The sequence below is a fragment of the Eublepharis macularius genome, chromosome 5 (genome assembly GCF_028583425.1).
Source record: "Eublepharis macularius isolate TG4126 chromosome 5, MPM_Emac_v1.0, whole genome shotgun sequence".
In the NCBI taxonomy this organism is placed as follows: domain Eukaryota; kingdom Metazoa; phylum Chordata; class Lepidosauria; order Squamata; family Eublepharidae; genus Eublepharis; species Eublepharis macularius.
Genome location: NC_072794.1, coordinates 130,218,269 through 130,362,447, shown reverse-complemented (window position 1 = coordinate 130,362,447; position 144,179 = coordinate 130,218,269). Strand labels below are relative to the sequence as shown.

Genomic DNA, 144,179 nt, shown 5'->3' with positions numbered 1-144,179 from the left:
AAAGGTCAGAGAACTCCAAACATGGGAACTCCCAACACACATCTAGTTTGACAGGATCTGGAGGTGGATCTAGAAGCAGTATATTGTATGGATAGGCACTCAATCTATCCCTTCTCCTGGATCTTGGGAAGCATAAAATGAACCTAAGTTACATAGTAGGCTTCCCTGATTTCTTGAAAGAATTTCAACAAATAATGCTGCTGTTTTAAAGGCAGAATGGATGGAAGCAAAGGGGGACAGGTTGCATGTCATTTTAAGAGTTGCACACAAGACAAGGGTATTTCATCATATGTAGTGTTTCTCACTCCTTCATGACCAACTGCACCTGCTGAAATATCTTCTGCTATAAAGCTTTTAGAGTTACAAGAATGTTGTTCTCCTTTGCTTCTGACACCATGCCTACAAGACACAATGAGTGGGCAGGCATCACCTCCTGCTCCGCACCTGGTCCCAGCTTGTTGAGGGTAGGGGGGAGGCATTGCCCCCTGCTCCGCATCTGATCTCAGCTGGGTGGAGGTGGGGGGCAGGCATTGCCATCTGCTCCGCGCCTGATCTGAGCTGGGTGAAGTTGGCAGGCGGGCATCGCCTCTTGGTCCACGCCTGATCCCAGATGGGTGAAGGCAGGGGGTAGGCATCACCTCCTGCTCCGCACCTGATCCCAGGTTGGTGAGGGTAGGGGGCAGGCATTTCCCCCTGCTCCGCATCTCATCTCAGCTGGGTGAAGGTGAGGGGGCAGGCATTGCCATCTGCTCCATGCCTGGTCTGAGCTGGGTGAAGGGGGCCAGGCATTGCCACCTGCTCTGCTCCTGATCCCAGCTGGGTGAAGGTGAGGGGCAGGCATTGCCACCTACTCTGCATATGATCCCAGCCTGGTCTTCCCACCGTGGCGCACTCTCTGGTGGCGCACCAGGGTAGGAAGTTAGTTGTCTGGAAAATACTTAGCCTTTTATATAGTAGGATGAGAAGCTATGCAAAGTGGGTTCTGTGGGGTACAACTCAGAGCACATATTTTTCATACAAAAGCTTTCAGATCTGGGAAAGAGCTCTTCTTGAGACCCTGGAGAGCCACTACCAGTAAGACCAAATGGACCAGTAGTCTGACTCAGTATAAGGCAGATTCATATATTCATGAGTATATGCTATTTCTTGCAGTTTCTGAAAATGAAAAAATTAAGATTTTAACATGCTTGAACATTGAGCATGTTGCATCCGTAGATGCAATGGGACGCACAACTGTGCACTTCTGGAAGCTGAACTGTTCATACCCAGGTGAGAAAGAAAGATGTACTGTCAGGTGGATTCAAGCTATCATACTTAAAGAGTGCTTATCAAGGACACTTTTTCAAGGTCTTGAGAGGGGTGCTGGACGGTTCTCTCTTGGGCTCCTTTTTTCAACTTTTATCAATCACTTAGATGAAGTAAAGGAAATCCTTTTGAAATTTGCAGATGACCCAAAGCTGGGAAGGACAGATAACACCTTAAAAGGCAAAAATAAAAGTAGAAACCTTGATAGGTTGGAAAGCTAAGCTGAAACTAACCAAAGGACAAAGGGAGGTACCCACAAGTTGTGGCTGGGCTTGGTAGCTGGCCATTATCATCAATATATCTAATTCTCAGCATGGCCAAATCTGTAGATATTAGAGACAGGAACAAACAAGACAGATCTTTCTACAATCCTTACTAACCCCTAACACACGCGCTAAGAGAAGCAGTGCCTGTAGCTTTAAGAAACAAATGCCCTGTCCATGGCCATTGTATTACCAGACTTCCAGCCCTGATTTGTGTCAGTAAAAGGCTGGGCGGGGTGGGGGGAGGGGCTTTTCCAAGGCTTTTTTGCCCTTTGAAGGAGGACTCAGTAAGGCCAGGCCTGGTAGCAACTACTGGGAAATTTCATACTACACAACTTGCATGACCCCCCCAGGACTGGCTGCTTGCTGCTATTCAACAGTAGCCACCCCACAAAAGCTAGGCTTAATCCAAGGTTCTGATTACATATTAGACAACCTGTGAGTTTTCTGTCTCTTTTTTTAGCCCTGTAAGATATAGAGAGAGAAGAGAGGAGTCTATTTTCCTTCTTTCCATTGATAAGGAAATTGTTGGGGCCAAGTTGACAGGTTTTTAAAGGACACAAGCAGCAAATTTAGAGATACAGAGATTACATATAGAAATTTTTAAAATCCTTTTCATTTTATGAAACAAGATGTTTTGATTGCAAAAAGTAAGACCTCTGGCAGGCAAAGCAGAGTCAGGGCAATGAAGCTCCATAACAAGAAGCCTCTCCCTCCCCGTATCTCTTATTGCCATATAGAACGCTGGTAATGAAAATTACTTAGTTAAATGATGGCACCATCAATTAGGTGTGATCACAGCTATGCAAGTACTTATGAACATGAAGCCAGATGCAGAGCTAGGGACAGTCACACAGTGACAAAGGATGAAATAGGACATGAGGGTGGTGTACAGTGTAATCAGGACCCTAGCTTCATAGCTTTATTGGAATAGTTGTCGTTGTGTGTGGTTGTGTGCATCATTTTGCAGGAGAGAAATAGCCGGTAAGAGAAAGCTTAAATGTTCTGAGAATCACTAAATATAATTCACCTCCAATAGTACAGAAGTTCCAATAGTCCAAGAGTTCAGAAGTTCTGCATATATGGGGCGCTGAGGGTCATGGGAGCGTGTTATGCTTATCCACTATTCAGCTTTCTTGAGGAGTATGAGTATGGACATCCCTCTTTGGGCTGTGAGAGACTGGTACTAGCATAGATCCACAGCTGCTGTGTCCACTGTCCTCATGATTCAGGTAGCATCATGGACAGCATCGTAAGATATGTGCAAAGGCCTCTAGGATTGGATCGAATGTTTATTTCTGTCTGCAGTGTGTTAAATTGCAGGTGTCTTTAGATTTAGATGTCAGTAAAAGAAAGCACTTGTATTATAAAATGTAACATGAAGCGCAGGCAACACTGACTGCTCAAAACTCTATTTTGTTCTGAACAGTGTCAGAATAAGAAATTTCTTGATAGTTTAAGATAGCTGACATAGCCTTGTTTTTTCCTTCCAGGTTATTTTGCTCTTGGAGACATAGCTACAAATGATGCTCCTCAGCCTCTCCTTCCAATTAGAGGTTTGTTGGTGAAGGATGAAAAAAATGGCATATTGCAACGCCCCGAAGCTCTGAGGTACTTTGTGAAATAGAATGAGTTAAAAATTTGATTTTGTTCTTTAACCTTAAGAATACAATGGGCACCCAGTATCCATTTCTGCTTTTAGAGCAGAAAACTGGCAGACTGGGTTACAAAAAATGTCTCTCAGAATCTGGAAGTAGCCTTCTAGCCAGTAATTTTGCAGCAGAAGCTCTTTCAGTTGAAATGTTCTAATGTTTTGATGTTTGCAGCCCTGGTGACAATATTTGGTATAAAGGTGGCACTAGAGCTGCCAGTCCTCTAGTGGGGACAGGGGATTCCCCACTCCCAGCCTGTGCCCCCCACCACCACTCACCAGGCTGGCAGGGGGGAAAGGCTCAGGGGAATGGCTCAGGAGGCAAGAAGCCTCCTGGGCCAGCGTGCAGTGGGCGTGGTCCCCACAGGTGTGATAACGTCACTTCTGTGACCCCTGTGTAGTATGGGAGCATGCACGCCGCTGGGCACAATGATGTCACTTCCAGAAGTGACATCATGCTGGGAGCATGCGCTTCATGTGTGCATGAGGAAAAAACACAGGTAAGTGCCAGGTCCCCCCCTCCCGCCAGGATGTTAAGGGCACTTGACAATCCTAGGGGGCACAGATATGTTTAAAATAATAAAATGAATTACTTAGAGCCAGTGTGGTGTAGTGGTTAGACTAGGATCTGGGAAACACAGGCTCAGATCTCTGCTCTGACACTGAAGCTTGCTGGATAACCTTGGGCCAGTCACATACTCTTAGCCCAACCTACCTCACATGTTTGCTCTGAGGGTAAAATGGAAGAGAAGATAATGATGTAAGTAGTTTTTGGTCCCCATTGGAAAGAAAGGTGGGATATAATTGAAGTAAAGATAAAAAATAAGTCATAGCTTACATAGTCACCCACCTACTTTTTTGTGGAGAGGCGGATGAACTGTGTTCACAGAGAAGCAATCCTATATGAAGTTCACCACAAACACAAGTGCCCTTACATTTAATTAGACTGCTCACAGTCTCATCTGAGCCTAGGTTTGTGCATGTGTTATGTGCCATCAAGTTGCTTCTGACTTATGGCAACCCTATGAATTAACTACCTCCAAAACGTCCAATCCTTAACCGACTTGCTCAGATCGTGCAAACTAGAGGCTGTGACTAGCTTTATTGAGTTAAGCCATCTCATTTTGGTTCTTTCTCTTTTCCTACTGCCTTCCACTTTTCCAACCATTATTGTCTTTTCAACCAGTCTTGTCTTCTCATGATCTGACTGAAGTACAAGAGCCTCAGTTTTGTCATTTTAGCTTCTAAGGAGAATTCAAGCTTGATTTGATCTAGAACCCACTTATTTGTCTTTTTGGCTGTTCATGGTATCTTTAAAATTCTCTTCCAGCACCACATTTCAAATGAATCATCAGCTTTCTTCCCATCAGCTTTCTGTCCAACTTTCAGATCCATACATTGCAATGGGAAATTCTCTAGTATGAATTATCTTGAACTTGGTCCCCAGCAACACACCCTTGTCTTCTTGATGTTCAGTTATTATCCTGCTTTGACACTTTCTCCTTTAACCTTCACCAGTAGTCATTCAAGTCTTCACTATTTTCTGCTAATAATGGTTCATCATCTGCGGGAGCATAGTGGTTAAGTGGTTGGATTGCCCTGCCCTGCCCTGAGCTCACCCAGGTGGTCTGGGTAAGCCACTCTTCTTAGCTCCAGCTGCCCAGCTTTATTGTGGGTATAATAACACTGACTTTGTTTACTGCTCTGAGTGAGGCAGAAATCTGTTCATAAGAATGGCATATAAACACAGTTGTTGTTGTTGTGATTATATCTCAGATTGTTAATGTTCTTTCCACCAATTTTCACTCCATCTTCATCTAAATCTAATCTAGCTTTCCTTATGACGGGTTCTGCATATAGGTTGTACAGACAGAGAGACAATATACATCCTTGTCTAACACCTTTGTCAGTTAGACACAATTCTGTTCCCCCATATTCTGGCCTCACAGTAGACTCTTGTCCAGAGTACACAATCATATGTTGTGGCACACCCATTTCTTTTAACACCATCCATAGATTTTCATGATCAACTCAGTTGAGAGCTTTGCTGTAATCTATAAAACACAAACTGATTTTCTTCTGAAACTGATTTTCTTCCTTGGTATGTTCCATTAATAAATTTGCAATATGATCTCTAGTGCTCTTCCTTTTCTGAATCCAGCTTGAACACCTGGCATTTTTCATTCCATATATGGTGAGAGTCTTTGCTGTAGAATTTTAAGCATCACTTTGCTTGTGTGGGAAATTAACACAATGGTCTGATAGTTGCTGCAATCTTTGGCATCTCTTTTTGGAAATGGAATATAGATTTACCATTTCCAATCTGTGGGCCATTGTTTTTTCCATATTAGTTGACATTTTTTGTCAAGATTTTGATGGACTCATTTTCTGCAGGTTGAAATAGCTCTATTGATATCCCATCTACTCCAGGTGATTTGTTTCCCACAATTGCTTTGAGTGCAGCTTTCATTTCTTTTCTAAAATTATAGGCTCTTCATCAAAAGATTCTTCTTTGAAGCAAACTGTCATCTTTTCATCTTGTCTGTACAGTTCTTCAGGGTATTGTTTCCATCTTTTCTTTATTTTGTCTTGATCGGATACTGTATTTCTGTGTTGCTCTTTCTGTTTCTCTACCCGTGGTTTAAATTTTCCTTTTTAGTGGTTCTCTTTTATTTTTCTCTTTGTCTCCGCATGCAAGTACCTTAAAAACTGCGGTTAGAATTCTGACTCTATTTATGCCACGTTTTGCTTTTGCTTCTTATCTGTCTTTAGCATTTTTAAGGGTTTCATCAGTTATTCCTCTAGGAGTCTCCTTTCTTTTGCCTACAGAGATAGTCTTTGCACATTCTTCTTAATAAAGTCTCTGGTTTCTGGCCACAGATGGTTCCTAATCAATTAAACTAGCCCACGTAGACTTTCCTGTATAGCTAAGGAATTTCAATATGTGATGTGCTGCAGTCAATTAACCCATTTTAATTATTGATTTCACCACAGGCCATAACAACTTAATTATAAATGTGTCGTGCTCATGGGCAAGTCCTGAGATGCACAGATGTAATCACAACCAGTTAGGGCAATAGACAATAACAAAATCAACAAGCCAATACAGAGCCAGGAAGCTAAAGATTCCATCCAAAAAGCGGGGAGGAGGGAGGGCAGGAATGTCTAGATTTCAGGATCTAAAGCTGGGGAGCCAGGGCAGGAGCCAGGGACTGGGTTTCTACCTGAAAAACAAGCACAGGTTAGCAAGACAAAGACAATAAGGCAATTCAGTAAACAATGCAATCCTCTGTTCAGTGAGTAAATCAGCTCAAAGAGGGGGTGGTGAGCAAGGTTTCTTCCACAACACGCCCTGGCCAGCATGTTCCTGAAGCACAGCTGTTGCTTCTTACTAGTTTGTTGTCATTCCAACTCCTTTAACGACTCTGCTAGTGCCGACCACTGTTGCGCACTAAACTGGCCACTCCTTCGTCTCTCCTGTGCTGTCAAAAGCTCTCTGCATCTTGATAAGGGATTTTTTATGACCTCTAGTCTAAAAACTTATGTATGAGCAGATATTGGAGTTGGCCTTTCACAGAGAAGGCAAAAGCGTTTGCTTGTAAGCAGATTCCTCCTGAAACAGTTTAAAACTCTGAACACTGCAGGTCAGGAATCTAATAAAATTAAAGCAGAGTACTTTTTAAAGAAATTTCCATAACATATTTCAATTTACTTGTGTTGGTATATACTCTGAATATATATTTCTATTAGTCTAATCTAAATTGTATAAGTGCTTGTATAAGTTTTTAATGCACTTTTTCTTTTTAAATAAAATCTTTATTTTTTTAAAAAAAGCTCCCTGCACCTCCTGCGTTCAGCTGGTTCAGGGGACGCCAGTGGTGACTGCCATTCTGACTTCCGTTCCATTTCTTTTATGCCCTGCCAGAATGAGCAACCCTCATTTCCCAATGCTTTCCCCCCACTGGCTCTGCTTCTAACTTCAGCAGCTCAGGTGGGGATTCCTCCAGTGCAGGCCTGGCTCTTCTATTTTCTTATCCTTGGAGGAGGGGGCAGCTGGATGGCTCATACCATAACAGCACACATGCAGCAGAACACCATTTTGGAATGCTGATATGCAGCTTCTGAATCCCCATCTTTATTTCATGCTTTCATATCAAGGAGCATAAAGGACCATTATGTAGTTTTTATTTAGATTTGTTATCCTTGAACATTTACATTGTTAGACAGGTCAGGAAGATTCAAGTAACACCTTAAAGACCAACACAATTTTCAGGGTATAAGCATCCAAGAGTCAAAGCTCCCTTCTTCAGATTATTAGGTAGGTTTCTACCTGCTTTGTTCTCAACAGATATTTCTGTTTCCCAGTTCATTTCCCCCCGGCCCTTCATTTAAAAAGCTCAGGATTGCATACATAGTTCTGTCCTCCTCTGTTTTATCTTCATAATAACCCTGTGAAGTAGGTTTGACTCAGAGAGAATAACTGGCCAGAAGTCAGCCAGTGAGTTTCATGACAGTGTGAGGATCTGAAAGTGGACCTCTTAGAGCCTAGTCTAACCACTACACCACACTGTACAATGTATGGAATACACACACACACCAGGCATACACACTCAAGCCAATGGTATAGAATCCCAGTATACGCACAAATTCCTTTATGTTGTTGTTGTTGTTGTTGTTGTTGTTGTTAAATTTATATTCCGCCCTCTCTGCTAGCAGACTCAGGGCGGATTACAACATACAGATAAAATACAATAAATAGGAACAATAAAATCGCAGATTTCATAAGATCCAAGTTCAGCAGCATGAAACAAGCTCCTTAACATAAATTTCTAGTATCCTGGGATGGGATTCCCTTCACCCTTTCCTGTAACCCATATGGGGTAGAGACATGAGTTGGTGTTCAGTAATCACTGCTCATATGTGGGGGCAGATGATCATGTGCCCCCCAATAGGTGACTGGCAGGGAGGCTAATTTGGTGGTTCTAAATGCTGGCCTCAACCATATGCCTGGCGGAACATCTCTTTCTTGCAGGCCCGTCAAAAGGACACAGTGTCTTGGCGGGCCCAAGTGTCTTCCGACAGAGAGATCCACCAGGTTGGGGCCAGGACCAAAAATGCCCTGGCCCTGGTTGAGGCCAGTCAAACCTCCCTGGAGCCCGGGACCACCAGTAGATGTTTTCCTGCTGATCTAAGTACATACGGGGAGAGACTGTCCCTCAGGTATGCTGGTCCCAGTCCGTAGTAGTTTCTCTCCAAGCATTTCACACCTTATAAAATTATAGACATGAGCTGAAGATAACAACTATGGTTGCCAACTGCCTGAGGGTGGAAAAAACCCTGTCCCATTAATAAAGGCTTAATGGGATGTTATTTACCTCCATGTCATGAAAAACTTCATCTTGTCCATTTTTTCGCAAGGTTTTTGGTACCTTTAATAACAATAGCAATCACTTTTACAATAAACACAGTGTGACTGTAGCAAAGGGAATATTCTTGCTTATTTTCTCAAATAGTGAAAGAGTTGTTTATTATTATTTCCATTAACATATTTCAATGTTTTGCGATTTTAGGCGAGTTTGGAGTGACACGTCTGTCAGTATATTTGAAATCATTTGTCCTGACAAGTTTAAATCACTAGGACAAGTAGTTTCTAAACACAGCAAAGGTCAGACTCCTGACTGGCATCGTTACATGTAAGTCCAGAATTTTTCTTTGATTTAATTAAGATATTTTCTTGGAGTTGAATGATAGCAATGGTCCAAAGAGGGAACAGTCTACGTTCAGGTCACACTCCTAGGTGAGCCTGTAAAAACTCAGAACACAGGCTAAGTAGAACCCTGAGAATAATGCACCCAAATAAGCCATGAGAAGTCTATGTGGAAGGCTTTACATGAAATCTAGGAGACACGTCAAATGTACAAAAAATGTACGGGACAATGAGATTATTGGGAAGAGCTTAAGCAAGAATGAGGAAGAGCTTAAGCAAGAAAGTAAAGACTTACAGCCGATAATATGGCCACAGTTTAAAGTGGTAGTTTTAATCACATCCAAAATTGTCTGTAAGCTTTAGTTAAAGAAGGCTCCAAGAATTTAACAGTCTTTCCACCCCCTTCTTTGCAGCTGCAGGAATGAGAAAAATCTTGGTCTCATTGTATGACAGAGACTACAGATGAAACCCCTGCTTAAGATCAGAGCCACAGTATAAGGGGTGGGGGTACAGACATTTTCTTGGGACTCATGTTCTTCTTGCTTTATTATTAAGATAAATGTTATTCTTATAACTTATAATTATGGCATGGTTTGGGATTTGTTAATTATATTTGGGTGATGCTTCCATTGGTTTCAGTCAGAAACACATTTCCGTTGGTGACATTTTTTCTTTGGCCACTAACATTCAGGAATGAAATTGCCAGTGCTTGCATTCCTCACTCAAGGATCTTCCCCTCCCAAATGGCAGTCTGTTAGAAAAAAGCCTCCTCTCTGTTAGAAAAAAGCCTCCTCAATTAAGACTTAGTAAGACATAAATTAAAAGAATGAGAAAAGAAAACGACTATTAGAATCTAATAAAGGAGTCTTACAGTAACAATAGGAAGACAGTAGTGAAAAGATGACATAACTATGGTTTGTATAGAAGAGATGGACTGAAATGTATGTATTGAAGTATGTAAAATCTTGAGCTATCTGTTATTAGTTTTAAGTTGGAATGAAAACCAATAAAAATATATTGGGAAAAAAGAAAAGAAAAAAGCCTCCCCCAGTCCAGAGACAGTTCAGAGGCAGGACCAACTACCACCCAGCATAGCATTCTGCTGGTCAGTAGGTGTGTCTGAAAGACAGGGGACTCCAATGGCAGGAAGCAGGCTACAATGTCAGGCCAATGCAGGAGGGGCATCGTTGTGGGAGTGGGATCACCTATGGACTTGTTTGCTAGCAGAATGTCTGGGAAAATGACTTGTATATGGAAGAAAAAGTACCACATATGACTGCACAGTTTCAGTTCACTGTGATGTCTTTACTTTCCCATCACTTGGGAGCCCTAAAGGGAGAGTATGACTTGGCAGGCACATGTCTGACAGCATGCCAGCAACTGTAACACGTAGCCTATATTTGTGGTATGCATTTTTATCCTCAGTTGGCCTCTCTTACCTCAAGTCTTAAAACAAAGGAACCAGAGTATATTGCAAAAGAATACAAACTAAAGTGAATTAAATTGATTTCTAAACCGACAATTTTCATAGGTGTATCAAAGAAAGTATGCTACTCAGTGGAAAAACTAGCCTTCTTGCAAGTATAAATATACACTATAAAGTATGGCGGATTGAAGCGGATGAAGTTAATGCGCCAGGTAACCCATCTTAGTATCTTTTTAAGAATGATTTTGAAACAAGAGGGATTTATGTGTCTGTGTGTCTTACTTGAATAGTACTATACAACACCTTTCCCTCCCTGGTTAAGTTCTGGAGTCTTGCTGTTGGTGCCATTATGTAAGGCAAAGTGTTTGGTTTATCTTCTTTAGTCTGGATTGCCTCTTCTGCTGTCTGGATTATTTTAATGTGTGTTTGACAATTTACTGATTTTTAAATAATGTTCACTGATTTACTGGTCAGCACATATCCTATCACTCTATTGGAAGCCTCACCTCCTGGTCAAGGAGATTTCCTTTGACCAGAGTGGATCTTCTGTCAGAGGAAGACTCGCTTAAATCAGAGGTAGACTGGAGAAAGTCTTCAGACTTAGGGGAGTGGAGTGGTAGGATACAGGCCAATGTATTTTCAATCCTTGCTGTACACTGCTTCAAGGATATTTGGAGGAATGACTAAATTGTACCTAAAATAATAACAATATTAAAAGTCTATCACTTTTAAAAGAATTATTTTAAATATTTTATGCAAACCAGCTAAATGCCCATTTGAGATACCTTCAATATGTATCTGTCTTGTATTGCAAGAAATAGTTAAGGAACTGTTGCTTATTCAGTGTGTTTTTGACCTTAAAATAGGATTAGCTTATTATTTATTTATTTATCTATTTTTTATTTATTCAATTTTTATACGGCTTCTCTTCAGTTAAGATCTTGAAGCAGTTGACAACAATTACAATGGTTAAAAACAATACAAAAATATAATATTCAATAAAATCACAATAAAACTACCTAATACAAATAATTAAATCTACTCTAGTCCCAACCACAGCCTATAAAACCATGCAAATAACAGAAAATTTCAGGTAAATAAAAATGCACAGAATTTGCTCTGCCTCACAAAATAATATTAGATAGCAAAGGCATTCTGGAACAGTTCTGCATTACAGAGTTTCCAAAACATCAACGGGTCCTGCTAAGCATGAGTGCCAACAGTGCATTCCAGAGGAAGGGTGCCACAATTGTAAAGGCCCTGTTCATGGTGGAAGAAAGTCATGCCACCCTGGGGCTAGGTACCACTAGCAAGTCCTGTGAAGATGGGTTTCATATTGGGAGAGGCTGACCTGAAGTTGAGGATCCCAGACCATGAAGGGCTTTAAAAGTGAGGACCAACACCTTGAACTGGATCTAGAAGCTAATTAGCAATCAGTGCAGCTGCTTCAAAGTCAGTGTTATATGAGCAGACCATGGTGACTTGGTCAGCAATTTAGCTGTCACATTCTCCACCATCTGAAGTCTCTAGAGCACTTCAAGGGTAGACTTACATAGACTAAGTTGCAGTAGTCTAAATAAGAGGTGACCATTGCGTGCATCAATGTAGCAAGTCCAGATTGAGATAGATATGGGGAAAGTTGTCGGGCCTGGCAAAGATGGAAATATACTGTTCTAGCCTCCATAGACACCTGCCTGTCCATGGAAAGCTTAGAATCAAGCCAAACCCCCAAACTTTTCATGGATTCCACAGCAGAAAGCTAGGCTCCATTGAGTAATAGGAGTGATAAATTCCTACTTCCCAGCTGCAGGACCTCAGTTTTCAAAGGATTTAACTTCAGTCAGCTACCCCTCAGCCACTCCACCATGGCATCCAGACATTGGGCTAAGGAAGAAACACCTGCTTCTCATTGCTTATCCAGTAGAAGGTAGAGTTGGGTGTCATCAGCATACTGGTAGCATCCAACCCCAAACCTCCTAACAACAACAGCTAGACAGTGCATAGATATATTAAAAAGTATCGGGGACAAGATTGATCCCTGAGGGACCTCATAGTGTAATTCCTGTTGGGATGAACTCTCATCCCCAATGACCACCCTCATTGAGCGTCTCTGGATGAAAGAGGCAAACCATTGTAAGGTGGTAGCTCTTATCCCCAGTGAGGCTAGGCAGTCGATCAGGACCAAATAGTCAAATGTGTCAAATACTGCAAGCAAATCTAATAAAATCAGCAGTGCACAACCGCCTTTATCTAGCTGAAGCTGGATGTCATCAACCAGAGCTATTAAAGCAGCCTCAGTCCCAAAGCCTGTCCTGGATCAAGAGCTGATTATTATCCAAAACCCCATGAAGTTGGTCAGCCACCACCCTCACAATGACCTTACCCAGGAAAGGCAAATTCAACTGGGCAGTAATTTGCTAGCTCCCCTCTATCCAAGGAAGGCTTTTTCAACAGAGGTTTCATTACCACCTCCTTGAGGGAGCTAGGAAATTGATCCAATGCAAGAGAACAGTTAATAATTGCTCACAAGGAGCTTCTCACCATGTCTCAGCAAGATTTAATTAGCCAAGAGGGGCAGGGATCCAATGAGCAGGTGGTAGGGTCTTATAGCCAACAGGGTTCTGTCAACATCTGCAAGGGTAAGTGGACAGAAGGAGTAAGAATGGACCCAACAATGCAGATGGAGCTGCAGGTATGTTACTAGCAACAAACTTGTCAGCCAGGATGGCACAAAGCACAGAGACTTTATCCATAAAATAAGTCACAAATAAACTTAAAAGCAGAACAACTTTTCCAGGTACATCAATGCTTCTTCTGCTTTTTCTTGATATATTTGTGATTTCCTCTCCCTGTAATTCTTTATTATGATGTAGATTGGCTCAAGCATAACACAAAACCAAGCTTTAAAAACAAAACAACCATGGTTAGCTTTTAGAACCAGGATTTGGCACAGTCAGTCCTAGCTTGCTGTAAGAAATCTTGGTTTCTGAGTTTTCTCTCTAACTTAGCTTTGCAGGAAAACAGTTTACTTTATATTGGCTGGCAGTACAGCAGCACCATGAATCCACACTCCTTTTCCTCACCCCAGTCTGAAAGATATAAACTATCCATACAGGCTCACACTCAACTTCCAGGAGTCCAAGAGAACAGCCCCTCCCTCGTTTCATCTCACTATTGACAACTTTATTCCATGTTCTGCTACTGGACCTTGTCTTGCAATGGCAAGACCTGTAGCGCTACAGGCTTCACAAGTGATAGAAGAAGGTGCACATATCTCACATCTGTGCTGCCACTGCATCTTGGTGGTGGTGAGGCAGGTCTGGTCAGCAATGCACTTCTCAGACCCTGTTGCCAATGGTACAGGTGATGAGAAGAGGTGTGTGGTGTACCTTCAGGACCTGTGTCTGTGCCACTTTTGCTCTTTCTGGGGCTTGCAACTTTGAATCCTTCTAGTAGTAGAACAAGCGACAGACCGAGGCAGTTGCAGGAAGCACAGTAGCAAGGAATCTTTCTCAATGCCGTAGCTCTTCTTTGCTTTTGATGTAATTTGCTAAGAAGGAGGTTCTGCATCTCCTGGCAGTGAAATGCATAAACTATACCTGCATCTGAAATGCACAGTCAGATCACTGTGGCATCAACATAGATCTAACTGAATAGATACAATGCTACCAATGTGACAATAGAACAATGTTTTTTTTAAGGTGGTTTAGCTCCAAACACTTTCTTAATCACGTATCATCTCCACTCATCTCGACCTTACGTCCTGAATGGAAATAAAGCCATACATGCAAGAGATACATCGATTCAACTAAATAGAAATCTTAATGAAGGTGAGTATCAGTGACAAGAATCAATATTATATGATGCGTTTATACTGGGATTACCTGTGGACCCTTTTGCTAGCAGATGGTCTGGAAAAAAAAGGCTTGTATAGGGCTATATGCTGAGTGACCTCATCTGGATGACCCTGGCTAGCTTGATCTTGTAAGATCTGGAAGCTAAGCAGGCCTTGCTTAGTACTTGGATGGAAGTACCCGGCAAGGAAGCCCGGGATTGTTAAGCAGAGTCAGACAATAGCAAACAACCTCTGTTTATCTCTTGCTTTGAAAACACTCTGGGGTAGCCTTAAGTCAGCTGCAACTTGATAGCACTTTTCACTCCATATACTGAATATCTGTGAATCCCACTGAGATCAGTGGTGTTTTAAGAGACTAAGAATTTTGTTGAATATCTTGGAGATATGCATATGGATACCATAAACCTGGCCCCTCCATCTATGCACTGCTGATTTAGCAGTGCAACCCTTCACTGGGAATGGGAGAAAAGGTTCTGCAAAGAAAGGATACCAACTAGTCTGAGAATTGGATGGTGTGAATTGAATGATGTCAAATTGATCCAAATCTTCAGTCTGCATTTGGACTATTAGTAATTGGCACAGGTGTGCATAGTTCCCATTTATCTCAAAGGTAGGTATCAAGCTCAGAGAATCACTTAGCACACCAAACATTCTCAATTGGAAAAAAACTGGGGGGAAAACCCTGAAATGGGGAAAAAAAACCAACTCTGATGACAGAAGTAACAATACAACCTTTTGTTTTCTTACTAGGTGCTCCTTGCAAAATTGTGTGTTACATTACCAATTGGGCTCAGTATCGCCCTGCTCCTGGAAAATTTTTCCCGAAGGACATGAACCCAACTCTGTGCAGTCACATTGTATTTGCCTTTGCAAAGATAGAAAACAATTTGATTGTTCCATATGAATGGAATGACATAGATGTCCTCTATCCCCAGACCCAACAACTAAAGCAGAGGTGAGCTTTTTCTATCACAGACAACACTCAAATAGATGTAAGGTGGGAAAGAGAGGCTAATTACATCCTATATGGTGCTTAAGAATTTTGGGGCAGTGTGAGAGACTGGAGAACCAGACAGTATTGTAGCATAAAATATACAGCCCAGATGATCCTAAAATAGCAACTATCTAAGTAAGAGGTTCTCGGTATGTATACAACTGGTGGGACTCTAAAGCATTCAAAGTGGAACTAGGGGTCACCAGGCCCCCTTACCATCCCACCAGGGTGGACCCAGCACTCGCCTTTCTTCTCTCCTTGTGTGTGTGTGTGAAGCATGTGTGCTCCTGGTGACATCACTTCCTCGAGTGATATCATCATGCAAGGCCCAGGAGCACTCCTGTGCTTTGCACTGGGTTGGTTTGGGACCTGGTGGCCCTAGGTGGGACACAAGGTTTTCATAACAATTACTACAAATTTGCTTTCCCTCTATCCCCATGTCCACTTGCAAGTGTAACATGCCATATTCTTCTGACCATACCTGCCATGGATTATCCATCTGTGACCTTTTGGCATGCTAGTAGCAATAATAGTATAAACATCCTCCTTGGAAAAAGTGGTTCTTTGTTAATATCATGGTAGGATCAGGATCTTTGATAGAATGATTGGGACATACTATAAGAAAGGTTGAGAGTCACTGGTCTAAGTGATAACCTAGGCTTGGTTTTTAGAACTTCATAAGGAAGGAATTGCTCATTTGAACCTCTGATATGATTTAGGTAACAAAAAATTAAAAGCCAGTTTTAAAAATTCTAGTCTGAAATTTAAGCTATGTAGAGTCTGATCTTTTGTGTGTCTGGGTGTGCATGGGGGTGGCTGAGTTTCGGGAGAAGGGGGAGCTCAGCTGGAATGTGATGCTATGGAGCCCACTCTCTAAAACTTCCATTTCCTCTGGGGAACAGATCTCTTGTAGTCTGAAGATCAGTTGTAATTCCAGGAGAAATTCAAGCCTCACCTTGAGGCTGGTAACTAGAGATGGGCACGAACAGCAATACGAACAAAAAAAAGCCATGAACAGCCCAATCTGCTGTTCACGAACAAATTATTTGTGCGGCCCCATTCTAAACGAACAGGTGGTCGTTCCAAGCCTCATTCATTGCTGTTTGTTGCTGTTCGTCAAGTCAGACAGTCTGGCACCTGCAATCAATTCCCTTGACAACTTAGGCAGGGATTGTCTGAACTCTGTCAGAACTCCTGCTGTTGCCCTGGAAACCCCAATCTAAGCCCAATTATCTTGATAGGCAGGTCTTCCTTTCAAGAATGGAGCTCCAAATTTGTTACAAGAAAGCAAAGACCATGGGGGAGGGGGGGCTACCAGCTCTGGCTAGTCTTTGCAGACAATGGAGAGGGAGAGAGACAGCTGCTGTTGGTATTTTGATAGAGAGACAGGGAGAGTGCATTGGAGGTTGAATTTTCTTTGTGTGTGGTGGGATACGGATCTACCCCTTCAGGTTCCAGGGCTGCTGCCAGGCTCTGGGACCAAACTATTATTTATTATTGGTACCTTTCCTGCCTGCTCAGGTCAGGTTTCTGGGAGTGGTGCAGTAGGGATCTTGACTTGGATGATGGCTGGAGGAGAGCCTCCTGGCCCCCACGAACAGTCAGCCATGAACATGTTCATGAACAGGGCCATGTTTGTGGTTGTTAGTGAGTCCCTGTTCGTGGATGGCAACAACAACAAACATCATGTTCGGGTTTTTTTCTGTTCATGCCCATCTCTACTGGTAACCCTAATTAGCACAGTAATATTAGCTATAGATTTTGTGTAATAAGTTTGTCTCCAGATTTACTTTAAACATAATCTGTGCTTTTTCTTAGTAACCCTGCCTTAAAGACCATTCTGGCTGTTGGTGGATGGAACTTTGCTGACGGGTGAGTTTTCTCATCAACTTTTCAGATGTGGATTTTATTTTTATTGAATCATTGAAAATATTTAAATGCTGCCTTTAAATTCAAATCATTTTCATGGAAAGTAACAAATAAAAACATTATTAGTGACACCATTCATAAAATGAGTAATACATGAAAGAATAAAATAGAGAATACAAGACACAGTTCAACAAAATACATTGGAAAAAAGTCTTGCCATTTCCCCTAAACCCTGATGAACAGGTACATTTTGTAACCTTTGTTTGGGAGGCACAGTTAAAGTTTCAAGTGGATAGCCGTGTTGGTCTGTAGTTCTATTTCTATTCACAACCATCTGAATGGCAGGCAATGTTCAGTTGCCATCTGCTGAGAGGGCTCATAAAGTTATGAGGGCCACTGTTTTTTAAAGATTAAAGTTAGGATTTCGAACTGGGCCCAGAAGCAAATAGTTAATCCAAGTAGGTTGAATTTGTGCTCTCAAGTCAGACCTGATAGGAGCTGCTGCATTCTGCACCAGGTGAAGTACAGAAGACAAGGGCAGTCTATCATACAACATTTTGACTAACCAAGCCTGAAAGTTATATGAGCATAGATCATCACAATTTATACATTTCATGATATGCTTCATTACTTAAATAAGGGCATATTGCATTTTCTTTATTTCTAAAATAGTTTCTTTAGCCTTAAAAAAAATCATGAGGCTAGTAACTTCTTTACTAGCTAGCACTGGGGTCTCCAGCCTTTTTGAGCCTGAGGGCACCTTTGGGATTTTAACACTAGGTGGTAGGCTAGGATTGGGGAATTCCTAGCAGTTTGGTGGTAGAGCTTAGGGAGTGCAGGGTTTGGGGAGATGAGGGACTCATAATGCCATAGAGTCCAGTCCACCCTCCAAAGCATCCACATTCTCCAAGAGAACTGACTTGGAGATTACTGCATGATATCTCCACGTCCTACCGAGATGTTTGTAAACCTATGGTGGGTACAACCACAAAATGGCTGCCACAGCAGGTAGAGCCAACCACAAAATGTCAGGGAGTGATGTTATGCATAGCTTTGATAGTAACTCTTTCAACACTTCAGGCAGAAGCTCTGTTTAACAAATCAGTCAGATCTCCAATGGCCAATCAGAGACCCTGCTGGGCAAAAGCACCACTTGGCCCCATCCACTTTCTAAAAACACTTGGTGGTCACCATAGCACTCATGGGTGCTATGTGGGGGATCCCAGATCTAGCATATAACATATTTCTATGAATCTTTAAGATGCCATACTCCTCTTTTCTTTTTACTACAATTAGTTTCTGAAATGTTAACTTTATGATAGCACCTGTCCCTGAAGCCACTTGGTTATTTTGGCTGCCAAAAAGAGCACAGGGAGGGGGTTGCAGGAGCCCTTCCTCCCGCCCTGCTTCTGTCCTAATCAGAACATGGCCTATAGGTATTCTTTATGCAAAAGTTGTCTCAGAGGTTGCAGCTGCAGTATGGTAAGTTTGCCAACCTCCAGGTGGGGCCTGGACTTCTCCCAGAATTAAAACTGATCTCCAGACTACAGAAATCAATTCCCCTGGAGAAAATGGCAACTTCAAAGGGTGGACTGTATGGCATCCCATCCTTGCTGAACTCTCTCCCTTTGCCAACCTCCACCCTACTCAGGTTCTATCCCCAAATCTCCAGGAATTTCCCAACCCATAGTTGGCAAGCCTAAGTATGGCTGCAAGTCCCCAAGGAGAACTGATAAAGAAGTATACTTTAAAGTGCTTTAAGAAACATTGGCCCTCTTCACTTACAGTTTCTTTTCCATTATCATATCATCATTCTTTGTGGAATGCATCTACAAGAATTCTGAATTTTGTTTCTCCTACTAACAAAAACAAAAGGAAGAAACTATTGAGCTGTGTTTCTGTAATGGTTGCATAGGAGGAATGGATCCATGCAATCACAAAGAATACTAAACCTTCAAGTTTAGCCGAGAAGCATTGTTTAATGAATTAATCTTGGTTCTTTCAGTTTCAGTCCCATGCTTTCCACAGCAGCCAATCGCAAGACCTTCACTAACTCAGTTATTCAATACGTGCGCCAGCATGACTTTGATGGGTTTGATCTGGACTTTGAATATCCTGGTAGCAGGGGAAGTCCTCCTGAGGACAAGCATCGCTTCACTTTGCTGGTACAGGTACGAAATCAGTAGGCTTGTGGTTTGGCAAACTATTGGTTACACTGAGTCACTGTTAATTGTGAAAGAGTTTCAGGTAAAAGGACAAAACTCAAAGACCTGTTGCTTTCTTAGGAAATGAAGGCAGCCTTTGAAGAGGAGGCCCAACATACTGGGAGACCGGAGCTGTTGCTTACTGCAGCAGTTGCTGCTGGAAAAGAAACAATTGATAGTGCATATGAAATTCCTCAAATAACACCGTAAGTTGAAAGAAAGAAAATGGAATGCAGGCTGGCAGGCTGGCTTAACTTTAAAAAACAACAACAAAGTTTGGGGGTTCAAGTAAGCCTATCTGAAACCTCTGCGTTTTGTTCTTGAAGGTTAGGTCCTACTGTCAGATATGTGGTGACCAGCTGTGCTTTCACTGTGGTGAAGAAAAGACATTCCAAATGTGCCAAAAGGCATTGTATGTTTAACTGATTGCTTCATATGCCCTGATATTTGAAAATAAAACTTGTGGCACTTGGTCTCTCAAGCACGAGCCATCAATGGGTAAAGGTAGTCCTCGTGCTCCATTACCTGACGAATTCATTAGATTATTTTAATGTTTTCTTAGGCAATTTCAACAAAGTCTAGTACAACAGCGAGAAAGTCTTCCTAGATTTGGTAGCTTAAACTGACCTCATTCGAAATTATAATTTATTGCAGACATCTTGATTTTCTGAATGTGATGACCTACGATTACCATGGTGCTTTTGACCCCATCACAGGACATAACAGTCCCTTGTATGCTGGTTACCACCCTCAAGAGAGCCCGTATTTCAATTGTGTAAGGACTGCAACACTGTTTATTTTCTTCAGAGTTTGGTATTGTTAAAGGGATATAAAGGGATAAAGGCAATATTAGTAAGATGTTTTCTTTCTTTCTTGCCTGTAGAATTATTCTATTAACTACTGGCAACAGAAAGGTGCGCCTGCTTGTAAACTTCTTATGGGATTCCCTGTCTATGGACGCACCTTTACGCTTGTCGACAGCAATAACAATGGAGTGGGTGCACCTGCAAAGCTGCCAGCCCCTGCAGGGACGTATACGCGTGAAGCAGGATTCTTTGCTTACTATGAGGTAAAGAAATTGGGAATAAGAACACTGTTGCTTCCCACAACCCAATTTTAAGACTACAATTCTAGCTTTGCTAGTCAGTAACCTATGCCTGCCCTGCAAGGAGAAATTACTTACTTACTTACATCATTTATACCTTTGTTTCTCCCCAGTGGGAACTCAAAGGGGCTTACATTGTTCTCTCCTCAGTTTTATCCTCACAACAATCCTTTGAGACCGAAAATGTGTGACTATCCCAAAGTCACCGAGCAAGTTTCCATGGCAGAGTGGTGATTTGAATCTGGATCTCCCAGATTTTAGTCTGACACTCTAGCCACTACACCATGACAGAAACACTGCTCAACAAGGTGCAGAGAGCATAGTGAGTGCACTGAAGTCCATAGCAAACCTTCCACAAACCACCAACCACTGAATGTTGTGTCTGGATGTAAAGTTACAATGATTAAAGTGGAAATTAGCATCTGCAGTGAGATATATCTCTATGTCTCTATTCAACACCGTGATGTGCGTGTCCATTATTCTGAATTAGTGAATGAACTCAGGGTCAAACCACATGAGACAAAACACACTTGAATTACACTCAGGTCTCGAATTACAAAATACACCCAAATTACTCGTGTATTTTGTCTCATGTGGCGAGACCCTCAGTTTCAGCAATCTCGTGTTGTAATGTCCCCTTGAAGTTTCTGTTTGAGGACAGCCACTTTCAGGTCAGGAGTGGAATGTCCTGGAAGATTAAAATGTTCTCCTACTGGTGTTTAAGTGTTGTGATCGTTAATGTCAGATTTATGACCATTTATTCTTTGACACAGGGACTGACCTGTTTGTCCAATGAAGAGAGTGGAAGGACATTGCTGACATTTGATAGCATATATAATACTGAAAGATGAACAAGTGAATGAACTTGAGATGGTATAACTTGTGTTGTTAGGTCCAATGATTGTGTTTTCAGAGTGAATATGGGGACAGAGTTTATATTTTGGTTTATTGCAGGCCTCGGTCCTAGTATGGGAAGTACACGTTTATGAGTATGATGTTATTTAAAGTTAGAGGGCTATCTGTGGGCAAGAAAATGTTTGCCTCCCAATGACTGTGAGAGAAGAGTATCATTGTCCAGCAAAGGTTGCAAGTAATTAATGATGTGTTGAACTTTTTTGAACTGAGAGTTGTATATGATCACTGGTGGTGTTTTCTTGTTGTTTAGTTTGGGTCTATCTTCTGGCAGGTTATCCCATGGTATCATTCTGTCAGTCTCTGCCAGGGGATTCTCCTAGACTACTTCACTGCATCAGACCAGACTGGATGAGTAGAGGGTCTTTATTATGAGATTACCACCATTAGAGCACAGTACAAAGCAATTGCCAGGAATACCAGGGCAAGGGGCAGTGGGCTAGTTATACTTTCCTCTCTCCTCCCCCTTTTTTCAAGCAGAAGTCCATTAGGTTTGGCATGTGTTCCGTAGCAGGAAGGCTGGAAGTGGGAAGAGAAGCAAGCACCGAAGCTCCAAGGTCACTCGGCTGGTTCCCAGGCGCCTAGAGCTCCATACAACCCCACACTTACAGATAAGACAGTTGAGTGCAGGATAGCAGTAGCAGAGAAAACAGCAAAGAGAACAGCAGAGCAACTACAAAATATCCATCCCCCATAGTAACAACCATCACTGAGTATGGCAGGCAGGTCACAGGCCTGCCTGACACATTCTGGATTTATCGATTTGTTTCCTTACTATATCAAGTAAGTATTGTTGTAATTCCAAAAATGTCTGTTGTAGATCTGGCAGGTGAGAATCTCTGTCATAGGGATCGGATCAGATGGGGCTCTAATATAGAGCTTGGCTGTAGATATGACAGTAGATTGTTTAGTATGTTTAGGATGGTGAGTGAAGGCATGTAGATATGTTTGCCAATCCATAGGTTTCTGGTATAAGGTGATTCTCAGTCTTTCCTCATGTATTTGTACAGTGGTATCTGGAAAATGTACTTCATGTGTGAATTGATTTATGGTCAGGTTGACGGTGGAGTGGAAGTTGCTGAAGGCCTGGTAAATCTCAAATACAGGAGGGGTATTAGCAGGTGGGAACTGAGAAGGCGCTGCTCCAAGTCAGCCATGAAAATGTTGGCATATTATGGTGCCAACCTGTGCTAAGAGGGGGAGATTTCCTGTGCAAACCAGAAAGGAAATAAGGGGCTGAAAAGCCAAGGAAACCTCAAGGTTTAAGTTTTTAAACACAAGTTCTAAATCTTACCAATTTATATTGATTTTATTGTTAACTCTATATGTGTCAAAATTCTGAGCAAAATCTAGAACCCCGTCCCTATTCAGACTAGGAAAAACACTAAATGTATTCAGTTACAAAAATTACAACACATTGCTACAAATTTCAAATACAAGATACAAAATCCATCAAACAGTCCCAAGAGCAGGATACTGTATGTAACAAAGTCCGTTAAATTTGACTGGTGCATTTCTGCACGGGTGAAAGCCTGGTGGGACGAAAGCCTTCTAGGGCGCCCAGGGGGCAAGCAGCTTGTAACAATTATTCTTATAGCAAGTATCCCAATCGGCTGTAAACTGACGGTATTTATTACAATGTCCATTTGAATAGACAGGTAAATCTTCCTCTCCTTTGCACCAGGGGCGCCCAGGGGGCAAGCAGCTTGTAACAATTATGCTTATATCAAGTATCCCAATAGGCTGTAAACTGATGGTGTTTACTGCAATATCCGTTTGAATAGACAAGTAAATCTTCCTCTCCTTCGCACCAACGTGTGGCTGAGCCTCCGGTATTCAAGCTTATTAGGAGGGGAGGGTGTTCCAGCTGACACGGGATGGATGCAGGCGTGGAGGGATGAAAGCTTTCTGAAGCGCCCGGACGGACATCTTAAATAGATTATCCAAGCTCAATAATTAGGTTATGAACTGTAGGTAACTGTAGGCTACGAGTTTAGCCGGCTTTAGAATCCCTCGTTTCAAGTTTTTAACTCTTCATCAGGCCACAATAATCTATGTAAATTTAACAAAATAAATTTAACAAAATAAATTACTTATAATTCTCCCAGACTGTTTGATACCCCGATTTTAATTACATATTACAAACTTACATCGTCTGTTTCTTGCTTCGTTTCTTTACCGAGTTGATTTGCCAAACGACCCCAAATTGCAGCCAGGTGGGAAGCATCCCGACAATCACATTTTTAAAGACGCACTCATTCCATTTTTTTAAAATTTTTATCTATCTCTGTGTAACAGGCTGAGAAAAGGAATATTGGGTATAGTATAAAACATCCTTGGGAATTAATTAAAAAATGGCAGCAGCACTTTAAGAGATAGATAAAAATTTTAAAAAATGGACACAAACAGACACAACTTGTCAGCAGACACCAAATTGCCTCGAGGTCGTGCAGTGCAGATTGATGGGACCCCAAGCTGTTTCAGCACTGATTGGCATGAATGCTTAGCATCACTGGCTTAAAGTGTGCCATGCTGAATGAGCCCATGTCAGTTTGGGGTCAGTAGCAAAAGCATTCTATGTAGAGACATAATGGCACTGTGACCATGAGGGAGGGTCCATGTAGTGTTGTTTCTTCCTGTAGTGTTGGGCAGGTGGCAATTGGTGGTCAGTGTGTTGTCATCGGAGAGTTGGAAAGTGGCAGCTGGTCAGCAATTGATTGTGAATTGAAGATGTTGCCTGTCCATCCATGTTCTGTTCCAAGGCTTGATGAAAGTACTCCTTAAGACAAAATGGCAAAAAAAGGCCTCCAAGTCACCACAGAATTGTATCATCTGTGTAGATTTAGTTGGGCAGAAGGGTGGTCCTCGTGAAAGAACAGATTCCTCTGCTTTGCTTCCTGAATCCTGACACATTACTTGCTACACCCCTCCCACCTTCTGGATGAGATATAAAAGCTCAGGGATCTCTGTTCCTACTTGTATCTGAAGAAGGGAGCTCTGACTTTCAAGAGCTCATACTCTGAAAATCTTGTTGGTCTTGAAGGTACCACTGGATTCAAATCCTGCTCTTCTACTGCAGACCAACATGGCCACCCACCTGAAACTTTTTTTTACCAACTAGTGGCTTGTGAGCAATCACAAGTGCAAATGATAAATTTTTTAGGACCCTTCCCCATTGCTCCCTCTAGGAGTATCTAAACTCTTACAGGTTTAAACAAGCCAATTCCCCCCTTTCTGCTTTTTCTCTTTAGCTTTCACCTGCTTTCAGCATTCAGCGCTTCCTGAAACATACTCAGTTCTTATTAGGTCATTTTTTGATTAATTTACAAATATTTTTCTGCATATCCAGGGAATCTCGCAAGTGTGTAGAAACACCTACCCTGTCTGTGGTGGTTTGGTTTTGCTGCTCTATTATTTGATAAATTCAGGCTCATAATAAAAAACAGGTGGGGTTTTTTTGGCTAACTATCTATGCCATGGCATGTTTGCAGGTCTGTGACTTTTTGAAAACTCAGGCTACTGTTCAGTGGATTGATGACCAGAAGGTTCCATATGCGTATAAAGGTACAACTTGGGTTGGGTTTGACAATAAAAAGAGCTTTGGATACAAGGTAAGCCTTCTTGCATTCACAGTGACTTTTTCCTAGTCTTCTTGCTTCTCAAAGTGATCTGTTACATATATAATTGCTGTATTTATATATTTAGCAAATTTCTATGCCATCTTTCTGGGTAACCTGCTGGATGTGGCTTACAAAATAAAGCATAATAAAAAACCCATAAACACCATAAGTTATCAATTAAACCCAGCAACTAACCCCAAGCCAGAACATAGAAACATAAAATATTACAAAATTTAAAATGCATCTCATGCTGTTCTCAGACTAAAAGAGATTATAAAAATGATGTTAAAAGATTAGTCCTTTTATTAAAAGCCTTAGGAAAAGGAAACATTTTATCCTAGTGCTAAAGTAAATTACTAATATTTCACAATTGAAAATAGGAACATTTTTGAGAATGTAATGTGTAATGCTAGGGTTGCCAGGCTGCAGCTGGCAATGTACGGAGCATTTAGGGGATGGGGAGGGGCATGCAGGCATCATACTGGTGCACTGATGTCACTTCTGGTGAAAATTGAAAATGATGTCTTGGGATGCTTTAGGACTTTGCAAAATTTTTTTGCAAATCCTAGAGCATCCCATAACATCACTTGTGGTGAAAAACAGAAATGATGTCAGCACGTTGGCATGTGCCTCCCCACCCTACCCACCCCAATTTTATCCTGCTAGTGCCTCAGAAGCCAGTGGACCACAAACCTAGCAACCCTATGTAGCACCCTTATTACTTATACCAAAAATTGCTGCTTGATGTCCCACTGTTGCTATTTAGGCATTACTGAAATCTTTTCCCTTCCTGTTGTGTACTTGTTTTTCCTTTTTTCTTAAATGTATAAATTTCATTTCAACATTCCTGACTTGCATGGGCTTCTGAAGCAGGCTGATTGTATGTAATATTTATATCTCATCTATTTTCTTAGACTCAAGGTGGCTAACAGCAGAACAGGTTCATGCAAAACATAAGAGTTCATTAGCAAAATAAAAACAATGCACAAATTAAAAGCACGCAGCCAAATCTGTTGAAACAGTTCACCCTCTACTAAATGCCCTCTGAAACAGAACTATCTTTCAAGCCTTCCTCAATGTAGCCAATGAAGGCTCTCCATACCCACTCTGTAGGCCATTCCAGAGGTCTGGACCTACCACAAAGAGAGCCTATAACCTAACTATTGCTGAAGGGACAATTCTGAGAGAGGGCACTGCAGGAGAAGCTAAGAGGAATATAGCTGAGAAATAAAAATCTGTCCCCTACCATTTTCTTTTAAATTCAAGAATATTTAATAGACAAGAGAGCCTATCGCCCTTACTCTATCCATCATGGAGGAACTACACCTGTCATTTCCACATGGATCATTTGTCCCATGTTCAATGCTGCTGAGAAGCAGCGTTCCCCCCCCCCAACAGCATCTTGGTTAATTCATGCACCTCTCAGGGTTTCCTGAGCTCTTCTTTGATCTTTCTCAAACCTGCTTTGCTCTGAAGTTTTAGGAACAATCACAGCTAAGCCTAAACGGCTGCCACATGGATGGGAAAATTCAGATTCCCTGACTTTGTCTCAGTGGTGGCCATTTTCTTCTACCACCTCTCGGGTTTTAAAACTTGCAATTTAATATTGATATAACAATAGACTGTAATAGTATGTGTATCAATTCCTGTGAATTCACAGGTATTCTTTCTTAAAAGGCAAGTATCTATCTTTGATTGTGGAGATATGTGGAAAGGCAAATCTCCACGACAAAAGGGTCTACAGACTTACTTTATAAAAAATAAAAGGTAGGAATTCAGAGAACCTGATACAGTTATTGTTATAATGTTCTAAGTATATTAACTCACCTGCCATGTGCAAGCCCAGTTGCCACTGTGCTGTATTGGCAGCCAAAGCAGGAAGGGCAGAACCACACAACCTTGCCCCTGTGTGGTGAAAAATCTAGGCTCCATGTATTTGAGGTAACAGAGGAATTGGATGAAAGATAAAAATGATAACAGGTGAAAATGTATTTCCCATTGAACCCTGTGGAAAAGGATAAAGAATCTTGATATGTGTAATTATAATAAAAATACTGAATATAATTATTAATGAATAAGACAAACTGAATATATTTCTGTGCATACACCTAGCAAGATGTGATGCAAGGTGTATTTCTTGACATCTAGAAATACTGTTTCACAGAATCACAGAACTCATGCTGTCTTGGTTGCTTTTACCTGCAGGCTCAGTTTGTGAAGGAGAACCTATTAGGTGGAGCCTTGGTATGGACGCCTGACCTGGATGACTTCATAGGCTCCTTCTGCAATGATGGATCTTACCCTTTGACGACTGAGGTGAAGAGGCTTCTTGCAGGCAATGGTGAGAGAATGCCAAGGAAACTTTAGGACAGCTATTGTGAAGTAGCCAAAGCAGCTATCCCATTTGGCATACATCAAAACAAATGTGTTTTGATGAAGGAGATGTTGGCTTTAAATAACTGGAACAATCAGTTTCACATCCTGTTTATACTACCCACAATATAAAATAGTCTAAATTACCTTTTAGCTGAAGCTGGTAAAAATCTTCTAAAGAATTCAATAGTGTAAGGTGAATCCTTTCATTTTTCCCATACTCTATTTTTTCATTGTCAACTGTTGCATCAATCTCTCCCCAGCAGGGCCGGATCGACAGGGGGGCAAGGGGGGGTAATCTGCCCCCGGCGCCGCCAAAGAGGGGGTGCCAGGTACAGCTGCCAGCCACTGGGAGCGTGTGGGTGGCAGCGCGGGAGGCTGCCCACGCCATTTGCTTGCCACACAGGACAGGGGATGGCCGGCTTGCCACACGCTTCCTGTCCTGCGGTGCAGGCGAAAGGCAGTGCGGGGTGGGTGGGAGGCCACCCGCGCCATTCACCTGCTCTGCAGGACAGGGAGTGGCTGGCTTGCTGTGCACCCCCTGTCCTGCGGGGCAGGTGAATGGCGGCGTGGGTGGCTGGGAGGCCGCCCACACCATTCATCTGCCCCGCAGGACAGGGGGTGGCCGGCTGCCCCCTGTCCTGCGGGGCAGGCAAATGGTGCAGGAGGCTTCCCAGCCACCCGTGCTGCCTCCACCAACTCCACGGCACGCCGGGGCAGCCAGCGAGCCACGCGGGTGGCATGCTCCTCCCTGCGTGATGATATCATGGAAGTGACATCATCACGCAGCACTGGGAGCACGTGCACGTGTGCACACACTGCGCGCATGCGCGAAGAGCCGGACTTGGGTTGCCCTGGGCACTGGCAGCCCTAGATCCAGCCCTGCTCCCCAGCAAAATACTTCCTTTTGGCTGGTACCTTTTCATGCACTTCTAATTAAATGGCATGTAAAGGCAGCGAGATGGTCCTGTGTGGGCATGTCTGAAACAAGGCTCTTCTTCTTTGGAATGGCTTAGAAGCAACCCACTGGACAGGATCTGCTTCTAATCTAAATTGTATATTTATAACAACAACAACATTCAATTTATATACTGCCCTTCAGGACAACTTAACACCCACTCAGAGCGGTTTACAAAGTATGTTATTATTATCCCCACAACAAACACCTTGCGAGGTGGGTGGAGCTGACAGAGCACCTAGAAGCTGTGACTGACACAAGGTCACCCAGCTGGCTTCAAGTGTAGGAGTGGGGAATCAAACCCCGTTCTTCAGATTAAAGTCCCGTCACTCTTAACCACTACACCGAACTGGCTCTCTCTGGGAAATAATTTCTTTTAGACAAATGGCATCTAATCCAATTTTGAACATTTTTAGTAGGAAGTAAGTTCCAGCAAGTTTGGTGAGATTTACTTCATGGTAAAATATATTTAGGATTGTGGCCTCTACATACTTCTGTAATGAAATACATCATGATAAAAAGCCGTGTAATTATCTGAATGAATTTTATGGTGTAATGATTTCCCATGCCTTTTACCCTTCTGGCTGTTTATAATTTTTATATTCCTAGGTTGTAGTGGTCAATAGGCTGGGACCTTAATATTTTTCGTACAGTAATGATATTAACTTACTTATCTCTTTCAGTATGCAGTCACTGTGGTCCTGAACCCATTGCAACTCGTATACGTTTTACCACTACTCTCACTGATGACTTTTGTAAAGACAAACCTGATGGCAATTACGCTTACCCGAAAGATCCACATAAATATTATAGCTGTTCTGGAGGGGTAACCTACATCATGGACTGTCCTGGCAACACAGTTTTTAATGAAACTTCTAACGAATGTGTTTCTCCATTTGAACCCTCGACCACTCTTGCACCTGCTACCACTACTCTCGCTGACACCTTTTGTAAAGACAAACCTGATGGCAACTACGTTTACCCGAAAGATCCACATAAATATTATAGCTGTTCTGGTGGGGAAACATACATCATGGACTGTCCTGGCAACACAGTTTTTAATGAAACTGCTAATGAATGTGTTTCTCCATCAGCCTCTGAAGCTCTTACACCTTTTACCTCTATGCTGTCTGATGACTTTTGTAAAGACAAACCTAATGGCAACTATGCTTACCCAGAAGATCCACATAAATATTATAGCTGTTCTGGAGGAGTGACATACATCACGGAATGTCCTGGTAACACCGTTTATGATGAGGACAGTAACTCCTGTGTTAGTCCAGGTATCATGCTTCTTGAGGCTTCACTTTGTAAGGACAAACCAGATGGATTTTACGTTTACCCACATGATCCACATGCGTTCTGTCAATGTTTATGGGGGAAAGCGTACATCATTTCTTGTCCACAAAAATGGATCTTTGATGCCTTGAGAAAAGTCTGTAAGGAGCCAGAACCCAGTCCACATGAATATTGTGCAAACAAAGCTGATGGACTTTATCCTCACAAGTGGTATCCAAATCAGTACTATGTTTGTTGTCAAGAGCGAACATCCATTAAGAGATGCGCAGGTGAGCTAGTGTATGATGATTCCTGCAAGTGCTGTAATATGCAACTCTATCTTAGGGCTGGATTTTGTACAGACAAAGCTGATGGCAAGTATCCTTATGCAGCAGATCCTACGAAGTACATTCAATGTAGTGGGGGGCAAACTAGCATTCAGAGTTGTCCTGACGGACAAGTATTTAATGTTGCTTCCTATCAGTGTGAAGATGCTCTTAGAGCAGGCTTTTGTACTAACAAGGCTGATGGCAAGTATCCTTATGCAGCAGATCCCACAAAATACATTCAATGTAGTGGAGGGCAAACTTCCATTCGCAGTTGTCCTGACGGACAGGTATTTAATGTAGCTTCCTATCAGTGTCAGGTTGCTTTTAGGGCTGGATTTTGTACAGACAAAGCTGATGGCAAGTATCCTTATGCAGCAGATCCTACGAAGTACATTCAATGTAGTGGAGGGCAAACTTCCATTCAGAGCTGTCCTACAGGACAGGTATTTAATGTAGCTTCCTACCAGTGTCAGGATGCTCTTAGGGCTGGATTTTGTACAGGCAAAGTTGATGGCAAGTATCCTTATCCAGCAGATCCTACAAAGTATTTTCAATGTAGTGGAGGGCAAACTTCCATTCAGAGTTGTCCCACAGGACAGGTATTTAATGTAGTTTCCTACCGGTGTGAGGTGGCAGACTCAGGTATTACTGAGGCTGGATTTTGTAAAGATAAAGCTGATGGCAAGTATCCTTATGCAGCAGATCCTACGAAGTACATTCAATGTAGTGGAGGGCAAACTTCCATTCAGAGATGTCCTGATGGACAGGTATTTAATGTAGCTTCCTATCAGTGTCAGGTTGCTTTTAGGGCTGGATTTTGTACAGACAAAGCTGATGGCAAGTATCCTTATGCAGCAGATCCTACGAAGTACATTCAATGTAGTGGAGGACAAACTTCCATTCAGAGATGTCCTGATGGACAGGTATTTAATGTAGCTTCCTATCAGTGTCAGGTTGCTCTTAGGGCTGGATTTTGTACAGACAAAGCAGATGGCAAGTATCCTTATGCAGCAGATCCTACGAAGTACATTCAATGTAGTGGAGGACAAACTTCCATTCAGAGATGTCCTGATGGACAGGTATTTAATGTAGCTTCCTATCAATGTCAGGAGGCAGTATGGTTCATTGTTAAGGTTGGATTTTGTACAGACAAAGATGATGGCTTGTACCCTTTTCCGGCAAATCCTAAAAAATACTACGAATGCCGTGGAGGACAAACAGCCATTAGGCAATGTCCAGATGCCATGTTCTTTAACATTATCTGTATGTGCTGTGCTGATGCATCACATAAAAAATTCTTGGAATTAATGTAATTAGCAACCACTTCCCCTTACAATATCTGTATCTCTTCCCATCCCCTTCAATTGCAATAAAAAAATCCTTTATGCAGCTTATTGCATTGATGTTGTTTTTCCATGGTAGGATGTGTTGTCTGTCTCATAAGGTGTGAAAATCAGCACATTGTTTACACAACATTATCTTTATAAAATGTATTTTTTGGCTTAGTCAGCCTTCCCACTCACTTACATTGGAGCAACACTGAAACAACAGGTTCACCAGCTCAACTACCATCCACATTTCAGTTGCGTTCTTAAGCGTCCTTAATGCCACCCTATTTCTGTAATATATGGGATGCTCATAGAATGCTGCACGAGGACTCCTCATTTCAGTACTGTCTCTTGGAGGCTTAAGGGTTTCTTACATATGAGTTTTACAACAACCCAGACCCTCATGAGTCATGAGTATACCGAATAAGGAACTGAGGTCCATTTACCTCTTCAGCCACAAATAAGCTTTGGCCCAAGTCACACATTCTTATGATACAGACCGTTTCCTCTTGCAAGAAGCTTCAGGATTGTCTCCAGCCTTAAACATCATTGTGTGCAAGTTGTTTTCAAGCATGGTTTCTGCTGGATACTGACAGTAACGATAATTTATTTATTTAGAAATTTTCTGTGCCAATTGTCCAGAGGACCTGCATAAGGCAGCTTCACTCCCTCCCCCTCTCTACATCAGCCTGAAATTCTGGACCACTAGACCCAGTCACTGGGAGTGGGCTACTGATACCAGTTGGTTGCTCCATATAGCAGTGGTTTTGCTTAGGACCATCCGATGTAGCCAACCTTTTCCTGCCTTCATGAGGTCCACTGTCATTGCCTGCTGCAGTTCCTCCCAGCAACACATGTTCTCCAGCTTCCCTCATTTTCAAGTAGTCTACATGGTTTAACAACAACGAACATGAGGATTGTGATTCTGAAGAAGACTGCCACTTCCTTAATAGAGGACATCTGTTCAAATATTGGGAGACACTTTCAGCCACATCCAAGTGTGACTCTCATGTTGAAGGAGGCAGAAATTATTTCCTAGCAGGGTGTGGGAATCAATCCCTCTCTACCAATTCCCAATCAAGCAGAGACACAGCTGTGAGAGATTCTACACATTTATTGAACAGTATCAGAAATGAGGTTTTGAAAGCCAGATGAATGTTGTACTAGTAAAGACCCTTTGCTTTTGAAAGCGTCATTGGCGGACCACAGAACCACAGGTATTGCTGTCATTATCAGAGTGTGCCCATAACAGGCATAACCATGTTGGTCAAACAACCGTTTAACAGAAAGAAATGTTGTAGGAGAGTCACTTACCTTTCAGGTCTCTTCTACCTAATGTGCACGCTCCTGGCCTGCACGATGATGTCACTTCCAGGAACTGACATCATCATGCGGGTCACATGTTGCCCTGGAAGCGCTCCCATGCTCCGCAGGGGGCCGAATCGAGCCTGATCCAGCCGGATTTGGGCTGCTGCGGTGTGCAGGAGTGCTCCCACATGCCATAGCAACCAGATTCAGGCTGATTTGGGCTGGATTCGGGCTGAATCTGGCCTCTGCAGAGTGCAGCAAACAATCAGATTCAGGCTGATTGGAGCCCAAATCAGCCCTGATTCAGGCCAATTTGGGTGCAGGAGTGCTCCCAGGGTGGCATGTGACCCACATGATGATGGCAGTCCCAGGAAGTGACATCATCACATGGACTGGGAGTACACATGCAAGATAGAAGGAACCTGAAAGGTAAGTGCTGGGACTCTGACCTCTCACCTGTGGGGTTGGGGGACCTGATAACCCTAATTTTACCCCCAGCCCCTGAAGACATGAGCCAATAAAACTGATATGCTTGATACACTCTACAGACCCACCAGAGTGCATTTTAAAAGGAACAAGACTGTGGGATTATGCCGGGATGCACAATGGCAGGCATATCTAGTGGACCTGCAGCAGTTATCCGAGAGCATCAAACCCGCATTTGGATCTGTTAGAGATTATGTATTTTATATATTTATTTAGTTTAGTAACTTAGCAGAGTAATATAGCAGAGCAATTTAGTCAGAATAAAACTGATATGCTTGATACACTCTACAGACCCACCAGAGTGCATTTTAAAAGGAACAAGACTGTGGGATCATGCGGGGATGCACAATGGCAGGCATATCTAGTGGACCTGCAGCAGTTATCCAAGAGCATCAAACCCGCATTTGGATCTGTTCGAGATTATGTATTTTATATATTTATTTAGTTTAGTAACTTAGCAGAGTAATATAGCAGAGCAATTTAGTCAGAAGCGTTCAAACCCTTACAAACGTGCATTAATTAATCCTCAGACAAAATTCATAGAAAGATAGAACTTACAGTTTATTGTAGCAGATTTCTCCATAGCAATATCTTCTGGTAATAACAAGGGAAAGATCCTAATCTAAAGAGTTACATTCTCTAGTCTAATACCACGGCCTGAAACTAGGCAGCGAGGTTGTAGGTGCAGGTTTGTGGACAAAGAGAAGGGTTCCATGAGGAGCATGGTGGCTTTACATCTTTTCTCTTGGAAGAGCATGAGGGAAGGTGTGAAATCTCCCAAGAGGCACAGAGGCAAGAGAGGAGGAGTCAGTAGGCATTCCCACCTTAGACAAGAGAGTGGCAGATTGCTAGACTTATACATTACATTCAAAGAGACATGCAGCACCCCCAGTGTCCAAAGGCAGGCTAAGTCACCTATTCCAACAGGATCAGCATCCCACAGTGACATCAAAAACTTTCTTGCAGAAACAAATTTTGATGTGGGGAGGTTCCAAACAAGAGAGAGAGAGAGATTATAAATCTTCCCTCACAAACCCGTTCTTGTAAAAATAATAAATATTCCAAAAGCATGGGTTTAGTTTGTTTTAAACATCCAAAGCTGTTTTCTTCTCAGGCAATATTTTATATTACTTTGCTCTCTTTGAGGCTGAAATCCTAAACACACTATCTTGGGAGTAATTCCCATTCAACAACACAGGTTTTCGTCCAGCTTAACATTGCTCCAAAATTTAGAATTTCTTCCAACTCTGTAATTCATTAAGACAACTTTTCAAGCACCCACTCTTCCTAAAGCCCTTCCCTCTCCTTTGCCCAAATTAAATGCTTCCCATTCCTCAGGCTGTCTGACTGTACCAGTCAAACCGAAGTCCCATGTTTCTTACTCTTCTCTGGATCTTCTCCATGATTCCCTTTAAAATGAATTTCAAGTATGCTTCAGCAATAAAAAAGTACATTCATGATTAAGAATTATCAGGAAAGGGGGTAAAAACTACAGAAGAATGCTGTTACAACTGTGTAAATCTGTATTTGGAACACAGAACTGGACCACTCAAATAATGCCATCCCAAAAATACACTTTAGAGCTTGAGGAGGTACAGAAATGAGCAACTGAACTGATCAGGGGAGGGTTTTTTTGACCTTCCCCAACCCTGTTAAGAAGCAGCATGACTTTGAATGCTATATGCGGAGGACAAACATCAGGGGGCGACTATCTCTACCAGGCTGTAATCTTTACGGGGGGGGGAGCAGGGGAGGGAGCTGAATGTGTATTGCTGGAAACCGAGCGCTCGGTTAAATGAACATGAGAAAGGTGGTTCTCATATTTTTTTGACCTAAATGTAACAATTTTTGCTTAGCAGAGTCTGCATGACTATTATTCCGTTTCTTGTTTTCACAGGTTTAAATGGGCTAAACTGAGATGCTAGTGTGCTGCAGTGATCACAGTGCCAGACTAAGGCGGGGGACTCCCAGGTTCAAATACCAATAAGCTGTGGTGCTCACCAGAATGGGTGGATGGAGGAGGGGTTATTCACAGCCTGTCATCTTAATCTTTCCCCTAATGTTATTATGAGGAGAAAAGGGGAACTGAGTGTGCTATCTTGAACATCTTAGAGAAGAGTGTGATATTTTGAAATACTCTCACTAGAAAAAAGTGTTTTACAAATGTTTTAAAACTCTGAATAATATGAAAAGTGTATCTCCAGCTACTGTTTTTTCTCCCTTCCCTCTCCCTTCCAACATAGTTGATCATGCTTGAGACCAGAGCTTTTTTTCTGGAAAAAGAGGTGGTGCAACTCTCTATTATCCCATGTGCGTGCATGAAGCATGCATGTGCTCCCGGAAATGCGCCATGACGTCACTTCCAGAAGTGACGGCACTCCCGGAAGTGATGCCACTTCCCAGAATCCAGCACAATGCCTTATGACGAGATAAATGTTAGTAATCATGGGAAATTACATTATTATGAGAAAGGGTTTTTTCCCCCTTTTTGTATCCTCTACAAAAAGTGAAATCTTCCATTCCCTTTCCCAAACATTTCATTTCTTTGGAATCATATTTTAAAATATGCCAGAAAGAGGGGTCCTCTAAAAATCCAAAAACCATCTCACAAATATAAATTCTAACAGATTTCCTCTGCCAGTGTAGAAAAAAAAATCCAAAATTATTTCTCAAAATTCCACAGAAACTGAAAATCCTAATCTAATGAATATTAAATTTTCAAATTTTCAGGGAGGGTTTTGCTTTACAGGAGCAATTCAAAATTAGATATTCAACTTTAGCTGCAATAGATTTATACTTAGTTTAAAATGGCTTTCTTTTTGTTGCCTGCCAACTCTACCTTACCAATGGCTAAGCTGTAGTGACATTGTGAAATGCTCATAAATATTCCAATGTCTCAGACAAACAGTATTCATAAAAACTTCCTTAACACCCATATGTCCACTGCAATTTCAGTGATGTTAATCAGCTGAGGGTGGGGAGAACCATTTGAGCTGCAGCTATTAAGACATAAGAACACCGATATGCTGATGAAAATATTGATGAAAGCCTTCTGTGACTTGGACACAGCTATCCATTCCGATCATAAAACTGGAATAACTATAACTGATATTTTAACTAATACAAATAACCATAACTAACACAGAACCAAACTGCACTCACTCACTCACTCACAGAAGAATGAAAATAAAACAGAATGAACTCAAAGCAGCACACTGCTGGAATGCAGGCGGGGAATCCGACACAAGTCTCACTAAAATCCGGAGTGTAACGAAGCTGACCAGGGAACAAAGCAGGGAGCGTAGTCCAGAGAGCCAAGTCCAAAAGGTCAGAGCCGAAAGAGCAGATAGAGCAGAGCTGGGTTGCAGTAGAACCAGGCAGGTTTTTGCACAGGTGCTTCTGCAATGAGGGAAAGGGCTTCCTGGCTTAAGAGCAATCACCTTCAAGGCAGTGCTGTATCCTGCTAGGACTCAAGGTTACTACGCCGTTGTTTGAGTGCCTGAAGCCTTGCACTCCGTCTCCTTTCCTGTACAACAAGATGCTGCCGCACCCTACGCTGCCTCTCAGGTTCAGGGGAGCTGGGTAGGGATGTTGCCCTGATCTCAACTTCTGGTGCAGGTAAGGGAACAGCTTCTGTCTCTGATTCTGCCCTGGATTCCTCAGCCTGCTCTGGCAAGGGTTCCTGCTGTTCCACTCCCTGCTGGTCCTCCATGTGCCTGACTCCTGAGGAGCTTGGAATACACTCTCCCCTGTCGTCCTCCATGAAGTCTTCATCCTCTGAGGAATCAGAGCCCACAACACACACACATACACAGAAACCCCTGAATGAAAGCAGAATGAACTTAAAGCAGCTAAACTTCCTGTGCAGACCCCGCACCAGACCCGAGCAGCATCTGCTCTTTCTCTTTCTCTCATTCCCTCAAGAAAGCAGAATGAACTCAAAGCAGCTTAGCCTCCTCTGCAGAGCCTGCAGGGCCAAAGGAGGAAAGAATCACATGGGCAGATTCTAGAGCTGCCTTCCATAGCATTCCCCCTCAAAAAAAGCCCTGCTTGAGACACACTTGCTACTAAACTCACACCACCTCCTCCCTCTTACTAAAATACTAATACCTCCTCACCCTGACTCCCCACACTACATGCAGCAGGAAGATTGTCTTGGTTAAACATTTAGTGCTCCCAAGAATTGGCATTCCTGCAAGAGTGCTTGATGAGTTCAAACTATGAGCTGTGGATGGGCTTGATAATTACCCAAGGAATGGTTTGTGTTTTTAAAAAATATTCTGATGCTGATAAATTAACCAAGTGCTGTTTAATCACTAGTTTTACATTTTCACATATCCACCTCAAATGTGATGCCTACATTGGCTATAATTTATTTTATTAAAATATGTATAGCCTACCCTTAACTTAAACACTTCACAAAACAATAAATACTAACAGTTAGAATCTGACTATTTGAAGTAAAAAAAACGTAAATAACAGCAGTCTCCTAGGTGATGAGATTCCATAGTTTACGTGCCTCTGCTACAAGACCGTCTTCCGATGTCCACCCTCCAACCCTTAGGAACTATGAGAACATGAAGGGGAACCTCCAATAATGATATCAATGCCTGGACAGGCTCATAGAAGAATTAAAGTAGGCTGTTCTGCACTCAGGCCCTTTAAAGTTTTAAAAGTTGTAACAGCCCTTTGGATGATGGAATAAGCTTTAAAATGAAAGGTTTACTAAGTGCAGCACCCAGAGTGTGAAAGGGAAAGGGTTAAAAAACTGCCTGAAGGGAGAATGATTGACAGGCTGCTCCCCCTTTGTGATTGGTCAGTGAGAAAGTAACAATTGGTGCTGACAGAATTGTTAGAGAAGTTGGAGGGTCAGACTAATAACCCTCTGTGTGGGGTAAAAGGAAACGTTTTCCCTAACTGGGACAGCTTTAGGTTTAAAGAAGACTTTTAGTTAATGTACTTAAGTGTGAAAGCTGATCTAATTTCACAGACAAGATACAACTGGGGGGGGGGAGTTGTTGGCAGAGAAAGTGGGTAGTAAAAGGGGACTCCCCTTCAGCCAAGTGATCAGGGTTGTCTTTTGGAAAAGAATAATTCCTACCCAGTGTCTAAAAAGGGGGGGGGGTTTGGCTTTGAGGAGGACCCTGGGTCTGGTCTAAAGTGAAATCTATGAAGAACGTTGGTAAAGTAACCTAAGTCTGAAACTACCAACCTCTCACTTTTAAGATCTGTAACAACTGAAACTAAGCTTTAAGAAGATTATTGTGCCTAATGCTTGTGAAGTATTCTATTCTACAATCAAAATTTACCTCAGCTGTTTCCTTTTGAACTTTACTCAGCCTCTAGTGCCATTTCATTTAAAAAAGATGTGGGTTCTTGCTTCTCCCCTATCAAATATTTGGGATGGGATTTAAACCAAAAATATATATGTTTTAAAGTGTGGGACAAAAAGACCTTTAAATTATACCCAAAGACACACTACCAGAGGCTGCCCAGCCAAAGCAAGCAAACTTGACCATTTTGGAGGGAAAATCTGTCTCACAATGGGAGAGTGAGTGGGGCTTATGTCATAACTACCCTTATGCATGCACCACCCTTTTCACTGAATCAAGGCAGATTAGTGTAAATTGTTACAATCGACAGCTGGGACATACAATAAACAATGCAATAGGACATGCAAATTCAAATTTTGCAGAAATTTGAAAACAAGCAGAAATCTGATACAGAGCTGAAATAATGCTGAAAAAGCACAAATAATTAAAACTGACATATTAAACAGCTCAGAAACCACCAAGCGGGACTGTATGTACAGCAACAGACAGAATATAGTAGTATAATCTATAGTCCCTAACTCTTTACCAATGCATGTCTTTGAACTGTTTCCTTATAGTACAGCCATCCTACTCATGTAAAAAGCCTTCCTGAATAATTCAGTTTTGCACAGTTTGTGGAAAGCAGGAACCCTCCTATCAGGCAACCCATTCCATAAAGTGGGGGCCACAAATAAAAATGCACATGTAGGAGCAACTGTTGATTTTGCCCATTTGCAGAGTGGCATCTGCAGAAGGCCCTGTTCAGATGAGCGAGGCTGCCATGGCAGGTCACAGGGAGAGAGGCAGTCCTGTAGATATGAGACACCAAGGTCATGAAGGGTTTTGTATATGATAGCTAATACCTTGAATTGAGCCTGGTAGTTGAAGGAAAGCCAATAGAATGACTGCAGAAAGGGAGTAATATGCATGCTCTGTCTAGCTTCTGATAATAGCAAAGCTGTGGCGTTCTGCACCAACTGGAATTTCCAAGATGACTTCAAGGGGAGACCTATGTAGATTGCATTACACTTAGTCTAATCTTGATATTACTGTAGCATGGATCGAGGTGTCCTGATCAGCCTTGACAATGGGGGGGGGGCCTCTTCCGGGCAAGACTGAGTTGGAAGAAGGCCTTTTTTGCAGCTGCATTAACTTGCTTCTCTAGCAGCAGCGGTAGATCCCGAATAACCCTTTAGGCTCTTAATCAAATCTGCAAGGATCACGTGAACCCCACTGAAAGTAGGGAGAACAATGTCCTTCAAGATCTCCACCTTCCCAACCAGTATCACTTCTGTTTTGTTTAGGTTCAGTTTAAATGTATTGGCTTTGAGCCTTTTGACCAAAGCTGTCAAGCAGAGACTCAAAACCATTACAGAATCACCAGAGGATTTGGATAGCAAGATACAGACCTGGATGTCATCGGCATATTGATGACATCCAGTTCCTTAGCTACAAATGATTTCTTCTAAAGGACTAGGTCTACCAAATTCTAAGACAATGTGAGCAGAAATGAGAAGAGCAAACTGCCTAAGGCAAAGGAATTGTGTGAGCAATATAAAATGTGGGATTACAAGGTATTGTGTGAGCATTACAGAATGTACTATAGTAAAAACAAGTAGTAAAACAAAATAATAGCTACAATAATAAATAACAACAATAATCATTGAGGTGGACTCAGATGCTTTGCTAATGAGTTGGTGAGGTGACTAGAGATGGGCACGAACAGAAAAAAAGAGGCCAGGATGAGAGTCTATGACCGGTCCGAGGTCACCTGGTGAGATTCCATGGTAGAAGTGGGGATTCAAACTTGGGTCTCCCAGAAACCTATAACAGCAACAGCAGCAGCAACAACAAAAACAACATGTGATTTATATACCACCCTTCAGAATAACTTAATGCTCACTCAGAGCAATTTACAAAGTGTGTTATTATCATTACAGCAATCACCCTGTGAGGTGGGTGGGACTGAGGGAGCTCTGAAGAGCTGTGACTGACCCAAGCAGAGGAGCTGGAAATCAAGCAGAGGAGCGGGAAATCAAACGTGGTTCTCCAGATTAGAGTCCTGCCGCTCTTAACCACTACACCAAACTGGTCTGATACTAACCACTATACCATATTGGGTTTCAGTGTTCCCTTCTTCCCTCCCCTTGGCAGCCTCTTCCTATGAAAATTCTGGTCCAGTTGCAAAAGTCACTTGACTGCCACTGCAACATGGGAGGTAGACACTGCTGTGCCTGGCCAACTTGTGCAAGTCGTGAGGAGGAGGGCCTAGGCAAATTGTGAGGCATCAAGTTTTCTGGTAGCTACCACTGCATCTGGGTGACTTGAGCAAATTGCATGTTAGCAAGCTGCCCAGTGGATGCTGCTGGCCAGGTCCAATAAGTCTTCCCTCTAGAGTAGGAGAGAGGCTAAAATACCTCTGTAAATGTCCCTGTAATAATGATTATAATAACATTCAATTTATATACCACCCTTCAGGACAACTTAACACTCAATCAGTGTGGCTTACAAATTATGTTATTATTATCCCCACAACAATCACCCTGTGAGGTGGGTGGGGCTGAGAGAGCTCTGGAAGAGCAGTGACTGACCCAAGGTTACCCATCTAGCTTTAAGTGGAGGAGTGGAGAATCAAACTCAGAGCAGAACCACACGTGACAAAAGGCACAGGTCGGACACTTGTCAGCTTCCCTCAAGTTTTGATGGGAAATGTAGGCAGCTTGGTGGAATGTTGAACAAGTGACAGTTGAAAAGTCCATTGGACAGCAGTCAGAGAGCCAAGCTGCAAGACTAGGATGCCTACATTTCCTATCAAAACTTGAGGGAAGCTGACAAGTGTCCAACCTGTGCCTTTTGTCACTTGTAGTTCCGCTCTCAGTTCTCCGAATTACAGTTCTGCACTCTTAACCACTACACAAAACTGGCTGGTCCTGGTCCCCCCTCCCTGCCACCTTTTACTGACAGAAATCAAGGTTTGAAGGCTGGCACAATTATTGTGGTTACATAGCAACCCCCACAATGGCCACTTAGATCTCATTTCTTAAAGGTACGCATGTGGAATAGCCAAATGGGAAAAGAACTCCCTCCCAGTACTGTTTCAGGTCAGAAAAAGGCACAGAGGGGAAGGCAAGAGCCTTCCTTCTCCCACATTGCAGTTCCCAGCTCAGACAGGCTCTCCTTTATTTTTAAATAGACAGTCCTTACAGCGGCTGTGTGATTGTGGGGAGAGAGTCATGTCCAGGGAACCTGAACTTGGTGCTTTAAAAAAAAATGTAACATCTAATTTGACTCTAAGTCTAGTCACTCTCTCCCTCAGCTACAATTGTTACATAGTTTGTTCCTAAACACCAACAACTTTCTTTTCCTCTCAGAGAAACAAAGTTTTGTTTTTGCCTACTTCAGGTTTCTTTCTTGGTATATACAAGCCAACAAGGTTGTAATGGGTTAAATAACATCATGGGAGAGGAAAAGTGTGTCTCTATAGCATGGCTGAGGCAGGTGGGAGCAGGTCTCTAAACAATATTTACCTCACATGTGGCCATCATCCAGTGATTTACCACATACTCTCAGGCCAGGGCTTAAGCAAATCTCTGGCTATCTAAGCTTGCTTGGTGATGGGGCAGAGTGGCCTGTCCTCTCATATTCACTAGACTAATACACTTTCCAAATAGAGGACAGTGACATTTTATGAAAAGAGGGCTTTCCACCAAAATAGAAAAGGCTTTCAATGTACCTCTCACACACATCCAACAATAAATAAACCAAGAAATAAATAATGCCCACACCAAACAAGATGGCACACTGTGCTAAATTTCATTCCCTCTCCAGATTAACTAAGGGTAGAATTTTCACACAGAGGCTGTGCCTACAGCTGACATAAACTTTCCCTTTTATGTTGGAACAAAGGAGGTTTTTCTTTGTTCTAGCTTAAAATGGAAAACTCCGCAAACTATGCTTAGAAAGAGCCCAGCCTTATGTGAAAGCTCCCAAACAAAGTGTATTCCACATGTGGGAAAACTCTGTGTGGAAACAACCCTGGTAAATAACATCCTATTAAGCATCTGTTAAAGGGACAGGACCCTGACCTGGATAGCCCAGGTGAGCCTGATCTTGTCATATCTCAGAAACTAAGCAGGGTAAGCCTTAGTTAGTAATTGGATGGGATATTGCCAATGAAGACCAGCTATGACTTGAGGGCACTCTCCACTCCAAAGGGACAGGACATTTTTCCCCCCAGGCAGCTGACAACACAAAAGCAAACTGATGTTAAATGGACAGTGTGAGGAACCAGTTTAAAAGCTTGCAACCTGTAAATTACCAGAGTGGCACAGAAAAGAACTATAAGAAAGCAACTGCCAGAGTGCTGGAAATATTTAGACTGGAGCCCAGTCTCTAATCTGCCCTTTCTGGGCAAAGTGATTGAGAGAGCAGTAGCTGACCAACTCCAGATCTCGTTGGAAAACTCTAGCACTCTTGACTCTTTCCAGTCTGAGTTCAGACAAGGACATGGGACAGAGACAGTTCTAGTAGTGTTAGTGAATGATCTCCGTCTGAATATAGACAAAGGTCATGCCTCCTTTTTGGTTCTCCTGGGTCTATCTGCAGCCTTTGACACAGTAGACCATGCCATCCTGTTGAGGTGTTTAGAAACAGAAGTGGGCATCAAAGGATGTGCCTAGGAGGACTGGTTTAAATTGTTTCTCATGGAATGGACTCAAAGGGTTGCCGTTGGAGATCAGCTATCTCCAGAATGAGAACTATCTTGTGGGGTTCTGCAGGGCACAATCTTATCTCCCATGTTATTCAATCTCTACAGAAAACCTTTAGGAGAACTCATTCGCAGCTACGGAGTGGGATGTCATCAATATGCAGATGACACCCAACTCTATATCTCGCTATCCAGGTCCCCACAGGATGTAGTAGAAATCGTAGATCACTGCCTGACAGCCATGGTGAAATGGTTGAAAAATAACAAATTGAAATTGAACCCAGACAAGACTGAAGGGATGCTTGTTGGGAAGGCAGAGATCTTGAAAGACGTTGTACTCTCCACTTAACAACAACAAAAACAACAATAACAACAACATTATATTTATATACCACCCTTCGGGACAACTTAACACCTACTCAGTGCAGCTTACAAAATATTATTACTTTTGATGGACTTAATCTGACCCTTACAGATTCAGTTAAGAGCCTAGGGGTTATACTGGATCCAGTGCTACTACTAGAAAAACAAGTTAAGGCAGCCAGGAAAAAATGCTTTCTACAATCTCACTCTAGCCTAGAAGATGGCTTCTTACCTCAACATGGCCACCTGGATCCATGCTATGGTAACATCAAGACTTGACTATTTTAATGCTCTATGCACAGGTATCCCATCTACGTTAACTAGGAGGCTCTAACTGGTGCAAAATGCTGCAGCTCAGGTATTAGCAGGAGCAAGCAGGAACATGAACATCACTCCCATCCTACAGTCACTCAATTGGCTACCTATCAGTTACCAGTCAGTTACTGCTCAATTCAAGGTATTGGTTATTACATACAAAGCTCTTTACATCCTTGGCCTGGCATACCTATGGGACTGCCTCCCTCTCTATGTCCCTCCATGGCAATTTCGCTCATCATCTCTTGCAGGTGCCACCTTGCACATGGGTGAAATCAACAGCACTCCATACTTGGGCTTTCTCTGTGGTGGTGGCCCCTACCCTGTGGAACTGTCTGCCTGAGGAGGTCAGGAGAGCCCCTACTCTACTGGCTTTCTGCAAACAATGCAAAATCGAATTATTTAAAAAGGCTTTTTACTCAGATAGGAGGGCAGTATTGTAGGGAAGAGGGTCTCAGATGCTTTGCTAATGAGTTAGGGACCACTTTGTTGCCTTTTATATTATCTGTTGCTTTAAATATGTTCTCCTATATACTACCTGTGCTTCATGTTGCCTAATGTCAGTCCTAGAATTGATTATGTTCTGTATCATCAATTCTTCAACTCTGTGTTGGATCCTTGTTAATGCTATCTTTGTAAAGTTGTATTTATTTATCCTATGACATTGTTTATGGAAATGTTCTTGACACTATGGAAATGACTGCCCTTGTCTTTGCTTTGATTGTACTAATTTCACTCTATGTAATCCACCTTGAGTCTCAGCGAGAAAGGTGGATTATAAATAACTTAAATAAATAAATAAAATAATAAAATTTTGGATAACAGTTAAGTTTTAAGATCTTGCATAACTGTTTTAAGACAATAGCACTGGGATAAATACTGGGATAAATAAAGGTGCCTGTATTCTCAAACTCTTATATATCTGGATAAGCTTGCGGTAAAAGTGGTTGCACCAAACCAGAACAAGATATCAGCTTGAAAGGCTGGCTATACTGGCTCTGTTCTAATGTATGAAAAGTCATCCTAAACTAAATCATCAACTGAAACACTCAGCAAGCCTCCATTGACCCTTGGAAGGGTCACTGAGCCCTTCTGGATTTGCACTGGATTGAGAGATTTTACACACCATGTTCTGCCAATTCAAATACTTTCAGTGGTCCTTCTTCACTATGTTTGTTTAAGTGTTCATTCCACTTCTATAAAGCTCTGGTGGATGCAATGCAGCATACACAAATTTAGTTAGTAAAGCATAGTGTGCATTGCATAGGTAACAAAACCATATGACACTGATTGGAAAGCCTTTCTTCAAAATATACTACAGGCATAAATATTACGGCAAGGGACATGAGGATAGACTGATGGGAACTTTCTTAACTTGATCTGAAGAGGAAGAAATCAAAATATGTCATGTTATGTATACTTGAAGTTAATTAATTACTAATTGAACAGGTGCCCAAGTAGGCACAATATTTTAGAGTGACTACTTACTGAGATTCCTTTTACAACTGAGGTAACATCTGTCTTATCTGGCATGACCTGACTGAATTTTTGTACTTCACTATCATAAAGCTATCAGCTGACTAGCAGATAATAAGGTTTTGTCCAGCAATGTTGTAGATAAGTGAAAGGCTTATGAACAGTTAGAAGAGGAATGGCAACGTGTGCTTCTACATTTCATTGCAAATGAAAAAGAACTCAAGTTTCCAATTAATATGTGAGAAAGGAAGGCCAGACATCAATGATGCATTTCGCACTAGGAGCTTACCGCGCCTTTTTTGCGCAGCAAATGCGATCGCGTCTGCATCGCATTTGCACCTGCGCTCTTCACACTTATAGAAAGTTTCGAGTTGGCGTTTGACAAATCTTCTCACCCACCGCTTTCACACCCGCCTCAATTGGCTCGCATTTGTTGCGCTCTTTTTTGGCTGGCATGCGCAGTGTTCCGATGGGAGGGGAATGTTCTCTTTTTTTTTTTTTTTAATTTTGCGCAAGCGTGGTAACGTTTATGCGTTTCCGCGTTTCGAAATTGTGCAACGATGTTTGCTGTGAAAGCTCTGATTTTGGCCTGGCTTCAAATAATCCTCATTTATCTGAGGCGATCGATTGAAGCCACGAACAGCTTTTGGCTCCGTGTGGTCAAAAGAAGGAGGACAAGGCATTCCTCGTGGGCTCTGCATGACATACACCAACAACCACAGCGAGTCCACCGAAGCAGCAGAGCACGAGCACGATGGATCGCGCTGGCAGGTATCCGTGTTCCAAGACGCTACTGGGTCTATCCCAGAAGCAATGATTGGTGGGACAATTTTGTCACCGCTATATGGGATGACGAATTATGGATACAGAACTTTCGCATGGCCCGGTCCACCTTCAATGAGCTGGTGGCATGCATTGGCCCAAGACTGGCAAGGCAGGATACCAGACTTCGCCGTGCAATCCCCGTGGAGAAGAGAGTGGCCATTGCTATCTGGTACCTGGCCAACTGCTACCACTACCGGGGCTGCATGAACCAGTTCGGCGTGGGACTGTCTACAGTCGCAGGGATAGTTCTGGAGGTTTGCTTTGCTATCGAGGCAGAGCTGCTCAGCAAACTAGTCTGCTTGGGACAAGATGTGGCAAAGGTAAGTTTCCCCCTATCTCATGCCTGGACCTTGGCGGCATGTTTTAACCTGATTAAGTTTCGGCTGTTTAAAACAAGGAATATGAATATGATATGAAGACTTTTAAATTTATAAATATGATTGAAACCAATACTCGTGTTTAGATTTTCAAGATTCTGTCTGACTGTCTGTGTGCTGATTGAAACTTTCTAGATGCTTTAAACTTAACTCTCTTTACAGATCATGGCTGGGTTTCAGCAGCTTGGATTTCCACACTGCATTGGGGCAGTGGATGGCACGCACATCGCCATTTGCCAATTCAAGGGAAGAGGTCATGAGTATAGCAACAGAAAAAAGTTCAACTCAATCCTGATACAGGGAACAGTGGACCATACAGGGCGATTCATTGATGTGGAGGTCGGTTGGAGTGGCCGCAACCATGACGCCTTTGTTTTTGCCAATTCTGCCATCTGTGAAGCCATGGATGCTGGGGCATTTGTGCCGGGGAACCCATGTCTCACTTTGGAAGGGGTTGCTGTGCCTCCACTAATAATATCGGATGCGGCATACCCCATGAGAAGATGGCTGATGAAGCCTTATGGCACACCATCCACCCCTGCGGAGCGGCACTTCAACAAATGTTTGACCCGCTCCAGAAATGTGGTCGAACATGCTTTCGGTCGGCTGAAGGGCCGTTGGAGGTGTCTTAGATCATGCCTGCTGGTTGCAGAGGAGAATGTCACCAGCATTGCCGTGGCATGCGTTGTCCTCCATAATCTGTGCGAGCAAAAGGGACATGGCTATGTAGAGGACGATGCACCATTGCAGCAGGTGCAACTCACAGAGGACCAACCACCAGTCCCCGTGTGGCCTAGACGTCACCTGGAGCAGGGAAAGGTGGTTCGCGATGTCCTCGCCAGGCATATGTTGAGTCAAGTGCAGCATCAGTAATTCACTTGCCATTGCATGTTCCCCGGGTGTGCTTTGTTTTTTCTGGATTAGTGCACCACTTAAGCGTCGGATGTCATGTGTGCAATCTCAATTCCTCTTATAACCGAAACTGTTTTTACAGCCATTTATGTTTGTGTAGCTGAGCTTTAGTTTGTTTAAGAGCATCTTGTGCCACCTCCAGGTTTGCTCCGCATGCTTGGATGCAGGCTTCAGTTTGTGACTTTCGAGTGATTAATGTTCACCAAGACATCAAGCTTTGTTGTTGAGCAATCATCACGAAATCGATCACAGCAATAAAGGTTGACTCGTGCTGCTGTGAAGTGTTGAATTAATGTTCTTTAACGTCACCAAGAAATGACAAATAAATTTGATTTGAACATTTTAATTCATGAGCAATCAGGTCTGGTTCTTTCAAGTTACTGTAGATTGAATTGAGTGTGTGGTTTTTCTCTCCCATGCAAAGATTGGCAGGAGTGATGTTGAACAGTTTTTCAAAACTGTTTGCTGTTTTTGAGTTCCCACCACTGAATGCGCGTTCTCCTCAACAATCAGGACGAAGCAAAAATTTTCAAATGACGCTTGAACTGCAGGTGGATTGAGTGGAGGACAAGTGAACTGGGAGAAACACACTTGCCCTTCAAGTGTCATTTGTCAATAGTGGCTTGGCCAACAGTGGCAGACAAGTGAACAAATTTGCATGGGTCGCCAAGTTTCTTAAACTGGTCATCCACCCACCAATACACACACCGAACCTGCCTAAATGCAGTGGCAAGCAGAGGTGATCGATAATTGTGGGTGACAATTTGCAGCTTGCCCAAGAGGCAGTTTAAATGGACCGCAGCAGTCACCCCAAAAGTGCTTTTCAGGGCCGCATTACTGCACTGCTACAAAGATACATTTTGAGGAAGGGGACCATAGCAATACGGTCCTAAATGTGATAAGAAAAATAAATACTCCATGTCAAGAGTATTCCTTGCCACGAACAAAATCCTTTGTCCATCCAGACTGCCTGTAGTTGTTATTTGATCTTGATAATCAACAAATTGGTACATTGTTTTGGGCGGTTTTTTGGGCCACCGGCGGTGGCCTTCAAAAAAGCAGTGGCAGCATGAGAATGTCAGGTTTGGATTGACAGTTGGCCTTGTCACCCAAGGTTGCTGTGCAATCACCTGTGTGGTTTCCTCCATTCCCCACTGTTCAAGTTTTGCCCCATTGTTCCCGCAATGTTCAGGGTTTTCCCCCCCATGATCGCACCCCTGTCTGCATGACATTTTTTCGTGGCGTGTTTGGACTTGTATGAACCATCTCTTTTTTAAATCTAAAAGGGATAAACGTTGAAACGTTTAGTCACAAGGCCAGGCAGTTAAGAAAATGCCTGTCGACGTGTCCACGCCCAGATCCTGGACGGCCAATGACTTTCGGCCCAATGTTCTGTGCGTGCGTGCGTTACTTCCTGCGGGTGATCGGTAATCGATACTTGAGAGAGTGTTCCCTCCTGATCCTTGCTGGCAGAAACTGTTTTCGGGGAAGGGGCAAGGAAACGTTGAAGGAGCCCTCTGCCGAGACGTTTCAGCGTTGCTCTCATCGGTTTCGGACAGTCAGAATGCCGTACCGGAGAGGAAGGGGAACCTTCTGGCAGCACGAAGAGGTGTGCTTGCTGCTGGATATTGTGCTCCGTCTGGGCTTCGCGCCCGACCTCATGTCTAGCACGCATCAGAGAAATAGATCGGCATACGCTGCTATTGCGAGGGAGCTCCGGGCAGAAGGCTATGCTAGGACACCAGACCAGTGCCGCACAAAATTTAAAAGACTGAAGTGCGACTTCTACGACTCCCTCGAGGCTTGGCAAGGTCTGCCGCGCCGGAGCGGGCAGATACCTCATCACCGTTCCCTGATGCGGCTTTGGGTGGCTGCTGGCCGTCCTCGTTGGGAGGACCGCCATCATGAGGGTAAGTATCATCATATGTTGGAACATTGCTATAACTTTTTTTTTTAAAACACAAAAACAAAATCAGGAAAAGTGGTAACGTTGCAATGCTGGCAACCCTCCCTCCTTTTTTGGAGGTCGGAGTCTTCTTAGCAATGTAGGAGGAAAGTGATGGCAGAGTTGTTTGTGGAGATATGTGCCCAAGTCCTAGCCTGGCAAGTAGTGCATATATGCTGATGAATCCCCTCCCTTGAAGCAGAGCCTTGTTTCCCGTATAGAGGGGTTGGATTCCAGACACATGCAAACCCACAGAAATTCTGCCCTAATCTAAACCACCAACTCCTGGTCGAGAACAGTGATTGCGTTGTTGGATGGATGATTTCATAACTTCGCCTATTCATTTTGGGGGCTGAAACACACCACAAATTTTTTTTTCTGCAGCAACATCATACCGCAGAGAGGATGAGGTGACCATCTTGGCCAGCGAAACACGCCAGCATGAGGGGCACGAGGAAGAGGAAATTCAATCAATGGAGGAGGAAAGCAGCAGTGAAGGTGCGATGATGGGAGGTCCCTCTGAGGTTTCTTCGTCTGAGGACCAAGGTGGGCCATCAATTATGCTTAGTGTTATCATGTTTCTCTCATGCGTGGAGGGTGTATGTTTTCTCTCACCCACAATTACAGCCATTGCTTACAGATCCAGAGGAGTTAGCCGTGTTAGTCTGTGGTAGCAAAAACAAAAAGGAGTCCAGTGTCACCTTTAAGACTAACCAATTTTATTGTTGCATAAGCTTTCGAGGAACACAGCTCTCTTCATCAGATGCCCGATAAAAACAGTTTTGATCTGGCATCTGATGAAGAGAGCTGTGGTTCTCGAAAGCTTATTCAACAATAAAATTGATTAGACTTAAAGGTGACACTGGACTCCTTTAGACGTTGCTTGCTTTTTCTCCCCCACACAGAGCAATGCAAAACCACTGATGCAAGAGAAAGCCCGTCAGAGGGCAGCCCGTCCTCCCACAGCATTGACGCATTCATAGATCTCACTGTGGAGCCCCAAACCACCGCGGCAGCAGATAGCCCTTCAGAAGGGACTTCCTCCACCCACGGAATGGAACCCTTCATTGACCTGACAGAGGATTCCCGCAATGATGATGCCGGGGACAGCCCTTCTAATGGAGCCACCTCCTCCCACAGAGTGGAACAGCTAGCCGTGCAAGCGGAGGAACACCGAACCACTGCACTCGGAGATAGTCCCTCAGAAGGCACCATATTCTCCCGCATAGCTGAGCAGTTCATGGAGCTTGCTGAGGGTCCCCAAACCACAAGGGCCAGAGACAGCCCTTCTGAAGGCACTTCAGCAGCCCACAGAGTCGAACATCTTCCCGAGCTTGCTGAACAACCACAAGCTTCTGGTGCCACAAATGACACATCAGAGGTTACCTCATCCTCCCACAGAGCGTTGGAGATCACAAACCTTGCTGAGGAACCACAAACCACCACTGGCAGAGATAGCCCCGGTGAAGGCACCTCATCATCCCACACAGTGGATCCGGTAACCCTGCTTGCAGAGGCACCCCAAACTTCCGCTTCAGATGGAACCTCATCACAGCACAGAGTGGCCGAGCTCGGTGACCTTCCCGAGGAACCCCAAACGACCACAGACAGCCCCTCTGCGGGTGCTTCCTCCTCCCTCAGAGTGGATCATGTTGTCGAGCTTGCTGGGAAAGTGAAGCAGGTGGTGGCAACATGTCTCCGTGTGTGTGAGTTTTTATTTTAAATGAAAAAAAAATTTAAAGGCACCATATCAACCATGACTTATCCAATGTGTTGGGCATTGTTTGCCAGATTAAAATTGGGGTGGAAAGGGAAATGGCTGGGGAAGAGTAGAATCTCTTCCTTGCCTTAGGAACAACCACAAATTTCCCCTGACGCATGCCATTTCAGTCAAAGGATTGCACTGCAATGGTGTTTGATTTCGGCAAAAGTTGTCATGACAAAAAAACCAGCTACTACAAATTACCGTGCTGGACACCCTCCAAAGACAGGGTTCAATGGGAGGTGATGGTTAGTGATCTACCTTTCAGTGACTGTGATTTTTATTTTCCCAGTGAAAAAGACCAACAGGAGGATTGACGGCCTTGAGAGGCAGCTGAGGATTTTGAGACAGGAAACCAAGGAGGATATCGGCAAGCTGAGGAATGACCTGGACAAAATAATCCATCAATCAAAGGAACAGTGATCATGTTTTAATGATTAACAGTAAAAAGTTTTAAACGGCACAAACAATAAATAGTTTGGTTATGTTATAGCAGTTAACATTAAAAAATTTTCAAAAAACACACACAATAAATATGGTAGTCATGTTTTAAAATTTCTCAGACCAAATAATGCCTATCCACAATCAAACTGTGAAACCTATCTGAAATGTTTATTTATTGCCGAAGTCAACTTTCACATGAAGTGACCGGGACCAAACAATCTCCCTTTTCTGATGACTCAATGCAATTGAGTTGTTCTTTCCCCCTGCCTCTCCTCCTCTTCCCTCCTCCAATTTTGTGTCCCTGGGGCTGTGATGGGTTGATCCAGGCAATTCCACACTCTCAGCGGGTGTGTGGGAGAGTGAAAAAAGGGAAAGGGGAAATGAATTTGGCCGTGGCCCATGCCCTGCTCAACTTCCCCAGAAAGGAGTAATATTTCACATTTCAAAGGTTTTTCACAAATCAAATTTCTTGCTGGGTTTAATCACACGGCACCTCTTTCTGGGTGGGTTCTCCTGTGAAGATCTATGCACACTTCCCCTTCCACATGATGGTCCTGGCATGGCTTGGTGACTCTGCTCACGGTTTCCCCCCAGCAAAATTTCGGTTAGGGAGCTTAAGGCACTGACCGCTCTGTTGATGCCCTCAAAGTTCTGCTGCTGCGCCTCAATGAAAGCCTTTCTGTCTTCTTGTGCCTCCCTCATAGTGTCCTCATGCCTTCTCTGCTCCGCTTCCAGAAATTGCATGCGCCACTCTCGGCTCTCCGTCAATGTCTGTTTTCTTTCCTTGGCATTGTTGTTCTCCTCTCTCTCTGCCTGAGACAACATCTTTTCTGCCACGGTGCTAAGCAAGGCCACACGTCTGCTTCGGGTTCTAGCCTTTTCTAGCCGAGATGCAGGCGACATCTGTGCCGTGGTTTTTGGTGCGGTTTCAACGGGCTGATTTTCAGCGACTGAAACCAGGAATTGAGAAATTGGTGTGATTGTAAGAGAGAAATTTGTTTCTGGAAAGGGTTGAAGGAATCACGACCGCAAAAGCACACTCACCCACATTTTGACGACCGCCGTCCTCATGCTCCTCCGGGATTTCATCCACCTGAGTCAAGTCCGAATCTGTGGGAATTCAAAGGAAAAAATTTTTCTGATGATTGTGTCAGAATAGAGATGCCAGAGGTTGAATCTGGTTTTCTAGTTGAAAGCGGCAGCCAGTGAGAGCAGACAAAACTAGAGCGAGGTGGACTGAAAGGGCAAGTGCGGAGGCGAGTCTCACAGTGTGTGGATGCTGCCACAATTCAGCCCAAATTATTATAGCTAATGCTGTACATGTGAAAGGTTCCAGATTCTATCCCTGGCATCTCCAGATAAAGAGTCTTGTAGACAGAATTTGAGACTGACATTTCTCTGTCTAAGAACCTCAAGATATGTCACCAGCCCAGAAAGCAATATAATGAGTGACAGCACTTGGGGTTATGCCACTTCACATGTCAATGAACCAGCATTTGTGGTTTCCGGGGACACCATCCGCACTCAGAAGAGGGAACATCACGAAGTTAGCGCACATGTTCTCAAAGGCAATGCAAGATATATTCGAGCAATAAAACATGGATGTTTGGGCCAAGCAATAGTTCTTTGATCATGAAAAAGCAGGTTTTTTCCCCCCCCAAAAAGGTGGGACTGGCAAGCCAGCCAATTCCGCCTTCAGTTTATTTTCTGAAAAATAGAGGCTGTGATGTGATCAAAGAAATTATTGCTTTTCCCAAACCTTCATGTGTGGTTGCCAGCTCTGGTTTGCGAAATCCATAAAGATTTGGGTGCAGTGCCTGTGCATGGCAGAAGCTCAGCCACAGCATGCGATGTTATGCCATAGAATCTGTCCTACTTAGATGCCATTGTGCCCAGGGAAAACCCCCTTTGCAGTCCCGAGATTGGCCGTAATTCCTGGAAGATTCCCAGCCCTTCTGGAGACTGGCAACTTTAAATGCTCGAACAGTTGAAGTGGCATACAAGTAAGAGCAAGGTAATAGAAAACAATTATGTTCTTTGACAATGCAGAACTTGAGTTATGTGCTTTGTCGGTGCCCAACCTTCCACTGTGAATGTTGGGCGCACCCACGTGCACCGTCAAGCGAGAGACAGTTTTGTGGCTTTCTTTCTGTGATGACTTTGGCAAACATCATTTTTAAGCTGACTGTCTTCTCTACTGTGGAGGCCCTCTAAATCAATCATCCAAAGTAATTCAAATCAATTAAGTTAATTCATTGACAGTATGATCCTAATGCCCTTCTAAGACCACCTTTATCTAGAAAGAACAGAAATCCTCACGCCAACGGTGTCTCTGCCTTATGCACCCCGTCCACTCTGCCAAACAGGATCATGGCACTCGATCTTACCTTCTTCTCCCACCTCTCCCCCATCACATGCTTCCATCAATTGTTCCTGGTCAGATGCAGCCCCTGGAAGAAACATAAGCGTAAGTTATATTTAGGAAAGTTTGGATATTAGTGATGCGAGTATGAATGGAAGACTCTTGTCAGAATAACATGTATTGTCCAGTGATGTGAACTCCCAAGTGGCTTGACGATGTCACAGGATAACAGGTTCCCACACATCTAATGTCACCGGTGCATGTCCAAACTTGTTGATTACTGTGACTTCAGGGTCGCTTCTGCTTGAGTTGTTTTTCACGGAATAAATCTGCAGGTGAGCAAAGGATCACTTGAAAAATCCATACCCACCACATCCCCCCACCCTAGGCCCCTCTTCACACACCCACCATTACAAGTGCCAACACAGATAGATTGCTTTGGCAAGGGCCTGACACCGGCAAAGTTCATAGGAAGAATGGGCATTGTCTATCTGTAACGTTATAACGTTTCGCCTAGTGGTCACATCCCTCCCCAGGATTCTGCCGCTTGACCCACAACAGCAGGAAACATACTTACCTTGATCGTTTGCTGTGACATCCACAGATTGTAGATTCAGGGTCACCATCGGGTGGCTAAACAGTTCCTCGGACCCCTCAAATTGAACTGGTCTCGGAGTGTCGGCACGCGGAAGGGAGAGGCTTCTGGCCACCCGTTGTGGCCTGATGCTGGCATCGCCCCTGAAGATACGATGTAGCTGGGCATAATATGGGCACGTTGTGGGTGCATTTCCGGATTTGGAGTTGTGTGCCACCACTCGTTTGTATTCTTGGCGCATCGCTTTGGTCTTCGTCCGACATTCCAAAGCCGTGCGCTTGTGCCCTCTTGCCGCCATCTGCTCCGCGATCTTTTCGAAGACGTCTATGTTTCTGTGGCACATTGACAGTGACTCCTGGACCTTCTCCTCTCCCCAGAAGTCGATGAGATCCAGTGTCTCCCTCTCCCTCCACGACACTCCTCGTCCAGCCATTTTCTGCATCGCCATCTGAGCCGTTAGATAGACCAGGAATGAACTTCTCCCGCCCAGCAGTGCTCGAGCTCTCAGTGGTCCGGCTTGGTCACATGACCCAATTTTCGTGTCTCGCAGCACGCAACACCCTCTCCTGATGTCGTTTTTGTTGTGTGATGAACGTTTAAACGTTAAAATGTTCAGTTTAAAGGGTGAGAAAAAAAAAGGGATTTTGTGGCCATCGGGAGTTTGATTGTCGGAAAAAACATGTGCGCACAATCACGACATGAACGACTCTCCCGCCAAGCATTGCTCGAGCTCTCACTGGTCCGCCTTGGTCAAATGACCCGATTTTCGGTTCTCGAGCAATGTCCCTCAGCAAAAAAAAAAAAAGGGAAAGTGGGATTTGTGGCTGTGCTGGAAGGCTGCTAATTGGAAAGAGCACAACCGGAGCGTCAGGGAAAATAGGTCAGGACAGGAATGAAGTTAACGCATAAACGTTACTGCCCCCACTGAACCGAAAAAAAAATGGCGGAATAAAATTTTTGAGAGCTGCGGCCGGTGGGAGTGGCTAGACCGGCAGACTGTCCAATCGGGGGTTAGGGAAGCAAAAAAGGGACAAACGCTTTCACACTAGCATACTGCGGGCTGGGAGCCGTTTTGCAGCGAATGAACGTTAACTTCGCAGTATGTCCGCAGGAGGAAAAATCGGAGAAACCACTGACATGCTGCGGATTGGCATTCCATGACTCCTTCCTGAGTGTGAAATCCACAGAAACATGGGATGAAATACAGGTGCAAACGCGATCTAAAAACTGAGTGCGAAATGCACCAATGTGGTGCTAGGGAATATCATCCAACTAAATCTCACTCAATCTGTGTACTGCTGTTTTTGGAAACATCATATTGTGTTTTGCTTTGATGTCTTAAAGCTTTACATTCTTTAAGAAGGTTAACATGTGTATAGTGGTGTTGTGTTATAAAGCCACAATAAGTACACTTACAATGCAATCCTATGCAGAGTTACTCCAGTCTAAGCCCATTGAAGTCAATGGCCTTAGACTGGAGTAACTCTCCATAGGATTGCACTGTTAAAATACCTAAAATCATGTTTTGGAATTTCTGAAGATCTCAAACCAAAACCCTGGAGAACTGCTGCTAGTCTGAGTAGACAATACTGACCTTGCTGGACCAAGGGTCTGATTCAGTATAAGGCAACTTCATGTATGTTCAGGTGGAGTTAATACATTTTTATGGCACACTATCTGCTATCCAGGGAAAAGTATTTTGCTTATAATCACACTATGAACAGTCTAACTTCACTCATGAACCTGATTTATACTCTTAAGAGATATGGTGGGATATGACTGAAAACTTTGTTGAGAAGGTGAGATAGCTGGGGCAGATGTCTGATTAATCAGAAGAAAATCAGAGTCAAATGCATACTGTTGGGATTACCAAAGAGAGAGCATCAGGCTCTGTCTTTAAACTGTTTTTTAATTTGTGTTTTCATTGTATTGTATATGTATTTTAACTTAGTTTTAGTTGTTTGAATGATGTTTTTCTATTTTACTTTTAATAGTTTTTAAGATGTTTTTATTATATATGCTTTCAACCTGTTAGCTGCTGTGGTAAGGGCAGAAAGATAGGCTATATATATATATTTAACAATAATAATACTTGTTATCACAAGTATGGTAATGGAGAGAGGCAGTGTATAAGCTCTGTCACCATCCCTGGTGCATGATAACTCAAAAGTGAGACATTGCAGTAGATTGTCCCTGTTAGTTTGCCAGAGCAAAGCAGGAGATGCAACAATGAGACACAACCTCTAAACAGCAACTCAGGTTAGAAGTGTTAGATGTGCAACTCCATTTGCAGGTAATACTCTCAGAGTTACTGGTGGCAGCAGGTGATGACAAGTTTGTTTTGGGTACCCCAAGGAGTGAAGGAAAGCAGCAGGGTCACCAAGCAAAGACTTTGTAAAATCATGGAGTTTTTCCAGCATCCTGGGGAGCATCCTAAAGAGTGGGGAGGGGGACACTTGCAAGTCTATTGTTTCACACTGTGTAATACACTTTCTGTATTATTTATAATATACTTTCACATAGAATCCCTGCCAGCAGCTGTACCGCCATTTGCCCTCTAAGTCAGAACTGAGAAGGGTTTCCCTTGCTTCAGCTTAAAAGGGGAAAGCCCCGGGAGTCCCAGGACGGAGCCATCCTTGGAAAGATCACACAGGATCATGCGGAAACTCCTAAATAAAGTGGGGGCATGTTGTGTGCCATCTGGGAGGAAATCCTGGTATGGAAACTGCCTCTGTTATGGGTAGTAAAAACAGCTATTGAATCTGTGACACTCAGCAACCTTTGAAACGCTTACTCACTGTGCTATTCTGGATATGTACTAAATTATGAGGTAAACTCTTGTACAATCTGTTTATTTAAACCATGTGCTTTGAACCTATCTAACAGTTATTTGGTGACCTGACCTTAGTAGTTTCATTTGTTGATCTGACACTGAAGTGGACTTAGTCACTTGGGAATTCTTCCCATTTTCATTCCTTTCTTGCAGCATGATATTCCATCCTGACCAATCAAAGCTACTAAGTTCATCTCAAAAATTGTTTATATTCTTTTAGTTGTTACTTTAGAATCCAGGTGAGCAACCTAGGCAGATGTCATTGGTGAGTATATAGAAACTTGACTTGTTTTGTTCATAGATTTTTTTTTTGTTCAGGTTCTTTTCTATGTCACTTCTTTGGGGTCATTATTTTACATGGGTGATTCCCACCTCTAACCGCTCCATACATCAAATTGAGATGAAATTCTCAAAAACACTATCTTCCCCAAAAGAGTCTTCCATCCCAAAATTTCAAGAAAATTGGCAAAGAATGGAAAGGTATAATGCATTTCTAGAACCAGCTCTCTGTCCCAATCCAATAGGAAAGGGACTGCAGCCTTCATTCAAAGTCTCCTCATTGGCAAATTGTAAAGAGAGAAAGAAGTTGCCTCTGGACTTCATTAATTAATTTGTGCCAAGAGTACACCAGGGCTTAGACTAGGACTTTGTTTTCAATGCTAGGAATGAGACTTTGAAGACAAAGCATTTCTGAGAAAGCACAGAGTGCCTTTTTCTCACTACTAAATAATTGCAGGCAGCTGCCTCTGTCCAAACTCAATAATTCTTGACCAGATTGTCCCAGAATAAGCAGAATTTTCAAATATAAGGACTAAACCCAAAAAAAACCCCTTTCCTCTTCTGCTCTTGATTTTTCTCTTCCCTCCACCCTTTTGCCAGCTTCCAGCCACCAAAAAAAGAAAAGAAAAAATGCATTTCTTAAAACAATTTACCAAAACATGTGAAGAAAGCAATTCTTGTACTTAAACTTACTTGTACTTATGTTGATTTTGATACTTTATCAATAAATTGTATGGAAGTTTATCTAAACTGTCCTTATCCAAATGTATCCAATTTCCTTATCCAAATGCATCCAATTTCCACTGAACATTCAAACTTTTGGAAGTAAGGTTCAAGAGTGGGAAAACTAACCAATCTAGAAGGGGAAGATGTGGGGAGACTGTGTCACTATAATCCGCAAGGCTTCAACCTAGAGTGGTGTAACATCTTGTTCACTGTGAGTTTGAGTGGGCATTATTTCTTTGTTCATTTTTGGTAGAAGTGTGAGAGAAGCCTTGAGGGGTTTTCCTGTTTTGGTCATAAAAAGATCCCACTTAATATGCTGCAACTATCCTCTATTTGTGTTATCTGTAATAATAAAAAGGTCTGTTTGTTGGAGTGTGGCACATTGGACTCCTCAGAGAATAAAATTAGGAGTCTCAAACGTGGCCACCACCTCTGGGTAACAGTGGTACTTATACTAAAAATGAAGGGCATCAGAACATTCTGGCCCATATTATCTTGAGAACTCCACCCCCACCTCTATGCTAGGAAGCTAAGGTTCTTTGTAGTAGGCATAACTCACCAGAAAATGCAGAGAATCAGAACATCCTGGCCCAGAATTCAATGTTCCAAAAGTGGTAGTGGTTGTGAGGATAAAATGAAAGATAGGAGAATGATGTAAATCATTTTTGGTCTATACTAGGGAGAAAGGCAGCACACACAGGAAGGGTGGAAAATAATTCCTTCTTTACAAAGGAAAGCGGATTTAAGAACCTCCGTGAGCTATCAGAACCAGTGTGGTATAGTTAGAATGTTAGGCTAGGATTAAGGGGATCCAACTTTGAATCTTCACTTCGGCACTGAAGGTTGGGGCCTGGCCTTGCTAGTTATATACACTCAGCCTAACTTAGCTCACAGGGCTGCTGTGAGGATAAAATATAGGTGAAGAGAATAATGTAAGCAACCTTGAGTGCCCATTAGGTGAAAGGAGGGATATGATGTTTGTTATAAGTCTAATTTTACCACAGTTTGCAAAAAAGGATGATCATGCTTGCTGTTGCTTCATCAGGTATTGCTGCAGCTCTTTTGGCAGGAGGCAGAACTGCTCATTCTGTATTCAAATTAATATTAAATATTGTAAGTGCAGCAATCTATGGGCTGGTGAGTGCGCACACCTCTAGTTTTATTGAATATGAGAAGACTGACTCCCATGCCACTCTGCTCCATTACCAGGCAAACTAAAATAATAATTAAAATAATAGAGCAGCCAGTGAATCCTTAATCTCTGGCCTGAAAAAGTTTGGTAGCCACCTGTGTGGTAAATACTGAATTCTTGTCAGTCATTCTCCCACCTCCCTCTGGTGTTCTGTGGAGACACGTTCCCCTGCTCCTGTGCCTTGGGATTTAACCCATTTTAACCCTCTCTGCTCATATATACCAAGAAGATGAGAGGCAGACAAAACCAGAAGTTTGTTTTCTCGTAGAGGGAATAAATGTCTTGAGGTTCAGAAATAAACTATATCCAAATATAGATGAATTAGAGCCTTAGAGAAACACTTTCACTATAAAAACTAAGTGAAAGAGCTAGCCAGAAACTGCCAGTCTTCCTTGTGGGGGTACAATAGGCCATCAGGTTTTTAAAACATAAAGTTCATTTGAGCTTTTAATGTTTAGACCTCATTCTACTCTGTAGCTTCCCATTTCTATGGAAAACTACATTTCAGTGATAATAATTCAATGTGTGCCCCTTTCTAGCCAAATACTAACGCGTTCTGCTTCTCCTTCAAGAGACTGTAAGAAGGGCTAATCCTAAATTTAAATTTAAATTACCTAAATTACCTAGGTAATATAAATTTTCTAGGTAATATGGGGAATTTATGTAAAATTTATGTACTCACCAATATATATATATATATTTAAAAAAAAGAGAGACTGTAAGAAGGGCTAATCCTAAACCTCTCTGTAGAGTAATTTAACATGTTCCTTTTCCTCCTCCGATGTCCCTTCCCATTCCTTTCTGAAAGTTCCAAGAGTCCCAATTGGCTGGCTCTTGGCCCTCTTTTCTACCAACAGGGACAATGCTGCATTTTAATATTTAATATTCTACACCTGCCAATTTTAATGGTTTTTTATACGATGTTTTAATGTTTTTATAATGTTTTTACTGTTTTTAATTTGTTGTCAAACCGCCCTGAGCCCGTCTGACGGGAAGGGCGGTCTAAAAATGCAATTAAATAAATAAATAAACAATTAAATAAATAAATAAATAAATAAATAAATAAATAAATAAATAAATAAATAAAAAGGGGATTGTCAAGTGAAAGATAAAAGGGACAGACAGCCCTATCTGTCTGAAGGGAAAGGTAGGTTTTTTGTGAATTCTGAACTTTGGCATTGTTAAAACTTATGTAATGCAAAACAGAAGAACTATTGCTTTAAAAATATAACGTTTAGATGGTGCATCAACCAACGGTAGTTGCTATGCTTATGCTTAATCTAGTCATACCTTTGCTGATGGTGTGGAAGAGTATCTGTTGTTCATGCAGAAGGTCTCCAGTTCAATCCCCAGCATCTCCAGATGAAAGGATCAAGTAGTAAGTTATGTGGAAGATCCAAGACCATAGAGAGCTGCTGCCAGTAAGAGGAGACAATACCAATGGTCTGATTCAGTATAAGGAAGGCTAATGTGTTTGTGTGTTCACCAGCTGATGGTTCTATCTGTTGTGGTAGGGCAAAAACATCAGGACATGTGTCCAGTTCCAAATTTCTTTTCAGCAGAACACTAGCTTATGATTAAAATTCTGTATTTCCTTTTTCATTTAAAATTTTGGCATCGTTAGAACTAGTTATTGTTATTGGCATGTAGAGGTTTCACTCATGTCACATAAAGATGAAACATTATTTCTTATTTGTGAATGTAGCAATCTTTCTTTTGCTAAAATCAATTGATGTGCAATATTAGACACCTATGGAAAAAGAATAGCAAGCATTTCCTACTAGTGGGAATAGTGCAAGCCCAACAATATGACTAATGCTCTCTGAATCCTGAAAAAACCTCTCTCTGATGAAGAAGAAATGATTTTCTCTTCAGAACCTGTCCCTGCTTTGTGGTGTTAACAATAATGGAGAGCTTCTTGGGATGTCTCCTAGTCCTGTTGTGCTTACTGATTGCAGAACCTGTTGAATGCATAGATGGTAAGTTAATCTCTTCAAAGATTTCCAGCAGCTTCATGGGGGCGGGAAATCAAATCCAGTTTTTACATATTGGAGAGTCATCCACATAGTAGGTGTGGAGGAGCCAGAAGGTTATTCAATGAGCGTTTGACTTCCATAATCCACATACATGGATTCTGTGTATAGGGGGTATTGTGGGATCAGTGCAAGCTGTGCAATTCACACAGCTGACCACCCCCCCATGTACTAGATGAGAGGGGGGAGATACAATAATAAAGAGAAGACATGTAACACTGATACAGGGCAGTGAAACTTGAAGATCTAAAAATTTGTACAGCAGAGGATGTGCTTGAATTCCAGGACTGAGTTGCTTTTCATATAATGAGTAATTAGAAAACAGGTTTCTAGTCTTCATAGCCATCTTGGAAAAAAATTCAGTCAATGTGAACTTCATCAGCAGGAACCAGACAGACTCATGCTTGGGTTTAATTAGTGCAGCTCCTGCATTCTAAGTTTTAGCCTGGTTGCTGCTACATTTATATTCACCTACTTCACTCTCCACCCTTTCTAAATTTTCCGATATCCCTGAACAGACCCGAAACAGCAATTGTTGGGTATATTTTCAGCTTGGGATACCTGGATGCACACCTCTACCTGAGACCCTAGAAAACTGTTGCCAATCAGAGTAAACAGAACAGGACTACACAGATCACTGGTCTTGCTCAATGTGTGTGATCTTTCTGCAGAGGATGCAACTGAAGAAAAAATAACATCTAAATTCTGCAATGTCTATAAACATATTGCCACTGTTTCTGGAAATGGAGGCTTAAAACACATGTCATTCTGGCAGCTGAATTGTTCATTTGAAGGTAAGGAGAATAATATTAGTGGCTTCAACATTACATTGCCCACATGTTCCCTTGGAAAGGTGAAAGTGAGTGAAGTCTCCAATCTCCTGCTCTTTTACTGCACAATTACCGCACAAAACTTTCCCATGGGAACAAAGTCATGTTATCTCCCCCCACACACACTGCTTTCACAAGGGATGCAGAAAGCCATCCCCTGCTGTGCAAACAGCAGTAAGTGGGATTGAGGCTTGTGGAGAGGGTTTAGAGGAATCTTCTAATATGGTTTATGACAGTATAGAATCTGGCCTGCCACTCTGACCCTCATCCCAAAAGTTTGATAAAATTGATATGGTACAGAAAATCTTATCAGTTCTGCCTCCCTTTTGAGGAGGGGAACAGTATTACAGTGTGCACAAGTGCTGGTATATATAATCATGCAATGTTTTGTGGAACAGGAGCAACAGAAAAGTACTGTGCCCGAAGGCAAGGAAAGGGTGTGGATCCCATGGATACAGACAGGCTAGAGAGAGGGAGGGAGATAGACAGTAGGGCAGCTGGTGACAGATAAGCAAGCTAACTCAGTTCTTATTATGGCTCTTCTAAGTGCTGAATACAGCGTGCGAGCTCCCCTTGGAGATCAGCACATAGCACAGTTAGTAGTGCAATGCCTTTTCTGCTCCTACCATGGCATTCCCTCTCTTGCTGGTGCACCTGTTTTCTCCACCTAAGTAGGAACAAAGTACTGTTTTTAATATATCCAGTGTGATAAAAGCTACTTCATATTAACACACAGTATAAGCAATTGGCTCTGGCCTCTGCCATATTTAATATACAGGCCTATGAGCCAGTTTGGTGTAGTGGTTAAGAGCGTGGGACTCTAATCTGGAGAGCCGGGTTTGATTCCCCATTCCCCCACTTGAAGCCAGCTGGGTGACCTTGGGCTAGTCGCAGTTCTCTGGAGCTCTCTCAGCCCCACCCACCTCACAGGGTGTTTTGTTGTGGGGATAATAATGACATACTTTGTAAACGGCTCTGAGTGGGCATTAAGTTCAAAGTTGTCCTGAAGAGCGGTATATAAATCAAATGTTATTATTATGATGATGATATAAAATCATAGGACCCCCGGATTAAATGCAGCTTGATCTGCAGCAGGGGAATTCCAGCAAGAGAGTTGCTAAGACCTATCCAGGAGATCAGGCATGAAAGGAATGTTCATGCTGAATGCAGAGGACTGGGGTGATTTGATTTACTGCCTTCCCAGCTATGGGTGTGAGCTGTGATAAGACAGTGTCTCATTGAGTCACCCCACTTAGCACATTCCAATACCCTCCTTCTGTGATGAAATCCCTACCCTAAGATCGAGGATTAATCAACCAGCACTGATAAGTTTATTTTTCTCTGGGAACCTATATTTCTTATATCTAAATTCATCCACTTAGCTCTGGTGACCTTCATTAGCAAACTGCCCCTTTTGTGAGGCAGCAGGAGAGACTTTGCATTTCCTTTCACACACCCTGGCAGCAAGTAATCAAAGTAATCAAACCTTTGTAATTCCCCGAGACTGACCTTTACGGTCTTTGTTCTGCTGGCTAAGGGGGCTCCCCAGCCTCAGGACACATTTTGCCCTATAAGAACAAGTGTTCGTGCCCTATTCAAATTGTGCATGCTGAGCCTTCAGATCTGAGCATTGTACCCTTGGGGTCACTTCCCTAAGTCTCTCTCTCCTGGCTGAGAACATGGGACGTTTGAAGCTACTCTCTTCTTCCATGGACCATGCTACTCTTCCAATCAGTAAATATACTTCCCCTCCCCTCACTCTATTCCACCTTCTGCCTAGCTTCCTAGGACTCTGTGTGTGTGTAACTGTTTTATTATTGCTTCTGTGTGTGTGTATTTTCCTCTTTTAATAAAACATTACTCTTTGAATCTAAAAGCACCAGTCTCATCTGCTACCTTGGGGAAAGGACCCCGTAAACATTGGCAGAGTTTATCCTGCATTTACCCCTCTCATATAGCCATCTTCCTTGCTGCTAATTCCCCCTCACTCACTTACTCACAAGGAGACCAATTCAGGTAACAACAGGGAGCAGATAATATGCAGTTGAAACAGGACTAGCACCTTTACGGCGCTAACAACAATAAACATTTATATTCACTGATTTTATGATATATAAAACCTCCAATAGCGCAATCACACTGGAAGTCATGTGAGTGGGTTATGCACAACAGCTACTGTCATTGATATCTTAAGCTGCATGTATTTGAGTGCCCCTCTTTTTGCATAGGCTGTGAATGACCGAGTTCAGGCGCATTTTTGTATCTATACCAGTTCCCCTCTTTATGGTGATGATATTTTCAAATGGTGGTGATGATGCTATGGGCAAATGTACCATGTCTTCAGGCCTATCTCCTTCCTATATATCAATAATCAATATATCTCACTCTCAAAATGGTCCCATCTGTGGATTCTTAAATCCACAGATTGAGGCCACAAACAGACAAGACAGGTCTCTCTACAAACCTGAGAAAAGGGCCAGGTTTACAGAAAAAAACTGAAATACTAAAAAAAAGTTATTGGAGGGGTGGTTAAAAAAACCACAATGATAGAAACAGAGATAATAGTCACTGTTGTGAGTGTAGCTAGGCAATATGGGTTGCCAACTACAGGTTAGGAAATTCCTGGAGATTTGGGGGGTGGGTCCTCCTGGGGACCACAGGATTTGGGGAGGAGAGAGACCTCTGTGGGGTATAATGCCGTAGAGTCTACCTTCCAAAGCAGCTGTTTTCTCCAGGATAACAGAGCTTTAAAATCTAGAGATCAGCTGTAATTCTGGGAGATCTCTAGGCCCACCTGGAAGTTGGCAACGCTTTTAAATCATAACAGTATTGCCAGCCCTCAAGCCTTGGTTTCTGTCAATAAAGGGCAGAGATATTTCCAGGGTTATTTTGGCTTTTGAGGGAGGACTCATCAGAGCCGGCTTGTCAGTGACCACCAGGTGCCTTGCTATCACCTAACTTGCATAACTCACCCAGGCCTAGCTGCTAGCTACAGTACCTACCCACTGTGGGTAGGTACTGTAGCCACTGTGATCCAATGATTAGAGTTTCAGACTAGGATCTGGGAGAGCCAGATTTGAATCACCAATCTGCTATGGAAGCTTGCTGGGTGCCCTTGGGCCGGTTATCCATTCTTAGCCTAACCTCACAGGGATGTTGGGAAGATAAAATGAAGGAGAGGAGAATGATGTAAGCCACTTTGGATCCCCATTGTGGAGAAAGGTGAGATATAAATCAAGGGAATACATAATTAATATAGCTGAAAAATTGAGGTGGAAAAAAGGTAGGTTGGTTGGTGGGTAGGAAGGAGAGAAGGAAGCAGAGAAAGGTATTATGGAGTTGCCAGGAGGAGGGATACAGGGGGGAAAGAATTGCAAGTCATTGTGGGTTCCCCACTGTGCAACTCAGCCTGGCCTGGTGGTCACTAGCACTATGCAACTGGTCAGCACCAGACAGTTTTCTCAGGGACAGGCTGCCAGGGAGAAGGAAGGAGGGAAAGCTGAAGGCAAGGGGCCGATAAAGATGAGTTGGCTGGAAGATGGAAAGGAGAGAAGGAAGCAGGAAAAGGGAGAGGCTATGGGGACTTTCAGGAAAGAGAATGGGGAGATACTGGGGAGTAGAAAATGAGATGCCCCCCACAAGTTATCAGGGACCCTCACTTTCTCCAAGGAGTTCAAGTTTAACAAACATGGAGTAGCTAAAACCACCATATTTTCTCCTTCCAGGCTATTATTCTCTTGGAGATGTGGCCAAAAGAGGTTCTGGCCAACCTGAGACTTGGGCTTTGATGGTAATGGAAGAGGATAATGGTCTTCTGAAACCTCCACAAGGATTCAGGTACTTTATAGAAGAGATAATTGTATAGAAATGTTTTATTTCTTGAACTTAATATAAATGATTTGGAATCAATCTTTCAGGCTGAAAACTGAAACTGGCAGAAAACTACAAAATGCCTAACAAATTCTGTGAACTACAAGTGAACATTTGGAGCAAATGAGTATAGAGAAAATCCATAGTGTGGCAAAAACTCCAGAATTCTAAGAATTTCACATTGAAATTCTGTACCAAGGTCCAAAACACTGGCATGTGTTCCACTAGTGGAACAGCGCTTCTCTTTCCAGAAGAGGAGGTGGCAACTTCTAGCTTCCCCCCTCCCACTTCTCTGCAAAGTTCTCAGGCAGCTGGGTGCACGTCACTGTCCTTCATATTCCTGTCCCATATTCCTAAAAAACCTCTCAATCTTCACTTCTGCTTTCTGAATGAGATGAGTAGTGCAGACCTCAAGCTGTTGTTTTCTCTTCTTTGCTATTTAACTGAGAAAAGCTGCTTAAAAACAGGGATAATAAGTTCTTATAAAATGAAGGAGGGGGCGAGCAAATGAACCGGCTCCTTTCAATTATGAGCTTGTCTGGCTAAATTGTAATGAAAATAAATGAACAAATGCCATTTGTTTTGTTCCTCTCGTACCTGGCAGTCTAGGTTACAGTGACAAGAGAGGAATGTGTAACAGAAGGAGAGGGAGAAATCTGAGATGGATTAAAAGAGAATTGTCTTTAAATGCCATTTTTTCTCTCATGTTTCCTTTTCTTTAGTAATAGTCAGTGTAAATCTGTCTGTTAGGTCTGGGACAGCCCAGTCCTAAACTCTGCAATGTCAGAACATCTATTCTATCCTGCGTTTTACCTGCAGATATATAATTCCCCTAAACTATGGAAAAAGTCTTTGGATATGCAAGTTGTTCACCACTATTTCCAATAATGTATTTCAATGTTTTGGATTTTTAGGGAAATCTGGAAAAAGAGAAACTATGGAGCAAAGAATGAAGTTAAGATATTAGAAATGGTGTGTTCCAATGGATATAAAGCTCTAGGAAATGTAGTTGTTAAGGGCTACAATCAACATCCTGATCGGCATTTTTATAGGCAAGTGCAGAGCAATATCTTCTCTTGCTTTAATGTAGGTCTTTCTATAGAGCTATAAAAATGATAACATTTCATTTTTTTAATTTTTATTTTGACTGAGGGTAAGAAAAAAGGTCTGAAGAGGAAAACAATTACATTCAATCTTTACGCTTGTTTGAGTTGTCTAAAAAGCACCAGCTCAGTAGGATTTTGAGATCCATAAAACAGTAGGAGCCACAGTGTAATCCCACATGAAACTCTTGTTGGGAAACCTGTGTGAGGGTTTAGATGGGGTCCAGTAAATAGTAGGTGTCCAAGAACTGCACGAGAAAATGAGACCACTGGATTAAGATAATGGAGGTCAGTGAAGAAGGGCTTGAGAGAAATAATGTAAAGCAGGAACCATTTAATTGCTGTTTAAAATACAGTGGCTGTGATCATATCCTATGCTGCCTGTCCATAGACAAGCCACCTGTGGCTCTTCTGGGCACTGTTCCTCAATGTGGTACCCACCCCATGTTCCACAAAAGTGAGCAAGACCACTGCCCTGTAGGGCTTGTGGTTGGCAGCTAGTTACCACCTTGAAACAGCTGCCAGTATAAGGACTAGAGGAATGGGAAACTGCATTGAACTGTAGGCCTCATGCTAGGGATGGAAGTAAAGGGCCCATCCTCTTGACATCCTTTTCCATAGTCTCTGGACTCTTATCCCAGTGCCCAGGCAGTTTTGTCTCCTCTGAGAGCCTTGGGGAGTTAGCTGTGTTAGTTTGTAGTAGCAAAATCGAAAAGAGTCCAGTAGCACCTTTAAGACTAACCAACTTTACTGTAGCATAAGCTTTCAAGAATCACAGTTCTCTCCATCAGATGCGTCATGCATCTGATGAAGAGAACTGTGATTCTCAAAAGCTTATACTACAGTAAAGTTGGTTAGTCTTAAAGGTGCTACTGGACTCTTTTCGATTCTGAGAGCCTTGACAATCTCACTCAGCTGCTCAAGCTAATGTTCTTCATACTGGGAGAGTGAGAAGGGGGAGAGAGAAGCCCTTCCCTTCACATTAAAACATTAGGGGAATGAAGTCCTTGACAGAATCATTATGGGTGGAGATCGTAGGCCCTAAGCATTACTCAAAATTGGGGCTGTACTATTGCCCACCTCATCAAACCCTTGATGCTGATCTTGAGATAGAGAAGGAAATAAGGAAGGTAACTAAAGCAGATAATATTATGATACTGGGTGACTTCAACTACCCTTACACTGAGTAAACATGTACTTGAATCATGCTGTAGAAATTAGGTTCCTAGACTTCATAAATGACTTGAACAGTTGGCCACAGAGCCCACCAGAGGTTAAGTGATCCTGGACTTGGTTCTGAGTTGGGCTTGAAACCTGGGGCAAGACGTACATTTTGTTGCACCAACTGGAAACAGTGACCACAATACAAAGTTAGTCCTAAAATCCAAAACAGTAACATTTTCTTTCAAAAGAGGGAAGTTTACAAAAATGATGGTAATAGTTAGAATGAAACTGAAAAGATGACTCAAGAGAGTCAGGTCCTTAGAGGATACCTGGAAACTATTTAAACCCACACTAATTGAAGCCCAGATAGAATGCCTTCCCCAAGTTAGGAAAAGTATTGCCAAGTCTAAAAGGATACCTGCATGGTTAATGACCCAAGTCAAGGAAGCCATAAAAAGCAAAAAGACTTTTAAAAAAAAATGGCTTTCCCCTGCTTGATGGAGTCTTACTCTCTTACGGTAAGGCAGCTTCTTGGGTTGCCAACTCTCATGTTATAACTATGGGTCATATGAGTTTTGCTCTTCTAATGATAAAATAAGGAGAATCTCCTAGTCCTCATGAGAGTAAAGTAATGTTGAAGTACTTTGTTAAGAACATAAATTAGACATTAGACATTCCACCAAAGGACAAATAAGAGAGGATAGAGGAGAATTCTACCCAACCAAAATCTAGGCCCAAACTGTGGACTTTAGGTAGGGCAGAAGTGTAGCAAGTCTGGAAAACTGTTGCGATGCAATGGGTCCTGGGCGTGTGCTAGAAATAGCATGTAATATCACTATTTGGGGCTATGGCTAAGTGGTAGCGTACTGCTTTGCATGCAGAAGTTCCCAGGTTCAATCTCCAATTAAAATGATCAGGCGATGTGAAAGATCTGTATTTGAGACCTTGGAGAGTTACTGTCAGTCAGAATAGACGATATAGATTGACCAATGGTCTCACTCAGTATAAACCAGCTTCATATGTACTCGCTACAGAGGTTGTGCCTGGTCTCAGCTTGTAGGGTGTAAAATTCTTTTTGTCTTTTTGTGTGCATGTGTGGCAAAAAAGGCTGTAACAGCGCCAATCTCTAGTCATTGGAAGAGAACATATACAGAAAAGTTCTAGGCTTCTCTGTGCACACTCAGAATGGATTGCAGAATGGGACAGAAGTATTCCAGGCTCCACTTATACTACCCAAATAAAATCATAGGATGCTATTAATCCCTAGCAAGAAACTCATGATTTGAAATTTGTCCTTTGTTTTTTGAATTTTTGTGGTTGATAAATATGGGTCAAAACTTTGGAGCTTAGTGTGTGATACCCAAATGAGTATCATAATTAAACATAAATTAACAGATGTCACAATAGATTAAATGAAAAACAACTTCAAATGCACGAATAAAACTGATATTCTTCTAAACTGCAAGGTGTGTCAATGAAACGCTGCTAGTACAAGGAAAACCTGAACTTATCTCAAGTCTAGCAGAAGAGCTTGGAGCCTGGGAAATTGAAAGTGATCATGCTGTAACTCCAGGTACCCCTATTTAGTATAATTGATATAGTTACTTAAAAGCAAGAAGATTATAGAGGGGAAGAACACACAGATATCTGTATTTTGAAGATGAATCTTTCTTAAAACTTGTGAGACCGGGTATGTAATATATGGGAATTGCAGGTACCTTTTAACATCTTATCTGCATAGCGTTTATAGACAGCCTTTGTGAGTTTAATATTGGCTGTATGTGTGTTATGTGTTGTCAAGTCGCCTCCAACCTATGGTGACCCTATGAATGAAAGACCTCCAAAACGCCCTTCATTAACAGACTTACTAAGATCTTGAAAACTGGAGGACGTGGCTTCTTTTATTGAGTCAAGCCATCTCATTTTGGTCTTCCTCTTTTCCTACTGCCTTCAACTTTTCCTAGCATTATTGACTTTTCCAGAGAATCTTGTCTTCTCATAATGTGACCAAAGTACGATAGCCTCAGTTTTGTCATTTTAACTTCTAGGGAGAATTCTGGCTTGATTTGATCTAGAACCCCCTTATTTGTCTTTTTAGCCTTCCATGGTGTCTGCAAAACTCTCCTCCAGCACCACATTTCAAATGAATCCATTTTCTTCCTGTCAGCTTTCTTCACGGTCCAACTTTCACATCCATACATCATAATGGGGAATACCATTGTTTGAATTATCTTGATCTTGGTTCCCAGAGAGACATCTTTACCTTTAAGGATCTTCTCTAACTCCTTCGCAGCTGTTCTTGAGACTTGGGTCTCCATCTTCTTCTGATTTCTTGGTTGCCATCTCCCTTTTGGTTGGTGATTGAGCCAAGGAATAGAAAATCTTTAAAAATTTCAGTTTCTTTATTGCCAACTTTAAAATTGTGTAATTCCTCAGTAGTCATTACTTTTGTCTTCTTGATGTTCAGCTGTAATCCTGCTTTGGCGCTTTTGCTTTTAACCTTCATCAATAGTCATTTCAAGTCTTCACTATTTTCTGCCGGTAATGTGGTGCCATCTGTATATCTCAAATTGTTAACTTTTCTTCCACCAATTTTTACTCGAGCTTCTTCTAGATTTAATCTAGCTTTCCTTGTAATATGCTCTGCTTAGAGGTTGAACAGGTAGGGAGCTAATATGCATCCTTGTTTGACACCTTTGCCAACTGGAAACAATTCTGTTTCCCCATATTCTGTCCTAATAGTAGCCTCTTGTCCAGAATACAGATTATGCATCAAAACAATTAGATGTTGTGGAGGATCAATTTTCTTTGCTCCCAAGCTGGCTATCATCTAGAAGAGGTTAAACACATATATATTTTCTTATTTACTTAGAAAACTTACATGCTACCTCTCTGAGGCCTGTTCAAGGCAGCTTATTCCATAAAATAATAGATAATAAAACCATTAAAACATAAAACATATGAATAAAAGAAGCCAGGGGCATAAAAACAGCACAAAATATTAATCAATCTAAAATATTATTCAATAAACAATCCCTAGGCTAGACCATTAGAACTGCTACAAAAGGTGGACCATTTCAGTTAAAAGCTTGGGTAAAGAGAAATGTTATGGCCTGGTGCCTAAGGGACTGTGAAGTAGATGCTAGAAAAGCTTGATGAGGAAGGATATTCCAAAGACAAGGTATAGCCTTTTCAAAAGTTCTCTTAATTGGCAGGTTGGACAGTATGGGACTGTCAGATAGCGACTGCACATCTTTTAGGACAGAGGTGCTGTAATCCCTACATCTTGCCTAAAACAATAATTCAGCTACTGCATTTTAGACCAGCTGTAGTTTTTGAACAGTTTTCAAAGCCATCTCCACAAAAGCATGTTCAGTAACTGTGATACAACTGGGATGTGATTAGAGAATAGATAAGTGCTCACAGTGTGCTTTTTGAGGAATGGCTGTAATTGGCATGTCAGACAAAGCACTATATGCCAGAGAAGGAACCTGAGCCTCCAGCCATAGGCCACAATCCAGCCGCTATGAGCATGTTCCTTCAGAGGGAACAATGCCTTCCAGCACAGGCTGACTCGTGAACCATTGTTCAGCTGTAAGGAAGCAATAGCACCTCAGTCTTGTCTGGACTGAGCTTCTGCTTACTGGCCCTTATCCATCACATCACCTTCTCTGACTTCCACAGACCCACTCATCCTAGGTGTTAGGAAGAAACAGAGTTGGGTGTTATCTCTATATTGGTGGCACATTACTCCAAACCCTCAATCTCTCCCAGCAGTTTCATGACAATATTAAACAGTATGGGGGACAACAGGGATCCCTGTGGGACCTTATAATATTAAATGTAATGGAATCAAGCAAGAGTCCCCAAATGCTACCTTCTGGAGTTGGCAAGCTAAATTAGAGTGGAATTCACAAAACGTGGTGCTCCCTACTGCCAGTGCAGCCTCTCCATAAGCCTCTCCATATGGTCAATGGTCCTGAAAGCCACCCAAAGGTCCAGGAGATTCAAGAGGATGCACACCCCTTGTCACTCCCTCAGTAAAGATTATCAGGCAGGGTGACCAAACCCAGACTGGAACCTGGACTGGAATGGGTCTAGGTAATCCTTGTCCTCTAAGAGCACTTGAATCTGCATAGCTGCTACCAAGTAAGGCAATTTTCCCAAGAATGAAATGTTGGCCACTGGGCTAGTTATTTAGACTGATCAGATCCAGGGAGCAGGGGAAGACTGGGAGGAAAGGGCCCTAGCCAGCCTACCTTGGCCCCACTTCCAGCTCTTTCACCACACTCCAAAGGAGAGAAGGAGCTTCCTGGCCAGCCTTGAGCAGGAACCTGGGACTGGGCAGGCAGACGCATCCCTCACTGTGGCGAGCCTTCCTTCCCTGTAGCTCCAGCACACGTTTGCCCCTCTCCTTTGGCTGCAGTGGTTCCAGTGGGTGGGTGGGTGGGTGGCCCCAGCAGAGGGATGGCATCACATACTATTGACCCACAGGGACTTTTTCTGGTGGACTTGATGGCTTATATGCCCCTGCCAGGGATGACTTTTTCAGGAGGAGTCAGAAAGCTATTTATTACCTCATTGAATCCTGTCAACCAGCCAAACCACAAAGCCACAAAGAATAAGGGGTGGGTTTAAACGTCTGCTGTCTGTTCGGAGTTTAAATTTGTGGCTGGTGGATGGTGATAATTAACGGCCTGAAGAAGAAAGGTGCTTGAAATGAGCGAAAAAAGAGAAAAAGACCGGTGCAGCTCATCGCCGCTGTGAATATATTTTTGCCGTGGACAGTTTTATTGGCTGCCGGAATAGTAAAACGAGGACATTATACCTTGTACATAGCTACAATAGCAGAACTTACATTATTGTATGAAATTATAGCATACTATTCCATTGGTTGGGCACTACGGTTCTGCTAATTTGGGACTGTATGATTTAGCTTAATTGAATTGCATAAAGTGTATATTGCTGTGACTTCCTTGAGCCTGCGTGCTCTTTTGCTGTGGTTGAAGATTATTGGGAAGTCATTCCCTTTTGTTGGTTGATTCATCAACTTAGGACCAGACTGTTCCCAATAACATCCTGAGATTTAATTGAATCAACAAAATTCTCAGTAGTAAGCCATGTTCTTTTTCTTTTTTGCCAGAGAAGGCTAAGAGACCCTTATCTGGTCTACTCAAAACTCTACTCAAGTCTATTCAATGGAGCTTGTTCTCTGGAAAGTATTCTTAGGACTGCACTGTAAATCAAGGGACCAGAACGCTCCTGTTGGGACAGCCTTCTAATGAACATTGACGTCCTCAAGGACAATGAACTAGAGGGTTCTTCTCACACAAAATTTGAAACTGCCTCTGTCAGTTGGCAGGTAACCATTGGGCTACAAAGTGGGTGATACACTAACAACTTCCCTATTTTATCTAAAGTTCCTTAGTATTATGGATGCCAGGCTTGCTTTCCCCCTTCTAGACACTGAATGCCCATCTCCAGCAGGAGATCAATAAGGTACTCTGAGATAATCCTTGAAGTGACAATTAGACAGTAGCAACTGTTTATTATTTTCCTTTGTAGGTACAAACCTTGTGCAAGATTTATTTTCCCTAACTTGTGCATTCTTTATATTCTGTAGTCTTTAATAGTTTAATAAAGACCTCCCTTGGTTAAGATAAAGTTGTGTCAGTTCTCACCCAGGTGCCCGCTGCCAGATCATGTACTCTATACACACTCAGAGGCTTTTTGTAGGGCCAGAGCACCTAGAAAAAGTCCTCATAAATACGCCGTTAGATCACAGTTAATATTAAGTCCATTCGGTTCCACTGAATGCAAATTGTGGCTCCACCATGCCTCTCTTCTCAACAAATCTCTCCGTGCAAACGAATCATCCTTATATTTGCTCACATGTAGAACTGAGTATAGAAAGCCATCGTCTCTGTGTCTTCTCTCCAAGAAAGAGACACCAGAGGGGCTTCCTCCACTTTCTGGCATAGTCTGGAACAGTGTTCCTGTATCCGAACCTTGATTACTCTGCTGGTGTTTCCCACATATAATTCCTTACATGGGCAAGCAATAACATACACCACATTCGAAGTATTGCAATTTGAAAAAGCCTCACAATGCAATCCCAGATCTTTAACTTGTTGTGGAGACATCACTACATCGCAAGTGGAACATCGCCCACACTTAAAGTGACCCCTCGGTAACTCCCTAATCGGTCTGCTGATCGTCAAGTCTGTACATATTAGATGGTCCTTAAAGCTTCTGGTTCTATGAAATGGTACCCTTGGCATATGATTGCAACTGGGGAGATCTTGTACTAACAGCCAATACTTTAATACCTCCTGTCAAATACATTTCGCCAGAGGAGTATAATCTAATGCAAAAGTAAGCCTCTCCTCTGTCCTCTTATGTTGTTTTTTTTAATAACTCCTGTCTATTATGTTGTAAAGCCCGGTTCCTGCAGTTCCTGACAATGTGTTCCAGGTAGCCCTTAAAGGAAATATACTGTATCCTTAAATTGCTCTAGTTAGTTGGTCACGATTTGAAATCTGTTTGTTGTTCCATTTCATCAAATTCTTTATCAAAGGCTCTTAATTATGCATAAATCACTCCAACACCAAGATTTTCATCTCTAGGAAAGAATTTGATGGACCATTGCCATCAGCAATATGTATAATTAAGAGCCTTTGGTAAAGAATTACATCACAGTACATCTCTGGAAGACTTGCATTATTGTTATAGGATGGAACTTTACCGGTTGGACTCCTGATTGCATTTGTATATAATTGTATATTTGGATATTTATTGGATATTTATGGGATGATCTATGGATATTTATGTGTATTAATTATTAGAAATTGCATGTTGACACTTTAGCAATTTGCACTTTGAAATTCAAAAATACATTTTAAAATTTAAAAATTCTTAATATCAATTTATTCCTTTTGACCTTCGAGGTTTCTTCTTTGATATTGGTTGTTTCTGACTCAGAGGAGCCTTCTTGTCTACTCTAAATAAAACAGAAATATGCAAAGTCATTTTAAAGTACTAATATCAAAGGAGCACAGGCTTGGTAGATTTTCAAGAAAGAAATACCAGAGTAATCAAAACATTAAAAATGTATAACTCCAGAAAAGGATGATGTCCCAGCAGAATTCTATAAGCAAATCAGCAACAAAATACTAACTACCCTAATTGGTCTATTTAATGGTGTGAGAGGCATGCCCTGACCTGGATAGCCAGATGAGCCTGATCTTGCCAGATCTCAGCAGCTAAGCAGGGTTGATCATTGTTAGTAATTGGAAGGGAGATCTCCAACGAAGACCAGGTTGCAGAGGCAGGCAATGGCAAACCACTTCTGTTAGTCTCTTGCCATGAAAATCCTGCCAGGGGGTGCCATAAATCAGCTATGACTTGAGGGCACTCTCCACCACCACTGAGAGGCACAAATCAGTTCATGGGATACATACTAAAGCAAGTATGTATCCCATGAACTGCATTTCACTGTGTCCTGTTTCCTCCTGAACCAGAATAGCAAGATATTCACATCCCTGCTGGCTAACAGGATTAATCTTTTAAATCAAGGAAGCTTTATTGATCCTAGGATAAAAGAGAAATGAGCTCAGGGGGCTAGTGCTAGTTTGGTGTAGTGGTTAAGAACAGTGGAACTCTAATCCAGAGACCAGGTTTGATTCCCCACTCCTCCACTTGAAGCCAGCTGGATGACCTCGGGTCAGTCACAGCTCTTCCAGAGCTCTCTCAGCCCCACCCACCTCACCAGGTGATTGTTGTGGGGGTAATAGTAACCTACTTTGTAAACCGCTCTGAGTGGGTAAGTTGTTCTGAAGGGCAGTATATAAATCAAGTGTTATTATTATTACCATCTCACGTATCTATCAACAGTTAGGGTTGCTGTCTTGGGAAACCACTCCAAAAGTATTACAGGAAATGGATTTTTAGAGAACAAAGCTATTAAAATTCAGTTGCCTCAATAATAGGCAAACTGCATGCAAACTATTAGGTACATGGCACCTTCTATCAGACATCCTAAAATGGTGCTCTGTAAATAAAGCTGGGCTCTGTTGTAGAGGCCATGTACAAGAAGGCACTTATTTAGTGGCCATTTCTTAAGATTAAAGATTTTGGAATAGAGTTCTCTGTTACACTGAAGAAATCTCAGGCTACAAAATATTGTTTGACCCCAGAGTTGTAATCCCTGATTCCTTCTATCAAAGCTGATCTGTTGTCCACCTTACAAATGGTTGCTAGGGTACAAAATGACAACACAGGGAAAAATAATAAAAATATATCATGATAATATGGAATTACTTACAATGTAATTCTAAACTGAATTAATACCCTTCTAGATCCATTAGTCAATAGACTTAATGCCAATGTTGCCAGTGTTAATCATTGGCAAGATAAATGCACATACAGAAATACTAAGAGAAACCATATAAAATCCTTTTTGGAAAATGGTGTTCCTTTTTTTATATACTTGATAAAGAAGCCCAAGTTTAAACAAATATTGTCACGTCCTGCATTAATTTCCGTATTTACTTATTGGCCTTCTGATTCAATAACGATTCCCTGGCATTATAAAACGGTTTGTTATTCTTGTTATCATGTACATATGTATCACAAATATTCCTGCACAGTAGTTGGTGAAGTTAATTATGTTTCTTATATAATTCTCTTTAGTTTCTTGTTTTTTCCTTTGCAAATGTTGTTTACCTAAAAAAAATTAAACTATTTTTCATACAAACACACAGAGCTGCCCCCTCTCCTCAAAAGAAGGAATGACATCTTCTCTGTACTTCGTCTGATTCAAGAACAAGCTTTACCAGGAGACCGTCTCCTAAGAAATCTTTCCCATTGGAGAAACGTCCACAGCCATTAAGAAACATTAAAGTTCTTTTCCAAATTCCCCAACTCCTGTCAGTATCACTTGAGGCAAAATCATGACACCCATTCAAAATACTCAGAAAACACACAGACAACAATATTGTGAATAAATCATATATGCTAACAGAGGAAGCAGAAGTGACTTAGATTTTCCTTCTTCAGGGCTTTTGGTGAAATTTGAGTCAGGAAGTTAAATATATGACTTACATCATCTAAGTACCTCTTCAAAGGGGAGATGCACAAGTTCTTCCTTTACATATTATACTAGAAAGATGCATAATGCATGATAGGGCTTGACCTTTTTCTGTCAATGCTCTAGCACGTTAAGATGGATCCTACAATCTGTCAGGGGAAGGTGCTGATGGTCATGAATCTTTTTAAACATTCCCCTTCCCCCTGAAGTCCTTTATGACCCCAAGAAAATTTATTGGCATTGTTCAAAGTATATAGATAATATAGAATATATACTATCATATCACAAGACTGCTACTATGCTAACCTTTGTATCTGGATTATTTTAGATGGCTTATCTGCAGGGACTTTTATAGTTATGCCCAATCACAATGAACCCATGGAATGTGTCTACGTTCTGAAAGAATACAGAGTTATGTTAAAAAGACATGCATCTCTTCAGCCAGACATTTCTGAGGACGGTAAGTTTGCTGGTGAGAAGAATCAAGTTGCGTATTAAAATTAGGACCACATATTGTCATTTGTACATTTTCTGCTGAACAGAATGTTAGAAACCTATCTCTCTCCACCCGCACCCCCCCCAGGCTTACATGCTCCAACATACACATGCTACCAATTTAGTATTGTGATAGGTAGGTAGGTAGATAGCACAGTAGCATTGTGATACTGACTAATGTGGAAATGTTGCACTTCAGCTGCCCTTTGGATTGGCCACAATCAGTAGTTGTTCTGCACAGTTCCCATGGGTCTTGCAAGATAGGTGTCAAATTCACTGAGTTGCCTGACTGATTAGCTTTATACAATAAGGACGAAACTAAACTATAACTTTGTTAAAACAACTGCATGATCTTCTTTTTCTTACCAGGGTCTCCTTGCAAAATTGTATGTTACGTCACTCAATGGGCTCAGTACCGGCCCCATCCTGCAAAGTTTTACCCAGAAAATATAAACCCAAATTTGTGCACTCACATCTCATTTGCTTTTGCGATTATAAGGAACAATAAACTCTACTTTAATGAATGGAATGATGAAAGGGTCCCCTTCCCCCAGATCCAAGCACTAAAGAAGAGGTCAGTTTTTTAAATGATACTTAGATACAACATTGAGATACAAGTGTGAGTTGAGAGCGAAAGCTGATTACATTTTTATGATGCCTAAGCATTCTATGGGAAACCTGGACAATCAGATTCTATTCCAGAATAAATTGATCTAGACACTGAGAGGATCCAAGCAGTCCTAACATATCTGAAGAAGAACTTGCCCGGTAATAATTTAGGACTGGTTTTAGAATGTTGTAAGAATGGAAATATTGTTTTAACCTTGTGTGCTATGATTTAGCAAACATAGCTTGTACAACGTTCACTGGAAAAATTCTAGTTTCCACCACTAAATATTGCTGAAGTGGGGGGAGGGGATTGCATGTACCTGGAGGAGTCAGGAGGTAGTGGCAGAGATATTAGGGCTGCTGATGCTACAACCTACAGGCACAAAGCTACTGAATGAACAGCAAACTCCTATGTTGTCAAATGATGTCATCAACTGCATACATGACAGCTACTACTATCCACTGCCAAGTGTTGTTGCCACCTCCGTGTATCCTCTAGCAACAGCACTAAATTCTCTTCACTGACTTTTGGGGCGGTAGTTGGTTTTCCTAGCAAACAGCCAAACAAGGCATGTTGGTTGTTTAGGTAATCAATCATCCCGTAGCAGCCAAAAACTCTAGTAGCGAAAATATGAATATTCAGAATCTGAGTGGTTTGTTGGAGTCATTCTGTGTGCATGGGTGTATATGAATGTAATAACAATGGCCACAGATTTCCTACAAAAATACCTGTTCCTAGTTCTTGCTTAAACATGTCAAATGTATTTCCTTTTTTCACAGAAATCCAGCCTTGTTGACTCTGCTAGCTGTTGGAGGAAGGAGATTTGGCACCGCGTAAGTTCTCTCGTTCACCTTCGAAAGGATAGGGATGGTGATGGCACACACGATAGGGAACTGGATATTGGGGAGGGGTATGTGAACTGAGTTAGAAGTGTCATCTGATCTCCACTTGTGAACCTTTTCTTGAGGAAGGGGAAGAAAGATCCATTCTGCTAATGCCTTCTATGATCTCTTGTGATTGAACCAATTCATTGTCTCAGTAGGCGCTGATTCTGCATAAGCAACAGCCAATCCTGTTTGGTTGGTCTTCTCTACTTTGATGTTGCCCATACTAAGCACAGGCAAATGATTTGCTTGTATTCCCTGGTGTGGCGGGAATTTTTGAGGGGACCCGCTCTCTTTGGATCCCCCTCGCCACTTCGGTTCTTTGCTTTGGGGAGCCCCTTACCAAAGACTTGTATTGTGAGCTAGTCTTGCTCTCCCTAACGCTAATCTGAGCCTCTGATAGAGAAAGGCACCTTTGTACAGAGAAGATCTTAACCAAGACTGAAAGTTTATTTTAGAAACAAGAAAAGAGATACAAAGTAGCAGGACAAGGCTCTGATATCAGGCCAGTCTGTCCTTGACTATTACAATGCTAGCAAGATAGAGAAAGTCACACAAGTAAGCATGCAGTAATACAGTGTTAAACTACAATGTCCTTTCCCTCCCCCCAACAAGAGTGCTCTTCTGACTACCGTTGACAACCACAGGACCTAGCAGGTCTCTGTGTGCTACCAAGAGGCAGTGATGAGTGCTCTGTGCCCATTTCTTTTATAGGGAAAATTCCCCCAAAACGTGCATAGTTTGGCACTTCATCAATTACGTAGGCTTTGTTCTTCAAAGGTATTTCTGATGTTAGAATGTTACAAAAGTATAAATTAGGACATTCTCTTCTTTTAAGATAGACAGTTTTCTTGATATGCATACTAGCTAAAGCTGTAAATAACAAAGGCATTTTCACACTTCACCAGTCTTTGACAAGCTCGGCCTGTTCCTGCCGGAGATAAGATGCCCCTTCGGCCTCTATCTCCTGTCCTGTTGTAATTTATATGTAAAGGCCAAAAGGCTTCTTGCCAATTAACATCTATTTTATCAAAAAGAGTCCAGTAGCACCTTTAAGACTAACCAATTTTATTGTAGCATAAGCTTTCAAGAATCACAGTTCTCTTCGTCAGATGCATGGTACAGGAACTGGTCAGTTTCTGTACCATGCATCTGACGAAGAGAACTTGATTCTCGAAAGCTTATGCTACAATAAAATTGGTTAGTCTTAAAGGTGCTACTGGACTCTTTTTGATTTTGCTACCACAGACTAACACGGCTAACTCCTCTGCATCTATTTTATGACTCTATCTGGGTGAAGTCCTTCAGCCAGCTCTCAAGAAACGAAACTTATGTGCTGGGAGCTTTAGGAAGGTGCTTTTCAGGCCAAGACTGGTTCCGTGTAGCATTTGGGCCTAGCCTTGATCCAAACTCCAGAATTCTCATGACAGCTGGAAGGCAGGCATTTAGTGGAAGTGGGTGGGGAAGAAGCACAGGGTACAACCCCTCCCTCATGACAGATGGGGCAGAGGCAAATGTCCTCCTGTACTTGGTAGAACATAGGGCCACGCTACAAGTGACGAATGACACCTGAACGGCAAGTGAACAGACTCACATGTGTTCCTCCCTGTTCACTTGCGCTCCATTTGTGCTCCACTTGATCATATGTGATCAAGAAATACATGTGAGTCTGATCACTTGCCATTCAAGTGTCATCCATCACTTGTAGCTTGGCCCACAGGCCGCAGAGATTGGTGGCGGAGTGGGGGGAGGAATCAAAGAGGCCCAGGTTACATTCTCCCTCACCTGCATGGTAAGACTGATAGCCAAAGCTAATGAGAAATGAAAGATCAGTGATGAGGAAGGATCTGAAAAGTCTCTACCTAAGAGACTAGGGTAATCATTTCATGCTCACTCAATGTTTTAATTTTATTTAAAAGCATTTGGGGAGGGGAGTTGGATCAGTGTTGTGGCACCTGGCAGGAGGGGGAAGACAGACAACCATTTTTTAAAAAAAGTTCCGGCCCAAATGGGGTAAGTCTGCCTGTTCATGTTTAAAGCAAGCAGGGGTGGTATGGTCTATGGTTAAACAATTATAATGCACACAGATAAGGTGATTTAAATCTTGTGCCCTCCTTTGTCTTGCCATGCTGGACTCAGCCAACTGATTTTCTCCCTGCCTACCTCAGATCCCAGAATTTTAGAAGAAAAATACTGACATTAATTGAGAACAATTAGGGCAGGGTTTAGATCACCTCACACATGCTTTCAATTTTCATTTTAGAACAAACACCCGACTCCCAGTATCAGGATCCCAGGAAAAGTAGAAACACACATTAATTTCCCTATACACTTTACTGTGCCTGCTCTGCCTCTGAGTTCATCTCTGTCTCCCTAAAATCTGAACCCTGAATTCTCTACCTGTCCAAACAGCAAACATACTTTATTCTTTACCAGGGCTTTTTTTCTGGGAAAAGAGATGGCGGAACTCAGTGGGTTGCCCTCAGAGAAAATGGTCACATGGCTGGTGGCCCCGCCCCCTGATCTCTAGACAGAGGGGAGTTTAGATTGCCCTCTGTGCCGCTCAGCAGCACGGAGGGCAATCTAAACTCCCCTTTGTCTGGAGATCAGGGGGCGGGGCCACCAGCCATGTGACCATTTTCAAGAGGTTCTGGAACTCCGTTCTCACATTCCCCCTGAAAAAAAGCCCTGTTCTTTACTTCTGTTTAATGAATCTATGCTGTCTTTAATAGCAGCTTCAAGAATAAAGGCATGAGCTTACAGACTATGACAAGCTATTATATCAATCTGGAAGGAGCTTTTGTTTTTGTTATTAGCAAGACAGGAAATATCCTTGGTACCAGGGCTTTTTTTCAGTTGGAACGCGGTGTAACGGAGTTCCGGCACCTCTTGAAAATGGTCACATGGCTGGTGGCCCCGCCTCCGATCTCCAGACAGAGGGGAGTTTAGATTAAATTGCCCTTGTTCCAGATGACCCAAAGTGACATCATTGTGTGATCCTGTGCTGGCAACCCACTGAGTTCCACCACCTCTTTTCCCAGAAAAAAAGCCCTGCTTGGTACTGAATCTATAGTCCTTTGGTTTGTTTGTTTGTTTGTTTGTTATATTAGATTTTTAGTCCGCCCTCCCCGCCAGGTGGGCTCAGGATGGAGTACAACATATCAAATTACATAAATACAGTTAAAAACAGATAAAACAGTATACAAATAACATTAAAACAACTTTATATAATACAGCTTCTCTTCAGGTGGCGATGATAAAATACTGCTTTTCAAGCCCTGGATCATATGTAGCATGGTGGGCAGATCTTTAGTGTGGCCAGTGGGGGCCCAACCTAGCCTCCACCATATGCCTGGCGGAACATTTCTGTTTTACAGGCCTGGCGGAAAGATAATAAATCCCGCCGGGCCCTGGTTTCCTCAGACAGAGAGTTCCACCAGGTCAGTGCCAGGACCGAAAAGGCCCTAGCTCTGGTTGAGGCCAGGTGGGCCTCCCTTGGGCCAGGGACCACCAACAGTTGTTTATTTGTTGAACGAAGCATCCTCTGGGGTACATATGGGGAGGGGCGGTCCTGCAGATATGCTGGGCCCAGTCCGCATAGGGCTTTATAGGTCAACACCAAAACCTTGAACCGGACCCGGAACTCAACTGGTAACCAGTGCAGCTGGTGTAGTATAGGTGTTATATGTTCCCTAATTGGGGCCCTTGCAATTACTCGCGCAGCTGCATTTTGGACCAGCTGTAGCCTCCGGATCAGGCCCAGGGGAAGCCCTGCATAGAGCGAGTTGCAGTAATCTAATCTAGACGTGACCGTTGCTTGGATCACTGCAGTTAAGTCATGGGTTGATAGGTAGGGGACAAGCTGCTGGGCCTGTCTTAGATAGAAAAATGAAGACCAGGTAACCGCTGCGACCTGTGCCTCCATAGTCACGGAGGCATCCAGGATCACCCCCAGGCTCCCAACTCTTGAAACCGGCACAAGTAGTGCTCCATCAGGAGTGGAGAGCCCGAGTCCCGTGCCCATGGCCCCCAGACCCACATGCAGGACCTCCGTCTTTGTAGGATTTAATTTCAACCAACTCTGCTTCAGCCATCGAGTCCCCACCCTCCTCCTCGACCCTGCCCTCCTCTGCACTTGGGGAAGTATCAGAACATTTAAGAGTTTTTAAGATGGTGGTGCGAGTGGGAGCGCTTGCAGCCGCTCTTGCTAGTTTAAGATTTTAATTGCCCTCCTGTTTACCAGTCATTGCCACACAAGTTTGGGATGTATTTTTGCATGCCAGTTGTGTTGAAATTGTCATCTGTACCAGTCTCTAGAGAATTTAATTGGGTCTGTATTTAACAGAGCCTAACAGGCCCGAAGTGCCTATAGAACTTAAATAGGCCTGAAATGCCTATAAGTCAGAGAGAGAGATTTATGTAGTGCTGATGAAACACTTTAGGGTCAGTCAGGAATTTTCTTCCAAGATGAATTAACTAGGGATCCTAGAGATTTTTTTGCCTTCCTCTGGGCATTGAGCAGGAACCACTGGGGGAGTGGCTGTGAATTTCCTGCATTGTGCAAGTGATTGGACTAGATGATCCTTGAGGTTCTTTCTAGCTGTATGATTCAGATCCTGACAATTCCTTCATCAACTCTTTCTGAACTCTATATAGAACTGTTGTTTAATGAAGCAGTCTCTCTCCCTCCCCCCCCCCCAGTTTCAGCCCCATGCTTTCTACAGCAGCCAACCGCAAGAGCTTCATTGACTCAGCTATACCCTTATTGCGGAGATATGACTTTGATGGGATTGATCTCCACTTTGAACATCCTGGGTGTAGGGGAAGTCCCCCCAAGGACAAGCATCGCTTTGCTTTGCTGATAGAGGTATGAAATCAACAAGTTTAGCCAATTATTTGGTTTCACTGAGCAAGTAGGGAAGAAATTTGAAAGGACCTTTGCTTTCCTAGGAAATGATAGCAGCTTTTGAAAAAGAGGCCAGAGAGACTGGAAATAAGAAGCTGTTGCTTACTGCATCAGTGGCTGCTCAGAAAGAAACAATTGATGCTGCATATGAAGTTGACAAACTATCAAAGTAAGTTGAATGAAAACTGTACTTGACTTTCCTTAGAACTGGTTTTCGGGAAATAAATTCTAATATAACAATGACAAAATTTTTCTAGAATTGTTGCTAGTGCTGATCTAATTTTAATGTTTTTATTACAGACATCTTGATTACATTAGTGTGATGGCCTACAATTTCCATAATGGCTTTTCTGACAGCGTAACAGGGCACAACAGCCCCTTGTATGCTGGTAATCATCCTGAAGAAAACTTGTATTCCAGCTGTGTAAGAACATGAAACATTGTTTTCATAATCACCTGACAAGTGTTTGAAGATGGTCAACAGAGATTTGTTTTCTTGCTATCTTTCTTGCAGGAGTCTGCCTTGCTGTACTGGGTCAAAAAAGGTGCTCCTGCATACAAACTTCTTATGGGGTTTGCTAACTATGGACGTACCTTCAAGCTTAGTACCAGGGATACATCAGTGGGTGCCCCTGCCTCAGGACCTGCTCTTCCAGGACCTTATACGCATGAGGCTGGATTCTTGTCATACTATGAGGTAAAGAAATGGAAGAAATAAGAAGTTCTGTGCTTTTTAGTTTTTCTATGGCTTACCTTACACATTTCGAATGTCATGCATCTACACAGTTTGGATTTTATTTCTGTTTGTTAATATGGTTTTTTTTAAACATTTGTGGTTTGGATGAGTGAATGGAGTTCACAGGGTGATTGTCATGAGAATAATGACACACTTTGTAAACTGCTCTCAGTGGGCATTAAGTTGTCCTGAAGTGTGGTATATAAATCAAATGTTGTTGTTGTTGTTGTTGTTGTTGTTGTTGTTGTTGTTGTTGTTGTTGTTGTTGTTGTTAAGTCAGGCAAACTGCATGAAGCCTGAGAGAGAGTCTGGTTCTGTGTTTTTTTGAAGAAAGTTAACCAGACAGGAAATTCTGGTTGTCAGTCTTTGGGTGTCTCAGAAACAAGATTCTGGCTAAATCAGGCAAATATGGGCCATTTCCACATGTCTTAAAAATAGCACCCCATTCACTGAACGCTGGCGGCTTTTCCGTGCGATTTCTGATGTCACCGTTTCCAAAACGGATGCAGGCAGTTTTGATTCCATTTTTGTGGTGCCATGAAAATGGAATTAAGACTGCCTGCATCCATTTTGGAAAAGCCGTCAACGTTCAGTGAGTAGGGCACTATGTTTAGGATGTGTGGAAACGGCCTGTGTGTGCACATGGGTCAATTTGTGTATATCTGAGATTTATCTATCTAGGTCAGGCAAGCTGTGTGAAAAGGCCTGAGTGAATCTGTATCTGTGGATGAGAAGAGTGTTTATTCTGTTAGTGAAGACCTGTGTGGAAAATTACTCTGTGCCAGTCTGTGAATATATCTTTAAAAGGTAAAGGTCCCCTGTGCAACCACCGACCCATGGGGGACATCACAACGTTTTCTTAGCAGACTTTTTACGGGGTGCTTTGCCCCGTTTCTACTTTTGTTTTCTTCACAACTAACTTCATGTACTGACCGTTCTGTTGAACTACCATCTATAACAAGCCTTCCTATATTACCAGTTAAATTGAGGAGGTCTAAGGCAAAGGGCTTTGGTGGCAGTGAAAACCTTTTGAGGGAGTCAGGGAGGCAGCAATATAAAGGTTACAGAAACACAAAACAAAAGGTCTTCTTGAGGTAAAAGCCCAGGTAAAGTAGAGAAAACCTGAACCTCTGTGTGAATGGAAATAACAGAGTGTTGTTTGTGACCAGAGGCCTCCTGAGGTATATGGTAAAGTTTATGGTAAAGTAAGAAGGAGCTGGATAAAAGGTCCAAAGGCAAAAGTTTCAGAAGATGTAAAGCAAACCTCAAATCATTACAACATTATTATCCCCAAGTCAAGTGTTCTGCTCAACATATGGCAGCTCAAAACAATATTTTGGCATTGTTTATAACCTATCTTTTGATACATTGCTGTTTCTCTTAATAATAAAGAATTGTACCCAATGCTCAGCAGCCATATTTCAAGTCAGTATTGCACATAGTGGTTAGTGTCAGACTAGGTTTGAATCTCCACTCTGCCATAGAAGCTTGCTGGGTGGCCTTGGGCCAATCCTACTCTCAGTCTAACCTACCTCACAGGGTTGCTGTGAGGATAAAATAGAGAAAGGGAGAATGTTACAAGTCACTTCAGGACCCCATTGGGAAGAAAAGTGGGTATCAAATAAATAACTAAAAGTAATTTCTTAAACCAGCACTGTTGCTGGAAAAAAAGATTAGTATAGTCCCAGCAGTGATTTTTTCCAGTTACTTGTGGCATGGAAACTATCCTTCTGGACTTAGCTATGCAGACCCATGTTATTGTAACTTCAAGACTTGATTACTACTACATGAGTTCTGTGTGGGGATGCCCCTAAAGGACAATCTGGAAACTACAATTGATGTAAAATACAGTAGCTTGACATTTGACTGGACCTATCCAATTTGTGCATATAACACCTATTGAAATTGTTCAAGAAATGGATAGGCTGTAGGGTGGGGTGCTTTTAGCCATCACAGTCTAAACAGCAATATTGCTTGCTATTTATTTAAAGAAATAAATTTTTAAAAATGTACGAAAAAAGCTCATAGTTTGTCATTAGACGAGGGGAAGAGAGGTGATTTTACTTGAATCCCCAACACCTCTGTGTCATGTGGTGTATTTTGCTACTGAGGGTCTCCCAATCCTCAGAGATGAGTTTCAGAACAAATGACAGGCTACTTAAGGAAAGGTAAGATAGTGAAAAATCTACTCTGCCAGTTCTTTGAACTGTTCCAGAGGACCCAACGTAAATAGTGTTATCTCTGATAGCATAGTAATCAAGTATTACGATACCCTGATAAGAACAAACACAGATGTTTTTCTTTCTTTCTAACACCATATGTTTGCAGATCTGTGACTTTATAAACAATGGTTCTACTGTTCAATGGACTGATGACCAGAAAGTTCCATATGCCTACAAAGGTTTTGTCTGGGTTGGATATGACAACAAAAAGAGCTTTGGCTATAAAGTAAGGCCTTGTTTTCTCATAATGACCTTTCCCTTGCTTCAGCATCTTGCTTCTCAAAGTGATCAGCATATACAAATGGAACACTGACTCTCTTGTGAGTTTGTAACACTTAATTTTCACACCAAGGAGCTCCTACCACATTGCTGACTGTCCTTTCTACCAATTCTAGATTATTTGCAGCTCAATCATATTCAGCAATGTATTATTTAGACAAGTTTTTTTGTGAGAGGAGGGAAGAGAATTAGTATACTGACATTTCATTACCCATACATTCATATGACAGAATGTATGTGCAATACATTCTGTCATATGTTTTCCCTAGGGTATATGTTTTCCCTAGGGTTGCTAGCTTCAGGTTGGCAAATTCCTGGTGATTGGGGGTGGGTGGGTGGAGCCCACAGAGGACGGGATTTGGGGAGAGAACAGAGCTCAGTAGGGTATATTGCCATATAATTCATCCTCCAAAGAAGCCATTTTCTCCAGGAGAACTGTGGCCTGGATATCAGCTGTAATTTCAGGAGATTTCCAGCCACCACCTGGAGGCTGGCAACCCTAGTTTCCCCCCATAACTCCACCACCAATTGCATCTCCAGAATACCAAAAAAAATGGTCAGCATGAGACAGCCCAGTCAGCAAATACAGGGACAGGGGGGTGGGTGGGGGAATGGGCTCCAACAATGCAATGTTATGACGCATGCACAAAAGTTTTTTTAAAAAGTGACATCAGCCCCCACAAAAGGCAGCTTCAAATAGATACATTTCAGCTTGTTAGCAGACCCCAAATTGCCTCAAGGCTATGCAGTACAGAATGCCAGAAGCTCAAGCTGATTCAGCGCTGAGTGGCATGAACATGCAGAGGTGCTGACTTAAAGTGTGCTGTGCAGAAGGGGCCTGAGATAATTACCGGACCTTGGGTTGGTTCTGGCAATATGTTCGTGGATGGTGCTGACAGGCACCTGTCTTCCTGGCTTTCCTCTCCACCTAATAGCTACTCCCAACTCCAGGGAAATTTTATTCCCAGGGTAGGGACCCACGTACAGTAACACTCATGTGGGTTGGGAGATTGCAGAGGGGAGGGGGAAAGGGGTAAAATGACTCCCTCCTGCCTCTTCTGTAAGTGGTACTCCATTGATTGAATAGGCAGAAAGAAATTATTTTGTTCCCTTCCCTCTCCACTTCAGCCTTCCAAACTGGGTCGTTATCATTCCATGTAGGTACCGTAACCCTGTGACTTTCCTGGCACTGAACATGGCTGCTAGGAGGAGAGCTTAAAAGACTGGGGACCCTTCTGCAGACTTACATGGGCTTTGTGCTGAATCCAACCCATTGAGAGGAGGCAAAGAGCAATAAATCTGCACTCCCTAGCACCTATTCTGGCCTTCCTCTGGCTTCTCAGTCTGTGGCTCTCTGACTTGCCAGCTTCTTTTTAAAAGCAAAAACACAGAATTCACTCTGCCTTGGTTGCTTTCACCTACAGGCTCGGTTTGTGAAACAGAATAAGCTTGGTGGGGCCTCAATATGGGCCATTGACCTGGATGACTTCAGAGGCACCTTCTGCAATGAAGGCCCTTACCCTCTGACAACAGAGCTGAAGAGACTGCTTGCAGGCAACGGTGAGGAAATGCCAGGAAGGTTTTTAAGGGGATTACCAAAGAAAAAAGTCAAATCAGCTGTTCCCATTCAACATTTATGATGTTTTTAATTAATATGATGTTTTAATTATTTAATTAATATTGATAATCTGTCCAGGAAGAAAACACTTGTGATGGCTCACAATCATTGTCAAATCACATTTAGTGCTGCCTTCTTCTTCTTCTTCTTCTTATTGGTGGTGGTGGTGGTGGTGGTGGTGGTGGTGATGATGATGGTGATGATGATGATGGTGATGACGATGGCAGCATTATTTGTTTCTCATCTGATTACTAGCATATACAGCCATGAACTAGGGCCAAATTATTTGACTGTTAAAGCTTCCAATGATTTCAGGAATCCAGGATCAATACCTTTGTGTGTCTCATTCTATAAGTACATACTTTTAATCTTTAAAATCTCATTTTGTACCAAGTGATGCACCCATTCCTTCAAACTGGGTACTTTCCTGCCATGGGTATTACCACAGTTCTGACCCAGGTGGAGAAGAGTGCGTCTGGCAGGTAGTGGGTGATAGGGGGTAGTAGATGATTTTCAGGCAGCAGTAGTGGCTGGGCCAGTGAGAAAATCATCATGGGCACAGTGCCCAGGGAACCACTATGCCACAGTTATCACTTTTTCATGAACTTTTGATTAAGTATCACATCCACACAGTAGGAAATTCCTGTACTGACATGTGTTAATCATGCTCTCCTTTGTAATGGCTTCAAAGGAACCCATAGAAAAGGATCTGCTTCTGCACTAAACTGTGCATTTCATTCTGTTTTCTGCCAGCAGAAGGTGGTGAGGGTGCAATTTTTGCTGATCTCCCTCCTCTCGCTTTGTTTCCTATGTTATTGCAAGGATTTCAGAAGTCATGAAAGGCTGCAATAGGAGGAGGGACATGTAAGATTCTACAGTGAATCAGGAATACACCGAAAGTTGCTTTAAATCAACACAGGGTAACTTCATTCTGCAAAAATGAATAAAAGAATGCAAGGCTTAACAGAATCCTTCATAGCTGTCCACTGGTTAGCTTACCATGCTATAAGCAAAACCTGGGCTGGAACTCCCAGATTCCCATATCCTGGAACTGACATAAAAGTGACACAGACTGCTGAACATTACAGAGTTATCATAAAGTTCTAATCTTCAAATGCTTCTGCCCTACATCACGTAGGATCCAGCCTATATATTTGACCAGAAACCCATTTCTATGCAATTTTCAACCCAATCCTGAACAGTTTAGTGGGAAGTAAATCTCAATAAATTCAGTGAGATTTGCTTCCTGGCAAAACACACTTAGAATTTCTGTCCATTGCATGTTCACAATATTTCTGTAGTTCTCTACAACTGTGCTCTACTACAATTCTGGATCACCAGAATTATTTGAAGGCTATAGTTTATGATAAAGCTTATTACCCTTCCTGCTGCATCTATTTTTTACAACTATAATCACAAGCAGGAAAAGGTTAAGATCATTTAATATTTGTGGTACAAGAAGTCAATGACATGATCTTGCACATATCTTTCAGTGTGTAGCAATGCTGGACATATCACAGTACAGGCAAAAACCCTTCAACTGTCCACTGCCTTTCGATCTTCTACCAACCTTCAGCCATCCATGACTTCTACAACTCTTCAGCCATCGACCACACTTCAAAATCCTACCAGCCCTCAACCATCTACCACCCTTCAAGCTCCTACCACACTTCGACCATCCACTACTCTTCAAATTTCTACCACTCTTCAACCTACAACAACTTTAGGTAGAGGATTTTGTGCAGACAAGCCTGATGGCAATTACTCTTACCCATCCGACCCACGTAAATACTTCCTTTGCGTCAACAAAACAACATTTATCAGGAGTTGTCCTGAGAACATGGTCTATGATGTACACAAAAAGAAATGTGTGTGGTCAATTTTGCCACCTGGTAATTTTTGTACAGGGAAACCTGATGGCAATTACTCTTACCCAGGGGATGAAGAAAAATATTTTGTATGTGCTGGAGGGCAAACGCAGATTCTGCATTGTCCAAAAGGCAAAATATTTAGTGATATCACCAGATGCTGCATAGTGCCAACAAACATTCTCATTAGGGATGAACTATGGGCCAGCAAAGATGATAGCACTTAGCCTTATGCAGGAGATCCAACTAAATATTTTAAATGTTCTGGAAAGCAAGCTCACCTGCAAGAACTGTCTGGATGAGACAGGGTCGAGCTACAAGTGACGAATGACACTTGCCTGGCAAGTGAACAGATTCACATGTATTCCTCCCTGTTCACTTGCCATGCACTTGCGCTCGCAAGTGAATGGCAAGTGAACAGGGAGGATTACACATGAGTCTGTTCGCTTACCAGGCAAGTGTCATTCGACCCACAGTCAATCGCAAGTGCTACATATCTGTGAGCAAAAACCCTCTTAATGAATAGACTAACAGCCACCTCTCCTGACAGTAACTGTAACTCCTCCCCTCCCCTTCAAATGCAGCAATAAAAACCAATCAAGATATTGGTCATTCTGTATCATTGTTTGAAAGTGGCTGAGAGCACTTCGTTGCAATTTCCCCCAACAGTTCATTACAGGCAGACAAATGGAGCTACTCCACAGAGTGAAGATCTGTGGGGCGGGGTGGGGCGGTGGGTTGAAACTTTTTCACTTATAAAAGGTCATTTTGGGGTTTAATCATCTCTCATACATTTCACATAAGACAACAACACATACACACCTCTTATTTCTTGCTCAAAGGACAGGTAGCTGAGCTCAAATATCATCTAGATTTCAAACATTTCCTGTGACTTGCCAGCATTGATTATAATATGTGAGGGTCTCATTTGCCCTTAAGACTTCATAGCAGAATATTTGTGAGAGGTTCAGATGCCACATGGAGGACTCCTCCTTCCAGCATTCTGTATTAGAAGGCTGAGGGCTTGTTCTATAAGAAAGGCAATGTTGTATACTGGTTAGAGTGTCTGGCTAAGATCTGGGAGACCTGGCTTCAAAGGTGCTCTGATGTATACAATGCCCCCATGCCAATATCTCTATGTCTAATAGTAAACTAGCTGGCCGCTGTACAGATCATGAAGGCAACAAAAAGGTAAGGATTTCTTTATACTTCAGAAAGGAAGATTGGGGGTTGAGACATGGTGGGAGACAGTGTCATTTCAGGAAAAACTTGGAAGCAACAGTGGTTGCTCTAGGAATAGCTGGAAACTCTATAGTTTTACCCTACTGTAAAACTATAGAGTTTCTGGTAAATCTTGGGGCTATTGTTGTCACTTCCAGGTTTCCCCCAGAAATGACATCATAGTGCACCAGGTGTTTTTTTTAAAAAAATCCTTCCTTCCCCCCAACACCACTTGGAAAAGCAACAGGTAAAGGAAGCCCAGGGCAAAGAATTCCCAACCCCAACTGAGGGCTTGGCAGCCCTGGACTCTTCCCAGGTATATGGAAAATATGACGAACTAATGAATAAGAAAGAAAACCTAAAAAAAAACTGATAAGAACTAAAAAAGCTCCAAAAGGGGTAGAATATTGATAGCAGCTATCAGTTAATGCAGAGTTCCCCAATCTTTTTGAGCCTTCTGTCACCTTTGGATTTCTGACACAGGTAGGTGGGTGCAACTACAAAATGGCTGTTGCAGGAGGGGGAGGCAACCACAAAATGGCTGCCACAGGAGGTGGAAACAACCACAGAATGTTAGGCCATGCATAACTCTAGCAGTAACTCTTCAGCATTTCAGGCAGAAGTTCTGTTTAACAGGATATCTTTTAAATAAATGTATTGTTTTAAAAAAATTGCATACACATAGCTTACCTTCAGTCAAACTGTGAAGATCCTTGTGTTGTGGTGGCAGCTGCTAGAGCAACTTTATAAAAATCTGCATAGCTCATCAGAACTCCAAGGATCAATCAGAAACCCTGCTGAGCAAAAGCCCCACCTGGCCCTGCCAGCTTTCTAAAAACACTTGGCAGGGCACCAGGAAAGGTGGTGGTGGGTGCCATTAGTGCTACATTGGGGAATTCTGAGATAAAGAGGGGAGAGGGAAAGTATTCAGCCTGCTCAAGTCCCTGAAAGCTTAGAAAGTATTGAATGAATTTTGGCAGGGTGGGATTTCCAAATCGTTCCCTTACAAGATTCCTCCTGGGTCCCTTGCTTACACATTTCAGTAAGGAACTAGAAGTCTTAAATCCTAAAATAAATCTTGGTCCAAATCAAATCTTATTCCCACAAATACCAGAATACCTTCCCCTACAAATACTCTAGCAGAATATTTGGCTGAAATGTTCATTTGTGTGCAAGTTGCTCTCAAGCGTGATGACTACTTGCCCATAATTGCTGATACACACATGCCTGTTAGGAAGTATATTAGCTAATAAGAGGCAGCTAATGCCACATTAGAAAAGGTGTTGTCCTGACAACAGCGAAAGAGGAAGACATGAAACCCTTCTGGAAATAGCTTTTTTGAACCCAGATGATGTTAAGAACTATGACTTGGCTGGTCACAAACAGACCCTTTTTGGGCAACGTCCTCAAGTACTGTCTGTGTAACTACAGGATTTCTTTGAGAAAATGGGATCATCTAGACTCATTTAAATCCCATTTCTGATCTTTTGGGGGGCTGAAACTGCCTTAGTTGCTCTGACAGTTGACCTTTGCCATTAGGAAGACAGTGGCAGTAGCAGGGCCAGCGCGTCAATTGAGGCGATGGGGGCAATTGCCTCAAGCGCTGAACTTAGAAGGAGGCGCCGTCCCCACTCGCCTCTCCGCCTCTTTGCTGATGCTGCCCGCCTCGGCTCAGCTCCTGGCAAGCCGGGTGCCCCAGTGGCACAGCAGCAAGCAGGGAGGTGGGTGGGGAAGCAGGCCGCCCTACTCGCCTCTCCGCCGCTTCGCTGATGCTGCCCGCCTCTGCTCGGCTCCTGGCAAGCCGGGTGCCCCAGTGGCACAGCAGCAAGCAGGGAGGTGGGTGGGGAAGCAGGCCGCCCCACTCGCCTCTCCGCCGCTTCGCTGATGCTGCCCGCCTCTGCTCGGCTCCCGACGGACCAGGCGACCCAGCAGCGCAGCAGCGAGCGGGGAGGCAAGTGAGGACGCAGGCTGCATCCCTGCTCACCTTGTAGCAGGGTTCGGTGCTCCCAAGAATTGAGACTAGACAGAATTTTCAGGAAGGAATGATGTTTATTGCCGGCAGAGCTCAGCGTGACTCGTGCCACAAAGAACTGAGCTCCAGTATAAGGAAGCAACCTTTCTGATATAGCATAGCTTACAGTTACATCACAGAAGGTGGTTACCCACTAGCTAATGGCTACAATTGGCTGTGGCTGCAATCTTACAACATACTTACAACATACAGTTATACAGTTTACCATATTTTAGCCTCATCATCAAGATCATTGCCCCAGACATGACCTTTCCTTAGTGCAGCATAAATCTAGACAAATTTTCTTAAATCATCAGTTTTATCTTTCAGGCAGTCTATTCTGAGATACACAATGCAATATACTTCTTCTTTTCTCAGGCTACAAGTTTCCTGTTCCAACAGTATCTAGCTGACTTGACAGTTATATTTTACTCTGAAGAAGGATTTTATTTAATCTTAAATGTTAGTTAATCAGAACAATATTATAACACTTATTAGTTAATAATCAATATAATATAAAACATTTTCCTTGAGGCTTGCTACAACCTCTCTGCCCCTTTGCCGCTGCTGCCCACCTCAGGCGAGGGGGATGCTCCTGCATGATGATGTCACAAGTGATGTCATCATGCAGGACTGGAGCTCGCGCATGCAGAGCGCACGCGCACAGAACAGGTTTCTTGCTTCAGGCGCCAGAAACACTGTCGCCGGCCCTGGGCAGTAGGTATGACTGTTGATTTCCCAGACTTCTCAATAAGTACACTTCTGATGCCTGCTTACGTGATTTCTGACGTCACCATTTCCAAAATGGTTGCAGGCAGTTATGTTTCCATTTTCGTGGCACCATTGGGTGAGTGGGACACTATTTTTTAAGAAGCTGGGAAATGGCCTAGTTAAAGGGCCTATAGTGATAGGCAAAGGACATTTAATAGGGTAAGGGATGGGTTGATTTCCTACTTCAACAGCTTGGACAGATTCAGTAGACAATAGTGGGTGAAATTCAGTTTAACACAGTGTGTGGCTCCAGTATCTACCAAGAACTTGGCAGAAGTACCATTGACAGTACAAGACAAAAAGAGTCTAGATTGATCCAGAGGTACAAGGGGAAACAGAGGAGATTGCTGTTCTAGGGATCCCAGAACCCCGGTGGGGGCGAGGGATCTCCCACCCCCACTTACCTGAGCAGTGGGGTGGGGGCGCACCTTCCTTGCGTGCTCCCCCATGGCGCAGTGCGCTCCTGTGTGCTGCAGCTGCCAGGATTGGGCCCATTTTGGCCTGGATCGGGGCCGCTGTGGAGCGCAGGAGCACTCCTGCACTCCGCAGTGCTCAAAACGGGCCTGATCCACGGCAAACGGGCACATTTTCAGCAGCTGTGGCACGCAGGAGCACTCCTGCGCGCCGCAGCTCCCCCAAATGGGCCCGTTCTGCCACAGATTGGGCCCGTTTTGAGGCGCTGCGGAGCGCAGGACCTCAAAAATGGGCCCGATCCGTGGCAGAACGGCCCATTTCAGGCGCGTTCTGCAGCGCCCGGGGCCGTGCGATGACATCACCCCTGAAGTGATGTCATCGCGCCTGTGGGGGCGCGCGTGCACTCTGCACACGCACACACCCCTCTCCCCAGAGATCAGTGCCAGGCCCCTGTCCCCCGCCAGGAGATTAAGGGGCCCTGGCAACCCTACCCAGTTCTGCAAAGTGGTACAGTGGAAACAGATGCATGACGATATGGAAAGAACTGTCGTGGAGTTTAAAACTGTTGATTTAAAGGCCAATTAGTGTTAGAAGAATGGACTGGCGGTGTCTCTTGCTTAAGCCTTCAGGACTGCCAGCAGAGCAAAAGGAAGGCAACAACCATAGAGTCAGCTAGATAGACTGCTATCAGTCTCCTTCCTGCCAGGGGAACTGCCTTCCTTCCCTTCTCTCCTCCTCTCTCTCTTCCGTCTTCTTCCCTGCATGCACCAGGAGAGGTGGCATGGTGTCTCCTCCTGAGAGAGATGGCCTACTTTCAATCTAAAGCCATCCTAGCCAGTTAGATCAGTTACTAGTTCTATCTCTCCACCAGGGGTCATTTTGTAGAAAAAGAGCTGGAGGCACTCATTAGCATAACTCATTAGCATATGCCACGCCCCTTGCCATTGCCAGTCATTGGCATAACTGATTTGCATATGCCACACCCCCTGGCATCACCTATCCTGGCTGTTTTGGACCCAATCTTGGCCATTTAGGGCCGAAATTGGGCCCAAAATGTCAAAAAGGGGCTGAAAATGGCTGAAAAGGGGCCCAAAATGGTCAGGATCGGGCCGCTGCTGAGTGGGAGAGTGATCCACCACCCATCAGAGGCTCGATCCGGACTGTTTTGGCCCCAGTCCAGGCTGAAACGAGCCCCAAATGGCCGAGAGTCAGGTGGGCAGGGCCACCTGTCATATGACCTCTTTGGGGAACTGCTGGAACTACATTCCTGCGTGTACCCCCTCGAAATGAGCCCTGCTCTCCACTCAATTTATGTAAATATATTTCTTTAGTAAAATAAATAGTTATTGGTTCTCCAACTTGGATGAGAGCTTTCTGTGTGCAATTTGTTTAGTTAACACGCCTTAACTAAACCAAATAGTTAGGCCACTCATTTTTCCAGTTAACAAAGTGGTGACAGTAGTAGCATTCATTTTGTGATTTGGAACCTGGAGGCAGTTGGCACCCTCATCCCTATCCTCTAGGATTATTTTCACAACCTGGACCGTGCCTCTTGATTTGGACTGAAGTGCCATGAGGCATGTGGTCTTACTTTTATCTTTTCGTTGGATATTCTGAGACCAATGATTGGCTGCACTGAAATGATTAGAAAGTTGTGCAGTTTCCCAATCCGAGCTGATTAATTTAGCAGCACTTTGGACTTCTGGAAGGAAGTCTCTCATGAAAGCAGCCCCTAACATCTGAGAGGCATTTATTTGCTGTTACATCTGTAATACCTGACTGCCTTTCAAAAACTTAAGTGAAATGTTCAAGGCAGGCACTGGGGCTACCCTTTAGCTCTTGTTTGAACAAATAAATTTTTGTCCACTCAGGGCAGGCAGGAAAAGTAGTAAGGATAGTACTCACCAATTTCTCATGAGTAGTGTTGAAAGTGCCCTGACCTGGATAGCCCAGGTGAGCCTGTTCTTGTCAGACCTCAGAAGCTAAGCAGGGTTGGCCTTGGTTAGTAATTGGATGGGAGACCTCTAAAGAAGACCAGGGTTGCAGAGGCAGACAATGGCAAACTACCTCTGTTAGTCTCTTGCCATGAAAACCCCACCAGGTTTTGACTTGAGGACACTTTCTACCACCACCAGTATTGAGAGCATCATTATAAGCTTGTACACCAGGATTTCCAGGGATCTTTGTAATTTATTAGGGTCTTCAAGAATTTTGGGGAAACCTTTGGAGATGGAGTGTAGCTCACCACATGACCATGGTACATGAATATGTGTATGATCACCAGATGGTGCAATGACTTCATGCAAAGGGGCTTGCGCTATACGAGATTCATTAGGATATTTCATATTCCACTCTAACTTCTTTTGCAGTTTTATTTAGTTGTCTAGTTGCCTTTTCATTGATTTTCTAAAGGGCCCATCTTTTGCATTTTCATAACCATCAAGCAATGACCGACTGATTGTCTTTACTACTTCGCCATAATTTTGTGGAGATTTGAATTCAGGAGAAAGTAATACGCATTGGCCAGTAGGTGGGAATAGTGCACTGGTTGACGGTGAGGGAGTTAATAATTAATTTTCTGCTGCAGCATAATCTAAAGGAGGTTGGTTACCTCCCGCATTCCTTCAGGCTTATGCAGAGCTGGACATAGGCACTCAGCCCTTTTTAACACAGACACGGGGATGCACGAGGGCAGGCAGCATGAGCTGTTTTCAACTGTATTTTCAGTTTTTCTTTATTATATTTCAAAGATCTGACAGTAGAGTTACATTTTATTTTAGAGGATTCCTCCTCCCTGAGTCTTCCCACCCAGCCAGAAGGAAGGCTGTACTCTCCTTACCTGTGGTAGGCACAGAAAGGCATCCAATACTGGCTAGGCAGAGGGGCCTCTGAAGGCACTGGAATCTCGAGGGAATCGCCAGGTAATTGTTGTGGAAAATAACCACTCAATCCAGGTTTAAAGAAGCTACAATCTTTTATTTAAGCTGCTGCAGTTCTACCAAAATGTAGACCTACAGCTATGGTGCAGTTATCTTTTATAAGTTAACTTTTTATAAGTTACAGAACAAAAAAGCTAGTATTCATTGGTTTATCAAAGTAGGAAGGCATATCTTGTTAATACAATGTTGGTTCATTCACAGTAAAGAAAACTTCATTGGCGGCATGCACTTCTGATGCCTGTTTCTCTTTTATCAAAAGAGGCACAAAAAGGGAAAACAGCAACACCATATGTGGTCTATATTCGCCTGTTTATCTCTAATTTTCTCATGATGCTGCCTATGCAACATTCTCTTTCTCACTTCCATGAAACGGCTGTTTTCTAATAGATGGTTCCTGCAGTTTGCCATCAACCATGAGCAGAACCACAAGTGACAAAAGGCACAGATTGGACACTTGTCTGCTTCCCTCAAGTTTTGATGGGAAATGTAGGCATCCTGGTCTCGCAGCTTGGCTCTCTGACTGCTGTCCAATGGACTTTTCAACTGTCACTTGTCCAACATTCCGCCAAGCTGCCTACATTTCCCATCAAAACTTGAGGGAAGCTGACAAGTGTCCAATCTGTGCCTTTTGTCACTTGTAGTTCCGCTCCATGATGTTCTTCTAGACCAGCTGGCTATGATGGGAACCTTCTAGTGGTTCTGTTCCTGTCTGGCTGACTAGTTAATACCGGAGATCCAGGCAGCTGCTGCCTGATAAAGGCAGGCACACAGACTCAGGAAGAAGACACACAGGTTTCCTGGGGCTTGTATCCCAGGGTGTTCATAGAGGGGGACATTGGGAATTAGCAAGAGTTTACATTCAGACATGAAAGAGTTAAACTGTTGTTTGTTACTTTCTTAGCAAGCTTATTTGCATGTAACCACTTAGCTGTCCAGTGAGGTTTTAATTAAGAAAGCAATCCTTAATAATATTTAAGGATTGCTTTAAGGATCCTTAATAATATTCTTTAATTAAGAAAGCAATCCTTAATAATATTAAATAATTTCTTAATATTAATTAAGAAAGCAATCCTAAGTAGGTGTACTCAGAATCCTACTCAGGTCTATTCAATGCTGTTTACTCCCAAGAAAATATTCTTAGGAGTGCACTGTAAGTAATTAGCTTCTCAGCTAGATCAAAAGCTCTTTTATTCTTTGGTTATGAAAACACATGTTTGCTGTGTTACTGCACACATTTATTCATATAAGATATGCAGCAGCAAAAATCATGCCAAGACTGTTGCTCTCCATTCTTGCGCTGTTTTCCAATTTTGCTGTAGTGCAAAAGTGTACATTACACTTGTGAAACTTCTATTTATTTTTAATGCCAGCTGTTGGTGGTGTCCCTTTACAAACTGTGCAATATAAGTAGTATTGTACAAGCTACAGTCTGTCATTCCTACATGCCTCAAAAGAAGCATGAAGATATTACCTGGGGGAGGGGGTCAGCTTGCTGAAATCTTCACTGACAGCCTGATTTAGAGCACAGCTGAAGTCATATTCTATTTTTTGAAGACTAAGATCCTGTCCAGTCAACTTAAGCATGCTCTCTGAATACACTGCCAGTCAATGAGAAATAGCTTGGAGTTCTTGGTTGGAAGTGAATCTCTCTGCTGCTCAAGCATGCCTGATGATTTGTTTTTTTTGGGTTTTTTTATATAAAATTTTTCATTAAGTGAGTACAGATTACAAATATAATTTTCAATTAAAAAACTAAATATCACTTTCCCCCCACCCTTTCCCTCCCCCCTTTTTCATAGACTTCCAACAGCTTTCCAACCCATATCTTATATCTTACTTATCTAATCCCTTATATATTGTTATCTCCTATTTTGTTAATAAACTAAATAATATCCATTAAAATCAAATCTATTCAAAATTTAAACAATAATTAAAACTTCACTTTAAATGGTAAAGATCCCTATCCCTAGTAGTTTCCCCAGTTAATAACTTTCAAATTGCCATAATTTCCCCTTCACGTCCCACTTTTTCTCCAAATACTCCTTCAATCTCCCCCAGTCCTTAAAAAATTCTTCAGAATTCTGGTCTCTCTGCCTTTTTGTCATTTTGTCCATTTCCACCATGTACAGCAACTTTTGTATCCATTCTCCAATAGATGGTATTTCTTGCACTTTCCATTTCTGCGCATATAAAATTCTTGCCGCTGTTGTCATATAAAATAACAATGTTCTGTATTGCTTAGGAACATCTTCCATATTTAAGTTCAGGAGCAGGAGTTCTGGGTTCTTTATTATTGAAATCTGCAAAATCTCGTTTATCGTTTCTAAAATATCTCCCCAGTACTGCCTAGTGACCTCACAAGTCCACCACATGTGATACAATGATCCTTCATGACTTTTACATTTCCAACACTTATCAAACATCTTAGCATTCCCATAAGCTATTTTTTTTGGCGTCAAATACCACCTATATAACATCTTAAAAACATTTTCCTTGATGCTGGTACAAGTTGAAATCTTCAATGCCTGATGATTTGGATGGGTTCCATAACACATAAAGCATAACACATGATTCAGTGGTGATATCAAGTGGTGATCGAGGCAGAACTAGCACAGACTCGCTCTCTGAAATCACACAGGTCAGCTTCTGAACGTGTTGCTCAAAAACAAGCTTTGTGCTGGAAACAATAATTTTAGGAAGCAGAGCCTTCCAGGGTGTATAGCAATTGGATGCTCCAAAGTTATTTTGGTTACTAGTAACAAAGCATGTTGTTGGAAAAAATTCAACGGGCTCTAGAAAGGGTAGGGCGGGTGGGAAAGCAGGCATTGCCTCCTCCTATGTGACTGATCCTGGCTGGGTGAAGGGGGGCGGGCGGGCATTACCTCATGCTCTGCACCTGATTCCAGCAGGATGAAGGGTGGGCAGGCATTTCCTCCTGCTCTGTGCCTGATCCCAGCCAGGTGATGGCAGGGGATGGACACTGCCACCTGCTCTGCTTCTGATCCCGGCCAGGTGAAGAGGGGTTGGACATTGCACCCTGCTCCTTGACTGATTCCAGCAGGGTGATGGAAGGGCGAGCATTGCCTCCTGCTCCTTGCCTGATCCCATCTGGGTGAAGGCAGAGGGCAGGCATTGCCATCTGCTCTGCTTCTAATCCTAGCCAGGTGAAGGAGGAAGGGGGTGCATTGCCCCCTGCTCCATGCCTGACCCCAGCTGCGTGAGGGGGGGGGCGGACATTGCCACCTGCTCTGCTTCTGATCTTAAGTTTGTAAAGGGGGTGGGCGTCACACCCTGCTCAATGCCTGATCCCAGCTGGGTGAAGTTGGTGGGTGGGTGTTGCCACCTGTTCTGCTTCTGATCTCAGGTGGGTGAAGGGGGGCGCGCATTGCCACCTTCTCTGCTCCTGATCCCAGCTGCATGGTGAGTGGTGGGCATTGCAGCCTACTCTGCACCTGATCCCATCCTGGTGGGCTTCCCGCCACGGCGCTCTCTCTAGAGGGACGGGCTGCCTCGCCTGGTCTTCCCTCCACAGCAGCACCCTCTGGTGGTGCACCAGGGTAGGAAGTGAGTTGTCTGGAACATGCTTAGCCTTTTATATAGTAGGATATATCACCCAGTTGTATCAACCAGGAAATCATAGCCCCCCGTCTGCCATGAAGCTTGCTGAGTGACCTAGTGGGCAAGTCACACCATCTAACTAACCTACCTCACACAGTTGTTGTAAGGGTAAAAGGGAGGAGGAGAGACTGATGTATGACTTCCTGAGCTCCTTGGAGGAAGGGCAAGATAAATGTGGAGTATGCAAATAAATAAATAAATAAAATAATTGGCAGGGAAGTTATATTGTTGATTTGTGGAAGGGTCATACTTCTTTTGTGTAAATATATAGAATTGTAAGTCACCATGAACTATAAAGGAAAAGTAAGATAAAAATATTTTAATGAATAAATACATAAGTTGCAGGGCTCACTCTGCTGCTAGGGGTGCATCAGAGCCACCTCTGCAACCAAGCCTCCTGAGTTGACTGCCTGGGATGGCATGATGAGCTAAGTGCTAATGCACATAGCCATCGGCAACCCAGCTCTTAATGGGCTTTGCCTCCTGGACCTACACTGCTGTCAGCCAGCTCTGAGCTAAACTCTTTTGCCTTGGCTCAGGCCAATGCCACATTTTCACAAACTATGCAAAACTGAATTATTCAGGAGGGCTTTCTATCCAGATTACAGGACTGTGTCATAAGAAATAGCTCAGAGAGATGCATTGGGTACTGTGCTGATGTACATACCCGCCTACTAACGAGCTTTCATGCTGATAAACATGCCGTGGAAACTAGTTATGTTTTGTTTCAGACAGATTTCATCTATGTGCTTGGCTTTTATGTTTGTTTAAAATTTCTCTGCTACCATTCCCTTTTGTATGTTTCCTTGAATGTTCTGTTGTCCATTATTGTACTTTGCTCAGTGAATGCCCCAGCTGTTAACTATATTGTATTTTCACTCGCACAAGTCTCCGCAATTTCTACATTTGGTATGGTCATTTCTATCATGACTGCATTGCAAATGGAGAAGTGTCTTCAACCTTCTCCCAACACCATTTCCCTGACCTGAAACAGTGGTGGAGCACTATTTAGACCTTTTCAGCAAACCATAAGTATATATCCGAGTTTCCTCAATGGGCCGAATGTGTCCCCCCTTCCCCCTGGACCACTGCAGATCGAGAAAATAGCACAAGAAGGAAGACCCAACTCCCTGCAGCATTGCAGAGCTGAGAATTGAGGAGAATCTGGAGTTCATGTGTGAGAACCCAGGGTAGAGACTCCAGACCCAACCTGTCTACTTTGTAATGTGTGAATTGAGTGCAGGAGGTAAAAATGGTACCTTCCTTGGGGCAACAGAAAACTTTGAACCAGCCATGTGGTACATGATTTAGAGGTGTCCCAAGGCTGAGTTGAGTGTGCAAAGCCCCCCTGCCACACCCAATCCCTGAGGCGTTAGGCTAGAAAGTTAGTTGTGAAAAACCAAAACTTTAGACTAGCAACATGTCAGATCAGATAGTCTGCCAGCCAAGGTGGTGTATGACACAGGATGGCCAAAATCTTATTTGGGGATGCAAAGGTGTGTCAACTTCAGCTGCAGAGGAGTTAGCCGTGTTAGTCTGTAGCAGCAAAATCAAAGAGTCCAGTAGCACCTTTAAGACTAACCAACTTTATTGAAGCATAAGCTTTCGAGAATCACAGTTCTCTTCGTCAGATCTAACTTCAGTTGCTTATTCCAAATCCTCATGTAGGTCTATGTTGAATAAGAACCGGAGAACTAGAAAGTAGCTTACTCTATATACTTAAAAAGATGATTAGGTTTTGTTCCTGGTGTGGCCATCTTGTGCCATCAAGAAAAAGAGGAAAATGTTACATTCACATATAAATTACAAGTACATACAGTCATGGCCAGTAAGGGAGAGGTGGGGACTCTTGGCCTGGACCTCAAGCTCAGAAGGGGCTCTTAAATTTAGACACTTGTTAACTTTTTGGCTTTTGATAATTCCAAACTTGTTTTTAAGTGCATCCCTATTTGGCCATAATAAATGTAACACCCGCACCAATTTTTAAATTAAAAAAAAAAGCTACGGGTCTATACAGTGATTGTACATTTTGTCGTCACAGTAATTGGTAACACAGTAATTCTGAAAGCTGGAGGCGCCCCTGCGTTCTGCTGAGAGATTTCTTCCTTTCCCTCTCTCTCGTTCTGCCTGAAAGCTGAGGACACTCTCGTTCTCTAGGCAGGTTACACGTTATTTTTAGTCACCTTTAATTGCCACGTAGCTCCCCTCTCGCCCTATGATCGTACCCCGAAAGGAGGAGGCTGGAGATCTTGGTAACGTCGCAGGAGTCAAGCCAGCTCAGCATCTTCCCAACCCCGAGCGTGCGGGCAAGAGGAGAGCTTTGGCCAGGCTCCGCATTCGTCCATCGGCTTCCACAGCGACTGGATTCAGCCGCTCGCCCTCTCTCCTTCCCTTCTTGGGAGAACAGGAGGCGGCTGGTGCGGGTCGGATTTCTCAAGAGCCCGCCGGCCCCTGCTGCCCGCGGCCTCTCTTGCAACGCCGGGCTTCTGTGAGCCGCCCAGGACCATCGCGATGGGAACCTGGGGCCTGGCGGGGATGGCGCTTTGCAGCTTGGCCGCTGTTGTGACTGTAGGTAAGACAAAGCGGCGGCTGAAGGGGCAGGGAAGCGGCGCCGGCGTTAGGCGGGTGGAACATGTCCGCCCGGCAGGCCTCCCTCAGCTGCACGCTGCTCCGACTGTTAGGGCGTCGGGGACCGTTTTTTCCAGGCCGTGCCTGTGTGGTGGAAGCCACGGCCCCTTGGCGCCCCCTGGAGTGGCAGGCGACGGATCAGGTTGAACGTGGGAGGAAAAGGGGGGAGGCCCGTGAGAGCTGCTCGTGCCAATAAGTTGCAGTCGCCTTACGGCTACCCCGTGGGATTTTCGAGGCAAATAAGGAACAGGGGGTCTGACCCTGGACTCCCGCTGTGGTCTCCCATCCAAGTACTAATCAGGGCCGACCCTGGTAAGCTTCTGAAATAGCCTAGGCCATTCCATACCTGACAGAAAGAGTACCTGTCTTAGCCCTGTAGAATGTTTTTCAGCGCTAGAATGTTTTAAGCCCAAACAGTAAAGGACACTGCAATCCAGGTAACACCCTTCTAAGACCATTGACTTGAATAGATTTAGAAAGGTGTTACTGTGTTTAGGATTGCAATGCAGGTGCCTCTGAACGTGTGAAGAATGCCTTTGGCTGCCAAAGATAAGGAATCTGAGAGATTAGGAATAGGGACAAAGGATCACTTCCTGTTTTGGATTTTTAAAAAAAATAATCCACTTCCTCCAGCTAAGGGAGACCCACATTAATGGAATTAAGTGTGCACCTGACAGTTCCAGAGAAGTTAGCTGTGTTAGTCTGCAGTAGCAAAATAGTAAAGAGACCAGTAGCACCTTTAAGACTAACCAACTTTACTGTAGCATAAACTTTCAAGAACCACAGTTCTCTGGCATCTGACGAAGAGCACTGTGGTTCTCGAAAGCTTGTGCTACAGTAAAGTTGGCTAGTCTTAAAGGTGCTACTGGACTCTTTACTATTTTGCACCTGACAGGTGATTCAGTGCAGGTTCCTGAGAGCTCCAGGGCTCTTTACAAAGTAGAAATCCCTCAACTAGACAATCTGTCACGACAGGCAAGATTCTCTGAAAGATAGTTTGCCTACCATTAATCTTAGGAAGTATTGGGTGCATTGTTGAGCACACTCTGAATTCATGCCAGATGACGACAATACCATCCAACAGACCATTCAACTCTATATGGATGGAGAGTGTGCATTAGGACATGCCCCAGAAACTTCTGCAATGGAAGGTTTCAGAAATGTCAACCTGTGATACTAGAAAAGGTAACATTGACCTGTCAAGTCATGGCTCTCCCACATCACACATGGTTTAGCCTTTAAAACATGACTTCCTCATTGGAATGCCACTCCTAAATCAGTTCTGGAATCTGGGAAACCAGAAAACAGCCTTTGTCAAATTTTGATAATCCACTGGGAATTTCTGAGCCTGCTCCATTGAAATAAATGGGAGCTGCAGAGTAGTGCAATGTACAGAGGGGGAAGCCTCCAGAGACAGTTCTACTCTGTAGCTGTTGTAGCTGCCTTGTCTTCCAAGTTCTTGGGTACCATTGTGCTTCTTGAAAGCCAATAAAAATATAGCTGCTAACATTTGGGCTCTTCCCCACTTCCTGCTGCTTCTTATTTTTCCCATTGCCTGTGTGTGATGGTTCTGTGTAAATTAGGATTGCCAACAGCCTGGAGATAATGTCAAAATGAGCAGGTGAAGCTTTTCATGGCATGGAGGTGAACAATATCACTTAGTAAATAACATCCCATCAAGCCCTATTAAGGGGACAGGACATTTTTTCCCCTCCAGATCGTTGGCAACTCTAGTGTAAATTATTTTTGTCTGTGGCCAGTTCTCTAATCACATAAGAGAGCCAGTTTGATGTAGTGGTTAAGAGCGCGGGACTCTAATCTGGAGAACTGGGTTTGATTCCTCACTCCTCCACTTGAAGCCAGCTGGGTGACCTTGAGCTAGTCACAGCTTCTTGGAGCTCTCTCAGCCCTACTCACCTCACAGGATGGGGATAATAATAACATACTTTGTAAACCGCTCTGAGAGGGTGTTAAGTCATCCTGAAGGGCAGTATATAAATCAAATGTTGTTGTTATTGTGCTAAACACATCATTAGAACAGATCAGAGGGAATTAAATATCCTATTCTGAGTTTTCAAAAATAAATAAGCAGTTTGGCTTTGTTCTCTCGGTTAAGCAACATTGGTGGTGGAACAGGTTGCTTTCTGTGTCTTGATGCTATTATTTGGAAAAGTAGATTCATCAGATGACACTGCAGAGTTTGACCATGTAATCATTTTGCCAATAGTTTTGTATCGTACCAATCCACTTAATAAAGTTTAAAGCCTTCCTCCAGCCTAAGGTACCTGCCTCCAACTTGAGTGGGCCTTCTTCTGGTAGAAAAGCCACTTAAGTCGGAGAAAGGCTCCTGAGGTGGGAAGATAGCTTCATTCATTGATGAGTGGATTGGGAGGATACAAACCAGGATTGGAGTTCTTTTCCATAAAGATAATTACGCTATAGTATAAGTCCTAGAGAGCTGATTAAGGACAAAGTTTATGGTGGAGTTCTGTCAGAACAATACTGCTTCACAATGCATGTGCTGGCAGATGACATATTTGAATGGATTCCCACATAAAATCCTTGCTTGCAGTATTTTGCATGGTTACAGCTTCTGAACTGATATTAAACTGCACATATCTAACAGATTATAACTTCTGTCCCACTGCTTCCACTGGAGAGGCTGGAACTATTTCCCCCCTTGTTTTTACGATGAGACATTATTCAGGGTGCCCCACTCAAGACCTGGGCGGGCAGATTATCTCCAGCCTCAAGAGAGTATGTGTGTTTTACCACAAACGGTTGCTCTCTGTCTGTAACAGTAGCCTCTTGCAGACGGGCAGTAACCTAATCCAGTCATGTGACTGTGGTTTAGGTCTTGATATAGCCTCTTTCCAACCTTTTGGACTTTACTTAAGGATTTTAAAGGTCTTTCTAGACATTTTTAAGATACTTTTTATCCTTAGTAGTAGTAATATTGTACCAATCTTTCCACAATATCCAATCACCATATAATTGTGTGTGGAGGATAGACATTGCTGCAGTAGAATAGTCGTTCTTGCTGCTATTCAAAACATATTTAAACAGGAGTGAGGTTTTTTTCCTTCCAATGTGGAAGAACATACAGCCAACTTAAAAAAACCCGCAAACAACATTTCTTGAAATGGCATAGTGAGAAAGAATGTCTGTCACTAAGGCTCAAACCACGCACGACTCCTTGTTTAAACCTGGGTCTATCTCAATTACATATAATGCAGGAGGTGGAATCTGATTTTTAGAACAAATGGGACATGCAGGTAGGTGGAGGTAATTTTCAACCAGTGCCATGGTTAGACCATTATCTGCTGAGATACAAGTGGTTGTGCCCCCCCCCCCACCAGAGGCAGTGGACCAATTCACGATTGTATGCCCTTGGAGGCTCATGGATTCGGTTGGTATGCCCTTGGAGGCTCATGGATTCAGTTGGTTTCTAGGATGCTTGGGGAGGGGGTTGGGAGTCCAAACAGTAGCTCTACTTAGTAGGAGTCTAGAATGCTAGGCTTTGAGGGGCAGCAGTAGACAGGGTTCCTTCCATCACCCTCTTCCACCTTCAACTAGAAGTCCAGCATTTGGGGTTTACCATGATGGAACAAAGACATCTGAACAAGGCAAGAGGACCTCTGGAGCACTGTTGTTGGAAGACTTGGGCTGAAACTGAGAGAGCATGCTATAGAACGCATTGGAAAGCTTACGACACAGTGGTTATGATGACTAACTGCCAGTCCCTTCACATTTTGAGACTCTAATCATGGAGTCAGTTGCTGAAGTCCTCTAAATAACTGAGCTGGATGGAATTGAATGGTGGTGGGAGAATAATATTTCTTTACTGTCATCATCATCACCACCAGATGTGTCTTTTCCACCTCTGAGTATAAAAACTTCAGGACAGGCAGATCCCCTACCTTGCTCTTTCCTCCTTCCCTATGTCTCTTTCTTGCTTTCCAGCACATATACTCTCTCCCCCTCCCACCAGCCAGCAACCCCAACTCTAGATGCTGAACCTTCTCCCAAGCTTATGCTCCCTTTGACTTTGCTGTACTCTCTATCCTGGATCAACCCACTGATTTCTTGGTTCTCTGAACACCTTCTGGTTCCTTCTGTTCTATGCCTCAACCCTTTCTAAGTCCCTGAGTTAAGTTCTACCCCCACCGGCAAGCCCTGCCAGCCAAGGATTTCTCATCCGCTTCTCCTTTCTTCCTCCTCCTTTCTAACCCTTCTTCCTTTCCCATTTCATTGGAGACAAATACACACCTTTACTTCTTTCCTGTCTGGCTTCTCCTAGCCTTGGATTAGCCACAGATGAGACACATATGGGAACTTGACACAAAGAATTAATTTTCCAAAATGCTTTATCTCTAGATTGTTCTTGAAATTGCTTTTGCTTCTTTCCTTTACTCAAATCACTTTTTAGTCAATAAAGTCAAACTAATTAAGCAGTGGTCCACAAATTGCGGCTAGGTTTCAGAATTGCCAGATCCTCCGCTCCCAGTCTCCACTAGCCTCTGTCCCCTGTTGCCACTCACTTTGCCGGTGGGGAGAAAGGCACCTAGAAATGCCAGACGCAGGCTGGAGGACAACTCTGTAAAAATCGGCATCAAATGGAGGCCAACTTGCTCAAATCGGCATCAAATGTTAAGTTTGGAACCAATTGTTAGAGAATCAGCCAACCACACAACCCATCGTTTCTCTATTGTGCTGGAAGTTATTTACCAGCAATGTGGAAGCGCACATGCTCAAAGGGCATGCATGGGCTAAGTACCCACCATCCACCACCCCCTGTCCCCCATTTGGCCCCCAGGAGACTCGGCAACCTTGCTTGGTTTGGTTAGCCAAGCATTATTTTCTACTAATAATAACATACTTTATAAACCGCTCTGAGTGGACATTAAGTTGTCCTGAAAGGCAGTATATAAATCTAATGTTGTTGTTGTTACTACTACTACTACTAGCCAGCTGTACTGGCCAATCAAATCACAATATTACATGTAACATTATGTTAAGATAATTCTTAAACTTTAATTCTATAACTTTATAATACTTAACTTTAATTTTATAATACTTATATTAACAAAATAACAATTTTGATTTAACTTTTTTATTAGAGGAAATAATCGTTATATATAGTGTCAAAAATAGGGAATTCTGAGGAGTGTTAAAACAATCTTGTGATTTTTTTTCTATTTTGGAATGAATGATATAAGAACTGAGTAATATGAAGATTAATATATAAACTGTGGCTTCGATTGGTAACCAAGAAGAATAAATTAAAACAGCGGATAGAATTAAGCAGTGACAAGTGGGGGACCTGCTAGGACATCCAGGGGGAGGAATCTCATTTTCTCTATTCTTTCTCCTGCTTGCTTTTTCAGTTCCAAGTTACCTAGCAACGTCCCAAATGGCCACCAAAAATCTTACAGTGTGGTCTTGGGAGATCACAGTGGAATTCTTTTCTTAAAGAAGCAGATATTGCTTCTAGGATTGCAGGAATTTTAAAAACTTCCAGTGTCCTTTTTCCCATTTTTTTTTGTTGAAAACCTGGGGCTTCCTCCAGACTTTTACAATAATGCTGTTTATCTGTACCTTTTTGTGCATTTTTAAAATCTGCACTATAAAACCATCATTCAGGATTAGATATTATAAGTGGGGAAACTGCAAGGACACACACAGAGGAATCTCAAGTCCCCTCTTCCTCTCTTCCTCTTGCTTTTCCTCTTTGCCTCTCCCTAGCAGTGAATGCAGGTCCCTTTCCGTCTCTTCCCCCTACTTCCCTTTCCCAGTTTCTCCCCTGGCAGTCCATGCAGGGCTCTGCTCAGACCTCCTTGGCTGCCCCTCCTCAGGCTGGGGTGACTGGGTACTTGCTCTGGCAACTCCCCCATGCTAGCATGCACACGACACCTTTACTCTCTCACAGGATCAGAGCTTCAAGCAGCCATGGGAGCAAAACAGCCAGATGCAGAAAACGGGCACCTTCCTGTCGAGGGGCTTCCATCATCTGTTTGCTGGCAGCACCTGTGACAGTGGAGCCACCACTGCTGCTCCTGGCCATGGACACCCTCCAAGGATGTGGCAGACCTGGCTGTGGCTTGCGTGAGGCTCAGCCCCTCGCCATACACATGTCTGTTTCCCTTTCAGGCAGGTTGCGACCAGTCAGGGAGGTCAAGAAGCATGGCTGTTCCAGCCCCTGGTGATCTTTTCTGGACACCATCCAAGCCCAGCTCACAGAGCTGTTTTCCGGGCAGGCTGCAATTCAGCCCCACTCCTGAGAAGCGGTATGAGAAATGGTTCTCAAGGCTCCAACTGCAGTGCAATGAGAAGCAGCTTCTGTCTGGGCCGAGGGGAGTTGGCAACACATGGCCAGACATCCTCTTCACTTTTGGCAGTTTTATAAAGTCTGTGTCAAACAACTACTCCCTCCCCACCCGTTTGTTCTCCCGTGGGTGACAGTAGCTCCTCCCACCCTCCACTTCCTTCTGGGGCAGCCCCACAGCACATTCTTGGGGATGGTCCCCAGCTCTGGGCCACCAGAGAAGCGGCAGCCCCGGGAATCCACCAAATGCCTCTACTCAATGGGGTGGCTCGGCCCCCAAATGGAGCAGGGATCTGTTGATCTTGTGGGGCTGCTGCACATCACCTCCATCCTGCCCAGCCCCCCCCCCCGCATGGTGGTGCTGTGAATAGGGTGGGACAGGAAGTCTCGCCCATGTGCAGGGGGAGGGCTGTCACCCCCTTGCACTGCTGAGGCCTGAGATGCCAGGCAGATGGCTGTCATGTTCAGAGGTGGGGGTGATCATGGTGGTGGCCAGTCCTTGTGCTGTATGCACATGTGTGCCAGGGGGAAACCTCCCATCCCTGGGGAACACTCTGAGGGGGGGCCATCATGGAGGTCTAGACCTGTCAATTCCTCGTTCCCGCTGAGATTATTAACCCAGGGGCTACTGAAGCAAAGCAGTGGAGGAGGGGCTGTGCCTCCCCTGAGTTGATGCTTCCAACTGGAATACCAGTCCAGTGGAATTGGAGCTCACATGTGGTGGTGCAAGCACATGCCAGCTCTCTTACAGTATTTTCTGGGTTTGCAGTTCCAGTTGGACCAGCCCAAGTAGTCGAAGGCTGTCCAAGCTGGATGAGGGTCTCACTCTCGATCTCCCCACCGACCATCTCTGGAGGATCCTTTTGATTGTGGCGAGTGGCCCTTCTGCTCTGGCACAGGGACACCGGCCAGCAGCTGCAGGGGACCCGGGATGGCCATGGCAGCTGCCAGAGTAGGGTTCCCATGAGCACCTCCCCAGCAGGGCATGACTGAGAACATTTTTCATCAGGATGGCACCCTTATCTGCATAGAGAGATCCTTTGTTGTGGCAGAGGGTCCGGGGTGGGGAGTGGACCACCCCCTTGCACCCATGTGTGCGCAGCCAGGCAGGGAAGGCCAGCCCTGTCCTGCAGGCCACCTAATGCAGGCATCATGGTCAGGGTACAGCCCCCAACACAAAATGAGTCCAGCTACCTGGGCAATGTGGGTCAGCCAGGTGCCCCGTTGGAGCCGGGGCGGCTGCAAGCCCGTAAACTGCCAGGATAGTTGTGGGTCCACCCTGGAAATGGGGCTTCCCTATGGACAGCTTCCCCCCCCCCCAGCCCATGTGCCTACATGTGAGTGCTGTGACCATGGGGGTATGTGGTCCCAAACTGCCTGCTCTCTGTCAGAGGGACGGAGGTGTTGACAGGCAGTGGGCATTGCAGCCCACGTATTGGCTGTGCCTTTGCTTGCCACTGGTGTGCCTGTCATGGGGGAAGCACAGCCATTGGGAGATGCTGGTGGGTTGTCAGGGGAACAGCAGGGTGTGCGCTCCCAGCTGTGGCCTCGCTGCACTTAGCTCTCCTGTGAAAGTCCTCAGGAAACAGACAAGCGACACCTCAGGGAAGCAGGCACTAACAGCACAGCAGGCCCCAGGAATGCGCAGCCCATATCCTCATAAATGTCTTCATTTCTTAATTTTTCAAGTAGAATTTTTTCCATCAGGGTGGAACTGACCTCATTTCATATAATGATTGTAAAGCACCAGAAATATGGAGTACAATTTCACACATCAGGTTTTCCCGTTGAAAAAAAAATAAAAGTGCTGTTTTAAAAATTCCGAGGATGTCCCTCAAGAAATTTACTCTTTGGGTGAAATGGAGGGATTTGTCTGCCTTGTCATTTGGGAATTGTTTTCTAAGTGCAAAACTATGCTTTTCCAGTTCTTTGGTAATCTTTCAGTGCACCCACCTTACTTGCAACCCACCTAACTTGATACAAATATTGGAATTTCTTGATTGTAGTTTCCAGTGCTTCACAAAGTGCTCCATTCTCTTAATCTTTTAGGTGAATGAATGTACAATTTATACAGTTTTCTCAAAATCACGTCTACTTCCAACAGATGTTTAATGTTTTCAACATTTAAAAAACTTGCCAGATGTATGATGGCTGTTGTGGGTTTTCCGGGCTGTATTGCCGTGGTCTTGGCATTGTAGTTCCTGACGTTTCGCCAGCAGCTGTGGCTGGCATCTTCAGAGGTGTATTTGGTGCTACACCTCTGAAGATGCCAGCCACAGCTGCTGGCGAAACGTCAGGAACTACAATGCCAAGACCACGGCAATACAGCCCGGAAAACCCACAACAGCCATCGTTCTCCGGCCGTGAAAGCCTTCGACAATACATTGCCAGATGTACTCGCCAATTTCCAGTTGCCGTTCTAGAGAAAATATTTTCATTTCTTTACTCAAACCTTTTAAAGGAATCATGCTCTGTGGCCTATTCTAGGGGAACTACAGATAACATGCTTCCTTTCCTATCCTTTAGATATTTTATTAAATAACAAGTTTGTAGTTGCTTTATCTGGGACCCATCTAATAAGATGCTTTCTTGATTACATTCATTGATTTCCAACAGCTGCTTTTTTATCAGTACTGTTGCTATGTAGCTGATAAATTCCCTGCATCTCATATCATTTACATACTGGCCACTTATTTCTATACCAGACTTGTTTCACAGTACAGCAAGTTCTGTACTGTCTGTAAATGGTTTATTATTCTCAGCAATATAATAGGATGCATTGAAGACAGCTTTTAACTGCTTGAACATTTTTGTTATTTTTTATTCATTACAAAATTCAAGATAAACAATTAAGTATGTAATATATGCAAAACATATTTAAAATATAATAACCTATTTAAAACTGCAAAACCTTCACTGCAAACATTTTTCCATCTGTTTTCTTCATGCAGTGTGCAAATGGAGCTTTTGCAGGATTTTCTTTGGCAAAACATTTGTCGTTAAGCTTGAATTTTCATGAAAGTTTTGTACAGCCTTGGGAAAGTGTTGCTGTTTTGTTACAAACAGAAAGGCATGAAACTCACACATCACATTTTGTAATTCCTGATTTAAGGCCAAACTTTAACCTTCTCTAAGTCATGAGTCACTGAACTGCCTTTGATCTGCACTGGGCTTACTTGAGATGGAGTTTTGTAATTGTTTTGAAACATTAGCAGTGCAATCCTAAGCAGGTCTACTCAAGATCCTACTAAATTGTTCTTAAAATTACACTGTAGAAGTATTATGTTCAGAAGAAGTTGTGACATATGTATGGATGCTGATGCCATATCTTATATTAGAGGCACCCAGTTGCTTAAGGTAAGGAATCACAGCAATGAAGCTTGAGCATAACCTCTCCAAGAATGGGTGGTGGTGGTGGTGGTGGTGGAATTTGACAGGCAACAAAAATGCTTATATCTGCTCTTTATAATTTCTGGCTACCTCAACTCTAAACTTCTGCACTGACCCTGCCCGTTTACACAAGAGACAAATCCTGACAAATCATCTGGTTGATCTCCCCCCCACCCACCCAGTAGCACTAAGACAACTGCTGTCCATTTTCCAAATATTTTACTGCACCAAAGGAGTTAGTGCCAGAAGTTTGAATTATGCATACTCATTTGGGAAAGAGCCTAGTCCACCCTTGGCAATACGCAATATGAAACAAAGAGTGATTAAACTCGGCAATCAATAATCTAGGCAAAAGCAATTCTGTCTTCTGGGTGCCTCTAAGAGCAAATTCAAATGGACAGGGAGGCATTTGATACAAATTTCATATTGAAATGCTAAGAATGAAAGATGGGCTTGCCTTTCTACCTGTCTTTTCTCCCCAAGTGATCACTGCGCTATTCCTGTTGCCTTGCCCAACGAATGCAAAAGGTGCATCTAGAGCAGTCACCTCCAGTTTGGGAAATTCCTGGAGACTTAGGGGTGGAGCCTGGGAAGACCAGTGTTTGGGGAGGGGAGGGACCGCAGCAGGGTATAATGCCATAGAGTTCATCCTGCAAAGCAGTCCTTCTCTCCAGGGGAACTGATCTCTTTCACCTGCAGATCAGTTGCAATTCCAGGGGATTTCCAGGCTTCACCTGGAGGCTGGCAGGCCTAGCTGTAGCAGTGTGCTATGATGGTTACCATGTGAAGTTTCCTGCTGTCCTTTTCTCACTCCCTCTTCTGATCTTCAGGGGCCAGGGAAAAGAATGCTGCAGCAGGGTGCAGTAAGCAGGAGGAAAACAGAATGTAGCTGTTTCTGCTGCAGGAAAGAATAATCACATTGTTTGGCTATCCTGGCCCCTTGCCCTGGTTCGGTGAATGAGCATGACAAGTACAGGTCCATGAATTCTTTCCCCATCAATATATTTCTTTCCTTGTCCATTTCTAGACCAGATGATTGTGATCTTTAAGTAATGCTTACTGCTCCTTTCTAACCTTTTAAATCTACAAAATACTGCTGTTTGCTTTCTTCTGACTCAGTTTATTTGTTTTCCTTCCAAAAAGGACTCAGTGCAGACTTGGTACTTGGAGGACATGGACTGGGAGGGTGCACTGAATGGGCACATTGGCAATAGAAGAGAAGACGCTGTTGTACAAGCATTATTTACATCAGTAATCACAGATCATTATTTTTGAAACTGTTCTTGGTTTTGTATTGCCAGAGATTAAGTGCACTTCTGGGTGCAGTATAGCAGCAGCAAGCCAAGCCATCTTGGCTCTGTAGAAGGAATGTGTGCCTATGCGGAGCATTTGCTTTCAGAAATGCAGAGCTTAAAAATCATCATAAAATGGCATGGGTTCAACCAGTTGCTTTGGGAATCTTCTGTATAGCCAGTTTGGTGTAGTGGTTAAAAGCAGCAGGACTCTAATCTGGAGAACCGGATTTCATTCCCCACTCCACCGCTTGAAGCCAGCTGGGTGACCTTGGGCTAGTCACAGCTTCTAGGGGCTCTCTCAACCCCACCCACTTCACAAGGTGATTGTTGTGGGGATAATAATAGCATACTTTGTAAACTGCTCTGAGTGGGTGTTAATTTGTCCTGAAGAGCAGTATATAAATTGTTGTTGTTGTTGTTGTTATAGTTAAATGCAAATGTATTGAAATAAAAATCATGGTGTATATATGATTTAATGTAACTGATATAGTTTGGAATCAAAATGTAAATTATTTTGGGGGTCCATTGATGTTATGTTTAGGCTTCAAAAGTAGGTGCTGGAAGGAGTGAGAGTGAAAATTGGGGTTACGCTGCTGGCGAAGGGAGGATTTATTTTTGTCCTCTGTCCAAAACAGCCCCTCTTTAGTCCTGGGAGGGGGAAAAAAGAGGCCAACTGCCTGTCTTTTTTCCATACCGGAACTGAAAACAGCCCATGGAGATGAGGGGGAGTTTCAACTGGGGAAACAGCACAGGAAGGAAGGGTTAAACTTCCTCAGCACTATGGCTTTGCTCCACATCAGGCCCTCCAGGAGCTACATATTCAGTCTGAGCTACTTCTCTGAGGATCCCCTCACAGATCCCAAATGTAACTTCAGTTGTTTGACCCTCAAGATTGCTATTATATTAAGATATACATCAGATTTGCATATATTGATGTTTATTAGTAGTATTGCTACTATTTATTTATTTTATTTACTTTATTTTAGTTTATAGCCTGCCTTCTTGCTCAGACTCAAAACTATGTATGTGCCATCAAGTTGCAATATACTTACGGCGATCCCAGCTAGAGGCTTTCAAGACAAGTGAGAAGCAGAAGTGGATTGCTGTTGCCTTTCCCTGCAGAGTCTTCCTTAGTGGTTGCCCATCCAAGTACTGACCCTGCTTAGCTTCAGAGATCTGATGAGACTGGGCTATACCACGCTGCCTTCCCTCCCAGACTCAAGATTACATAATATAATGAAATTAAATAGCATGAGTCACCCAACAAAGAATGCAATAGGAGTAGGATCACAAAAATTAGGTACAACGCAGAAATAAAGTATCAGACATGATATGTCGAAAACAGTGCAAATAAAAAGGGGGGGGGAATTCCAAAAGTAGAAAACAATGCAGTAACAGCAAGATAATATATACAATAATCTGTGGAATAGACTACAATTCTGTTCCCCTTATAAAGTGCCCTTCATTCCATTATATTATAGTTTTGTTCCCTTTATAAAATGCCCTCCCAAACAATTCTGTTTTATACTGTTTACAGAATGACAGAAGTGGGGGTTCTTTCTTGACCTCCTCTGGCAGAGTATTCCACCAGGTGGGGGCTGCAACACAGAAAACGTGTACCGACAGCTATAGCTCTTACCCATTTTCAGGGTGGCATACTCAGAAGGTTTTGCTTAGGTGCACGAAGCTGTTGTGGTGGAACAAAGGAGATCTTGCAGAGATGTTGGTCCAAAGCCATGAAGGGCTTTTATACGTGATAACCAGTATCTTAAATTGAACCTGGTACCTGATAGGTAGCCAACGGAGTGACTGCAGAGTAGATATACTATGCATACTGTGCTTAATTTCTGATGGTAACCAAACTATGGCATTCAGTGCATTCCTAAGAAGAGTTTTTCCAGTCTAAGCCCATTGAAATCACTGAGCTTAGACCTGAGTAGCTCTTCTTAACTCTTCTTAGGTTTGAAGTGATTTTGTACCAGCGAGAGTACTAATAAAATGATGTACAGTAATTTCTAGTGCTACACACTCCTGTCTCCAAGTAGCAAAAAGTTACAGAAGCAGTATGGCCTAGCTTGGTTCCCTTTAGTGGAGAGAGGAGTAGAAATGTATGTTATTTTTGTAATATTTATTTTATACAGAAATATACAGAAAGAGGACATTAACATTATTTTGTCCTAAAATCTGCTGGCCCCATTCACAGCAACCAGATAGCAAACCAATAACACTAACAAAACATTAAGGTTGGTTCTTTTTTGAAATAAGTTTATCTGTTAATGGTTTTTTCTTACTCAAGGCACTATTTACAGCTTCCCAAATGACCTGAGAAAGTTTCTGGCAAAGAGATAGCAAATGCAACTGGGTGGATTTGTGTGTAGAAAGCTGGGTTTGGCTCTCTGGGTTTGGCTCTCTGGGGCAGCTTCCACTAGTCAATGGTGCAACATGTTTTGCAGAACAGAGCAAATGGCACCCCCAGGCATTCCAAGGTCATTGGTCATGTTCCATATGTGGAAACTGCATTTTTAAGAGGAGGGGACTTGCAGCTTGGATATGAACTCCAACATTTGATCCTCTAGGTTGAAGCTGGTGATAGAAAGCCGGTTCAACTGCCTATGGTACATATTCCAGAAAGTATATGAGTTCCAGGTTCCTCTACCATGAGCTTTAATTCAATGACAGGTATGAAGTAATACGGCCTACATTTTTTCTCCTGTCTGATAAATTTTATATAGAAATGCTTATCCATGTTTCCTGGAACTAAGTACACAGATGCTTCTCTAGTATTGTTAAATACCTGTGTTTTCAAAAATCTTCTGACAGAGTCTCCAGCAAGGGCTTCCAATTAAACTCAAGATAAAATTGGTCCTCTTGTGGAGTTACAGTGCATCCTACAGACACTTTCCTGGAAGTAAACTCCATTAAATAGACCCAAGTAGCAGTCTGAGTAGGCTTGCTTGGGGCTGCTCTGTTTGTAAGGGACAGGAAGAGGGTAGGTGTACAAGAGAGGTAAATAAGTCATGAGGCCGTCAGCAGATGGATCACCAATGATCTGGAGTTAAGGATGAGTCAAATGAGGTCAGGTCAGCAGATGACACTAAATTGAGCTTTTTCACCCAGTCTTGCCCATTTACCGTTCCTGCTGTAGCTTCCCATCTCATATGGCTTTTGTCCAGGCCATTCCTATGATCTCTATCTAGCATAGCTTTTTAGTGACAAAAGAGAACCTTTTTTCATGAGCGGAAAACCCAACTGGATCCAACCCAGTATATTTTGGTGCTTATTTTGGACTTCTCGAGCCCATATTTTTCTGGATTACATTTATTGTTCTATGCATTTTAGAATTTTGGCTTTTGTAAAAAGATAGCATGGCCTTTTGGCTCAGCAGTAAACGGCATTCATATAGCTGTTTTCCAAACCATGTTAGATCTGCTGTATGCAAGCCAACAGCTCATCCCCAGTCCCAACACAGTGTCGTTATCGCTGCCCTTGTGTGTTCTGTCTGAACATCCAAAGGCTGATTAATGGTTTCTACCCACAGTTTCAGCTGATGAAGACTGCAAATGGTTCATAGACAGGAATGGCTCATGGCACCCTGGCTTCGACTGCCCCTTCTTCTGCTGTGGTGACTGCTACAATCGCTTCTGCTGCTACGACCCAAGGAAAATCATCACTGAGCGGCAGCAAAAGCACTGCATGGCATTCAGGTGAGAGTGTAAGAGGGAAAGGGAAGAGTGCAGGGAAACCATTAGGCTGCTCATTACTTCCAGGCATCTCTGAAATTCAGAGCTCATAGGACAGATTGGAGGGGTCTGAACGCAAAAATGTTTCTCTTATTTGAAAGCTTTGTGGGCTGTGATCTCTTTGTCTTCCGATGCCATGCTCCAATAATGGCCTTAAGTTCCATGTATATGCTATCAGACTGCATGCTAAATGTCACTTAGTACAAATTAATAAAAAGCAGGAGTCCAGTAGTAATTTATAGGCTAACAAAATTTACTCCAGTGTAAGCATGAACACAGACTAGTTGCTCTTTAACTGATGACCAGGATGGTTCTTTCCAACCCATGGTGGATAGAGCCAGAGGTGGGTAGGATTTACGATTCAATGATAGGAAGGCAACTGTGAAGTCTGTTTTTTGCTGTGCTATTTATATAAAATACACACTAGAATTATGTTATATAGATAGCACAGCAGAAAGTAGACTGCAAAATTGTTTTCCTTTTCTTATTAAGAAATACCTATTTAATTTTACCTGAATAAAGTGTCTCTTTTAGAGAGATCTTCAGTGTCTTGCTCAGAATTGGAGGTTTTAGTTTGCAAAGCCCCAGTAACACCTGTCTCTATCCTTTAGTCCCAAAACTATTGCTGGCATCGCTTCAGCTGCAATACTCTTTGTGGCCATCGTTGTCACCATCGTCTGTTGCTTCCTGTGCTCCTGCTGCTACCTGTACCAACGACGGCATCATAGCCAGACGCCTGATCAGGGTAGGAGAGAGCCTGCTGTCATCTTCCTTCTTACAGACTATGTCATAATTACAAACACCGTAAATTGCCATGACCTGCACATTCCAGTACAAATACTGCATCTTCATAAATGTCCCAAGAAGTGGAGGATGATATTCTCTGTGGACTAAGCTTGAGAATGCCCCTTGTTATATTTAACACATGTTCTGTGGGGTGGAAGGAGGGTGATTATTAACCTGAAAGACTGGAGAGAGAACATCTCAGTGAAGATGCTCTCAATGGAGTCAGGGTATCACCTGTAGCAAGCCATTCTGGTGCAGAAGCTGCACATGCTCACATCCTATTCTCTGTATCTCAGGCCAGGAGATCCCCCTGTCTGGATACCCTCCTCAGGCTCTAGGACCTTACCCGATGGATCCCAAAGCAGGGCCAGTACAATTTCAGCCTGGCTATGCCCCAGTGGCTCCTTATCCCTGTGAAGTTCCAACAGCACAGTACCCTTTGTACCCACCTGGGCCACCATACTACCACCCTTCAGGTAAGGAAGGAATGTGAGGGAAATGGGAAATGGGATTTGGAGCTTTGTCTCAGGCACTGCCATTGGACATAGAACCTGCCCTGAGGATATGACTGTTGAGAAAGATCATCCATGTACTGAATAGGATAATGGTTGTGGTTCAGTGGCGGAACACAGAGAGTCCCAAATTCAGCCCCCATCATCTTCAGTTAAATGTCAGCTTGCAGATGTTAGGAAAGCTCTTTGGCTTGGTTTGCTTATGTTGCAGAACGAGGTATTAGAATGGGCTGTTCCACTTCAGAATGGGTAGAGGTTGGCCACGTTTGTAATGCTTCCCCATTAAAAACACCCACAAATTAAAAATTAGTACCTCCAGGAGAAAGGTTCTCATCGAGACCTTTGTATGTTGTTCTACTTTTCATTTTATGGGGAATTATTCATGTAGGGGAACTATGAGCAATGTAATCCCTTCTTTGAAGTGGTACAATCCATTCTACTACCTCAGCTCTCTGGCCCTTCGCTCTCTCACATGTCTAGACCAGGCTTTTCTCTGCCTCAGAAAATCACTGAAATCAGAGCAGACAGTACTTAGCTAGTTGGACCAAATGGTCAGATTTCATATGATCACTTAGTGTTGCCAGCCCCCTGCTGGAGGCAGGGATCCCCCATGCCCACTTTTCCCCTTACCCCTACTCATCAGGCTAGCAGGGAGAGAAGTGGAGAAGCAGGTCAGGAGCCACCAGAGCACATGCTGAAATAGTGCACATATGCTCCAGGGCCTCCAGATATTCAGCCCCACTGAAAACCAGAAGCCTTTGGAGCATGAGCATATGAGACAGCTGGATTGGGGCCCCACCTGCCTGGCAAACTCCTTTCCCCCACTTTAAAGGCAGGGGGGTTAGCAACTCTATGACCACTTTATATCCTCAAAACAGGGAGGCAAAGGGGTTACAAGATGGGCAAGAAGACTGACTTTAACTAGATTACTTCAGTGAGTTCTAGGCCAGTGTCTCCAGGACAGCAGTACTACTGAGAGCCAAGCTACAAGTGATGCCTGACACAGGTTGGACACTTGTCAGCTTCCCTCAAGTTTTGATGGGAAATATAGGCATCCTGGTCTTGCAGCTGTAATGGAGAGCCAAGCTGTAAAACTAGGATGCCTACATTTCCTATCAAAACTTGAGGTAAGCTGACAAGTGTCCAACCTGGGTAAGGCGTCACTTGTAGCTTGGCTCTCAGTGAGCTTGTGAAGATGAAAATGTTTTTTCCCCTCAGTCTTTGCATTTTGCAGTAGCAACAGGTTACATATACATTGGTCTTTTGCTTTGTTCTGATTTCCATTCTCTTTCTTCTGCAGCTCCTCCACCCTACCTTCCCCCACAGCCTACACAGCCCTACACCTGAAGAACAACTTAACAGAGACCATGCAACAAAAGCCTCCTGCCTTGGGCCTGCCAGATCTCCACAGAGCTTGTGTGAATCTCCTGTCACACTGGAACGTCTGACTTGTCCCCTGCCATTTTCCTTATCTAGTTGTCTTTTGCTCTGCATGATGGGATGCATTTTTTACTCTCCTCCTATGTCCCCCTTCCTGACTGTATAACTGAGGAAAGATTTTGGTCCTCCCATCTGAACTCAGAAAAGGGCTGATGCAAACACAGCAAGACAGAGCTGATAAAGATATTGTGCATACTGATTGATCCTCAGTCAAATGATGGAGCCTCTTCTGTGTATTGGAAGGCAAGCTCACGGCCTCTGGATGGCAAAGGAGAGCAAAGGGGAACCGCTTTTCACCCATTGGGACTTGGGTCCACTGTATTCCCTGATAAGTCCACAGGATCAGTCCTAGGTAAAACTTTGTGTCTTAAGGAAGCTCTCAGCGCAATCCTAAGTACACTTTCCTGGAGGTAAGCCCCATTGACAAAACTTGAGTAGGATTTGGAGAAGGCCTGCTTAGGTTTACTTTTTATGTCTCTGGAGAGGTGAATGTCAAGGACTCAAATATACATACGCCCTGTGTGTACATGGGGGCAATTATAGATTATTAAACTAAGTATGTGCCACCTTAGACAGTGCCTAGATGAGAGATAGCTGTGGAGCCCATGTAAGTTCTGAGCTGTCCACAGAAAGCTGTATGTGATACCTGGAAAGGAACTGGAAAGCTGCCTGTGAGTGACTCCTGAAAGAAATGGGAGGGTGGTCTGAGGAGAGCAGGGAAGTTTCTTAGCGCAGGCAGGAGAAATTGTAGGATTTGAGGAGCAGGGGTCCCTTCTATATCCATAAGCCAGAAGACAGATTTTCATGGGTGATGCCTGTGGGGGAAAATAAGGACATACATAGCTGCTCTGGATAGGGCATTATTGAATTTCTTTGACACCCTTTCCCAGAAGACACTGAAGCATGCCTTTGATCCTCTCTTGTGCTATCTGGGCAACATATGAATGTTGTTAACAAGGAGCCAGTCCTAAATCAAATATATATTCTAGCCAGTGTAAGATTCACATTCATGTTACAGACAAACTGAACAGAGACTCATGTGTAAAAAGCACTGTTGAAACATGATTTCAAATACAAGCTACACTGGACTTGTAGTATCCGTTCTATAGAGTGATGTGAAGCTTGGCTATTTGAAAATAACAAGTAACTCATCAGTGTCTGCAGAGGTGTGAGGTCTTGATCTAAAAGACACCCAGCATTCCTACTATTCCGCACTGGCACATGCTAATTCTCTTTAAAGTATTGGAACTGCTTATTACATAGTATTACATTGAGGCTGAACAAAGAAACCTGGCCAGAAGTTCTACTACTAAGGGGAAAATGACAGGTTGATTAACTGTATGTGTCAAATATGATTCTTGAGAAACAGAGTGGGGGCTTATCATAGGTGTAAGGAAGCTGAACATTCAGCATTGGTTATATTGGGGGGTAGATTTTTACTTACTTCCACTGCAGAACCTGCTGTTGCACCCAGCATTGTTTCTGGGGTCTTCTGGCCCTGATAGCAGTACTGGGGGTGGGCCGGGTTGCAGTGGAAATGGAGAGACAGAAAGGTTCCATTTATCTTAGTGAGCTCTGCTGGCGCTACTTTGGATCCAAGTCAATGAGTAAAAGGGAAATAAATCTCCTTTACCACCCACATGCCACAGCTTTGGTGTCCCCCCCCCCATCTGTAATTGTCTCAGGTTCTAAGCACTGTTGCTTTTCCTTTTCCCATGAATTCCCCTTTGAGAGAGTCTGAGCCTCTGGCTGTGCTGGAATGGAAGTATTTTCATAGAGACTTAGATCTTGTCTGCGCCTCTGATACACAATTAGCATCTGATTATTTTAAGTATAGATGACACAGAAGAGGGGGTGACATTTCACAAGAGTCACTTTGGTCTTATGTGTGAATATGCCCCAGGTCCCATTGTGAGAGCTTCCCCACATATAAACATGTGTTTCATAATGTTTAAATGCCCGCTATAGTCTATACTCCCATCTCTGGACTAAGGAAGAATAGCTAAGTTGGAGTCTCTTGGTGTATTTTGCCCAAACCCCTTCTTCCTGTTTGGTGATTCTTAAAAGGTGGCTTCCATCTCTTTTTACTGCAGCCATATTTCTTCCTGGTGCTTCCTGTAGCTTTGCCCGTATTCTTGTTGTGTGATTGTTGCCTTACTAGCAAATGAATCTGCTACTACAGTCTTAGCGTGTAATATGCCCCAATCTCTGCTTCTCAGGACTGTGATCTGTATAAAATCCACATGGTTTTAAAACGTGCATTCTTTACCCACTACATTTTCTACTTGAAGCTGTGAGAGACTGCATCCTTCTGTTCTTTTGCCTCCATAAATCATAAAGGGCAATAAACTAGAGCATATGAATTAAGGAAAAGGTTAAAATGCAATTTAAAAAGCAAATGGGAACAGACTATGCTTCCACATGGAGATTATTTCATGCATCAGCAGTGAGGAGCTACTGCTGTAAGGGGGGGGGGTATCGAGACGTTATAGCGCTCAACCAATGCATGATTCATCTAGCTCCTGTTCCCCTCCCCATCTTTACTCTGGAGGAAATATAAACCTAATTTTTATCAAGAATAAAGGGGAAACTGCAGGGTAGCTGTAGCTGGTATGCCCATAGGGATGCTCTCCCAAAGCTCTTTTACGAGGAGCTAAGTGGAGTGGTAAATGCTTCCTTGGGAGAGGGAATTGTGCTGCCTGTCTTCAAGGAGGCAATAATTAGACTTGTTTTGAAAAAAGCTCTCCCTGAGCCCTTCTATGCTGGAAGACTTCCAGCAGTTTCCGATCTTGCATTCTTTAATGGGCTAGAGCAGGTGGTTGTGGGAAGGGCCAGTGCACGTGCAACAGTAAGGAGTAGAGGAGAGAAGCAATGGTGGGATAGCTGCAGAGCAAGTGGCACACTGTGGGCATGTGGACACCGTTCCTGCCCATTCCTACTCCACTTGCTGCTGCTATGGCAGGGATGTGGTTTTGTACTCTACCTGGAAGCAGTCTATGACTGACAGAAGAAAAAGAAGGGACAGAGTACTCAGGGAAAGAAGAAAAATCCTCAGGGAAAGAAAGCAAAAGTACATCTGAGCTTCAAAAACAGCCAAATGGAATTAATACTAACGGCATTAGCAACAATATAAGGTGACATCGTCTTAAATTTTGTAGTGTCCAGTCTGTGGAAGTTGCTGGGGGGGGGGGTGGAGAAGACACAGCAAAACGTACCCCACCTGTGTAAGAATGATAGCCTTTGGATCAGGTTGTATGATGAACTGAATCTGTATTTAAATTCCTTAAAGTAGAATAAGGCAACAGAATGAAAGCCCAAGGAGAAAGGTATAGTGCAACAGAGGCACAAGGCACCATCTAAGGCACAAAGGCAATCATTGCACAAAAATGTGTGACTTGTCTGCAGTCAGGCTCCTTTATAAGACAATATTCAAGCAGTGTGATAGTGCCTCATGAGCTCACAGCTTTTAGCAATTTAGAAAATCAATGGATCCATTGTGAAGGGGAGCAACGCACGCTGCATACTGCTGCTGTTGTGGCAATATTGTTATTTCAAATGGAGCAGACATTGCAGACCCAGCCTGTGGATTTGTTATGGAATCTATTAGAAAATGCCTCTGGGTCTGCTACGCCTTCAGCACTTTGATGTCTGCCCAGTGCTGCTAGGCAGTGAACATCAATTTTACAGCAGGAGGGATTAATAGCCTAATACTCCTAGCCTGAACCTTGTTCTGTGTGGGGATGGCCCTGATCTATGGCAGCAGCGGAAGTTACCACTGCTAACTCATGTTGTAGTCAGAATGACATATTTGCATCATCAAATGTTTGCTAAAATGTGGACTAAACTTGTAAATATATAGGTTTCCATTTTGTGTTTGTGTGTGTGTGTTTAATGTCCTACATAATATATCTCATAATGTCAGTTACGCTCTTTATCTGTCTAATTCAGAGCAACTTTTTGGTGACTTTATGGGCAAAAATCTGTAGTTTGAAATATATGTACTTCCATTGCAAACCCACAGCATGTGGGATGGCATCTTAAGATGACATATCTGGCTGGCCTCTTTAAGTGGGGACTCACCAGTATCCCAGTAAAGGGAGGGAGTCAGCCAAGACTCATCCCAGCATGCCTTTCTGCAAAATCAGTTTGATTAAACTTATAAATGAGTTTGTCTAAATTCTACACAACTGAAAGAAAATCCCTTTAACAAATTGCTGTAAAGGAAAATGCTGAGCAGTCATTCTTAGATAACAAGCTAAACAGTTGAGAGTGCATCTTGGAGTTTGTAAAAATGAATGAAAACAAAACTGTGTGTATGCAATACTGCCCTCTACTGTTTGGTCACAAATTCCAGAGTGGGAGCCATGTATATGTATTGGCTGACTGAAGAATATTACACGCAATTGATTAAGTGGGTTCTCTTCTATAAAAGCTTATGAAATAATACATCCATTCATTTTTAAGGAATCACAAAACTCGTTTTACAACAAAATAGTTTCAGCAGTGAACACCAAAATGCTTTTGCTAGTGGAAGAGCAGTATTTTCAGCTTGGTTCAGAGACATATCGTATTAGTTCTCACTTGTGTTCTTTTTGGGGTGACCTCAGCATGCCGGCAGAGTAGCATGCCAATACATCATACAGGAACTGCCTAAACAAATATACCCACCTTTCCCCACATAACATTTGTTCAGAGAGCAATCATATGGGGGAAAGACTAAGGAATCAGAGAAACGCAAGGGATTATTCGGCTCTTTTACAGAATATCCTGTGATTAGGAATACCCAAAAGAATACTTCAGATATCTCTGATCTGCTGTCAGACTGGATATCTGTGGCCAAACACTACTGTTAGGGTTAAGAATCCAGTAAGAGACCAAGAGCTACCCACTGAAAGCATTTCAGAGGAGACTATTACTAGTCAGGTTGTGAGGAATGTAATTTTCCACTGCTGCCTCACTGGTAAGGATAATTATAATAATTTGAGGGAGGTCTGTTTTGAGCTTGAGGACAAAAACCTTGTTTATACACATTGAGTGCCCAGTAGCTTTAATCCAATGGAGAGTTGCTGCAAATAGAACATCTTCCACTTCGGAAGCATGGCTTTCTGGTCTCCTACCTCCCACTGCATCTCAGGGAAGGGAGAACTGAGAAAGTTATACCCTATTTCATTGTTATTGAATGTCTGAGCCATTGATTGTATTGATTCACACTGTATAATCCACCTTGAGAAAGGCAGCTATAAATAGCATAAATAAATAAATGCTGTACATGTAGAAACCATTTTGTCCATAGAAATGCTGTTGGATCCAAGTTGGTGTGCTAAAATGTTGAGCTAAGGAAACCTAGGTTCAAATCCCTGCTTGATGACCGTGGGCATGCCACTTCCTGAGTTTAATTTACCCTACAGGGTAATTCTGAGGATGACAATGGCATAATCCCCTTGTACACTTCCCTAAATTGCTTGAAGGAAGAATAGGATGCAAATATAATAATTTGCAGGTTATTAATCTGAGGTTGTTATCCTGAGGCAGCAAGCTCTGACTGTACAAACATGGATTTCCGCACCCTGCTTAGACCATTTAATTCTACTTCAGAATTCTTCAGGCTGAGATGCAGATCATAAACTTCACTTTTTAAATTAAAACGGCGGATCTTCTATGGAACACACACCAAGAAGTACAACTAGGTTCCCAGGGTATGAGTTTTCAAGAGTCAGAGCTGACAAATGGAGCTCTGACTCTCAAAAGCTCAGACCCTAGAAATCTAGTTGGTCTTTAAGGTGCTACCAGACCTGAATCTTGCTCTTCTACAGACCAATACCGCTACCCACCTGAAACAAGTATAGTGTTTTAAAAGTTAGAAAGAGACAATTTGAGAATACTTGGATCTTGTAGGGTAGCTGGCTGTCCAACCTCAGATTATCACTGAGTACCGAATGCTTGCAAACTACTGTAGGGCAAAATCTAATCCTCACTTGACACATTTCCTTTGAATGGCACCTCCGCATGTCTTACAGGTATGGCTCCAGAGAGCCTCTCAATCTGAGAGGGGTGCCTTTGGGCAGCATGAGGTATTGCCTAGGCTGTGCATGTATGAAAAGTATGTAAGTGAAACATGCCACACAAGGGCTGGGATCCCAATCTAGAATTCAAAGAAATGTACTTCAAAGCTGTCAAAAATGCAGAAAGTTGTCTGTGGTGGCTTTTATCTCATGGTCCTCAAAGCTGGTTTGAGAGGAGTTTTTTTTACATTTGAGGGTCAAATCGGACATTACATACAGATACACGTTACTTTATCCCAACAGGCTTGCTTCCTGAGAGGCAGTTGAGATTGGAGAACTGACACCATGGGGTTACTTAATAATTTACTGCCTTCTTTTTCCATGCTTTAAATCCCATCCCAACCAACCACCCCCTCACTGTAGCTTTTCCACAAATGCATATCCAAGTGTGTCTTTATCTTGAACATGGGGAAAAAAGAAAACAGAAAAATCCAGCTTTGCCTCCTAAGACTTCTGTCTGCTACATAATATGAGCCATAATGGTTTCCAAAAGACTACAATACCCCCAAAGTAGTGAAGTGCACTAGAAGCCCTTGAACTAAATCTGCCTGCATAAGCTACTGCCTTATCCCCGACTGCCAATTTAGAAGCAAAACAGGTGTGGATAATGCAACATTTCTACCAACAGTGCTTGCTCGCAGGCCATTTTGGACAAGCAGTACAAAGACCACCATCAGACCACCATCCACTCTTATAGTGATGCTCTAGGAAAATGGCTGACCAGACCAGTAAAGACAGAGATAGTTTTGGAGAACAGTTCCTAAAAGGAGAAACAGAAAAATCCAGCTTCTGAAACAATAAAAAACTGGGTGAGGAAAAATAAAAATGTCAATAAACAAGTATATGCAACTCTATCTGATTAGACTACATTGAGGTGATTGCTCAAAAAGGCAATTCAAAGAACTAGGGAGAAAATAATAAAGGAACAATGTTCAAAGGTAAGCTTCTCTGAGCCTAAAATTTAATTTCTCAATCTAGGTACCTAATAGATCAGAGGAAAAGAGGGAGAAAACTAGGCCAGTCTAGCCCAGCCTGCATACCCTAAATATCTAGCTAAAATCTGGTTGCCATAACAACACAAGACTAACTTGGATGAGTTCTGTTAGCTTATAAAAGTATTCCTACAGTTTCAACCCACCCCCAGGGCAATCCAATTTCTGGGCTTCTGTTTTCCCCCATGAAATAGTCCTTCCCAAAACAAAAGAGTCTTCATTGGGCTAGGCCCCAACAGGCGTGTAAAGTTCCCATATTACATAGGAAGATTCTATAATGTTCCATGGATCACAAGTAATTCTTTCACAAATAGGAATATGAGTTGATTTGAGCATCCCAGGCAGAGATTTTGTTTTTGTCCTCCACTGAGAAGCATCTATTAGAAACAGATAAAGGGGCATTAGGAAACCAGGGATTTTATACCCATTTGCTTTGATTCACTGAAGGGTAATTTTGCCTTAAGAAATCTGTCTTTGGATACTCTTTGGAGCTTTGTCGTTTCCAGGTAGCCTAATAAGAACTCTCTAGTCATACCAGAGTCACTTCAGCCACATACCATAAGCCTAAAATGACGTACTCTAGAACACTTAACATTTAGATCAACAGCACTGCTCCACAATCTATGTTAGAATGGCAGCCCTTGGTGACATTCCTGATCAAGAGCAACCATATGTAGACTCCACAACAAGTTTCAATCCATGAGTAGGCCAGATTAAACCTTTCATGAATCACAGTAGGCATAAGAGGGAGCAGCAGTTTGGAATCATGCAAGTAGACACGAAGGACAAGGAAAAAATGGAGGCAACAGATGCACCAGAATTATTTTACCAACTATTCGTGTCAAGGAAAAGAAATGGGGCTGTTTGAGGGTAAAGGGTAAAGCAAAGAATGGTTTACAAGAGCACTACAGACAAGCCCTGCCTTCTATCAAACACCTAAGAAGAGATTTGCATTTCAGTTTTATTGAGCTGAGAATCAGGAAAATCGGAAGTGAACTCTGTCCTCCAACCCACCTCCCAAGCTCTTCTTCGTAGCTGAAGTGACTTATTCATAGTAGCTGATACTATTCATGAAAGGCTAGAGGTGCTCAGCATCTTCTGAAGGTATATCCCTCATTGCTTGGGTGCCACCTGCTGGCGGAGGTAGAGATCCCGGATCTCAGACAGGCTGCTGTGGACACCATTCAGGGCTTCAGCAATGCTGTGCAAAATGGAGGCAGTCTCTCTGTGGCTTTCAGCATACTCCTGCCGGAAGGCACGCATCTCCTGTACCAACTGCTCATTAGCTTGGACAATCCATCTCTCTGCTAGGCTAAACCGGCTGCTTTCTGACAACCCTTCCTGAATCGGCACTGTCATAGGATGCGCTACGTCTCCCATGTTACAATTGTTCGGGTGCCCATGTGGAGACTCCTGGTCAAATGTGATTCTTGCATAATCCGAACCCAGGGTCTCCTGCCGTCCCCCAAACTCACTGAGCGAGAGTTCTGTCTGTGAGGAATTTGGGGGGCTTCTGCTCCAGTCCTCACAGGGGTCATCTGGGATTTGGCCAGAGCTCCTGAGCAGCCGCCTCTCAGCCCCCCGGCTCACATGCTGCTGGACTGCATCAATGGGAAGGGGGTGGACTGGCTTCACCTCTACTGGCTCTTCTTTCACTGGCTCCTCCTTCACACCTGCCCAGAGCAGAGAGGACAGATCACGTTAACTGAAAGCAGCAGCCAGCCAGAGCCCAGTTTAAAAACAATGAGCTTTTCTTTCACATTCACGTGCTCAGGTTTTTGTATAAGCCATCTTTAAGTCTGCCAAGGCTCTGTGGTCTAACAGAAAAATCTCTGCGCAATAATGAGAAAAGGAAAGTGGTAGAAGAAAACATTCAACAATGATTTATCAAATAAGGCTGGAGTCAGATGCCATTTTCTTTTTCAGAGTAAAAGAAAGATTGAAACAATCCATTTCCATTTCTTAGATCTTGCAAGATTTTGAATGGTTTCAACAGCCTGCAAACCCTGTTTGATCAGAGATGACAGCGGGCCAAGAGAAACCGTGTATACACCACGGAAATAGTGGGTCTGAAACCACTTTGAACTCTGTCATCTTAGAAGCTGTGCAAACAAACTCTGACTCAGGGAGTCCTTGTTCAAATGTCACTCCTGTCCAACTCACTAGCAGGCCTTAGGCAAGACGCTCTCAGGCTCAGTGTCTCATTTTGAATATGGGGATCATACTGGCCTACCTTACAGGGCTGTTGTGAAGATTATTACAAGATTAGGTGTGAAGCGTTTTGAATGCAGAAAGTATTAAAATGCTTACTGTTGCTATTAAAATGACTGTATATTGCTGCATAAATTCCTAATCCCTTGTAATGGAATATCTCTCAATCTCAACAGAAACCCATCCGAGGTTGCCTCCAGAGGAAGGCCATGAGACTGAAGGCATTTTCAACCTCCACTCACTTCATCACTTAATAGTGGGGATGTCAAAGCTTCAAAAGCCAGCCTGTGCCAATGCTTAAATAATTAGCAGTTGTAGCAAGTTCAAAGGCCAGAACAGTGGGCAAAGCAAACGCAGCATATAAAAGCAGGAAAAGGGAAGAAAAATAAAAGCAGATATAACTGATTTAAAAAGAGCCCCATGGTGCAGAGTGGTAAGCTGCAGTACTGCAGCCCAAGCGCTGCTCACGACCTGAGTTCGATCCTGGTGGAAGCCAGGTTCAAGTAACTGGCTCAAGGTTGACTCAGCCTTCCATCCTTCCGAGCTCGGTTAAATGAGTACCCAGTTTCCTGGGGGTAAAGTGTAGATGACTGGGGAAGGCAATGACAAACCAGCCTGTAAAAAGTCTGCCAAGAAAAAGTCGTGATGTGACATCCCCCCCATGGGTCAGTAATGACTTGGTGCTTGCACAGGGGACTACCTTTACCTTTTTTATAACTGATTTATGCACAGGTTTTTGCAGATCTTTGAGGCAGAGCTGCCCTTACCCAAAAGTATATATTGCAGAGAGGTCCACTGTAAAAGAAGCAGAATTGTATAAAGTAATACCAAGTGTAATAACAACTTCTCAGATAATTAAGGTCCCATTTCCCCCATCTTCCTGTGAAGATAAAACTAGAGAATGAAATGTCGTTACCAGTTCACAGAACCCATTACCAATACATCTTATCTCTTTTAACCACAGAGCCTGTAAGCCAAAATAAAAGGCAGGCAATAATGGGACTACTAGTGAGATTTCCATTTAATTTTTATTTGACAAACAAATACAAGACATAGATTTACTTCTCCTGTTTCAAGCAACTGAAAAGCTATTCCTGATACTACATTTTAAGTGGCTGGCTCAGATTTTCCAGCCAGGCTTAAATCTTGCTTTGTCTTTTCAACATTTCCTGGAAAATGAGCAAATACCAATAGACCATTTACATGGCCTTCTATTTTCTAATTCTAGTTTGAGACTTTTGAACCTTAACTTTTCCATTCCACTGTCTTCCAGATCTTGCTTTTCTACTACAGACCAACATGTTACCCATTTGAAACAATTCAGATCAGGGCAGTACAACAGAGAGGTAGTGAGAGGGGGTTTAACTTTTCTACACACTTTTGCTAACTGAATTGGGGCTCCCTGAACTGTTTTGTTTTGGGTTTTTTGTAGCCCTTTTAAAGCAAAAAGAAGGGTCTGTCTTTGGCCTCTTTTTTTTCTTTAAACAGCTTTTCATAATTTTTTCCTGTACCAATTCTTACATGTGGAGCAAAAGTACCAGGTAGAGAATATATGCGCAAGAGTCCCCTAAAGCTAACAGTAACAACAGTCAGTGAATGAAGAAGGCCCAATGCATCAGAGGGTTTGACAAATCCTAGATGCCAGGTCACTATGGTGCACAGAAATTTCATTGTGGTATCTAGTATTTTGGGGTGTACCAATAGTTAGAGAATATGGTCATACATAACCCCGAAGGCTGAAATATGAGTCTGGCTTCTAAATGTTTGAGCTGGCTTCTGGAGTCAAAGAAATTTGTCACGGCCTGATATAACAAGGGGTTTTCTATACTGATCTAACTCTCTTCTTGCAGTCAATACAGCTTGTGCTTGCTCTGACCCTGCAACTCCATTATAGCCACAGACAGGTGAAAATAGCTTGGGCAGGATGCACTGGTCCCTACCATATTCAAAAGCAAAGACCTGTGATTTTCCTCCCACTTCCATTCTTGATTCCAAACATACCTGCAAATGCATTCTAATGGGGCTTGCTCAGTATGGGGTTCTTAGATAAATCACCTCTCTGAAGCGAGGCATTAATATACACTATGCTAAGATCCAATAGGAACAGGCACAACAACCTTAAGGAGATTGCTGGAAAGAGGCTGCCAGGGAAATCAGACTTTGGGAGGGATCATCTAAGCCACCCTGCCTTGCCCTTAGAGAGGATGTTGCTGAACCATAAAAATCCCTGTAAAATAACCCCAATGAATCTTGCTGCCCCAAAGAGAAAGTTGGCCTTTGATGATGCAGCTCTTTTCCATCAGGGCTTGCAAATTAGATTCAGATTCTTGACATGAATCTATAACATCACTGTAATGATTTTATGTGTGTATGTGTCTTTAAATGTTTGGTGTGGTGTAGATGAAGTGGGCATGAAAGAGAGGGATGAGTGAGATGATTGGTTGATGACAGAGTGTAGGGGGAGTGAATGCAGTTTTAGACTGAGAGTAGAGAAAAAAGAGTCAGTCAGGATAAGAGGCAAGCTGTGCGCGGCCTGAGCGTGTATACGTTGTCTGAGAGAAATATAACCTGTGTGGGAGCCTGAACTGTGTGTTCGTGAAAGAACATTCAGTCAGGGAAAAGCAGGCAAATTGTGTGTGCGCCTGAGAAAAGGTCTTGTAATTGAGAGAGAAATTAATATCAAAAGCAGGCAAACTGTGTGTGAAGCCTGAGAGGAAATCTGTGTGACTGGGTTTAAGTAAAGTAACTTAAGAATTGAGAACTACTCTTTGAAAACCATCAAGTTTTAGAAATATATGAAACTGATACACTTCTTATAAAAATAAAAGTGTATTTTGGTTTTTTATATCCCAGAGTATCTGTCATTCCTATATCCCATTCATTTCCTCAGGGCCACATAGTACCACGAAGGAACCTGACCCTTGGGCACATCATTACTAAAAGGAGAAATTTAAGTTATTCTGGAATTTAATTCCAGGTGGCAGCAATCTACCAAAAGAGGGCAAGAATAAAAGGCTTAAAGACCAAATCTACCCAAGAGAAAGAAAGGGGCGCAACAATCACTATAATTACATATTGTAGATATGCAGGGAAACAGCAACTTTATACTTCGCAACACAAGAATAAATATCCATGGCTATGGGCCAGGATAGGGCACATAAGTAGGGCAGTGATAAGTGCGTACACCAGGGCACAGACACTCAGGCTGGCATAGCAGGACCTCCTCAGCCAGTTGCAAGGATGGCCAGTGACAGGGGTCTATGTGTATCTTTTCACCACTGCAAAATCCTTCTAATGCAGTCTCTATTAGGTTACAGATGTAGATAGGACTATGGATAGGAACGTCTCCCCCAGGACACAGTAGCTCTGCACCAAGCATGAAAATGTCTAATTTCTCCTAGACTAGGGTCTCCCTCGCTCCCTCCCTGTGGTACCATAGATGGCTGACTCGAAGAAAGGAAGCCTGCATGGTCGGTCTTTTTTTGCAATCTGGAGAGGAAGATCATGCAAGCAGCGCACGTTCAGGCAGCGCAGCCGGCTCCATTCACCTCCACCTTGCCTAAACCTTCTTGCCAGCCTATACTGAGCGATGCTCTCGGCTCCCCTGGGGCGGGTGGCAAGAAATGGAGCGGTGAATTAGGGCTGCTGCAGGAATAGCACTCTGCCCTGGCCCCCAGCACTGGCTTTGCTGCGGCTTCGCACTCACTAAGTCCCGGGGCTCAGCACTCACCCTGAAGAGCCGCCGCCTCGATGGTGCCCGGCGGCGGCGGCGTGTCCAAAGGGCACACGCCGTGCAGGCACCACTCCGGGCCAAGCTCAGGCTGGCCAGGCGGCTCGCTGCCACCGCCCTTACGGTGCGCGGCGTAGGGGCGCTCGGCGGGGGACTGCGCTTGGCGCTGCAGCCGGTGCCGGGTGATCTTGTCGTTGGCTCGGCGCCGGAGGCCGCGCCAGCGGTTCTTGACCTCCCCGATGTCACGCTGGTTGCGCCCGGCCGCGTTGATCTTACTGGTGATTCGCCACCAGATCTTCTGCTTCTCGTAGGCGTTCACGTTGGTGGAGGCGGCCCCGAACAGCAGCTGCTCGTACTTGAGCACCTCGCTCATGAGGATGTCGATCTCCTGCAACGTGAAGTTGGGCTTGCGCTTCAGCATCCCGCGCCGCCCGGCCATGGCGCCGCCGCCCCCCAGCTGCAGCCTCCGCCAGCCAGCCAGCCGGGACTCATCGCTCTCCGCCGCAGCCTGCCAGGCGGCAGCCCCAGAAGCTCCAGAGGGCAGCCAGCGAGCGCCAGGCAGGCACGGACGCTGCAGAAAGGAGCGCTCAAGCAGCGGAAGGAGAGGCGCCGGGGCTTTGTGTGCGCTTGGAGGAGTCTTCCCGCGCCACAGTCGGATCCGACGGCCAGTCTCGCCCCCTAGCGGAAGCGCTGGTCCTGGTTTTGGCCGTCGATTGAGAGGAGGGATGGCAGGATGACATGAACTGGCTCACAAATCGCATGTGGAATTGGCGTTCCTTGCAGTAAAGTGTCTCCGACCCTATTATTATGTTATTACTACGTTGCCTCTGAAATTGACTGTACTGACTCACACTGTGTAATCCGCCTTGAGTCTCAGCGAGAAAGGCGGACAGTAAATTACGCAAGTTAGGAATTGTGAAGCCAAATCCTTACTCTCAAATAAGTGCACACGGGATTGTGGCGTTAAAAGTCTTCTTAATTTGAAAGAGAGAGTGAAGCGTGGCAGCATCCATACACCGTTGGATCTTGTGCTATTATTGCACTATAGTCATTAAAAACTAGATTTTTTTTGGGTGTGGACAAGACAATCCAGTGACTTATGGCTGCTATAGCACAACATCCAGTGATGGGTGGATGCGGTCTATGACTTGAAACCTCTCTTACTAAAATCAGCAGGACTTAAAACTCTTTAACTGTGGCTAGATCATGCTCTAAGAGCATTTATGCACACAGCACCACTGCCAATCATTCCTCCTTTCCTGAATGCGTACGTCTTCAGCCGCTTTAGCATCTGCTATTTGTATGAGAAAATTGGATAAGCTGTGTGAAGAAAGAATCCCACCACATGAGGGCATAGCTGCATTACCTAAGGAGATCTTTAAATCTCAGCCTATTTTCCTTCCATTTTAGTGCTTCCTTGTTGGTGAAATGAAAGTACTATATAATAGGGGGTGGGAGGAGGGATATTTATTCTGGATTACGTTAAACAGAACAGTGAACTTTAACCACCATTATGGGGAAAGGACATTGAATTAATAGTTGGTGCATATGAGTGATGCGGCTTAGATTTCCATGTGCATGGGCACAGAGAAAGGAATATATAATTAGGCAGGGGAAAGATCTCTGCAATAAGGAAAAGCAGGGCCATGATCCCCAAAATCACGTGCTTTGGTTCAGCACAGTGGTATAACCAGAATGGGGTAATGGGGCATCTATCCCCCGTGGATTGTGGGCAAGAGTGTCAAATAAAACATAGTGGTTCAGGTAGCATGTACAGGAGTATTAAAATAGTGTAATTGTGCATTTCCCCCCTTATGGAATACTTAAGCATTGTTCCAGGTGCAAAGAGAATGTCAGGAGACAGCATGTTCAGAGGCTGAGTGAGGGCAGAAGACAGGAAAGAATGATGCCTTTGCAGTTTTTCATTGGCTCTGCACTTGCACAGTGAAACACATTAAGCCACTGAATTCTGTGTCTACGGGGAAAGAGAAAACATGGGATACTGAGCCAAACCAACCAGCAGGATTTTTGCACAATAGCTTTTTGAGCAGAAGCAGTCTATCTGAGCAGTGACAATTTAGAATTTCATCAGCAGGCCCCTTAAAGACTCATAACCATATTTAATGTCCTGGGGCTGGTTCCTGGGAGGGGGATAGAACTTATCATAGATGCACTCAAGAGGTAATGAATGAAGCAGGTTTATGACAGAGAAGATTGCATAAGGTAGAAATGCACTAAGGACTCTGGATAACCAGATTACTGTGAGTCTCTCTAACCTTACACAAGTAGGATTAAACGAAAGATCGTACACTTGTTTCCCCATTTTGGATACACATGCACCACTAGGAAGACAGAGTACACTTGAATATAAGACCACACAGAAAATAAATCACTTGAGCGTCCCTGTGTAAGATGTCTTGTGTAGAGAGACTCTGTGATAAAAAGGCAACTATGCCACAGCTTTCTACAAAATACGTGTGCAATTTTCTGTGTGCAATTTCTCTAGTGAGTGAGGCTAACAGCTGCCCCCAAGGAGAAGAAATTTAAAGATGCCAGGATTCAAGCCCATTGGAAGCTATACACTCTAAAATGACCTCCCCCCCCCCCACACACACACAAACAAACACACAGTCTCAGAGTAAATGGGAAGGCGGTTGGTTGCTCCTTGATAAGAGAGGCAAAATGGAACACAGATATGGACAAGATCATGAGATGTGAGGCCCTCTGTTGCTTTTCATCTTATTAGTGCAAGGAACCCTGATGGGGCAAGTTGCTGTGATTACAAACCCGTTTCAGCTGCAGAGAGACATGTCAGATTATTTATTTATTTTATTTTTAACCCGCCCTCCCCGCAAGTGGGCTCAGGGCGAGGTACAACATTGATTAAAATACAGCTTAAAATCAATTATAAAAACAGATAAAATACTGTGTCCCTTTCGGGGCAACCAGCGGGAATGGACTCTCCATACCCCTTATAGAGGGAGACCGGTGGAAGGCTTGGCAATGATGGGCTAAAATTAGCCTCCACCATATGCCTTGTGGAACATCTCTGTCTTACAGGCCCGCCTAAATGATACAAGATCTTGGCAGGCCCAAGTGTCCTCAGACAGAGAGTTCCACCAGGTTGAGGCCAGGACTGAAAAGGCCCTGGCCCTGGTAGAGGCCAACCAAGCCTCCCTCATAACATGTCTTTATAACACTCCTGATTGGTCAAGCAGAATTAGGTCATGCTGTGGGCAGCTTGGCATAAAGCAAGGGTCTTCATTCTGTTCTGGGCTGTTTGTGGTATGCTTGCTGCTTACACACTATCATGAGCTCTTAGGGTAGCTGCTCCTACCTTCTGCCCCCCTGGTGGCAGCGCAGGGAAAGGTGGGGGAACAGGCTTCCATGGCTCGCTCCTGGTGCAGCATGATGATGTCACTTCCAGGAACGATGTCATCACACAGGCCCAGGAGCAATCCTACGCTTTGCATCAGGCCAAATTGGGCCCCAAATGGGCTGAATTGGGCTTGTTTGGGGCCCAGATCAGCTCAGTGAGAAGCATGTGTGTGCACTTTGCATGCGCACAATGAGGGGGGGGGAGTGAGTGCCGGGTCCCATTCCCCCCTACCAGAAGGGTAAGGGGACCTGGCGGCCCTATGAGCTATGGCTCTAACAATCAGTTCGGGGGGCAGCTCTAAGCCTTTTGTTCCTGGACTGTTTGGAGTTCTATTGGACTTTGTGGTTTGACATGACAAGGTAACATCTTTGGTTAAGGAACCAAAGCCTGTACAGTATTTTAGGGGAGATATTTGGTTTTATTATTTTCATCCCTGTCTTGCATAATTTCTACATTTGTAATCTTTAGTTTGACCTGGATACCCCAAGTAAGCTTGATCTTGTCAGATCTCAGAAGCTATGCAGGATCGGCCTTGGTTTGTAATTGGATGGGAGACCTCCAATGAAAACTAAGCAATGGCAAACCACCTCTGTTAGTCTCTTGCCATGAAAACCATCACCAGGAATTGCCATAAGTCAGCTATGACTTGAGGCACTCTCCACCACCAATCTTTAGCAAACTTTATTACTTCTATTTTTGTGGTGTTATTTTTGTTTTGGGATTTCAATGTAAATCCAGTACTTCAGCCTAATTGGCTACAGCTACCAAGTAATTGTTTGGGAGAAACTCCTGGTGGAACTCAGTCTAGAGATGTATTGTCGAAGGCTAGAGACTCAGTCTAGAGATGTCCTACCTTCCAGGACTGACTTCTTGCTTAATACCTGGAAGAGCTGGAGACTTCATTCCTTGGTCTCTAAGAGCAGAACCACAAGTGACAAAAGGCACAGATTGGACACTTGTCTGCTTCCCTCAAGTTTTGATGGGAAATGTAGGCATCCTGGTCTCGCAGCTTCGCTCTCTGACTGCTGTCCAATGGACTTTTCAACTGTCACTTGTCCAACATTCCGCCAAGCTGCCTACATTTCCCATCAAAACTTGAGGGAAGCAGATTCGGTTTCGTTTTCCTGGCCATGTCGGACGCTCCTCTCCGCAGGTCCGGGAGGAAACATCCGAGCAGCCTGACCGGGCAGCTGACCCGCGAGGGTTAACCCCCAGGACTCCCAGTGAGGGAGACGGGGTCCGGAGCGCGGCGGGAAGAACCCCCTGAAAGCAATACAGGGGGTAAATTGTCTGTTTGCTCCAACGGAGGCTGGCAGACTTGCACAGCGCCTCGCGTGCTGCCGGGCCATGGAGAACGGCAATAAGCAGATTTAAGGTGAAAACCTGTAAGTAAGCGAATCCCTTCTGACTTTTAAGCGTATGCAAAGGATTGGTGGGAGTTGAAGCTAAGAAGGAGCGGATTTCTTCCCCTTCACGGAGTTTCGGAACTTAGTTGGCGCCCCCCCCCCCCCTAAGATGGCGACGAGAAAGCAGAGCCCAGCAATAAGTAAATCGGTGATGGCGACATTACAGGAGAAGGGGGAAACCTTGGAAGAGATGGTGAGGAGAGCAGTCTTTGATGCTGTGCAGCCCTTTATAGCGAAACTAAATGAAATGGGGCAAAAAGTTGATTCAGTGGAAAGCGAAGTGAAAACCATTAAAGAAACAGCGACCGGAGCAGAGCAGTCTGCGCATGAGAACGCAGTACTCATGAAAGCAGCAAGTAAGGAAGTGAAGCTTTTGGAGAATCAAATAATAGGATTGCAAGTGGACCGTGCCCAAATGGTACTGCGTCTTCAGAATGTAAAAGAGGAGCAAAGTGAAAATCTGAACGATCTGGTGTCTGGACTTTTGGCGCCATTCGCAAAGGCAACTAAAGAAGAGTTAAAAAGCGATATTTTGGAAGTCCGGCGGACATCTTCAAAGTATGTAATGAAGCGTCAGCTGCCTCACAAGATTATTATTGACTTTTCATCTAAGAAGACTCGGGACACCATTTTATATAATTCGTATAATGTGGACTTGGATTATTTGGGCAACAAGGTTAAAATATTGAAAGATGTTCCATTTTTGGCTCGTAAAAGAAGATTCACGTATAAAGGACTTGCGGCTTCCTTGAGGAAATGTGATGTAAAATATAAATGGTTGTTTCCAGAAGGCGTCTGGTTTAGATATAAGGATCAAACTTACAAGATTACATCAGAAGCGCAGCTGACAGACTTTTTGCTCAACCATCAGGAGTTTCAGCAGGAAGAAAGTTCAAAGTCTGAAGGGGAAAGTGGGGGGGAGGAGAGAGCGGGCACAGCTGCTCCAGCTGCGCAGAGAGAACTGAGACCGAGACGCAGGGGGGGGGGGGGGAGAAAACCTGATCCTGAATATAGTCTGTATTGTATAAAATCTACCAATCTGATAGCATATTAGAAAGTTAACTTTTAAGAAAAATTACAGCATGAAGGGAATACAAGACATGTAGTGTAGCGTTTGTTGTTTATGTGTTGTCCTTTCCCTTTTCCCAGTCCCCTCTTCCCTTTTTTCCCCCTCTCTTCCCTTTTATATTTTTGTAGTTTTTTGTAGTTTTTTATGTTAGATATTAAAAATAAAAAAAAATTCAAAAAAAAAACTTGAGGGAAGCAGACAAGTGTCCAATCTGTGCCTTTTGTCACTTGTGGTTCTGCTCTAAGCTTAACATTAGCTAAGAGGGACTGGTGGTGGTTCCTATTACTAGGGTTGCAAGATGGTCTCTGCCCAAAAACTGGACCCTGGGGAGAAGGGGGGGTAGTACTCACATAATGAATTGCACGCGTGCCCCTGGCCTTGGTGCAGTGACATCATTGCACCAGGCTGCACAGGCCCCAGCGCCTAAGTCTCTCAGCAGTGGGGAGCCAGCCTGACCAGGCCAGCCCTCCCAGGGGCATCCCTTGACAGGGAGCGGAGGCGTGGGGGCACTGTGGGCCCAGCCTATGAGTGGCACCAGCCCCTGGGCCAAGCCCTGCCTGTTCTGCAGTAGTGAGTGGGCCAGCTTCTTGCTCACCACACCACTCCCTCCCCTCCCTCGCCTTCTCTTCTTCCTCTTCTCCTTCCTTCTTTCCCACAGCCAGGTGTCTGGTATTTTCAGTACCTTTCCCCCTTACAGTTCAAGAAAATATGGAATTGTCTGGGTGAAAACAGACAACTGGCAACCCTAGCTATTATCCTGGACTTCCACTCTGGGCTCCTTGAGGACTTGAGGGGTCTGTGAAAGTACAGAATACCAGAAGAAGCACAAGAGTGAGGTGCTCACAGTTGTTTTTGTGGCAATTTAAATGTGGGGGGAAAGGCAGAGAAGTTATGTTGAGAATGACCACAGCGGCTGGCCCCTTGAACCATGTCAAGAAGCTTCCATAATTTCCTGTTGCAGTGTAACATCCTTATCTATCTGGATATGGGTCAGAGTGGTATCATGGGATTTCTTGTAGATGTCCACATCTGTTTTATGTCTGTATACATTTTCTTCTTATTCAGGTCATCTACTTTGGCTGCATGGGATCGTTGAATCTGTTTGATCATGTACTATGCTTCTGGGCTTGGTCTTTCTCTCTGAGAACCGGTTGGTGTATTTGCTAGGAAGGCTTGTTACCATGTACATTGGTTTGAAACTGCTTTCCTCTTCTTCACTCTGCTAACCTAGCCGCATGGATTGAGGCTTCTGTAATCTCCAAATTGAGCAGCTGTGGCACACAGTTCATGGAACTTCCCTTGAAGATAGCTTGGATACTTCAGCTAGTACAATACCACTTTTTGACTGGTATGTTTATTATGCATATATAGAACATCAGTTTTGTTAACCGTTGCATTGGCTACATATTTGCTTGCTGGATGAATGTAAGGCGCTAGTCTTAAGCTTTAACTTGTAACCATACAGTTAAAGGACCACCTCTTCCTACATAGGTCTGCCTACCAACTTAGCTTGGCTCAGGACCTCTTGTGAGAGGCCTTTCAGGAGGTACAACTGGACTAAATGAGATCTAGGCCTTTCCAGAAAAGATTAGGGCACTTTCCTTGGCAAGGTTCTGAAAACTGTGTATGGCTATCTTATTTCAGTATCACTTCTATGATAAATCACATCATCATGGGCTCTGTTGCAAAGTTCTGGAGTTTGTTGTAGCTAGGTGTATGGTTCTGTCAGTTTAATGGTGCTATGATTAGCAAGTGTGTTGGGTGGGACTGTTGTTTGCAGGCTGGAGATGTATTTTTCATTTTGTTATGGCTGTTTATTGTTACTGTTTAATACTATTGGGAGTACTACTATTATTGGAAGCCTCTTTGTGCATACTACAAAAATAGGACATACGTTTTACAAATTAATAATAAACTTGCCAGATTGTATATGGCTGCAGAGTTAAAGCACTTACCTGGTTTGCACTAAATGAAATTGAATATTCTATAGATGAGTAGAAAAATAGGTACTGATGACCTCCCCATGTGCCCCTTCAAAACCCTGGAGACTTAGATGCCTTTCTTCTAATGCACACATGAGCACTCTCTACAAACAAAGGACCGTTTACCCAACATCAAAGAAGTGTAAGCACTTTAAAGTATGACAGTGAATATACAAATGAAATCTGGTACCTCGTGCAAGTGTTGGATGCTAATTTGCATGCATTTTAATACTTTATCCTACCCGTTCACCATATATTTAATAATGCACCTCAGTATTAATGGATGTTGTGAACTGAATCAGTATCTAATTTTAGTGCATTATGTCCAGCTGCATCTGTTTTGCTGAGATAATACCCATTTTTATTGTTGAGAAAATGAATATAACAGTTTTTGCCAAGGGGCCTGGATGTTTTAGAAACTGTAGTATGCAAGGGAAAGTTTTAAGTGACACAATGACATTCTCGTTTCTGGGAGCCAGTTTGGTGTAGTGGTTAAGAGTGCAGGACTCTAATCTGGAGCGCTGGGTTTGATTCCCCACTCCTCCACTTGAAGCCAGCTGGGTGACCTTGGGCTAGTCATGGCTCTCTGGAGCTCTCTCAGCCCCATCTCAGCCCCAACTCAGCCCCATCCACCAACTTCTCACAGTGGAGGGTGGTGAGCAGTGGGGTGCCACAGGGGTCGGTATTGGGTCCAATGCTTTTTAACTTGTTTATTAATGATTTGGAATTGGGATTAAGCAGTGAAGTGGCTAAATTTGCAGATGACACGAAATTGTTCAGGGTGGTGAAAGCCAGAGAGGATTGTGAGGCACTCCAAAGGGATCTGTCGAGGCTAGAAGAGTGGGCATCCATGTGGCAAATGAGGTTCAATGTAGCCAAGTGCAAAGTAATGCACATTGGAACCAAAAATCCAAAATATAAATACAAGTTGATGGGGTCTGAACTGGCGGAGACTGACCAAGAGAGAGATCTTGGAGTCATGATAGATAACTCACTAAAAACGTCAGCACAGTGTGCGACTGCCATAAAAAAAGCTAATGCTATGCTAGGGGTTATTAGGAAAGGGATTGAAAACAAATCAGCCGGTATCATAATGCCTCTGTATAAATCGATGGTGAGGCCTCATTTGGAGTACTGTGTACAGTTCTGGTCGC

The 144,179-nt window shown here is 43.3% G+C and overlaps 4 protein-coding genes across 5 annotated transcripts; 2 read left to right on the top strand and 2 right to left on the bottom strand.

Annotated features, from left to right (window-relative positions):
• Nucleotides 1-51,595: 51,595 nt before the first annotated feature.
• On the bottom strand, nucleotides 51,596-54,909 carry LOC129330166 (uncharacterized). Of its 2 annotated transcripts, XM_054980129.1 has the most exons (4): nucleotides 54,351-54,909; nucleotides 53,799-54,102; nucleotides 52,456-52,521; nucleotides 51,596-52,361 (listed from the first exon to the last, which is right to left on the bottom strand). In XM_054980129.1, the coding sequence occupies exons 2-4, from the start codon at nucleotides 53,872-53,874 to the stop codon at nucleotides 51,865-51,867; spliced, it is 639 nt and encodes a 212-aa protein (XP_054836104.1). In that variant the 5' UTR covers nucleotides 53,875-54,102; nucleotides 54,351-54,909; the 3' UTR covers nucleotides 51,596-51,864. The 2 variants fall into 2 exon arrangements, with proteins under 2 accessions (XP_054836104.1, XP_054836105.1); XM_054980130.1 differs by lacking the exon at nucleotides 54,351-54,909 and having other exon boundaries at nucleotides 53,799-54,112.
• A 6,395-nt stretch (nucleotides 54,910-61,304) lies between these two features.
• On the top strand, nucleotides 61,305-89,258 carry LOC129330408 (acidic mammalian chitinase-like). Its single transcript, XM_054980436.1, has 13 exons — nucleotides 61,305-61,377; nucleotides 62,103-62,225; nucleotides 65,987-66,098; nucleotides 69,865-69,971; nucleotides 77,815-77,946; nucleotides 78,351-78,555; nucleotides 79,371-79,424; nucleotides 84,177-84,342; nucleotides 84,426-84,550; nucleotides 84,682-84,805; nucleotides 84,896-85,078; nucleotides 87,446-87,565; nucleotides 89,043-89,258. The coding sequence occupies exons 1-13, from the start codon at nucleotides 61,305-61,307 to the stop codon at nucleotides 89,256-89,258; spliced, it is 1,740 nt and encodes a 579-aa protein (XP_054836411.1).
• A 15,256-nt stretch (nucleotides 89,259-104,514) lies between these two features.
• On the top strand, nucleotides 104,515-126,041 carry SHISA4 (shisa family member 4). The gene is made up of 5 exons (XM_054980699.1): nucleotides 104,515-104,650; nucleotides 119,255-119,420; nucleotides 120,068-120,201; nucleotides 120,539-120,718; nucleotides 122,055-126,041. Exons 1-5 carry the CDS (start codon nucleotides 104,590-104,592, stop codon nucleotides 122,099-122,101), a joined length of 588 nt encoding a protein of 195 aa, XP_054836674.1. The 5' UTR covers nucleotides 104,515-104,589; the 3' UTR covers nucleotides 122,102-126,041.
• A 4,135-nt stretch (nucleotides 126,042-130,176) lies between these two features.
• On the bottom strand, nucleotides 130,177-135,754 carry LOC129330845 (t-SNARE domain-containing protein 1-like). Its single transcript, XM_054981065.1, has 2 exons — nucleotides 135,190-135,754; nucleotides 130,177-130,921 (listed from the first exon to the last, which is right to left on the bottom strand). The coding sequence occupies exons 1-2, from the start codon at nucleotides 135,626-135,628 to the stop codon at nucleotides 130,362-130,364; spliced, it is 999 nt and encodes a 332-aa protein (XP_054837040.1). The 5' UTR covers nucleotides 135,629-135,754; the 3' UTR covers nucleotides 130,177-130,361.
• Nucleotides 135,755-144,179: the final 8,425 nt, after the last annotated feature.

Bases quoted from the DNA above. Each gene is read 5' to 3' on its own strand.
- LOC129330166 (XM_054980129.1), bottom strand. From the start codon at position 53,874: ATGTTTCTTCCAGGGGCTGCATCTGACCAGGAACAATTGATGGAAGCA. The intron at 52,522-53,798 runs GTAAGATCGAGT...GAATTCCCACAG, and splicing joins GGGAGAGGTGGGAGAAGAAG to ATTCGGACTTGACTCAGGTG. The intron at 52,362-52,455 runs GTGAGTGTGCTT...TCCTGGTTTCAG, and splicing joins CGGCGGTCGTCAAAATGTGG to TCGCTGAAAATCAGCCCGTT.
- LOC129330408 (XM_054980436.1), top strand. From the start codon at position 61,305: ATGGAGAGCTTCTTGGGATGTCTCCTAGTCCTGTTGTGCTTACTGATT. The intron at 78,556-79,370 runs GTCAGTTTTTTA...CTTTTTTCACAG, and splicing joins ATCCAAGCACTAAAGAAGAG to AAATCCAGCCTTGTTGACTC. The intron at 84,806-84,895 runs GTAAGAACATGA...TCTTTCTTGCAG, and splicing joins AAAACTTGTATTCCAGCTGT to GAGTCTGCCTTGCTGTACTG.
- SHISA4 (XM_054980699.1), top strand. From the start codon at position 104,590: ATGGGAACCTGGGGCCTGGCGGGGATGGCGCTTTGCAGCTTGGCCGCT. The intron at 119,421-120,067 runs GTGAGAGTGTAA...TCTATCCTTTAG, and splicing joins AAGCACTGCATGGCATTCAG to TCCCAAAACTATTGCTGGCA. The intron at 120,719-122,054 runs GTAAGGAAGGAA...TTTCTTCTGCAG, and splicing joins ACCATACTACCACCCTTCAG to CTCCTCCACCCTACCTTCCC.
- LOC129330845 (XM_054981065.1), bottom strand. From the start codon at position 135,628: ATGGCCGGGCGGCGCGGGATGCTGAAGCGCAAGCCCAACTTCACGTTG. The intron at 130,922-135,189 runs GTGAGTGCTGAG...TGCTCTGGGCAG, and splicing joins CGAGGCGGCGGCTCTTCAGG to GTGTGAAGGAGGAGCCAGTG.